Consider the following 141435-nt stretch of genomic DNA (forward strand, 5'->3'; position numbering starts at 1 on the left):
TATTTCCACCTGATCCTGTTTGCTCAGCATTTTGAAGAAGTCTGGTATCTCACCCTTAGTTTTCATGTTTGAAGTGAACCCTAAGCAAAAACAACATGTAGGCCTACACATCCAATTACCCACATTTGAGTCAAATCTCAATCTTAAACATATCCCCATTATTAATATTTAATAAACTACCAGGATTTAAGTGGCTAGCCCTACTCTTAAATATGTATTTCAAATAGGCATTATACAATAGCAAACAGGGTAGCTATCTGACTGCAGTGTTAATCTTTTAAGTAACGTTAATAGATTGATAAGGCATCTCATCAAGGAATCTTAGCAGTTAAAGTACAAAAATAGTGTAGCGACCCGCACAGAGACGTGTGTTATATGTTAGGCTGTTAGTTGGTTGTGTTGTATTTACCAGTACCCAGTGTTCACAGGGTCCAACATGCCAATCAACCTGCTGTCTGCCAACATGGGAATGCCCGGAATGTTCTGATGCCGGGCATCAGAACATTGGTGGTTGGCGGAGGGGCATGTAGGGGGGTTGGGCAGGGGATGGGAGCATTGGAAGTTAAGACCAGGTTTAGCCTTTGGTCTTACTGTTGGGGTGTGCGATACTGCAAAATTTGGTATCGATCAGATACCAAGTAAATACAGGGCCAGTATTGCCAATACCAATACTTTTTACTTAAAAAAGCAGCTTATCTACTTTTGTGTAGGGGAAAGCTGTGCCTCATAATTTATGAAGTGAATACATCATGAATATGCAAATTTGAATGAAAATGAATTTTCATGATAATTGAATGATTCTAAATGTATCGACCTCATCACGTGAGTATCGATCAATACTGATACTAACGTTGGTATCGATACTATCGATACTTTATATCGATCCGCCCACCCCTACTTACTGTTACGTCTGTGTTTCACAAGAGATGGTCACTATTGTTTTGTGGGCTACCTTTCTTTTACTTGCCGTGGGCTATGGTCAAACTGTAGCCTGTGTGGTAATAAACGTCCATTCGGGAACTTCATCTTATGCCTGGACGATTGTTCCTTTCTGACCTGGTCAGGTCATTACAATAGATTTCAAATGGCTAAATGAAAACAACTGTTTTTGTGTGCTATATAAATGAAAATGTTAAAAACGAAATGAAATTAGTAATAAAGGTAGTGCTAAGTGCTAAACAAAAACAGAGACAGTTCTCTTATCCGAATCTGTTGCCAATATGCATCTGCACCAGCCTGGCTCCGCCCTCCAACGTACTTCCGCTCAATTTAAATTTTCCTTCAGTAAGTCAGTCTGGGTTTGCGGTATATTCGCTGGTTTTCTCCGGCCAATTGTTACCTGTCCAATCAACCAACAGAGGGAGTGGCTGAGAACAATGACGTTGAGGTCGTGCACTAGTTTGAGTAGTAGTTAAGTAATGGCGGCAGAGAAAGATGCGAGCGAAGCCATTTGGTCCGTTGTGGCAACGCTACCAAATTTCCAGAAGTTAAAGGGGTCATTGACTGGTTTTATAGGGTATTTCACACTGTTCCTTAAGGTCTCCGAATAGGGTATGTAACATTGGTTGGGCTCAAAATGGTCCTGGTACTGTTTTATGCGCCCTAATGCAACCCTGTGAAATAGCCCTATAATGAAACAAGCTGTTTTCTCCTTTTATGGTATGCTCATTAATATTCTGATGAGCTGCGCGCTGATTGGTGGGTTTACAATGAGTGAAGCTGGGGAGCAAAGACGCAACACGGCCAACAGCACTCACTGAAACATCGAAGGTAGAGACTTGAAATAAAACGTGCAAATAAATCTATTGTGTCTACACAACACTGTTTTCAAAAGCTTGACTTGATATCATTTGAAATGATAACGTTAGTTGTTTCCACTTCTGTTGTCGAAGCAAACGGGATCGACTTAGGTGGGTAATGTTACAGCTTAGCAACCAAACTATCGTTATTCAACTCAGCTTGAGTTAGCCATCTTGCTGAAAGATAAAATACAAAATAACCTGACAAAGATCTTGACAAACATGCATCGTGAATTTGTCGAACCTTGTAGAAGCTGCGCTCCTCACATCTAGGTCTCGCATGGCTGAGGGACATGTTGTGCTCTTGTCAGAGGCAAACAATTCGTGCCTTCTAGGAATCGGTGACGTATAAATCCAATAAAAGCATTTTCAGGGCTCCTGCAATACTAGACGCAATCCAATGAAACCAAGGAGACACATTGGAGGGTGGGGGGGTAAGCGAGAAGGAGGGGGTTGCAGGTGTTCGGGAGTGTGTGTGTGTGTGTGTGGAGGATAGAGGGAGTGGGTGTGTGGAAATGCGTGGTCTGTGTGGGACAGAGAGGTAGTGGGGGAGTAGGCCTGCGGGAGTGTGTGTGTGTTCGGGAGTGTGTGTGTGACTGGAACCATTTTTATCCTCAACACCTCCCACTAATTTTACTTGCACCTGTGTTTGAAGGCTCTTAATCGGGAAGCTATTGAGGGAACATAGTGGTCTCTCCTGGGGTGTCGTTTCTTTCCTGGATGTTTCTTTACAACCCCCCCCCCCCCTCCCCCCCCCATCAACAGACGGGAGGAAACTGCCTTGGAGAGTGCCAAACAGGGGGATGCAAGGCTAACACTGATTGATAGAAAGAGAGAGGGGGCTCTTTTCTATTCTGGTCCACGGACATGACATCGCACCTCTAGTCAGCAGTTTCCCTTGCTCGTGAGCCAGGATGCACCCGAAACCCGGCTCTCCTCCACAGCACACAGAAACCAGCCAGGATTCACCTGGGCTTAGGAGCATCAATCATATTCCAACGCATCTGTCAGGGGGCGTTGTGTGTGTAGGGGGGGGACATGTATATGTGATGTGGGGATGGTGTGTGTGTGCGTGTGTGTGTGTGGGGTGTGTGTGTGTCTGTGTGTGGGGGGGGGCAGTGTGTGTGTGTGTGTCTGTATGTGTGTGAGATGAGCTACCTTATGAATATCTGATCTGATTGTGTGTATAGCTGTGCTCAGTTGGATTGCGGGTGTGAGCTATGAGACAGAGCCTAGCAGCACAGAGGGCAGCCCAATCGACGGGATGAGGGGGACGGATCGCGGTGACACCCCTCAAGGGATGAGTGGCAAAGACGTATAAGCGGGACTACAACATTACAGGTGGGAGGGAGGGGAGGTGAAAAAAAAAACACCCTCCACTGTAGCACAGCCGCGTAGCCAAGCATGGGCGTGTAAGCGGTGACATGGCTGACATGCAACAAGCTTGCTGGGGCTGGTGGCTGCAAGCGGGAACAGCAGACACAGGGACGAGGTGACAACAGCAGCGCTAGCAACAGATGCTGTGTGTTTCCGCTAGTGGGAATTAACCAGGTTAGCCCAGATGCACACCTGAATCCACTCATCCACCTTCACTGTGTATTACAACACCGTGGCTACTGAGGAGCAGAATTAAAGCTATGTTCATCTATTAAAGGCAATAAACATATGTTAGTGAACTTTATTTCAGCCTATTGTGCTTGCTGTTGATCAATTTAGTCTTGTCTGCATGTCCTAGAAATATATATGTATAAATAATCAGACCTAATGATGAATAAATTGAGTAGCATGAGACATGTAAGCATGTAAAACTATCCTTTTCAGAAAACTGAACATTAAGCCGGTTCACTGCTTTAGACACAAGGCAGATCCTTGTTTTGTGTCTACAAGTACACTTAAGCACTGGGTGAGACTAGATTGGTGCAGGTAATGATAAAGTAGCATGTGCAAGGCATCTTTTAGTGTCTGGATGAGCCACTGAGTAGCTGCTGATAGTCAGAGTTAGAGTAACTCTCTCTCCCTCTTTCAACCTTATTCTCTCTCTCCCTTTCTTTGACTGTACAGGCAGGCAGCACCTCCAGATCTCCTGCACCAGAGGTATTGAATTTGAAAATAGTGCAGAAGGTTACGTCTAGGTTATGCCTCTGCTACTTGCAAATAGGAAATACGCAGGGGGGTGACAGACTCTGAGTTCCACTATTTCAACTCTATTTCCAGTTCTGAAGGCATGGAGGCCTCCTCTCGTAGCATCTACATCAAAACAACTTCATTTCTAACATACGGAAAAAGGTTAGCGTCAAAGCAACAGCTGGTGAAACACACACAAGTACGAATGACAATCACAGGGCACAAAATGCCTGAACACACACACACAAAATACACACAACCACATACAGAGATTGAGATGTTAAATTATGCTCCTGATTCATCTTCAAAAGGGGGGGATGGAACCCTCAAGAATGATAGTTTGTGGGTTAACCGATGAGTGGAATAGGTGAGTTGACAAGCTCAAGACTGATTTATAGCCTTACAGAGCATACTGTGACTCACACAACTGAACATAGGCTGTCTCTGAATGGTTGAATAATCCTAACAGCCCCTAAACTATCCTTGCCACACAGAGCCATGCTAAAATTGAACATACTTTAAATTACACTTAACCCACCGTGTTTTAAAGATAACATCACATTAGGGTTTGGTTTCATTGTTGATTAATGTATGAATTCGTGCATTATTTTGTCAGAATCACAGACTGAACGGTTTTCTTGACTTTGGACTAGGTATCGGGGTTGTGTCAACATAGTTTGACAATGATTGATGTGATTGTGCGGCATGCACACAGTTGTCCATGCTTACCTGTCTAGCGCTATGGCAGACATTGAGTAGATACTGGCGAAGACAGCGGCGATGGGAAAGAAGTTGTGAAAGCGGCAGTACACCAGCCCGAAGTACCATTCGTTGTGTACGGCATAGGAGAAGTTGATAACGGTATTAAAAGCTGACATAGATGCTTCAGCGAACGCCAGGTTCAACAAAAAATAGTTGGTCACTGTTCTCATTCGTTTATGCGCCATAATTATCCATATAACTATAATGTTCCCTACCACGGACACAATAACTATGCAACTGTAGGCAGTAGCCCAAAGGACAATTCTCCAAACGGGTTGGACAAACTGGTTCCAATAAATTGTTCGATTCTGAAAATCGGAGACGTTAGTCCCGTTACTTGGCGCATCTGTCGAAGTGAACAATGGATCCATTTTGGAGTTCCTATTAGGAAACAATAGTAAATAAACCCGAGTAAATAAATTTGCTTTAGAACAAATTCGATCGAGAAACCACAAAGAAGGTTGTTCATCCGCACACTGACGCACTCCTCTGGTGTTTGATTAAAAATGGTACATTTTAGAAATATATCTTGGAGCCGTTCTTGTCAAACATGCTCAAATCAACAGAAGAATTTAAAGAGACGCGACTTCAAATGGAAGTTCTCTTCAATTTTTTTCATTGAACCTGACTTGACTCCACTCCGAGTAAAATTTAGATTGTCCGATATGCACTGTCCTGCTGTTCTTCATTGTGGCAGCACAAGGACGCCAGGTTGAAGGCATTAACTGAGTTCCAACACTTCCCTCTTGCGCCGCTCAATCTCTAAGCTCTCCTCACAACATCCAACTACATCTTCAGCACTCTGCCCCTGGCGCGTTCCAGCGCGCAGGAATGCATGAGCGCAATGGCGCTATATTGGAAAAGCTATCTATTCTTATTTATGGCCTTTAATATGTAGTCCTAGTTTTGTTTAAATGCTGTGGTTTGTTCAGAAAGACAACTTTAGTAGGCTATTTCAGAACTACGCTAAAGTTATAGCTACGGTAAAATGTGATTACGCTCAATTTGATTGAAGATTTAAGTACTTTATTATAAAAACGCTCACTATTTCCCTCTGGTGGTACTAACTTGTGATACAATTCAATTATAGTCTTGGAAGTCTTCTTAGTCCTAGTAGTATTAGTCTTCTAGTCTTCCAGCCTTCCCCGTCCATTGTGCAGGGTGCATAATCGATGCGTCTACGAATGACTCTCATTAAAGGATCAAACAGTTCCTTTAATAGTGAGAACACTATACAAGTTGTTCATTAAAAGTATAAAGCTTTCACGACATAGGACACGGGTAGGTCATTTGGAGTAGCTGAATCTGAACTGGAGCGATGTACTTTGTTTTGGCCAGGATCCAAAGTAGGCTACTTGTTTAGAATGTGTCCTCTGGATTCAAACTGAAGGTTTCTGGGGCTGTGGGCCAACAGCTGTACAACCTACAGTTTCAAGTGGTGAAAGAAAATGTTCACTCCATTCTTCGCCTACAGGACAGCATAGGCTACATATGAAGCTGGTCACCTTCAGCAGTGAGGTATTCCACCTAGACTGTGTAAAGCAGGGATGGGGAACCTTTTTTCTGCCAAGGGCCATTTGGATACTTATAAAATCATTCGGGGGCGTACAGAATTATCAACTTAAAAATGTGCCAGCTATATTTGGTCAAACATTTAATTAACTCACCCCTAATGTGATGGCTGGAACTGCTTCTCTTTGGTGAGGTTTGTGATGTTAGCTGGCACGGATGCAGCCTGCTTTGACTAGGGGTGCATCGAACATTTATTGGGGGGTATCATGATTACAGAAAGGGATCGTATTATTTTTTATATTGCTACAATTTTTGAGACTGCTTATCGATCTGAGTGTTAATCAGGCGCGGAGCCATACTTTGTAAACATTCGGGGCTTAGCCCAAACCATCAATGTATTCTGTGTTTGATTTGATTTGCTAGAAAGGAATTCCACACTTAATGCGCCTCTACGGTCCTCTTCCACATATTAAAATAGTGCTGCTGCCAACGAATAATGCACCTAATAATATGGTTCCTGCAGTGCCATGGCGGGCCGGACCAAATGCAGCCCGTGGGCCGGACGTTCCCCACCCCTGGTGTAAAGGATCACACCCTGTCACAAAAAAATGTTTCAGGAATATGCAGACCTTTTCAAGGATGAAGTCGGTGACTTACCTGTAACGTACTCAATGAAGGTAGATCCAGTGACAACACCGGTTATCAGCCCTCCACGTCGCATCCCAGCTGCAATGCAAAAACAAGTGGAATAAGAGCTCCAAAGAATGCAAACTCTGAGAGTAAATGAACCGGTGGATGAGCCCACAGAATGGGTTTCGAATTTGGTGGCCACACACAAGAAGGAGACGGGTGACGTGCGCATCTGCATAGATCCCAGAAACCTAAACAAGGCCCTAATGCGCCCTCACCATCCCATGCGCACGGTGGAGGAGGTTGCTGCTCAGATGTAAGGCGCCGTTATCTTTTCCGTCCTTGATGCCAAAAGCTCCTTCTGGCAAGTCAAACTGGATGATGCCTCATCCCTCCGCACAACATTCACAACTCCGTATGGCCGATTCAAGTTCTTAAAGATGCCGTTCGGAATTAGCACAGCCTCAGAAGTGTTTCAAAGAGCCATGGAACAAATCTTTGCAGGATATCCATGCGCTATAATCGTGGACGACGTCATCATTGGTGGCAAAAACCCTGGTGAGCAGGAAAGAAACCTGACAATGGTACTGGATCGTGCCAGACAGGTGAAACTGAATCCCAGCAAATGCAAGTTTGGACTCAACGAGGTGAGCTATGTTGGGCACACATTCAAAGATAAAGGACTAAAAGCGGACCCCAAAAAAATAGAAGCAATCAGTGAAATACCACCCCCAGAGGACAAGCCAGCTCTTCAGCGTTTTTTAGGAATGGTAAATTACTTGGGCAAATTCATTCCAAACCTAAGTGAACTTACCACACCGCTACATCAGCTGCTTCACAAGGAAGTGGTGTGGAATTGGACAGAGCATCAACGGAATGCTTTTGACAGGCTCAAGACCGGCATCAGCAGCCCACCTGTACTCCAGTACTAGGATGTGAGGCAACCAGTGACACTTACCTGCGATGCATAACAATATGGTTTAGGGGCTGCTTGCCTCCAATAGGGGAATCCTGTGGCATACGCGTCTCGCACACTGACCCAGACGGAGACGAGATACGTGCAAATTGAAAAGGAACTTTTAGCAGTGGTCTTCGCCTGCTACAAGTTTTATGACCACATCTACGGTAAGCCGGTTGTGACTGACCACCAGCCCTTGGTCACCATTCACAACAAGCCATTTCACACCATCCCAGCTCGCCTGCAACGCATGATGTTACAGTTGCAAAAATTCGACCCGAGTCTCACCTACAAAAAAGGGAAGCATCTCTACTTAGCCGACACCCTTTCCCGTGCACCGAGATGCAACGTCAGCCCCCAGAGGGCAGAACGGCCAGAGTTCGAGGTGATGACAGTTCAACTAATATCCCCACGGCGCCTTGAAGAACTCCGTCAATACACTGCTGCAGACACTGTGTCGCAGAAACTCAACTGTTTCGTTCAACGGGGCTGGCCAAGGCGTCCATGCAGCATGCCTACAGAGGTGAGACCATTCTTCAGTTTCCGGGATGAACTCACCATCAATGACAAGATCATCATGAAAGGAAACAAGGCGGCCGTGCCTGCTGCCCTGCACTCGGAATACCTGAAGGTACTACACATGGGACACCCAGGAGCGGAATGCACAAAGAGCAGGGCAAGGGAAAGCGTCTTGTGGCCATCTTTAAATGAGGACATTCAGGCTGTCACTATGGCATGCCGAGGCTGTAACAGCCTGAGGCCCCACCAGCAAAAAGAGCCGCTAAAACTGCACACAGTCCCAGACCTGCCCTGGTCTCTTGTCGCCACAGGCATACTCGAATGGAAGAATCAACATTACCTGGTGATTGTTGATTCATACCCTGGCTGGTTTGAAGTTGACCGGCTCAGCAGCCTGTCATCATTGACTGTCATCAATAAGCTAAAGCGTCACTTCTCAGTCCACGGCATACCACAGAAGCTGTACTCAGACAATTGCACCCAGTATACCAGCCAGGCTTTCCATGACTTTGCCCGATCTTGGGATTTCCGGCATGTGACGAGCAGTCCAGAGTATCCGCAGTCCAATGGACTCAGTGAGAGGGCCGTAAGGAATGCAAAGAAACTGTTAGAGACCACAGAGAGAGACGGGACAGACTTCTACCTGAACCTGCTTGGCATACGAAACATGCCCCGAGACAACATCTTGGGCTCACCTGCACAAAGGCTGTTGTCCCGTCGCACTCGAACCATTCTGCCCATCTGCAAACAATTGCTAAAACCAGCTGCAAGAACCCCCGACCAGCATCAAAGCTCAATTAACAAAGTAGCGGCGGACACAAAAACACTACTACGACAAGACCAGCAAACCACTACTCCCCCTGGAACCAAACCAGGTGGTAAGACTCCAAACACAAAGGGGACATGATAAAGTGGGAATTGTGAAGCGAAAGTGTGATGAGCCACGCTCATATGTGGTGGATTCTGAAGGGAAGGAATACAGGCGTAACCGACGCCACATCCTGCCAGTGATGGAGCCACAGCCTCCAAAGAGCACCACAGACACTGATGAATTGAACACAACAGGTTACACACTTGACCCTGACATGGACAAAATACAAAGGACTGATAGAACTGAACAAACACCAGCATAACAGTGTCACAGACCACTAAGTCCGGAAAAGTCTCCCACCAGTGCATCCCAGCAAGGCGTGGAATCCCAGCAAACGTGTCGAACCGCAGGCCAAAAGCCCAGTTCAAGTCGCCACTTCCATGTATCTCACTAAGTCCGGCAGAGCCTCTAGGCCAAATAGAACATACATGGACTGAGATAGCTGCTCAAGTTTATTGAATCCAAAATGTCAGAAATAATACTTTGTTCTTCGAGATCTGCATAATGTTTTATTCTGTTGACAATGCATTTAGTTGTGGGACACTCACAGTTACTTTTAAGTAAACCAGATCATATTTACATTTCTATTATAAAACTGCTGTTAGTACAGAAGTGTGTGATTCTATTTTTCTCATGTTCAGGAGCCGCAGCTAAAGAAGGGGGATGTCGATAGCTGTACTGTTTAACTGTTTGACCCTAAAGTGTTACCGTACTGTGAGTGGGTGATTGGTTATGTTGTTAGCTAGAACTCAAAGACACATAGATTCTCATGTGTTAAACTGTGGTCGTAAATAAAGTTCTAACTTTCATTTGGATGCATTGTTGTCTAGATAGTTTGTTTGCTAAGCTGTAGTGCTAACGTTACCCACCTAAGTCGATCCTGTTTGCTTCGACAACAGAAGTGGAAACAACTAACGTAATCATTTCAAATGATATCTAGTCAATCTGTTGAAAACAGTGTTGTGTAGACACAATAGATTATTTGTTCGTTTTTATTTAAAGTCTCCACCTTCGTTGTTTCAGTGAGTACTGTTGGCCGTGTTGAGTCTTTGCTCCGCAGCTTCACTCGTTGTAGACCAACCAATCAGTGCGCAGCTCATCTATATATTCATGATCATCCCATAAAAGGAGAAAACCTAGCGTTTTTTCCCAGGAAAATTTCACTGGATGTAGCCTATAAGGGGGCATAGAACAGCACCCGGGCCATCTTCAGCCCAACCAATGTTACATACCCTATTCGGAGACCTTAAGGAACAGTGTGAAATACCCCAAAAACCCAGTCAATCACCCCTTTAAGGTAGGGTATCTAATGTGTTTGAGAAGCACTTTTTGTCATATTTGTCTAAATAAACTTCACATCTTGATAGCAAGCAATAGGCTACATATAAAGGTTTGACGGTAATACAATATCAATCCGACATCTGTGAGCGTCCGAAGACTGTAATAAACACAACAAATCATTAGGTCGTACCCAGACTAATGATTGGACGGGCTACCTGTCTGTCTATCTACCTACCTGCGCGCACTCTATCCCTGCACTCAATGCGCGTTACTGTAGTTTTATGGGAGTGGCTTTGAAGGGAGGGGTTGGGATATTTTGGGTTGAATCGTGTCAAACACAAGCTAAAATAGCTAACCCAGCCTTAATATAAAGATAAAACGTGTTTAAATGTTCTCCTTTTTGTGAAGGCAAGGTCAGTTACATATATTTTATACTGTAGTAAACATAATTCACCCTTTTTGGAACAATTGCTCTTTTCATGATGTACAAAGTAAATGCCATGTGCTTTCTGTAGAAGAATGTCCTACATTTACACATGTAGTGCTGGCTTTACTGTCCTATCAAAGGGGCAGACCTGGCATCTTTTTCACTTCTTGCCAACACCTGTATCCATTAGAACATTTCATTTCTTGTTGATTGACTGTGGGTCTGAAAATGCCAGATTGAACTTTCCAGCCAACACCTGCAGCGACATCTGATCGAGGTGGCTGGGATCACCTCAGGATCTTCGGAGTGATGAGTGCTTTGCCAATCTCCTCCAGGAAAAGCAGACATCTGTACAATTTGCCCTCATTCAACTTCTGAGTCATTTCACTTCTATAACATTGTAAAATATCACCACAGCCCAATGAGCAGTATGCACTGGCAGCTGATGCGACTTTATCCAAATACTCAACTCCTCCTTTAGTGAAATTATTGTATAATTAGTTCTTTGGGCAATATTAAACAATGGTTGAATTTTCACAACAACAAAAAAACTAACTTTGAGACATGCCAGGCTTGTTTTTTTCTAAATATTCCAGTCAAGGTTCAGCTTTCATCTCTGCAGTTCAATACAGGATGATGGGATGTAAATAAGTTCAATACAGGATGATGGAATGTAAATAAGCACCGCTCAAATCCCCTGGTTCTTTACAGGTGCTCTTCCATGTAGTAGCTGGAAGTAGATCGATTTGGCATCACAGGTTGCTCATATTTTGATACCCTATTTGGTGTGCTTATTGACAGACAAAATGGAAAGCGCCCTCTGAATGGGACAAGGAGTTAATCTACTGTCACATGAGGACCGGGATTATTCAGGAGGTCAAATGTCCACCCATTAATCCCATACTTCCCTAATTTGAGCTAGTTTATCTTTTTCGTGTCTATCCCGTATGTAGTATAAGCTTATCAAAGTGAATGACATGATAAATTACGTGGAACACCTCTAGAGAGATTGGTGCCTGAAAAAACTGGTCTTCCATTGTCTCCATTCCAGAGACTGCAGTTGCTTCTCCATTTGACCCGGTTAAACCCCAGATAAAATCAGCCATCCAATTTATGCATGCAAGTCCATATGATCCAGTGGCTTCTAATTCTCATGAAACACATGACTCTCCCAAAACAAAAATAAAAATAATTTTCAGTTTTGGTTGTGATGTAAAGAGCTCAAAAGCTGGTTGTATGTCATGGACTGGAAGTGGTAGAAAATAGTTAAGGTTGGAACCATTTTTATTACACTGGAGGCAGACAGTCTGCCTGTTTTGTTGTGTTGCAGGTGACCCTTTTATTTACCATCTTTAGATTTCCCTGGCACCACTCTTCTTGATTGTTGCCGTGTCCCATAATTTTTTATCCGATGGAGAAGGGCACAAAATGGCAGACTTGTCCAAATTTCAACATCTGCATCTCTATTAAGATGTTCTCTGTCTCTGAAGCATCCTTTGAAATCTCTTCACCTATTTCAGTATCACAGACAGTTCAAAATCTATGAGAGGATTTCTTGGGCTGTTAGTCTTTTAGAGCAAATTTTTACCATCTGTGTTACCAAATCTGCTACAGCACTGTGAAGAAGTATGTGAAAACGAATATTTACCTTCACAGGGCAGTAAGAACCTGTCATAATAACAATATCATGCATTAAATCAATGTTTTTATTTTGGGTTTGCGCAATTCTCTGTGGAAGTGTCTTGGTCAAAATGACCCACAATACTGTTGTTGTAAATGTAAAGGCTTTACTCAAGTCACACTTTGCATGTAAGTGCAAAAGTAAAAAAAAATCTAAATCAAAAAGAAAAACACAGGTTGACCAGTATAACAGACTCGAAACGGGTTAAATTGACCTGAAACATAATGGCACTGGGGAAGTTAATAACCAAGAATACTTATAAAACACTGCTTTCAATTCATTTTTTCAATATCTTTGTTAAGAGCTTTTATAGTGATATCTCCAAGATGTTATTCTTTGATTCCTGTCAGAACACAGTAATTCATATTTTTATATTTTGCTTAGTGTCTCGAGTCTAATGGCGGCTTCAAGAGAAAGGATCTCGAGGATGAGGTGAAACTTCAACAAGGTGTCAAGTGGGAAATAATAGAGCAGAAACACATCATTTATATATATATATTTGGTTGAAACACGATGTAGGCCCTGTTAACATAGCAACCCAAACATAAATAGCTCAACTAATTATTGTGTTACCTTAGAGATGAGGAACAATTTAATTTAACTCATCTTATTCCTGCCTAGTGTGAGAATGAGACTAGACTTATAGAATGAGTCTAGTCTGGCTCTAACTTTAGTTAGATTAGTCCCAATCTTGTTGTCAGCAGGAAGAACTTTCACTGCAGGGTGCCTCCTTGTGAATAACTTTCAAGAAATATTTCAAAAACCACTGCCGATGACCGAACAAACCAGAAAAAGACACATGATGTAGTAGACAGGTGCTTGAGATGGTTTATGAGGGATGAAGCATCTGGTCACAAGGATGACCGTCACAAAATATAGTTTGTGAAATGAGACTTGCATAATGACCAAGGACTCCCTGACCTACAGTGCTGTCATTTACATGAGAGCGCTTCAGAACTCAATGTCTCCCTGGTCGAATGAAGTCAGCAGCTTTGACCTTTTCACATCCTTTTTTGAATACTAAAATGTGTATTGTTGCCCAAGTCATGTTTTTACAGCCTCTTCTTCTAACTAATTGTCCAAGCTGAGCACTGAATTAATAAAGAACCTATTGTTATTTTATTGCTGTTAAAAAAAAACACAATCAGAAAATGATGTTCACATAGATCAAATGTGTCAAACAACAGAAGTGTTATTGTTGCACTGTGTCTGGTAAAAAATAAAGTTCTTGGCATTGTTAGAACTGTGTACTTCTGGTTCTTGGTAATTTGCTGTACAGTACTTATACACTATTTGTTTTTAACTTTGGATAAAAGCTGCTTCTTCTGCTAAATGAATACAATGCAAATGCAATGTACCTATGAAGTCATAATAAAATGATTATTTTTGATGCAGACTGACATTCATTCCATAAATTATCAGTCTAAGTTGGTTTTATTTTGCAATCATCGGCAGACCTCTCAGTGTCAAAATGCCCTCCCAACAGGATCAATAATGTATAACCGATCTATTATTTAATTGTATTCCATAATAAAGGCATCCGAATTCTAGACACGTTCTGGCCAACTGTAGGCTACGCTTGTGTTGAACTGTCCTCTAGAATTCAGGATGGCAGACCTACGCTGTCTGACCTCTTCCTTAAAATTCTGAAGTAGCTCATTATTTAAACGTTCTGGTCTGAAAAAGCCCAAGTAGTCTACTCGAAAGCCTACAAGAAACGTAGCCTATTTCTCCTCCGTTTATTAATTGTTTTTGAAAAGGAGGAATGCAACCTGTTTCGAAAACAAATGAGTAAGCAGCTATGTCTAGTTGATGCAACATGTGGAAATAAGCTTTCGACGGACTTGATCCTAATCTAGTCACAGGTTGACAGAAGAATTAACTAGCTGACAGGCTTAAGCTTTTTTTTATTATTTATTATGACCATTTCAATTTAGAAGTTCAAGGTGTATTCTGCTCTCTTGGGCAGAATACACAATCCTTCTTGTTAAATACAGAGACGCTTATGCAAATAAGCAAAGTTAAACCATTTGAGATAGTGCAGCTCTTAAATATAGCGACTGTAGCCTATCCAAGCCATCATTATTGTTCCTTGTAAGGGGATTGCCCCTTTAAGAATTTCCCAAAACAGAGCATGCATTAAACGCGACGCGGAAGTTGAAGAGGGATGAGATGTTATTGTTATAAATGGTAATATAGATGAATAGATCCACTCGTTAACAGTACTGCACAGTGAATATGTTATTAATCCGTTTATAACCAACCAACACAGACAGGCGCTGATTGATGCAGTTGAGTATGAAAATGAAACTGCAGGTGTTTCTCCGGCGATGTTTTTTTTTTTTTAGCTAGAGCCAGTAGCTACACTACAGTACAAGAAACATTTTTTTACTCAGTGTTTCTAAACACACAACCTGCCCGTCTGTCAACATGCCTTCTTACTCAGAGTGGAGAAAAAGCAATCATTTCTATTACTTCATTAAATTCACCTTAAATGTCTACTCGATGCTGTTCTCGGTAAGTATAGCTCTAGCTAATTGTCATTTAGCTACATGTGAAGATGACTAAGGCTTGTCGGTGGACCAAAACCGGTTTATGGTTATGATTGTAGTAGCCTATACTATAGCCATATCAGCAATCAACTACAGTAACGTCGAAACATTTTCTTTACATCCTCCGATGGGAGATATGGGGCAGTACTACTAACAAAGAGGGCCATGCCTTGCCTTTCACTGATTCATGCAGGGGCAGCTATAGCCAACGTGAACTGGCGCTAGCGAGATAACCACACAAAGAGCCTTCTGTGTCTAGACTAGACGGATGATATATTTAGCCGACACAGAAGAGCTTGTGCTGTCTGCCGTGTTAGAGATGGTAAAACGTTTTTTGCGATGATATTGCTGCAACAACACATTGGTTATCTTCCATTGGAGCACATACTCATGTCTTTAGATGGTTTTAGCCCAACTCAGAGAGATCGCGTCCCAATCTTCTGATTTCTTAGCCTGAGGCACTACACGAAATCAGCCTGTTGTTGCCAAGACCTGGATAAAGATTGAAAGCTTCAGCTAGTGGTTAGTTTTGATTTGACCTCCATCTCTGTTAATATCCCCCCCAGCCTTCATCTCCTGAGCCCCTCTCTAAGGTGGTGATTTACTGTCTTGAGAGCTATTCCTCCCACTTGTGCTCCCTTGGCTGGAAGCCAGCTACGCTGCAGCTCTTAAAGTTAATTAATGCTTTCCCCCCTCCATCGTCTGTTCTATTAAGCTAATGTCATTCATACGGTTTGCGGGAATCCATAGCGGTGCATTTGCGTAAGTTTCTAGAGGACCAATCTTTTAGGGCTGTTGTCATTTTCCTCATTGTTACTTTATCCAGAATTACTTCCTATCAATAGGAATTATATCCAGAACTACTTCCTATCAATAGGAATTATTTCCTTGGCCTTTTTAGTTAGGCTAGTCCACTAGCTATGGCCTGTGGCTTCTGCTTCATACTACAGTTATATTCATTATGCAGTTGTTTTGTGTTCCCAACTCTCTTTTTATGATTGTAAGTGGTAGGCTGCTAGTCTATCACCCTCTCACATGCCTCAGAGCAAAGGCTTTTAGGCCCTTCATCTCAGGGCCAGTAGAATACATGCAATCTCTGAGGTAGAGGTGGGTAGCTGTGGGGGGTGTTAGAGGAGGGTAGACGATTTGAGGCCAAGTTTCTCTGTAAAGATGCCCTCCCTCCCCTTGATAATCAATAGGACCGGGCCCAATATGGCCTCTTATTTGCAGAAAGTGTCATTATGACACAGAGTGAATGCCATTCTCTAGCTTTGGTCTTCAAAGCCCTTAAATGCCATACAGTACCAGCTGCTTTTAACAAGGTGGCAGACATAACCAGACAGCATCACAGGGCCACACTCTCTCCCCCATTTTCTGCCATTTCCTGTGTCTCTAATCTTCTCTACCCCATTCACTGGGTACCCACCACCAATATAGCCCTCATCCTATTAGATTTAATTACGGGGACTTCTAGCAAGGCTACCGACCAGCAATGCACATTTTGCGGTTGTGTGAATGGCGTGGCTCTCGTACTCTGGTACCCCCCCTGCCAATCCCTGTTTTCACCCCCTCTTATGTCCCTCAGCTGCTGGGCCTTTGTGTCCTGTGTGTGGGCGTGTATGCGGAGGTGGAGAGGCAGAGAAACCGCACCCTGGAGGGGGTGTTCCTGGCCCCTGCTGTGGTGCTCATCCTGCTGGGGCTGTTGATGTTCACCGTGTCCTTGGTGGGCATGGTGGGCTCCCTCAGGGACAACAAGACTCTTCTGCATATGGTGAGTTGTGTGTGTGTGTGTGAATGTGTGGAGGAGGCCGTACTGGGTGGTCGATCCAGAATGCCTGAGGTTGTCTCTAGAGTATCTGTACACAGCAAGTAGCCCCCCAGAACAGTTTGTTTCACAATCAATTATCTCTCCCTCCTATCTGGCTTAACATGATTAGGGGCTCAAGTCCCACTGAACAAAGACTTTGTGTTCCTCCCTGGGTTTGTGTCCTACTAAAGACTCCTTCCTCCTCCAGTTCCTCTGCGTGCTGTGTGTTCTGCTGCTCCTCCAGGCTGTGGCTCTCATCATAGCGCTCATCTTTGAGAAGAAGGTTTGTTTTTCTCGTCACCGCAGCTATTCACAGATCCAGACACCATGGGCCTCATGTATAAATGTTGCGTACACACGAAAAGCTTGCGTACGCTGGTTTTCACGCAAATGGTATGATGTATAAATGATTTGAGAAAACCGACTTATGTGTCGAATTCCCAGACCTAGTACAGAAGCAAATTCTAAATTGAGCGGAAGTACGTAGGAGGGCAGAGCCAGGCTACCGAAACTCACCAAACATTACAAAATAAAGTTTCCACTACAGCTGTTATACATCTATGACGTTGACTATTCAAAAAACACATCAAAATGCCAGAACCCCAATGGGAAATGCTATTAACTGTTTAATCCGCCACCATTTAATAACTTCTGTTAAACTTGAGGGTGTCAAACGATCGACAAAATCACTCAGGAAATGCATGTCACCCTCTGTATATGGTTAATATTGCACGCAGCACGGATTATTTACCACAGATGAAATATATACTTGCGTGCGGTGCAACTATACAAGATTGGCATGGGAAAATGCAATTGTCTCTGTGAGCCTGACTCTGGCTCATCCATGACGCACAGGAGGCATGTTTCTTAACCCTTGTGCTGCCTTCGGGTCACATGACCCAAAGGTTCATAACGAACCATCGTTGTGTTTACCCAATTTTACCCAATACAAAAACAAATAGTTTTCTTTTAACCTTTGCAATGTGGGGGGTCTGAGACAGCCCAACGGTTAAAAGAAAATGCTTCACTTTGTTTTTGTATTCTGTAAATTTGTCTCAATACGACGGTGGGTCACAATGACTGATGGGTCAGAATGACCCGAAGATAACACAAGGGTTAATTTAGAGTTTTACATCAGACCATTTCTTCTTAATTTCTGCCATGGTCCGGTTCTCCAAACCCACAGCATTTGCGGCCCTAGTGACAGTTTTCCACTGCGCAGACTTTCTTTTGTTACTAATACCTGATGACAGACAGGCCACCAAACAGGACACATTTCCTCGCCTCCACCTCTGTTGTTAGAACCTCGGTCTCACAGTCTGTGAAATTTTTCTTTTTTGCGTGTTTAGCCATTTTAATTCAGACAAAGAAATGACCTCAGGAGCGCATTTATAGTCCATCTGCATATTCATTTATGGGAGGAGGCAAGGCGGGGTCAGTGGCTCGTTCACGTGCGGTCAATCTCACGTTGATTGTGATTTATAAAGGAAAGGTGTGCAGGACCTGGCATACGACCGGTTTTATACATGTGAATATTTCTGTGCGTAAGGTCCTTTTCAGGTTTTGGCCGTACGCCATCTTCTGGTATGTAAGCTGCGCAATCTTTTATACATGAGGCCCCATGTTTACACAAGGTTCACTATGGCCCCCCCCCCCTTCTCACTCTCAACATAGCCTCCCCACCCCTCTGCACTTTCAGCTGTCTAGCCTCCATGCCCCCCCCCCACACACACACACACACACACACTTAGCCTCCAGCTACCTTTAGATCCCAGCCACATCTTTCTGACTGACCAATGCTTTCTCCTCATTGGCCTCCCTCCCCCTCTCTCCCCTTCAGACATCAGCCTTGTTCGAGAATAGCATACGAGAGGGAATTAAACACTACTACGATGACCTGGACTTCAAAAACATCCTGGATTATGTGCAGGAGAAGGTGCAAGTTTGTTTTTATACCGTCAAAAAGCAGTATGTGGAACGTTCTGTTTAGTGTGTGCCTGTTTTTGTGTGTGTCTGTGCCAGTGTATGTTAGGGTTTGGTACAGTTCACATTTGAATCAATATCGATTCTGGTACACAACAGTCTCTTTTTTCAGTACTTAACTCTCGAGAATAACAAAAATACATGTTCTGTAAAAATAAGTCCAAACTTCTCAATTTCAATATTTAGCACTGGTCGAATTTAAGTGAATCGGTTCTCTGTAGTACCGATATAATTTGGTCGGTAGAGTTTGTCACACAATCCTAGTGTGTGTCTTTGAGAGATAGTAAGATGACTAGGAGAAGGCCAATGTTGATAAGACGCTGTACTCAAATCGAGCTGTAGCCTTTGATTAGCAAAGCCCTCTGACCTTACAATAATTGCACACTCACAGTCATGTGCACACACTCCAGCACTTGACACTTGACTCTGTATTAGGGAGACGGCCATTGTCTCAGAGCAGTCTTTCCGTCCATTAACCCAACTGTAGACCCTTCAAGCGTCTAAGCCTGTTACCTCTAATGACAACGGTGCCACACAGCATGCGAAGTCCCTTCTTTTGCTCTTGCTCGCACCTCAAATCACTTTCTTTGATGTCGTTTGCAAAGTCAATGGCATGCCTAGTTTTGTCAGCAGCAGAATTGGTATAACCCTGCCCTGTACAGCACATAAACTCAACACGACAGGCATGGATTTCTGTCGAAGCGTACTTCTTAATTGAGTGTCAGAAAGACCCCTAATCTTACCCAGGCACCAGGCAGCTCTCTGGCAATCTCCACATCAATATCCATTAGTGGCGGGGAAACGGGAGTGGGATTTACGTCTGTAAAGGGGCTGTTGGCTGGGCTAAAAGGATGAACGACCCAAACGGGGGAGGGTTTTCTCGAGGTCTCCTGGCGAATGAAATAGAGGTTCCTGTTTAGCACTTTGCCGTTTGACTCAAACGTTCTGTCTCTCGCTGACTGACTGTCTCTCTGTCTTCCCCTCCAGTTCTCCTGCTGTGGTGGAGACGAATACAAGGACTGGGGTGTCAACCAGTATCACTTCTGTAATGGCACCGGCCCACTGGCTTGTGGCGTCCCCTATACATGTTGTGTTCGTGGCACGGTGAGGGCTGGTGACACACACACACACACAGCTCATGACATCCCCTAATGGCCATAATCCGTGTTTATAGCTGTGTGGTGCTGGGGAGATACCCAGTGAGTGTACAAAGCAGGGGAGCAAGAGAGAGGAACAGATTGACTCATGAGAAGGGTAAATGGATTGAATTAGCTCCAGCTCCCCACCAATTCCAAGGTTTCCAGGTCCCTTCCTGTGCCTGAACAGCAATCCCTGCCTCGGAGTAACCCAGTTAGAGGCGCCTAATCGTTTGGTAATGCATCACTATGCTGCAGGATGGCAGACTGTGGCTCTTCACAGAGAACAGAGTCTGATATGCGAGTCACTCCAGCTCCCTCCATCACTAGAACAGCGGGACTGTGTTTGGCATCCTACCATCCCAGGACCAAACCACCTCCCAGAGAAGCAGTTGATTTATTATCAAACACCAGCTTTTATTCTATTATGTTCAGCCCAGATGGGGAGTGGGATTGATCTCGGCAGCAGTGCTCCAGGCAGATAGTCAGTTCTGGAAGTCCTGAGGACAGGGGGGGTTGGCATGGGCCCTGGGCGTTTGTCCTGTGCCTATGACTAGGTATCAGGATGGATCAGAGGCTCCCCCGGCTGTCTGTGTGTCCAGTGCTCAGGGGGGGGGGGGGGGGGGGGGGGGAGGTCTGGTCTCAGGAGAGGACGGAGCTGTGGGATGGAAAGCTGCAGCTTCTAATGAGATCCAGGGAGACGGAGCCTCCAGAGGTGAGGCTGGGGCTGGAGGAGGCTGGGGTTAAAGGAGGATATATGGGTCATCTGGCGCTACTGTGCTGTCCGAATGGCTGTCGCCACGACGATACTGGTCACATTTAAGGTGACTGCATTCGTGTGTGTGTGTACGCAAGTGTGTTACACGGCGACATTTAAGATTTCTTTCCTTGACTTTTTTTTTTTTTTTACAGGTGGGAGAGGTAGTCAACACCCTCTGCGGCTACAACACTCTTCAGGAACATGTAAGGGGAAAGTCATTGGTATTCAACGCATGAAGGCAGACAGACACTTTTGTGTTTCCTGCGTACTCGTTCTCCACGGTGGAAGCGGATAGACTTGACATTCAGCTCAGCTTGATTATTTACCCTCACTGCCAAACTTGAGCATTGTACAAATGCGTAGTGTTATCAGACAGTTTAGAGGGAGACAAACTTAACGGAAGTTTCACCTTGAGCTGCTCTCTGTTCTTGTGAGTGCTCGAGACGAGCAGTGCTTAAGACTAGGATTGCTTGAGAATTGTAAGCGTGTGGTCCAGCCTATCTGTCTTGTCGGCTAACTCATGTCCCCCCGTCCTTCTCAGCGTGAGACCCTACATGAGTTGATCTACGTGCGGGGCTGCATTCATGCCGTCAACCTCTGGATGGGGGACAATGTCGGCGCCACCATCGGAATCTGCTGTGCCGTCGGACTGCCGCAGGTCAGTTAAGAGCACACCGGAACAAGTCTGGTTCTCACCCTCTACCCACTGCATGTCAATAACCTCTCCAGAGACCAATTCTGAAGAAATTCCTGCGTCGCCTGTCAATTTTTCAAAGTTTGGATTTTCAGACTTTTCCCGCCCCACCCCGCAGACATGCGATTACACGTCACGCTGACTCGACGGCAGCTGCAACTGTAGATTATCAGCCTTGTCTCTGGGGACGACACAATGTCCAGAGACACGCAACACTTGACAGTACAACACAAGGTCTCTGTCAGCACTAACTGGAGACAACCTTTTAGAAACTTTACAATTTTTTTGTGGGGGATCTTTTTTTGTGGTAATTCTATCCACTGCCTAGCCCGGTAGTTGTGTTCACATTGGATGTGTCGGTGTAGCTGTGGCTGTAGAGGCCTGTGGTGTCACCTGTCTGACCTCTCACCTATCTGACTCCCTGCAGCTGCTGGGCATCCTCCTGAGCTGTGTGTTCTGGAACCTTCTGGTGGAGATGAGCGAGTCGCTGGACATGGTGGACTTTAAGTTCCTGAAGAGCGCCGGGTTCGAGTACAGCGAGCTGGACCTGTCTGGGGCCGGCTGCTGCCTGTGTCTGCCTCGGGACGGAGGCTACCTGCCCATCCCCGAGTCGGAACCAGACACCTGGGCCCCCGACCCCTCGGACTTTGAGCCTGTCCAATCACAGCGGCCCCTCACACGCTCCGTTCAAGACCTGAAGGGGCCCAGCCTCGGGATCGGCCTGGACGAGGTCGACTTCAGGATGAAGAGAAAAAGAGATCATTGAAGAGAACTGTTTCACTTTGTGTTTTTAAATCTTCTGTTTTTTTGTTGAGGGATAGATTAGTCTTGTTGCACTATGTAATGAATGAACCAATCAGTTTTTCTGTTGATAAAAGGGATCACAGGAATCATGGCACTTTGGAAAGGCATTTTTCCCTGCTCTCAGAAATAATTTCATGCAAGATGGTTTTAGAACAAGAAACTTGGTTATTTATTTATTTTTACTTTTCTTGGGCATTGATAGTGTAGATATTGTTTTGAATTGTGAGTGTCACAAGCTAATGCCTAGGCCTACCTCAGCCTGTTGTGGCCCAGTAGAGACATGATGTTTAAAGATACGTACAGTATGAAGTTCCTAGCTTGAGATGATCATTCTAGTCTGGAGTAGTCGTAGGCTGTTAAAGTATTGCGTGCAATGGTTGTAATGGATGTGTCTATTTTACTATGACCTTTTCAACACTCTCGTCTCAGTGTCCCGTGTGTTGTAAACAGAGCTGGAGTCAGCAAGGGATGCATGTTTTGTATTTTAAAGATGTTTACGGCTGTTAGGGTAATCATCAGGTTTTCAGTATCTTCCATTTTTTTTTACGAAGTTTTTATTCTATCCTGCTTTTCTTGAAGCAAAAATATACCAAGGAATCAAAATCTTTCCTAAAGGGATTTCAATCCACACTAAGAGCTATCCACATTGTTTTCATATCTGATTTTTTGCACTGTTTGAGCTTCATCACAGCTCTGGCCTTGTATAAACACCACTGTCATTGTCAATAAAGCTGATATGAATTTGTTTACTGATCTGCACGTTCACAGACTCTGTTTGTCACGTATAGCAAATCTCATCGTCTTTGCCATTCCCTCAGTTTGCATGAGAGTTCTCTGGCGTGGAGGGCATGTTGCACCAGATGCGTGGAGAGTGGTCAGAGATTACTGCCTCAGTGCTGTGTTCACTAAACAGACAAATGTACTGTCTGTAAATCTTTTCTGGAATGACCCCCGTGTCAATCTCACCCCATCTGGTAACTTTTAATTGACAAATTGTCTGGCAAATGTATCCCCTTTATAGGAAAATGCTTGGCGTCCTCATTGATTCTACTCAATGACATGTGCAACTTGGAGAGCTCCTGTTTCTCATAATGAAATACTTTCAACCCCATCTCATGCGTAGTCACAACACACATGCAAACACGCAACGCTTGGAAACGTACATGTGCATTAATTCACGACGACACTCCTCTGCTCCCTGTCCTCACCTCTCTCCCCTCCCCTGTGATAGGGATGAGGAGCTAGCGGGAAGAATAATCACAGGGAGCCTCCACGGGGAGGAAATGAACGGCAGTGCCCCAAAACACTCAGAGGACTGAGTGCAGGAACAGCATGCATCCAAACAACCATGATTATGATAATAGTGACATGGATGCTGCTGCTGGTAATTGCCAAGCACAAGCACAGGCAGCCTCTTTGAAGGACAAGCTTCCTATCTCCCTCTCAGACCCAACGTCATGTCTTCCTCTCCTGTCTGCTTCAACGCCCTGTCTCCCTCAGTCTCCTGTCTCTCCCTCCTGTCTCCCTCAGTTTCCTGTCTCTCCCTCCCTCCTGTCTCCCTCAGTTTCCTGTCTCTCCCTCCCTCCTGTCTCCCTCAGTCTCCTGGTTCTCTCCCTCAATCTCCTGTCTCTCTCCCTCAATCTCCTGTCTCTCTCCCTCAATCTCCTGTCTCTCCCTCAATCTCCTGTCTCTCTCTCCCTCAAACTCCTGTCTCTCCCTCAATCTCCTGTCTCTTTCTCTCCCTCAATCTCCTGTCTCTCTCCCTCAATCTCCTGTCTCTCTCCATCAATCTCCTGTCTCTCAATCTCCTGTCTCTCTCCCTCAATCTCCTGTCTCTCTCCCTCAATCTCCTGTCTCTCTCTCTCCCTCAACCTCCTGTCTCTCTCCCTCAATCTCCTGTCTCTCTCCCTCAATCTCCTGTATCTCTCCCTTAATCTCCTCTCTCTCCCTCAATCTCCTGTCTCTCTCTCCCTCAAACTCCTGTCTCTCCCTCAATCTCCTGTCTCTTTCTCTCCCTCAATCTCCTGTCTCTCTCCCTCAATCTCCTGTCTCTCTCCATCAATCTCCTGTCTCTCAATCTCCTGTCTCTCTCCCTCAATCTCCTGTCTCTCTCCCTCAATCTCCTGTCTCTCTCTCTCTCTCAACCTCCTGTCTCCTGTGTCTTTCCCTCAACCTTGTGTCTTGCTGTATTACTCAGCCTTCTCTGAAACTGTGTAAACATTGTTGGTAAGATACAGAGCAGTGAATGTATGCTGTATGTCTTTAAAGAGAGGATAGTTAGGAGAGTTTTTACAAAAAACTTCTTGACCATAATTCATCCCTTTGGTGTAGTTTTACAGTAGCACAGTCTGGCTTTTAGAAAGGAAAGTTTCAGATTGTATTTCCTGTGCATGCTTAAGTAGAATGAAAGTGCTTCCGAGGTATTTTCCCATCCAAATTATCTCTACTAATAGTATCCATTATCATTGTTAAATCTCCCAGTGTAAAAAGTAAATGCATCCTCTCTAATCAAATTCTGAAGGCAGAATGTGTGTCCAATGCTGTCTGATGCCTGATTAAACTACCGATACCCTTTTTTTTGACGTTGGTTCCATGTGAGTTTTGACCCAGCAATCCCAAGTTAATTTCACAGTTCAGGCACCTTTGCTAGGAGGTAAGGTTGGGAAATATTTACCAGCAGTCAGGCTGGTGTGGAGAACAGAGTTTAGGGCTCCAGAATTATTCAAAGTATTCGGATGGGTGAACACCAAGCTATCATTTGTGGTGTGATGAGAACTGGTATCAAGTTTACATAACATTAATTATACCCATGTCCAAAATAGTCTTTCCCCTTAGTGTCCTTCTCCCCTACCCACCCCCCCCCCTCCAAAAATCTCATCCTTTCAAGATGCCACCCTCTCAAGAAACTGATATTTCTTTATTTTTTTCATTAGAATTGGACTGTTTTAATTAAATAGGGGCTACTACTATTATATATTATGCAGTAGCCCACTGGGAAGATGGACGTTTTGTCACAATATCCCATATATAATGTTCACTTTTTTTTACAGAAAGAATCAAATCCATTAGTCCCTCTTTCTGCTTTGTAAGATCATGACAACAGTATTCCTGCCTGATTCGGGATGCTGACAGGCCAGGGAATCTAAATGTCCATTGTGTGTGAGACAGCATGCGTAGCAGCTCATCTATACTATCATTTCAGAAATATGCGTGCTTGTCTGTCTGTGTATGTGCAAGTTTTATGGTGGGATTTATTTCCGGAACGATTAGCTTGAGAACCAGGCATTGTGCTAAGTTGTAATTTTGCAGGTGTCTGTCTCAGCACTCAAGGACATGCTGTGCCACGTTTGAGGTTGTTTGGATGAGCACTTTGCGTTTCCGAAAGAAAAAACGTATGCCTAAAAGGTAGGAAGAAGACTATGTTGGCTATTGGAGTTTGAGCTCTTGCCTTCAGGAAGAAGGTATAGAGTTTCCACCCACAGAACAAAAGGATTTTGGGACTCTTTTGTTTGTTTTGCTATTGGGAGGCTACATTTGTATAAATGAATGGCATTAAGTATTAATTGACTAAACTTATTTCTGGGTTTTCAACATGAAGTGATCCTTGTACTGTACAGTACTGTACTGTATTGTGTTGTTGTCTCTGTGTGGTGTCAGGTGTGCTGTTTATGTAGTATTTATGATGGATTGAATGTGTTTTAATACCTGTCTACAAACAAATTTCCCCTAGTGGGATAAATAAAATTGACTTGACTTGATTCCACGTTAAGTTCCACACTAAATTCCTCCTGATGACCTAACAGAATTTTCTGTTTCTCTATCTATTAGATGTGGGAAGTGGACCAGCACCTGAGGCTGCGCCACGCCGGGAAGGAGGTGTGCTGGAACTTGCGCTTGGCACAGAAACATCCCTGGTTCCTTGTCTGCTAAGGTATGAGAACATATCTCTGTTGATGTATCTCAGTTCCAGAGAAGCGCTGTGAGCCTGTCGATAGTCTGATCCGTCCCTTCTCCCTCTTCTCCCTGTGCACCTCTTTATGTCCTTTATACTTGCCCCTCTCTTTTCAAATTTCTCACAGAGGTCTTTTCAAGAGGTCTTTCCAAACACCAACAACATTTCTACCATCAACATAGAGAATTTGGCAGAAGTGTATCAAGAAGTCAGAGGACTTCCTGGATGAGTTGAGCAACGCAGAAACACAGTCGACTGTCATTGTTGCATCTGGCAACCCTATTACTGTAATATGGCTTCCCCTGTGAGAGCTATCCCTTCTCTGAGCATTTCCCATGACAAGACCAGCAGAGACTCCTGCAGCCTGATTAAGGAGATGAAGGCTCATCCTCCTGACAGTTAGGGGTCGTACCCCCCATCACTGATATTGGTACAGTCCACCGTTTATCTAAACCTAACTCCAAATCAAAACAGTCCCATGCCAAAGAGGCAGTTGTGAAAGACAAGCAGAAGTAGAGTGGATCTATGATCGCGGCGACGTGATCGATGAGGGTGTGCTGAAAGAGATCCTTTCAAATACCCACAATACCCTATGCTGGATGCTAGGCAGTGACTGCTATGTCACACGGTGCCGTACGTTTGTTGCCAAGTTGTAGGATTTTGTTTCTGGTTTAACGATGCCAAGAAATGGATATGAATCACGTTGATACTCTTGACATTGTAATAATAGTAACACCAGCTAACTCCCTATTAGACTTGAGCGAGGAGAAGAAGCCTGGTAGGAGGAAGAGGGTACGCAACTTCCTCAGGAGACTCCTAAAGGGCCTGAGAGGCTGTCTCCTGTTGCTGCTGCCGGGGCCCCAGGGCTGAGGAGGACTAGACTCCACACTTGCCCTTGATGGCACCACTTCTCACATTTTATTGAATCATTCTATCCGTGTCCATTTGTCTCTATGTTTGACCAACATGCTTATACAATGCGTAGGATCCCTATAGGAATTGTACTTCCATACATTTTGTTACTTCCAAATAGTTGGTTTCAATAAAACGTTTGTGTTACACAGCTGTGTTGTCCTTTGGGCTTTATAAAGTGAACCAAATTCAGACCGTTCTAGACTGTAGTCTTCAAAAGAATGTTAACATGATTGAAAAGAACAAAATTCAATAGAAGCATTTCATTAGATATTGTAAGGCCAATTATTTGGGTTTTCAAGTTACATTAAACCTGAACAAAAAATAGGGTCCCCTTATACAGCATGAGTAGAGAGAGAGGGAGAAAGAGAATTGGAAAGAGAGAGAGAGAGAGAGAGAGAGAGAGAGAGAGAGAGAGAGAGAGAGAGAGAGAGAGAGAGAGAGAGAAAGAGAGAGAACTTTACTTCATTGTTCAGATGGGTCCTGTCAATAGCTTGGAACTCATGTAGTATGTTTTCACGGATGCAGACTGGCTCATATGAAAATACGTTATTTCCACTTGGTTCAGTGCAAGATTAAACCAGGTACGTCTTTTTTAACATTTCTGTTGTTGTGTTGACCTTAGTTTGTTTGGGGGGAGGGGGGGGATCAGCCTCCAGTACTTAGAATTACTTTCTCTCTCTGTCATGCTACTAAACTGTGTGAACATTGCTGTTTCCCTGTGTTTAACATTGAGGAATTTCACACTGAACTGCATGTACTTTCATCAGACAATGTTCTTGTTTATCACATTCAAGCTTTAAGAGCCTTGAACTTTTAACTTTTCCGGAACAATTGATAGTGTCAGTTTAGACAAGCTATTCAGTTTAGATGAGAAAGTTCAAGAAACAAGCAACATTTATTAAAAACAAAGTGCTGAGAAGACGATTTGGTCCGGTAAAATTAATTTTTGAAGTTTGAACCGTAAATTGCAAAAACTTCAATTGGAGTTTCATAATTTATTCTTGACAAATTACAGAAAACTCACAACAGACACAGCTCAGAATGACTTATCTTAGTTCCTGTAAAATGATTCTCTCTATCTCTCTCTCTCTCTTGCTCATAGGTTTAATACATACACGTTTCATAACGTCGTGTGGTTGAAGGGTTACCCATATGCAAGAGATAAAGGACAGTGTGCTGTGACACTTAAAATGGGGACAGGGGTGTAACATGAAAATTGCTCTTTTGTAGTGAATGTGTGTCCAAGAGAAAAGAGAGAATGCGAGACAGAGGAAGAAAGAGAGAGTGAGACTGTGAGACAGAGAGGGGAGAGAGAGGCGGAGAGACAGTGTGAAAGAAAGAGTATTTGATCAAAAAAAGACTAGGAGAGAGAGAGAGAGTGCTCTCTCCCACATGGCCACAATGAGAGTAAGTGCTGTGCAGGCTTCATTGATCAGCCTGTCAGTGGTGCTGGCCTGCAGGTCCCACTCCGGCTGTCCACTGGGTGTGAAGGACACCAATGTGACAGCACTAATTACATCCTGGAAACCAGCTCTGACAACACCACCACACCCCTGACAACATAACCGCCACAGCTCTGGCAACACCACCACAGCCCTGACTACACGAACACACCCCTCATAACATAACCATCACAGCTCTGGCAACACCACCACAGCCCTGACAACATAACCACCACAGCCGTGAGAACACTAACACAGCCCTGACAACATCACCACAGCCCTGACAACACTACCACAGGCCTGACAACATAACCACAGCCCTGACAACACCCCCAAAGCCCTGACAACACCACCACCACAAACCTGACAACATATCCATAGCCCTGACAACAGCACCACCACAACCCTGACAACCTAACTATTGCCTTGATAACAACCCCACCACAGCCCTGACAACACCACAGCCCTGAGATAATCACCACATACTTGAAAACACTACCACAGCCCTGACAACACCACCACAGCCCTGACAACAGCACCACCACAGGCCAGGCAACAACCAGCCCTGAAAATATTGCCAGAGCTCCAGCAAGCTCAGCATGGCCTCAACCAGCTCTCCTCTCTGTCTCTCGGTGACTCGTTACCTCAAGCCCACTCTAGTAGGGATGACATCATAGCCATGGGTGGTTTGTGGGGCTGTTAGTGAAGTTCTTTGTTATAGAACAGTTCTTGGTTATAGTAGGTAGCTAGATAGTTCTTTCACTAGACCATTCTGCAAAAAGGTTTTCTCAAATGAAAATTGCAAGACGATATTTGGTGAATTTTTTATTTTGATAGAAAAAGCTAGCTGCAATGAAAATATCAGTTTGTCTAAGACAGATGACGTTTGTGTGAGGCTCCCAGTTTGTGCTGGCATCTGTTATCTCCCAGTGGGGAACAACACCATACTGGTCACCATAATGGTCACCATACTGGTCACTATAATGGTCACCATACTGGTTACCATACCGGTCACCATACCCGTCACCATACCGGTCACCATACCGGTCACCATACCCGTCACCATACCGGTCACCATACCCGTCACCATACCGGTCACCATACCGGTCACCATACCCGTCACCATACCGGTCACCATACCCGTCACCATACCGGTCACCATACCGGTCACCATACCCGTCACCATACCGGTCACCATACCCGTCACCATACCGGTCACCATACCCGTCACCATACCGGTCACCATACCGGTCACCATACCCGTCACCATACCGGTCACCATACCCGTCACCATACCCGTCACCATACCGGTCACCATACCCGTCACCATACCCGTCACCATACCGGTCACCATACCGGTCACCATGCTTGTCAGCATTATCACCATACTGGTCACCATGCATGCTTGTCTTTTGGTGGGATTTATGAGCATCACGATCACAGAGATTCCCTCTCGTCTATTCTAATCCTGCATGTTTCCATTGAGTTGTCCTCACTTTTAATTATTTCCTCATTGATCTGTCATGGCCTCAGTCACACATGTAGGTCACTGAACAGGACCTGCTCTCAGTAAAGAGCCCAGTTCTGTCTCAATGACCCGACTAACTACCGACACATTACACCCACACACACCAACTCACGCACGCAATAACACACCATAACACACACACACTGCCACACGTACACACACAATTTGTTTGCAATTAGTCAATTGCACACCCAAATGATTTTACCCTAACACATGTCAATTTAGGCCTATGCACGTACAAGATGATCAACTCTGTCCTTGTTTCCCGCTGTGAGGATGGATCCTGACCGGATGGGAGACCGAGGGGTGGGGGTCTCTCACCTTCGATACGAGGAGGAGGAGGGTGAGTCCTAGGTTATACTGTATGCTCACATCAAACGTAGTCAATGCACATTTTCATTACCTTCGTTGCTGTAATGTGGCATTCTATTCATATCTGTTTAATTGATTATTTATGTCAATATGGGATGGTGCTGAGGAATATATGATATTCATTGTGATCTTGATTCGCAAATGTAACAAAGATTGTGTGTTTATGCACGTGTACGTCTGTGTGTTTACGTGTGTTTGTGTGTATGCGTGTGTACAGTATAGGAGGGGTGTATGTGTGTGCTGGTTCTGTAAAGTTTAATGAGGACTGTATTTCATGAGAAAACCCTTTTGTCAGGGATGTATGCCAGCATTGATCTCCCAGTGTTCATGACTGAGTAATTCATGTTGGATCCAGGTCTCATATATCTGTAATTGGCTCGCTCTCCAGCTCATTTAGTTAAATATGTTGATCACTCTTCCCCCAAAAATGTTGTGTCAATTAAATTGACAGATTCAAGACCTAACAGTATGTACTGTATGAATATTAACATACTTACATGTAGCAGTGAGCTAATTTAATGTTTAGCTGGAGATAGCTATTATCCTGGGTTCACCCTATAATTACTCATCAATAACGACATACGAACCAAGAAGACTGAGAAATATGACACCATATGACGTTCATCTCTAGAATATGCTAATTATGTTCACATAAATGCATGATACTTTATGATATTTATTATGATTCGTTTTTTCAGTCATTCATGACATTATTCATTGAGACTGTGATATTCATCAACAACAGACAACTTTCAACAGTCATTCAGTCGTAATTTGTGACAGTGATTTAATACGAATGCATTTCCTGTTGAATGACACGTTAAATGAATGACGTGATAAGATTCTGATATCATGGGAAAGTCTTTCAATCAAACTCAACTTTCTTGACAAGAAAAAGCAGTTTTCAAGACTATTATAAATCAACTCTCCGAGTAGAAAACCGCTGTTTGTCGCCCACAGACCATCAGTCCATTTACATCGGCGTGCCGGTGCCGCGCGGCTACAGACGCAAGCGCAGACGAAGACGCTCCACGTCGAGCCGCGAAGCTGGAGACCTGGATCGACGCTACGAGCACCACAGACACCACGAGCCCGATGACGACCGATACAGAGAGGTCGACATGGAGGAGGGGCTGGTGGACCCCCACGACATCAACGTCCACCACGACATTAACAGGACAAGTGAGACGCCGCACACACTGACGCACACACTACAAATGCGGACGGAAAAAGGCCACACAACACACTTCACACGACAAGCCACCACAAGTGCATGGATACACACACACACACACACACACATACACACACACACACTGAATTGGACTCCTTGTATGTTGTAGATACGATAAAAAGACACTGAAGCAACACATCTCAGAACAGAGATGTGAGGTGAAAGGTTAATAGCACCAAACAAAGTCACACTACGGAGTTGTTTTTTAGACATTAGAGTCTTATGGCTGTGGATGTGTTTAGCATGCTCATCAGTGGGAGTCTTATTTCAGGGTCTGAGTCAGATGTTAAAGAGAGATCAGGGATCATAATGATCATTATTGTGTCATTTGCCGGAGCTGTTTCCTGCCTGTTCTTGGTGTTTATTGACCGTGTTATATGAGTTGTGTAGCAGTGGGTGGAAATCATTTGTCCACTGTACACTGATCATTAGAGCTGCATGTGGCCTCAAATACCTTTGATGAAGATGTTTTGCGATGTGAACCGATTAAAGAGTTGATTAGAATCAATAAAGATCATCCGGCTGAAAACTAGGCAGAGAACTTCCCATCTCTGTCTCATTCACAAATATTTCACTTAGATTTTGATGCATAGTATGTCAACAGCCAATGAAATAGGAATTCTCTCTCTGGTTGAAGTCAATACAGGGATTCAATATCATTGATCCCTCGTGCCCTTTTCCAGTACAGCGTGTAATTACAGTTGCATCCATGAAATAGGTTAGTTAGATGAACACTATTCATGTACAGCTGAGCGGGTATGAAAGGTTCTCTGTGAGAGAAGAACTGGAGAGAAGACTTAAATACTCCAGTGTCCAAATCCTCCATGCACTCTATAAATACCTAACCTCAGGTAGATGCACTGGGGTGCTAAGGTAAGCACACTGTCCACAAGTCACTGTAAGCGGGGGGGAATTTTATTTGGAGGGGGGGGGGTCACAATTTTTCTTTGAATGGACGGAAATGAAAACGTTTGTATGTGCGTATGTGTGTGTGCCTGTGTGTGTGTGCATTTGTATGTGTGTACCTGTGTGTATGCGCCCGTGTGTGTGTGTACCTGTGTGTGTGTGCCTGTGTGTGTGCCTGTCTGTGCCTGTGTGTGTGTGTGCCTGTGTGTTCTCGTGTGCCTGTCTGTGCCTGTGTGTGTGTGTGCCTGTGTGTTCTCGTGTGTGTGTGTGTGCCTGTGTGTGTGCCTGTCTGTGCCTGTGTGTGTGTGCCTGTGTGTGTGCCTGTGTGTGTGTGTGCTTGCGTGTGTGTGTTCTTGCGTGTGTGTGCATGTCAGTGTCCCCTGCAGCGGAACGGTTGCGCTACATCCTGGGGGAGGAGGATGACATGCCCACGCCCACACTCTTCACCGAGATGGACACACTGCAGCACGAAGGAGATGAGCTGGAGTGGAAGGAGTCCGCCAGGTGATTGGCCAAGACAGACTCAGATACATACCGGCACCAGTGCATGTCAAAACGTCCGACCCCGGTCTGTCTGTGGTCAGGATACATCATGTTAGGCATGACATCACTTCCTGTAAAATACTGTAGGCCATGCTTCTAGTGTTACACAACACCATGCAGAAACACACAGCGAAACCCACCTTTACGAGTCTAGGGTATGCAAACCTTTATTGTCTCTTAACCCCAAACGTCCACTTTACGACCCCAAACTACCCCTTCCAACTGTCTCTCTCTGGTCGTCCCTCCAGGTGGGTGAAGTTTGAGGAGAAGGTGGAGGAGGGAGGGGAGAGGTGGAGCAAGCCCCACGTCTCCACCCTGTCCCTCCACAGTCTGTTTGAGCTGAGGACCTGCCTGCAGACTGGCACCGTACTGCTCGACCTCGACGGTTACTCTCTGCCACAGATAGTCGGTGAGACACTGTCTGGCCCAATGTACAACCCTGGCCCTCTGTCTAGCCCAATGTATAACCCGAGCCCTCTGTCTAGCCCAATGTATAACCCGAGCCTTCTGTCTAGCCCACTGTCTAACCCTAGCCCTCGGTCTAACCCTCTGTCTTGATACCCCGCTGTCAATCCCTCTTTGTAACCCACGCTCGAGCCCACATCAACAAACATCATGTTTAAACCTGTTAACATGTCAGGCATTTTATAAGTACATTTAGTCTTTTTTTTTTTTTACATTTAATTGTAAGTCGCTCTTATCCAGAGCGACTTACAGTAAGTACAGGGACATTCCCCAGAGGCAAGTAGGGTGAAGTGCCTTGCCCAAGGACACAACGTCATTTGGCACGGCCGGGAATCAAACCGGCAACATTCTGATTACTAGCCCGATTCCCTAACCGCTCAGCCACCTGACTCCCCTCCCTATAAGACACAAATGGCAGACAAATTATACAAAGTTATTTAGTCCAGTCCAGTCATGTTTGAGGTGTCTAATATGCAGTGGTGTGGGTAGGGATATGTGTGTGTCTGTAGCTTGGTCAGTGTTTGGTGTGGGTGGGGCCGTGTGTATGTCTGTAGCTTGGTCAGTGTTTGGTGTGGGTGGGGATATGTGTGTGTATAGCCTGGTCAGTGTTTGGTGTGGATGGGGATATGTGTGTGTCTGTAGCTTGGTCAGTGTTTGGTGTGGGTGGGGATATGTGTGTGTCTGTAGCCTGGTCAGTGTTTGGTGTGGGTGGGGCTGTGTGTGTGGGTGTAGCCTGGTCAGTGTTTGGTGTCGGTGGGGCTGTGTGTGTGTGTAGCCTGGTCAGTGTTTGGTGTGGGTGGGGCTGTGTGTGTGTGTGTGTGTGTAGCCTGGTCAGTGTTTGGTGTGGGAGGGGCTGTGTGTGTGTGTGTGTGTGTGTAGCCTGGTCAGTCTTTGGTGTGGGAGAGGATATGCTGCTTCCAGCAGCTGTGAGATCCTGTCTTGTGCTTCTCGGTGAAGATGACATCATCGAGCGTCAAATCGAGGAGGGCATGCTGTCTCCGGACCTGAGGGAGAAGATCAGCTTTGTGTTGCTCAGGAAGCACAGACACCAGACCAAGAAGCCAATCCACCGCTCCCTGGCCGACCTGGGCAAGTCCAGCTCCGGACCTGCCCCGCGTGAGTGCCCAGCGCCTGGTCAAGCACGAACATCACCTCTGACCCTAACCCTCTCATTTCCTCAGCTATCCTCAACTTGAACCTATTAGGCACATTTCTCAGTCCTAACGTATCCCTCTCCTCAACTCCAACCTCCTCCTCTCCTCGACTCGAACCCTTGTCCGAGAACTTGTCACATCTCATACCAAAACATCCCGCAAATTGGAGCTTGGACACATGGTGCTGTGTAAGTCTGTTGACAATGTCCCTTCCTATCTATCCATCCATCCATCCCCACCCCCACCACCATCACTTTGTTTCTCCCCTCCCCCAGCAGCGCGGGGCCCCCAGCCGAGAGGGGGCCCAGGTGCTGGGGCCAGCTACAACCGTTCTGTAGAGGACCTGCGTGTGAAGCAGCAGTCCGGCAGCTATGGTCGCCTGCGTGAGTGCCCCTCTCTCTGTCTCTGTGTCCAGAAGGTTCCAGAACATCATCTCGAACTTACCTGACAAAATGCGAAATAAACACGATTTATTTACCATAATGGAAGTATTCAATTGATTTCTGTCTAACTTGGGAATCCATCTCTGGGATTTATATAATTATGCCGATGTGTTGCGTTTCAGGTCATGCCCAAAGTAGGAGTATGAATGACATTGCAGACACTCCCAGCACAGACCAGGTGACCAAATTACGTGACATTGCAACTCGGCATGCTCTATTCAATCATGTTGCTCATGCACAGAAAGGGTTTACATTTTCTGCAATCAAATAAGACCTTTGTTTACATGAAAATGCATCAAAAGGTAGACACATTTTCGGTGCATGAACAATAAGTGGACTTCTGGAAAGCTTGTTTGATTGAATTGACTTGAGTGTTTGTCATGCAAGAATTCATATCCCTATCTTTTGCAATGGCGAAAAGTGTTTGTGTCTTTCACGTTGTACAGATCCCTGTAATGCACTTCTTAGTTTGGTTTTCAGCTGATTCTCATTCCAGCTGTCAAAGCCAGCCATGGTTGTCTCATTAATCGTGTATTGAGTTTCTCGGCAGGTGATAGTGGAAAGGCGAGGGAGCATGCAGCTACATAGTAATTTCATCTTCTGATGTCAGGCCAGAAGCCCAGAGAGATCTCCAGGGTGTGTTGGGAATCTGCTTTGTTTCCAAGATTACTCTAGAACCCCAATGACAGGTTAGACTAACAAAACAAAATCCGCTCAGCTTTGAGTAACACATACAGGTCTAACCCAAGATGTTAGCGTACGCATGTTAGTAAATAGTTACCGTGTTGTGTGATAAATACTTCTAGATGTGGGTGATGGTCCCAGTCAACTGCACCCTGGTTGATAAGCTGAGTCACTGGCATGCCATGCTCTGAGCTGTATCTTTATGCATGCTTAGACCACACTGGGTAACATGTGCCAGTGGGCCATTGCCAGCTGACTGACAGGGCACGAGCCAGCCTCAGTCTGGGTCAGTATTGACCTAGCATCGGGGAAACGTGCATCTCATCGTCCTCTCCATGTGCCTCCATCTCACATGGAGTCATCAACACTGTCCTGGTGGCAGGATTAGGCTCACTGCTATTGGGTGAGAACATTGCAGTCATATTTGCATTCCGTCAGCTTCGACTAGCTCAGATTAGTGAAATGTATACACAAAGGTTATTTATATTTTGTATTAAACTAAAACGGTCCTGATTGGAATGATTAAAGGCGTGTTGTTGTTCAGGAATCACCTAGGGTGCAAGGGAGGTGAAGGGTAATGCTGCTTGCCTGTCAGACACAGCAATAAACATAAAACCCTGAGGGGATTGATAGGAAACAATAACACGGAAACAGATGAATTATTAGATTAAGATTAAGATTTCAAATCGTGGGGATTTTCCAAACAAGGACTTTCCCACCGTTCGTTCTCAGTATGAGATCCATCCTGGATGTGTATCCTGTTTCATGTGTCTCTCTCCATCTACTACTTCCTTCAGCTGAAGAATAAGTTCATGAAAAAGATCCCTAGAGATGCCGAGGCGTCCAACGTGCTGGTGGGGGAGGTGGACTTCCTCGATAAACCGTTTGTGGCCTTCGTTCGCCTGGCCCAAGCTACAACTCTGGGGGGATTAACAGAGGTCCCTGTCCCCACCAGGTGATGACTGCCGGACACCCCTCTCCTATCTCCTGCCTTTGTGTTCCTGCTTTCATTCCAGTCCAGATCACTCAAGTTCCTGTACCCGTTCTAGTCCAGATAACTCGATATCCTGTACCAATGTTTCATCCAGATAACTTCTATATTTTGTACCCCTTCTGGTCCAACAACTCTATTTCCTGTACCCATTCTAGTCCAGATAACCCTATCTCCTGTTCTCATTGTCTAGCTGATTCTCTTTCCGACTACACAGATTCCTGTTTATCCTCCTGGGCCCCCAGGGGAAAGCCAAGTCCTATAACGAGATTGGCCGGGCCATAGCGACCCTGATGGTGGATGATGTAAGTGTCTGGCCTTGTGTCTCCAGTGTTGCTGGGAGCCACATCTTGACTGGGAAAATAACTATCATTGCCATGACACGTGCTTCCTGGTTGGCCTGCAGCCAGGCATAGCCTTTATAGGTTTAAACGGGAACGCTCAAGATTGGATCATGTCCTAGTAAAGGGCAATTAGGATCACCTTTATGTTTCTTCTTTGAAATCTGCTTGACCCACAAGAGTTCCAGAGCGGCATTCATTGATTGACACTTTGTTTTGTTCAGCTGGGGTCATGAAGTCAACAAAGCTCCATGGATTTTCACCTAATTAGAATATGGGGCCCTGCATAAGAGATGAGACATAGCAGTAATGTGGCACAACAATGCTGATTTATTTTCCTCTCTCTCTCTCTTGCCCTCTCTCTCTCCAGCTCTTCAGTGATGTAGCGTACAAGGCCAGAGACAGAGAGGACCTCATCGCAGGTATCGACGAGTTCCTGGATGAGGTCATCGTCCTGCCTCCTGGAGAGTGGGATCCCAAAATCCGTATCGAGCCTCCGAAAAAAGTACCCTCAGCTGACAAAAGGTCAGAACACTTCCGAGAGCGGAAACCACAAGATGCAACCCCGTCCCTCCAGTCTTCACACAGACCACGTTTCTCAATGTTTCATCCCATGAGCTTCCCCCTTCCCCTGTGTCGTGTGCAGGAAGTCAGTGTTCTCCGTGAACGAGCTGGGCCAGATGAATGGTACAGCTGGAGGGGGTGGAGGCCTCAGTGAAGATGAGGAGATGCCAGCTCCACACGAGTTAGGAGAGGAGCTGGCCTTCACAGGGAGGTAGGCAGACCAGAGGCCTGCATGACGAGGGCTAGGCTAACTGGGTAGATTACACCAAATCTTGCAGGCTGCTAAGTATTCCGAAATGTAGAGCTGTGTGTGTATACGGTATGTGCGTGTGCGTGTGTGCCACAGATTCTGTGGGGGTCTGTACCTGGACATTAAGAGAAAGCTGCCTTGGGTGCTCAGTGATTTCTGCGATGGCTTCCACATCCAGTCCATCTCAGCAGTGCTCTTCATCTATCTGGGATGCATCACTAACGCCATCACTTTCGGTGGGCTGCTTGGAGACGCCACTGACAACTACCAGGTACCCCACATTGCGGCAACGCTAACAGATTTATCAAGGCCAGGTCAAGCACAATCCTTTTAAGATAAGTGCTACAGCCCGAAACGATGATTCACACAGTGCCGTCTAATTTAAGATATGGCATGGCGAGACACTTGTCAGAGTCGTAGCCCCCCCCCCCCAACCACACACACACACACACACTCATGCACGCACAGACACACATTCACTTCTTCTTTTTTTCCTTTACTCCCTTCCCTCTCTCCTTCTCTTTCTCTTTCTCTCTCTCTCTCTCTCTCTCTCTCTCTCTCTCTCTCTCTCTCTCTCTCTGTCTCTCACTCTGTCACTGTTTTCCTCCACCCTTGTCTGTCTCTTTTTACTCTCAGGGTGTGATGGAGAGTTTCCTGGGGACAGCTCTGGCAGGGACAGTTTTCTGTCTGTTTGGGGGCCAACCTCTCATCATCCTTAGCTCCACAGGCCCCATCCTCATCTTTGAGAAACTCCTCTTCGAATTCAGCAAGTGAGTTCAACCCCGGCTCAACAACACGCTGTCACGCCGCCCAAACAGTCGCACACAACTACTTATGTCTGCAGTGTACAATGAAGGGAATATGATTCTTCCCCTTTTCTCCCCACTGTCTCCCTCCTCTCTCCTCCGTGTCTTCCCCTCTCCTCTGTGTCCCCTGCTTCGACTTCTCCCCGTCTCTCCTTCCCTCTCCCTGCGTCCCCCTGCCTCCTCCCTGTCTCCCTGCCTCTCCCACCTTCTCTCCCTGCCTCTACCTACCTTCCCCCGCATCCCTGCTCCCTCCCTCTCCCTGCCTCCTTCCTGACTCCCCCCTCTCTCTGTCTCCTCCTACCTCCCTGCCGCCTCTCTGTGTGTCCCCTGTCTCCCCTCCGTCTCCCTGTCTCCCCTCTGCCTCCCCCTTGCCTCCCCTATCTCCCCCGGTCTGCCCCCGTCTCCCCCCCCCCCCGCAGGAGTAACAATATAGACTATATGGAGCTGAGGCTGTGGATCGGGATCCACTCCTGCCTCCAGTGTTTCCTGCTGGTGGCCACAGACGCCAGCTACATCATCAAGTACATCACCCGCTTCACCGAGGAGGGCTTCTCCAGCCTCATCTCCTTCATCTTCATCTCCGACGCCATCAAGAAGATGGTGGGCTCCTTCAAGTACTACCCTATCAACACTGACTTCAAACCCGACTACGTCACCGCTTACAAGTGCGAGTGTCTGGCCCCAGACCCCAGTGAGTCCATCCTAACCCTCACAAAGCACACTGACTTTAGAAGGGGATTGGTTTATGGAGGGAGCCATTTAAAAGATTAAATATCCAATGGTTGACTTGACAAGAGATATTTAGTCACATTATTATACATTTTTCTATTTTTCATTTCAACAATTGCTTAACGCAATTATATTGCTAACAACATTGACAAGTGACACTTTTTGAAACATTGAGTACTGTAACTCATTTGTTTTTCCGTGTTTGTCTGTTTGCTACGTCCACACAATTTGGCGGCTGTCTAATCTGAGTGAGTAACACTTGCATTGTATGCATGAGCCTCATTTTTCTTTCAGTCGGCAATGCTGGATTCTTATTACACCGTTTGTGTCTCTTGTCCCTGTCTCTACCCTCAACTTGTTCTCCTCCTCTGTCCTCAATATCTCATCTATTCCCTTCCTGTGTTGTTCTCCTCTCCTGAACAGTGGCGTCTCTGAACTTCAATGATTTAGTTCCAGTGCCAGATAACAGTTCTGCTCTCTTTGGGGTAAGAAGAGTTCGTATTCTATTTTCGAAACCATTTTTGGAGCCTTTGATTAAAACATGCAGTCTGACGACATTGAACTTCGAGGGAACATTACCGTTCCCTTGAATAAACAACATTCGTTCTCGAATTCAAAGCTCCATGATAAAACGTCCTTATGCCGCGTCAAAGGACAGACAACAGTGTGTTTACAGCCGGTTGGTTTCCTGTTGTGTCTCGTTTCTTTTCTATTTGCTTTTATCTTCTCTCCCTTTCATCCCAAAACCTCACACCGTGCCAACCATGTTCTCCCACATTGACCTTTTCTACCTCTAAAACTCTGCCTCCCTGCTTCCCTCCTCCTCCTACCCTCCCTTCCTCCATCCCTTCCCAATATCTCCTCCCAGTTGAATGTAACAGCTCTGGACTGGAGCCAGCTGAGTAAGAAGGAGTGCGTGAAGTATGGAGGTTCTCTGGTGGGGAAGACCTGCAAGTACGTCCCAGACCTGGCCCTCATGTCCTTCATCCTCTTCTTCGGTACCTACTCCATGACCGTCTCCCTGAAGAAGTTCAAGTTCAGCCGCTACTTCCCCACCAAGGTGAGGCAGGCAGACTGAGGGGTTTATGGGAAATGTAGGCAGCAGTGTTGCAGTTTGATTCTTCCATTGAATGTTTACAGTCCGCACTCGAATCATGTGTTGCATGTCGCATATGTCAGATAACTATATTAACAAACAAAAGCAAGGGGAGGAATATATGTTTAATCGAAACTTGTGTATGGACATTTTTCCTCAACCGGTGTCGGTGTTTCTGTGCTAAGCTTTCAGTCTGACAGTCCTCAGCTTTGTTGCCTCACTGCTCTTTAGTTTGGACGGGAGTCCTTCATGCTCTCTGGAAGCCACAATGTTCATGTTGCTGGAGTGTCCCCTGCCAATACCCTCCACCCGCATCTGGTTTTCATGAGGAGAAATAGACACAGACAGAAATCAAAAAGAGCGGATTATTCTTGTAAACCGGAAAACCTATCAAAGCACAGTTTAGATTTTCAAGGAATTCAAAATGTGCGTATCAAAATAGGTCTTCTTTTACTTTCTACGGTTTTCGGGACAATACATGTGTTTCTGACATGAATTGTTTTGTCTTGTTCTTCTTGGCACCTCCTGTTCCCAGCTGAGGAAGCTCATTAGTGACTTCTCCATCTTCATGTCCATTATGACCTTTGTGGGTCTGGACATGTTGATAGGACTCGAGACTCCCAAGCTTATCGTACCCACTGAGTTTAAGGTAAGACAGTTGGCTCTGTTTCTCTGGTATGTAGGGAGATCACTGTTCATTCAAAGCTATATGCATCCTATGCTCAGGGGTCCAACCCTGTCCCTAGATAGTGTCAAGCCATAGCAATGTAGCTCTCCAGGAGCAGGGTTGGAGAGCCCTGTTGTAAATGGTGTAAGCCAACACGGTTTTGTTTTCCTCAGCCCACTCGTCCAGACCGCGGTTGGATAGTTCTGCCGTTCGGGAAGAACCCCTGGTGGGTGTATTTGGCCAGCGCCGTCCCTGCTCTGCTCGTCACCATCCTCATCTTCATGGATCAGCAGATCAGCGCCGTCATCGTCAACCGCAAGGATAACAAACTGAAGGTATATCGTTGACGGAAACACGACGAAACCTTTTTTTTTTTCGAGCTCCCTGAGGATGGCAGGCCAGGCAATCAGGCTAGACCTTTCTATCGTATTTGAAATGTGTCGAGTTCAGACACCATCCCAACCAACTATGGGGGTTCAGGTTGTGTTGTGTTCCTTCCCGGGCTAACAGAAGGGCTGTGGGTACCATCTGGACCTGTTCTGGGTGGGGGTCCTGATGGCCGCCTGCTCCTTCATGGGCCTGCCGTGGTACGTGGCCGCCACCGTCATCTCCATCGCCCACATCGACTCTCTGAAGATGGAGAGTGAGTCCAGCGCCCCTGGGGAGCAGCCCCAGTTCCTGGGAGTTCGGTAAGGAAGAACTGGATGAAGTTGGGGTTCAGGGGATAGGTAGAGCTCAGTGCATAGAGTGTTTATCTGCAACCCAGTGGTTAAAATCCCAGGTAAGATCCCTCCAATACGTCAGCTTTGGATGAAAGCCTCTGCTTGGTGAACATATCATTATTTTTTCAACCTGACTCGTGCTGTTTTGAGTCATACTGTATGTGACACAACATCATGCAGTCATCTGACTGATTCTCTGGTTGTTGGTCCCACAGAGAACAAAGGCTGACAGGAATACTGGTCTTCATCCTCACTGGAGTCTCCATCTTCCTGGCTCCCATTCTGCAGGTGAGCTCTGCTCCTCAGCAGCAGGCAGTGCATAAAACACACAGACGACTTCAAGTGTTCATTTAGCAATAAAGTGCTCTCTGGTCCATCTTGTGAGAGTGAACCTATTTACACACTGAACAAGTCAAATGAACGCTCCTGGTGTTCAATGAACGCCTTGGAGTTGGCTGTGTACAGTTCTATGGGAGCGAGCTGTGAGTTCTTTCTGTGTCCGCAGTACATACCGATGCCAGTGCTCTACGGTGTCTTCCTTTACATGGGCGTGGCTTCTCTCAGCGGCATCCAGGTAGGTCACGGACCAAAACAAAGACAGTCGGTCTGAAAGTGGCACCCGTGTTCCTCATGCAATCCTACAAGTCATTCGCTGAGCGCAGCCATTACACAGCTTTTTCGAAAGGCAGTTTGGGTGGGATTTATCCAGTACGGACGCCAAGCCTCAAAATCTGACGGTCAAATTCCTCTGAAACAAGAGAGAGTTGGAAGAATGAGTATTCAAGTAGCGTTCGCACACAGTTTGAGAATCCGTCTGGAGGTTGTTTGGAGGAGCATCTGAGCCTCTCTGTACCAGTCACAGGAAATGTCAGGCAGCAGACTGGGGAGAGATTGCCACCCCTGTCAGACCACAGAGGGGATCCTCACATTACAAATGCAGATGAGTGTGTAATCATTCAGTACCAGGCTGGGGATACATGTTTAAAGAATGGAGGCAGGCTGATCGTTATGGAAGCAAATCGTGACCAAAATTTAATTTAAAGTGCATTTGCAGAAATAATTTTTCATTTTAAGAATGTGGCAGCATTATCTGACTCATAAATGAAATGAGTAATCAATCATCCTATTTGCATTTTGATTTTCTTCTTCAAGAGTGCTCAATCTTTCACTTAATTAAAATGAAAAATAAATAGATGTTTGATATTTAATTTTCAAAATATGCCCCAGCAAATAGATACCAAAATTCAATTTGAAATGTAAAATTTGAAAATTAAAATGCATTTGCAGATATGCTTTTTCATTTTAAGAATGTGGCTGCATTATTGGACTCATAAATAAAATTAGTAATCAATCATTCTATTTGCACTTTCTTCTTCAAGACTGCACATTTTATGCCATAATCAAAGAGAAAACAGAGAGGACATTGGTTTTTTGTTTTCGTGGTCTGCCCACAAAGTACTAGCCTGGTCCTAACCAGACCCTCGTACATTTCATTTGTACAGAGGGTCTACAGTCTCTCCATTGACAAGCGTTAACTTCCTTGAAGGCGGGTACTCTGTTGAAGTCACAATTTGCTTCCATAGATTGTATCTTTTCATGTTCGTTTCATACCATATCTGACCGTGTTTAGCACTGCCACAGTTCGACATTTAAAAGCCTATTCATTGTTTAGATGATTGATTGGTTGGTTGGTTTGATGATTGATTGATCGCTCAGTCAGTTCATTCGCTGATTGATGGATCTGACCTTCTCAGTTCTGGGATAGGATCAAGCTGTGCATGATGCCTTCAAAACACCAGCCAGACTTCCCCTACCTGCGCCACGTTCCTCTGAGGAAGGTTCACCTCTTCACCATGGTCCAGATTGTCTGTCTGGCTGTGCTCTGGGTTCTCAAGTCTACCTTTCTAGCCATCATCTTCCCTATCATGGTTGGTGGCCTTTCACTTCAGCAACTTTGTTTGCCGGTCTTGTGATTTTATGATTCCTTGGCTTAACGAACAATTTCTCGGTCTCATCTTTTTCTCACTCCCTCTTTCTGTCTCTCTCTCCCGCTCTCTCTTTCTCCTTCTCTTTCTCCCCCCTCTCCCTCGGTTCCTCTTTCCGTTTCTCTTTCTCTCTCCCCCTCTGTCCTTCTCTTTCTCCCTCTCTCTCCCCTATCTCCTTCTCTCCCCCCTCTCTCCCTCTTTTTCTCTTTCCGTTTCTCTCTCTCCCTCTCTCTCCTTCTCTCTCTCCCTTTTTGTCCTCTCACTCCTTCCTCCCACTCCCCCCATCTCCCTTTCTGCTTCTCTGTCCGTTTCTCTCTCTCCCCCCTCCCCCCCCCCCCCCCCTCTCTCTCTCTCTCTCTCTCTCTCTCTCTCTCTCTCTCTCTCTCTCTCTGTCTCAGATCCTTGGTCTGCTGTTGGTCCGTAAGATGCTGGACATAATGTTCTCTCAGCACGATCTGGCCTGGGTGGATGACGTGCTGCCTGGGAAGGAGAAGAAGAAGAAGAAGGACGATAACAGGAAGAAGCCCAAAGACCTGAAGAAGTCCCGAGTGGACGACAGCGACGACGAGGTGACAAACCTTTAGTGTTTTGCTGCCATCCACTGGCGGTTTTATTCCTAATCAATTGTGTTATTTTTGGTGCCTCGTGTAACCTGTGTGTCTGTGTGAATGTGTGTGTGTGCGCCGCGTGTTTGTGCATGTGCGCGTGCAGGAGAAGTACCATCCTTACTCCAACTGTTCCCCCAGCTCCGAGTCTGACCTGGATCGCAGGTACTGTGTGCTCAAACTCCACATCCCCTACAGAGACCTCGTCCAGCCCCCAGACACCCCCTCCCAGTGGGCAGCCCACTGCGAGCCAGGCAGATACCACCCCTGATATTCCACCCAGCCATGTACACAGTACACACACACACAAAGACACAAAAGACACACACATATACACACAGGTGTCACACTCTCACATGCACACACACACAAGTCACATTCGCAGACTGTACATACACACTAAAGTACGCACAAATATCCCCACAAAATGTTTCTACAGTAGCATGCAGAAGCCTTATGCGACTTCTACACGTACACACAGTCACGTAAATACATGCACAAACACAAAAATACAGAAGTCTCTCGGAGAGATTCGCCAGTCCTCCCCATGCACTTTAAAGCAAAGCAGAAGTATTTTATTAGTTGTTAAGGGACCCCATTTGCTGCTAGTATTCCTACAGTATGTGATGTGTGAAATGTTTCTATGTACACACATTACAAAGTCACTGAACTACTCAACAACTACCAGAACTCTACTCATGTTTTCCAGTATGATACTGTCTTTCTTAGAAACTGCTAGAGCAAACTTTTTTTCCCAAAGAAATTAAATATGATCATGTCTGTATTATGAAAATACTGGCTTGGTTTCAATGTTTTTAGATGTGTGTTTCTATTAGATAAATAAAAGTTCATCAACTATCTGTAGTCAGTCGATGTCAGCCGTGTGTGAGATGCTTATGTCCTACTGTATTTGCCCCAGGCTACTGCTACAAGTAGCATTTTGGTTGTTTCTTTTTCCCCCTGTCTATCTAAGGGTGTCACGCACAAACATACATGTTTACTTCTCCGTTTGTTTGGATGTCATTCTCTGCTTGCATGTGAACCCTTGCTACTGTATATGGATCTCCTTGCTTGAGTCTGTATGTAGCACTAAACATCCATGCGTATTGCCTTCTTCATCCCCTTTCATGTGGCTTGGCCTGCTGTCGTTGTTTCGTATACAATCTCTTGTCTGCATTGCTGTGAATGAGGCATGGTCTGGAATCAGACTCCATTGAAGAGAGCGTCGTCTTCCAATGCTCTGCCTCTGCATTTGGCAAGGTTCCTTCCTCCGAATCAGCTGCCTGCCTCCTCCCTTCCCTCCCAAGGTGTACCTTCATCTGAGCAGACACGGGCATCCATCCCCCCAAAAAAGCTGACAGCTCCATTGACGTCATCGTTGTCTAACCCCCACCCGCCCTTGAATTCACTTCTCAACGCGTCTTGCTGACCTCCCGCGCCGAGGGAGGTTGGTCTCAGCGCCCACCCCCCCTTCCCCTCCCTCCTGTCCCCCCCTCTCCCCCCCTTCCCTCCCATCTCTCCTCCACACTCCCACTCCCCCCTCTCTCTGTGTACTTGGCTGGGTGCGTGTCATAACTGGACCTTGCCACTCCCCAGCATCACCCTGCATCTGAAGATCTCCTGCCCGTCATCCCCAGCCATGCCCATGGGCCGAGGGATGCCCTGCCCCGTGCCCCAGGTCAAGATCCAGGTGGAGTCGGACTACGAGGACACGGACACGGAGCATAGACACAGGGAAGTGAGCGGCGAGACCACGCTTTAGGTGACTTAAGCCTCCATGTGGACACACTGCGGACCCGCCACTGTACATAGGCCAAAAAGCGCCGACTCAGACACGTTTAAGACCTCTGTCACGGATTGACAGCTGTGGACATGTAGGAGATGAGCAGATGACAAAGGACATGGGATAGTAGAGGTTCCATATTTCAACCGTTTGGAAATCTGTTCAGTCAGCCATTTGAATTGACCCCACATCCCAGCACCAAGCTCTATCTGTTCAATAGGAGGGTTAGTCTTTCCTGAGCCACCTGGGTGGAGAATATACTGAACGTATAATGTCCAGGGAATGTAGTGAAGACCACATGGGGCTGAAACGGGCACACAGAGTGATTTATATTTGTTATATATAAGAATATATTTTGTGTGAAAATATTTATATTTATATGTCCTTCATAATTATGTTGCATTGTTTATGCATCCGAGTCTTTATTTGAGATCTGGAAACATAGTGAGTCTGTGTTGCCCATCTACCATCTTCATTGCTGCAGATTTCAGAGAAATTTTAACTCCAGAAGTACATCTCCAGCCAGAAGATCTTCAGTGACGATGTGAACCTCAGCAGAAAGTCATAGTTTACTTATACAGCAAGGTCCAGTATTGAATTCCCCTGACCTCAGAGTTAGTGGCAGTAAAATTGCAGACTTTTATTTGCAGAGGAATTTGAAATCCTTCTGCTGCCAATAATTGATTTCCCCTCTGCCATTCACAACACTTATGCTTTTGTATTCAAGCCACTGGGACAAAAAGAAACAACCAAAAGTTTACTAGAATGCACATTTTTGTTGTCACTACTAAAGATGATGATGGTAATTACATTTAAAAATAAGACCATAAGGGATATGGTAAGGCAGTCTAATGTATGTCTTATATTACAGAAAGACATATTTCTGCACAGGTTCAGAGGAAATGAATATTACTTGACAACAGAGAAATATATATACAGAGGATATACATTTATAGTTTTGCTTCATTTCTGTACAGAATGTATTGCTGTGATTGAATTGTTATTGTGGTCATCCTTTTCTTGTTCAATGTTGACTTTACCATAAGAAAAAAATGTTAGCGCACAAAAGATGTTTGTGTATTGTATCTGAGATGGTCATTACAGATAGCATATTGATAATTACATCTGTGTATTTATTCTGAATCTTTTCAAAACATCAGTCTTAACATTTTGACAGTGCATGCCATATATCTGAATGTTGAAATGTATAAGATCATGAAGTAAACCACAGAAGCACAAACAGACAGTGTCATCACACATCAAACAATTTGACTAAATTAAATTAAATAAAACACTGAATTAAACTGAAATGAAAAAAATACAAATAAAACACTGTCAATCAACAAACACAACAAAGTACAAATGTGACTGTGCTATGCACTGTTCCTCCTAGAGCTGTTCTAATAACGAGGGAAATGTCATCCATGTTAACCTTTCCTCTCCTTGACCCCCTTTGGCACTTTGTCCCACAAAGAAACCACAGTCACTTGTCACACAACAAACGGCAACCGGATCTGACTAGGGTTGGGGATTCGTCTAAAAGACTGAGAAGGTTTTTACGTGAGGACGCAGGATGTATTCAGTGGAGGGTCCTTGGTAAATCCGTCTCCAAAGCCCTCTGCTTCCACCAGAGTGGGTTTCCTGCTGCACATGGGGCAGAGCCTGTTGCGTTCTTGTGAGGCTCTTAGCCAGAGGATGAGGTTCCAACGCTGGCCGGAGGAGATGGGCAGGGCCCCGTGCATGTGCTGACCCCTGTGTAGGACCCCCTCGCCCACTCTGTGCTGCACCTCCGTGCATTCGGTCTCGTTCAGCGGCACCTGCAGGGGGCAGCACAGCACCATCAGCGACACATCAGGATGCTGTTCACCTAACAGGATGTAGCTTTGTTATTTAGTGCTACTCGCAGAAAGCAATGGAAGAAGACCCTCTAAATAACATTTGGGTAATATTATGAGGATATTTTAAAAAGGCACAGCTTTCATGAGAAATTCCAATACACACGTGAGGAATTGTTACTCTTATTAAGATTCAGGACTTGTTTAAGGCACCTGTCTCATGTCCCCAAAGTAGAGGTTCCCCTCTGTGAACTCCTTCCCCAACGACACATTGAGAGTGACCTCAGCGTTGTCATAATGATAACTCAGGTCCAGGTCTTCATGCATGTCGTACTTCACCACAAACGCTTTGTGGCTGTCCAACCGTCGTCCTCCACAGTCCCGGTACAGCAGAGATGTGATTGGCTGCAGGTAGTGTTCACGCAGAACGGTAATGAAGCCTTCGTCCAATCCCAGCTCGTTTAGTAGGATCTGGGCGGAAATGAGGGTAGCAATATTGGCATGGGTACCACACTGGATATATGGCTTTAAACATGGCCAAATGTATCTGTATTTAAATGGTTCATACCCCATAGTGATTCATAGTGTTAGGTCTGCTCTTAGGAGCTGAGGATACTTCAAAGTGCTCCAGCTCCTCTATCAGTTCCTCACAAAAGCTTTTCTTGAACACAGGAAAGCGGTAGACTCTTTGGGCTTCAAGTGTGAGAGAAGGGAGATAATGAACAAACTATTATCACTTGTCGTTATACCCCACTGAAGAACTTATCATTACTATACATAAGTGACTATGAAGGCTGTAGTGCGGGATTCACCTGTCTCAGTCTGTATGAGGGCAAGAAGTCCATCTTCACTGGCGTCCTGAGACCAACAATAGTCTACAATCTGTCTAAACTCTGGTGCCAAATAGTTTTCCTGAGAGGGAGTACTGAGTTAATTAGGCTATACATATCTGTAGAGAGACAGTAAACGTTTTCGAAGAAAAACGCATGCCCACCTGCAGCAGGTAAACGTGTTTGTGGAGAGGTGTGTATATGTTCCGTATGGCGGCAGCTCTGTCAGCGGACCTCAGACCAAGGCTCCTGCGCCTTTCAACTTCTAGAGCTATCTAAACCGCAAATTTGATCTTCATTAATTGTTGTCGTAAACAAAAATCATAATAAACATTGTCATACCTTGTGCAGGACGTCATCAAACTGTGCATCAGTGGAACAACCAATCGTCCTCAGCACCTAATAATAAATGCGTAATAAAGACATGTTTAATATGCAGAGAGATTGAATAAAACAGAATAGATAGAGAAACGATTGGCTTGCGAGATCCACCTACTGCTTGATAGTTCGATCTAAACTGGCACTCGGAAACGAATCGGACATGGAGTTTGTAGTCCTCAAGGAAAATATTGTCTGTGTTGAAGCAACTGCAAGTGTAAAATGTTGGTTTAGGGTCCTCGTTCTGCATGACTATCAGTGCAACACTGATAATAACTAATCGACAACGTCTTCCTTTATGAAAAAGCTAGTTAAAGAAACATGGCTTGCTAGCTAAACGTCATTAAGATCACAAGCCAACCTCAGCCAGGAAACCCATAATAGTTGCATTTCTATTTTTTCAAAATAAAAGTCGACACAAAACTTGAAAAGAAGCATAAACTTGCTTTCCCACATATGTTTTCAAAACACACAGTAAATAAGCTCAAATCAAATAACGTGAACAAGATAATAAAAGACTTGGATGAATCAGAATCAGATGGCTGAGTGGGTAGGGAATCGGGCTATTAATCTGAAGGTTGCCGGTTCGATTCCTGGCTGTGCAAAATGACATTGTGTCCTTGGGCAAGGCACTTCACCCTACTTGCCTCAGGGGGAATGTCCCTGTACTTACTGTAAGTCGCTCTGGATAAGAGCGTCTGCTAAATGACTACATGTAAATGTTATCTTAGGATAGGACTTTTGCTATTACAGAACCACATTCTTTTTTCCAGATAAGGAATAGGCTACTAAATTATGATTGCATAGACCCTGTCCTAAATTCAAAATAACTGGCAGCAGCATTCTTGTTTGGTCTGTATGGTAATAAAGATGAGGAACATGAACACAGAAGTAGAATGATTGAAAGGTAACCAGAAACAACTTAATACAAATATATTTCACTAGATAGTATTATGAGGTAAATTAGACATGAATATCGGACAGACAATGAACTTTCATTTGAATTGAAACAATACAATATCTACAACAAAATATATTCTTCTGCTTCACCTGATTATCCAACATTTCACATAAATCTAAATTGTCCCACCCTCTAGCATCCTGTCTTTTACAATATGCTTTCATTATGTTCCAATTTGTCAGTCCAATTTTAACCTGTCTTTTTTCCCCATAGGCTACTGGTACAGAGCTCGACTAGCTATTAGTCCCTTGATATTATGCTGTGAGAGCCTTTTCATATGTGACTTGTCCATCTCGAGCAGCCTAACGGTACGCTCATGTTCATTCTAAACCTAGATAAAGACATAACTGGACAACTGCCGATTGAAAAATCTCATTTACAGTTAGAGGTCCAGTTAGGATTTCTGAAGTTAAGATCAACTAGGAGGTCTAAGAAGGATACGACACAGCTAGGAGTTGCTTCTGTAATAGGAAGATTGTATTTATTCTACCTTGAAACTTCAGACAGTTTGGATATGTTTCTATAATTTGGCCCCCCTTTATACTTGATCTAGTAGGCCTACTGTTGGTTTTCTAATGATGTGTTTTCTAATGACTGTCCCAGTAATTTCACAATAAAACTAAACATGTTGGAAACCTTGGTACCATTGTCATAATTGCAATCATTTATTCACTTAGTGAGCATCCTTACCCACCCTAATGCAATGCCACTGTTACAATAAATACTTTACTGAAAGTGCAAATTATACATTGAGGTTACAAAGAACAATGATATCTCCAGTGTTAGGGCATGTTTGACAGGAATAAATCGGACAGATATGGTTTCGTCTGTAATCTAAAATACTATCCTCCTCTCATCTTCTCCCCTTCAACCAAGAGGGCATACAATATAGGCTGACTGAACTAACACCTCGTTGGAAGATTTGCTTTTATAATCATTTCAAATCAATGAATTGAAGGAAGCTAAAGTACTGTATACAAATGGGAAGCCACATTAGATATTTGTGAATCAGTTTGGTGTCTTATAACACAAGGGCTGTTATGTAACAGCAGTGTTTACACAAATTCTAAGATGGTCCTAAGATCTCAGAGTTACTGTTGGCATGTACTGTGGCTATTCTCTGTGGTGATTGACATGATGGGGTGAGGGCATTTAGTTGGCCTGCAGTTTGTGTTGCTTGGCAAGACACTCAGTTTGGCCAGCTGTGTCAGCAAGCAGGTGCCATCTCCATGGTGACGTTACTTGCCATCCTCTGTCTCAGGTGGTTGGCAAAGTCCACCTGTGTCTGGGAGAGAACTTTGTTTATGATGGCCTTTGGGATCCACCCCTTGAGAGAGAGAGAGAGAGAGAGAGAGAGAGAGAGAGAGAGAGAGAGAGAGAGAGAGAGAGAGAGAGAGAGAGAGAGAGAGAGAGAGAGAGAGAGAGAGAGAGAGAGAGAGAGAGAGAGAGAGAGAGAGAGAGAGTGAGAAAGACAGGGAGAGAGGCAGAATGAAATAAATAAAAGAGAGAGACTTACAATCTTATTCACGTACAGATCAGAAAGCTGTCACAATATCAAGGAATCGGTAACTCCGCAGATTAAATGGATCTATGGAGTTATGAATATGCAAACAGAGAAAAGAGCATTCTGCATACCTTTAAGTCTATACTTAGCAACCAGGTGAACTTGGTCTTGTTTGGGTCCTCTGCACTAGGCCTCATGACTATACAGGTGGGCCCATTCTCTGCCCTGGGAGAGACAACGGACACACAGTATCAACATATGGAGTCATTCCATCTATCATTTATACATCCATCCATTTGTCAATCATCTATTTATACCTCCCTCCCTCCCTCCCCTCCCTCCCACCTTCCTACAGTGTGTGAGGTGGTGTGTGAGGTGGTGTGTGAGGTGGTGTGTCAGGTGGTGTGTCAGGTGGTGTGTCAGGTGGTGTGTGAGGTGGTGTGTCAGGTGGTGTGTCAGGTGGTGTGTCAGGTGGTGTGTGAGGTGGTGTGTCAGGTGGTGTGTCAGGTGGTGTGTGAGGTGGTGTGTGAGGTGGTGTGTGAGGTGGTGTGTCAGGTGGTGTGTCAGGTGGTGTGTGAGGTGGTGTGTCAGGTGGTGTGTCAGGTGGTGTGTCAGGTGGTGTGTCAGGTGGTGTGTGAGGTGGTGTGTCAGGTGGTGTGTCAGGTGGTGTGTCAGGTGGTGTGTCAGGTGGTGTACCTGACGACGCCCCTCTGCTGGGGCATGCCGGGGTGCTCGGTGGACATGCCTGCCAGGAAGCAGGTGGAGCCGCGTCGTTTGGCACAGCGGACACTCACAAAGTCCCGTGGGCCCACAACGTTACCTGGCGTCTCTGCAGAAACCTCATGGGTCACCATGGTGTCCTGACCGATCTTCTGGAGGATCTGAAACAGGGTCAACAGGACACACACATACATCAATAAGGAAAAGTTTTGACGTCTAGCTTCACAAAAAGGATTAATGTTGGACTTGTTCTCAGAGAGAGAGAGAGAGAGAGAGAGAGAGAGAGGAAGGGAGAAAGAACAGAACTAGAACTGAGGTAATAGCCTGAGGCTGCATGTGCCCTTCCTTTAACCAGTCCTCACCTTGACCTGCTTGACATTAGGGTTCCACTGGCCCATCTCCTCCATGTTCCCCACCAGCTCCCCGTACAGCCTGTCAGACGGCTCATCCAGAAGCACCTCCAGCTTGAAGACTTTCCCCACCTCGGGCAGAACCTTACTCAGAACCTTATCTCCGTTAGCCTAGGAGAGAGACAGGAGACAAGGCAGGGCAGTTAAACACTGCCAAATTCAGACTGCATACTCAATTTGTTTTCCCCACTGTTATGAAACCAACGGATCCCTCAAGCGCCTCTAAGCACATGACAATGCGTTCGCGTGGGGAGGGTACAGCTCAGTGGAAGAGCATTTAACTGCAGATCTAGAAGTTGCAAGTCCCCCCCCCCTACCCTTTACTGTACATTGCTTGGTGAAAAGAAAGTGTCCGTCAAATGAATACTTTATTATTATTATTATTATTATCCAGGTACATGCCCCAGGTGTGATTGTGTGGTGTTCCTGCTCCACTCACAGCGATGATCTCCGTGGTCCAGCCGTCCTCATGGTTCAGGATGCTGATGGACTTCTGCAGTGCCTCCTCCCCCTGCTTCATGTAGCACACCTCCTCGTCGCTGTAGCCCCGCTTCTCCTCGATACGGGAGCCTGGAGGAAAGCAGATGCAATATGACACACTCCTCGTGTGTGTGGGTGCGTGTGTGTGTGTTTTGGACATTGTGAACGCTGAACATCAAGGGCAGAGATTGAGGTAGAAAGAGCAATCTTAACATCTCACATGAGATGCAATCGGTCTTCCAGAGACATGCCGGCTCTGCCCCCAGTCTCAACACTGGGCCGTCGCGGCACAACCCCCCCATGACCCTGAGCAATCAGTCAACAGCAGTGCTGTAGATTGTGAATTGTTTTGATCTGTCAGGGAGCCACTGAGATATCTCTTGGGCTGGGAAGGACCAATGACACGGTAGATTACTAAAAGGTGTGGCTGCAGTGACCAATGCAGGCTCAGGTTGTTAAGGAGGACTTACTGAGCAGAGAGCTCCTGCGTCGGACGCTGTTGATCCAGGGGCTGGGGCCGGGTCCTGCCAGCCTGCTGAGCTCATGCTGGATGGCAACCATGGCATTCTTCCTCAGACCTGGGAATGGAGGGAGAGGGAAAGAGGGAGAGAGACATATATAGAGAAAGACAGACACAGAGAGAGAAAGAGAGAGACAGAGACAGACAGACAGAACACGAGAAGTGAAGGAGGGAATGGAAAAAGACAGGCAAGTATGGGAATAGTAGGGAAAAGATATGAAAGAGAGAGAGAAAATGAGAAATAAAGAAAGAGTGAATGGAAAAGGGACAGGCAGAACAATGTGTATGAGTATATGAGCAGTGATTATGGAGAAAGGAGGAAGAGAGAGAGAGAGAGAGAGAGAGAGAGAGAGAGAGAGAGAGAGAGAGAGAGGCAGGACATTATCAAACTACACCAGCCCAGCAACATGAAACAATACTTTGTTTGTTACACAATATGTGAGGTGTCAATGCAAGTTGGTACATGGTGAGTTTAGACAAATATGGATGAGGATATATATATATATTTTGTTTAAAGAATAATAAAGAAAGAATACAATGTTTAGTACCAAATAAGGCTAACCAGGCTTGCGACCTCTAGAAATGTCTACAGACCACTAGAGCCATCTACAGACCACTAGACATGTGTACAGACCTCTAGAGATGTATACAGACCACTAGAGAGGTCTACAGACCACTAGACATGTGTACAGACCTCTAGAGATGTATACAGACCACTAGAGAGGTCTACAGACCTTTTCAAGCCCTCACTCTCACCTGTCATGTTCCTCGTGTGGCGGTAGGAGATGCCAGCACACAGCTTGAAGGTAGCAGGTAACATCTTGTATCAGTGCGGATTATTCTGCTTCTGAAAGAATGTAGGGGTTCTGTGTAACGAATAGGAGACTAAGAGGACTTTCTAGCAAACGGTCTTCCAGACAGAGCGAGCCGAGTGGAGAGCAGTGGTGTGCGTCGCCTTGGATGATTTTCTGCTTTCTGTAGGGCGTGTGGCTCTTTATACCAACCTTTGCAAGGCCGTCCTGTTGTCATCCCCCAGATAAACACATACATCATCCGCCTGTTCCTGTGGCCAAGGACGCATCTAGGGCTTCACAAGAATGTCTCGGACTCTCGCAGACACCGTGTCAGATAACATTCAGTCCTCTGGCCCACTGAGGCACACGCACACACACACACACAGGAAGAAACACGGAGATGCACAAACACACCAACAGACACACTCTAAAAGCATTCACAGCAATACACATGCTCACTCACTCTCTCACACACACACACACACACACAAGAAAATCTCCCCCTGTTACATGCACACGAGAACATCGTCCATCTGTGCTTGATAACGTGGAGGTCCTACCAGTAAACCATAGCTCCACCCTCACTGTTTCTGAAGGCATTGTGTTATTGTTGCACTGTGCCTGGAAGCTAAGATATGGTTACTTTACACTCTGCCTGGTAGATAAGATATGGTTACTTTACACTCTGCCTGGTAGCTAAGATGTGGTTACTTTTCACTGTGCCTGGTAGCTAAGAGGTGGTTACTTTACACTGTGCCTGGTAGCTGAGATGTGGTTACTTTACACTGTGCCTGGTAGCTGAAATGTGATTACTTTACACTGTGCCTGGTAGCTGAGATGTGATTACTTTACACTGTACCTGGAAAATAAAGATTGCCATTGCTGGACTCTGAACCACAAAATACTGTCACACAATAAATGAATACATTGTAAAATGTAAATGTACAACTAATCTTAGGTCTGTTTCCTTTGGCCAGAGCTGTTCTAATGACTCCCAAGTTTTCATAATATCCCAGTCCAAACAGTCACGACATGCTGACTACTGGTACCGGCTCTGTGTTACTGGTGTTGCTGGTGTCAGAGTGGCCTGATTCCCAGCGTTCTCCTCGCAGGCTGTAGCTGTTGATGTCCCCACTGTTGACAGTCTATCCATCAAGCAGCCCCACGGGCTGAGATAACCTTGCTCTCTCGCTCCAACCAAAACCACACGGCATCTAACAGCAACATTGCTCCAGAGAGCAGCGCGTCACACAAGGCCCGAGTCAACACCTCTCAAGAACACGCAAGCAGGAAGAGAGGTCACGAGGCCCGAAAAATACAGGGAGGAAGAGGAGGAAAAGAAGAAAAAAAGCAAGAGGACAGGATAATAACTCCTGGAGCAGAGATCGTCAGGGTCTTTTCCAGGGTGAGTATGGCATCAGGACTGGAACACCCAGATCCCAGTATTATCTGAGACTGCTCTGCAGGGCGGGGCTTGTGAGGGGGGGGTTTGCAGTCAGCCCCATGGGCCATGGCCTGCCTTTTCCTGTACACACCCCTGAGAAGGCCCAATAAGGGATGGGTATAGCTCAGTGGTAGAACATGGGGATGGGTATAGCTCAGTGGTAGAACATGGGGATGGGTATAGCTCAGTGGTAGAGCATGGGTATAGCTCAGTGGTAGAACATGGGGATGGGTATAGCTCAGTGGTAGAGCATGGGGATGGTTATAGCTCAGTGGTAGAGCATGGGGATGTTTGTAGCGTAATGGTAGAGTATGGGGATATCTCCTCCTCTAGATCCTACACTGGTATTGATGATGAGGATGGTGATGAGTTATATGAATATGGTAATTATCATTCTGTATGAGCATGTCATGTGCATGATTGTCAGGCGACAGAAGACACAGCCATGTCTATCAAGTCCTCACAGTGCCTACTTGACGATGTTTTGACACAAAAACAAGGGTTAAAGAGACAGGGTGTCAGACAGGAGACACACAGACTTAGGTCAGATCAGGCTTTATTAGGAGCAACAGGACACAGTGGGTTTGGCATTACATGCACTTAGTCAGCACCTTAATATACATTCTCACAGACTCCCTCTCTTCCTTGCTCCTCCACTCCTCTCATTTCTGGCCAACCAAAGTGTGGGTGTGTGTGTGTGGTTCCCACAGAAACAAAAAGGATAGGACAGTTAATAAAGAACGTGCAAACGTTCATGTGGTCGAGATAACTCCAATAAGGAGGCACTTTTCCCTGTCCCTGACTAGTCAAGTTCTTGGAGAGTTTATTGTAGGGAGTTTATTTTGATTTCATTTACTGCAACGTTTGTTGGCATTCCCTACAATAAGAAAAATAGACATTTCTTAATTTAAGATTATGAATCATCCCTCCATTTGGATTGGCGCGCTCGAATTACAGTTCCCTGTCAGGGGGCCCTTATCAATGATGTGCCGTGCCCAGGATGATGGGGGGCATCTCAATACTCCACTTCCCTTCCTCTAAGATGACAAGGCTCGCTCCGAGGGTGTTTCCGTCCGTCCTTCTCCTGCCCCGTGTCTTCAGCTCAGCGTAGACAACGCAGGGGAGAGGAGGGGTTCTGAAGGAGAGAGAACACACACAGCCGGGGGGAGGATGAAGGAGAAGGGGAGCCCCCGACAGGACAGCCTTTGTCTCTGTCCATGGGAAAGGCATGCCGGACCCATAAAAGACCCCCACCAAGTCTACATTCTACCCAACACCACAACTGAGACACAGAGGGAGAAGAAAACATTTCCTTTCGTGAGTTTTAAGTGACCCTGTGAAAACCGCTTTTTATGGGGGTTCCCGGGTCGTGGTGGAACCCCGGGGAGCCGGCGTGAAGCTGGACCTTCCTCTTCACTTCCTGTCTGGGCATGCTCGTCATGACAACACCCAAACAGCTGGAGAAAGGAGAAACAGCATGGCTGAAAGTACTGTGTGCCCGGTCCTCGAGAAACACCACATAGACAGACCATACAGTACTAGATGGCGCCACAATAGTAATCATACAGTACATGTCAGAGGTAAAACAACATCTTTACTATAAAAACAGACTGATAGGTAGATAAATGGCATTCATGTTTCCGTCTTTGAAATGTAACATTGTAAGAAGGAAGTCCCAAGTTAGGTTGTATTCATATCATAACATTGACAGGCTCCGAATGTGTGTGTGTGTGTGTGATTCAGATGGGACACAATTGCAGACTCACATTACTTGGAGGATCAATAGTAAAATAGGAACCAGACTTTTTTTTCAGGTTCTGGTCCAAGGTGATCCTAATGGTGCTTAGTATGTGAACATAAACATTGACACAAACAACATAACTGGATCTTTGGCCTGAGTGTTATACATATACTGAGAGAGAGATAGAGAAAGAAAGGGGGGGAGCAAGAAAATGAAAAAGAGAAAGAAATAGAAAGAAAAAGAGGACAACAAGGAAATACCAGAGTGAGTATGAGTGTACATTTATGCAAGGTTTTCCTTATCCATTTTTTTTTTTTTTTTTTAAACAACAACTAGAACAATATTTCCACAAAGACCCCATCTTGTATTCCCTGTGGTGGTCTTATAGACTCAGTGGATCCCCTGAATTAGCTTCATTTCATGTCTTTTACATCGACGTCAGTGGCTCTTCTCAAGTCCAGCAGTCCTGAGGGTAAGTGAGTAAGGTGTCTGAACATTTCCAAACGTCTCGGCATTGTTGAACGTTCCTCGAACCCCACGCTCCCCTGAGCTCTTAGGCCTTGGTCAAGGTGAAAGGTCAAGGGGTCAGGTGTTTCCCCTGGACTGACCCCAGGCTAGGGCGGGATCCCTCAGGATGACTGACAGCTGGTCAGGCCGGGTGTAAACCAATCAGCAGCAGGTATGTCCTCTATGCTCCGCCCTCTCTGTGTGAGCGCCACACAGGGTCTTGGCCACTAGGGGGCAGAGTGGGACATGGAGTCCACTGAGTTTACGCTGGAAGACTGCACCCGGCTGTTGGCAATGGACACCTCTGGGTGCTGGAGGGGGTGTGTGGGCAGACACAGAACCAACAACATAGAAAGAGAGAGACAGAGGTCAATCACAAAAGAAGCGCGTTTCTCTGCACGTCATTTGTGTAATAAGCGTGTGTGTGTGTGTCTGTGTGGGGTCATGTGTGTGTGGGGTTATACGTGTGCGTCTGTGTGTAGTTACACGTGTATGTCTGTGTGTGTGTGTCTCACGTGTCTCCTGAAGATCCGGTCCAGCAGACTGCGCCGGGGGGGCTCTGGGGGCAGCGACCAGTCCAGGTCTGGGGGCCGGGAGCCCAGGGGCCCAAACAGGTTCAAATCACTGAAACACTCCGTCTCTATCATCTACCAGAGGGAGGGAGAGGGAGGGAGAGAGGGAGGGAGGGAGGAACATCGGGAGGGGAATAGAGTGGGGGAGAAGAAGAGAGGGAGGGATTAAATTGAATCCCGGTGTTTAAAGTACTTCTGAGTTTGTATGTTTTGTCAAACATCCAAACACAACTACACACACACACACAAACACATCACAACATACCTCATTCTGCCAGGGGATAGACACACAGCCTGTAGAAAATTTGGAGTAGAAGTCGTTGTCCGTTTGGTCCAGATTGACACCCTTCACCGTGGAGAACTGCTCAATGTCCAACACATCCTTACAGTACACTGCCCGCGGCTGAGTGCAGGGAGGGGAGGATGGACAGTAGGAGAGAAGAGGAAGGAGGGACAGCATTGATTAACCCTTTAAAGAGGGAGATGGGCCAAAGACAATGGAGGACAAATAAGCTAATTCCATAGTATGTTTATAATAGTAAGGATAATAATAAAGGAGTGGCATTTAACTGGTATTCCATAAATTTTATAAATGAGTGCTGTGTTGCGCGCACACACACACACAATAACAGAGCAGAGGTCTGTACTACAAAATAAGTTCAATATACCCACAATATATTTTAGTTAGCTGGCTTAACTAAGCTTAACAACAGCCATCACATGAAAGCGGTGTCACAATGGTGGTTATCAACTGAGGGCGTTCACGTAAAAGGGGCAGTGTTTGCACCATGTGACCAATCGCAAACATGGACTGCATATCTGACCCAACATGAGCAAACTATAATATTAAACAAATATGAAGAAATAATATAATACAGCCTGAAAGAAGGTGTCAGATGGCTGAGTGGTTAGGGAATCGGGCTATTAAATCAGAAAGTTGCCGGTTCGATTTGGGCTGTGCCATATGACGTTGTGTCCTTGGGCAAGGCACTTCACCCTACTTGCCTCGGGGGGGGAATGTCCCCGAACTTACTGTAAGTCTCTCTGGATAAGAGCGTCTGCTAAATGACTAAATGTAAAAGCAACACAGTTGCTGCTGCCAAAGACTGGAAGGAAACCTGGCACACATGGGCAACTGTGTGAATGCGTAAGTTAATAGGCTTATCGATATCACTGCCCCAGAATTACGGCACCAGCAGATCTGACTATATTAACAACTGTATTTCATTACATAATGTGTTGCTTAGATGTATGCTTTTGGCGTGTAAGGCAATTTCAGCCTTATTCTTTCAGCCGCAGAATGGTGTTCAACAGTCTCGGAAACAAATAAAGAACAAATATTGAACATGAATTCAAACCAGTGTTGGCTTAAGGAAATCACACTTGCAAATTTTATAAGGTCAAAAGTAAAAGGCTTTACTGTTTAATCAGACACTGTTTTAAGATGATATTGGTATAAGATACTCATCAGTGCATATATATATATATATATATATATATATATATATATAGATATCTATATATCTATATATATATATAGATATATATCTATATCTATATATATAGATATATTGTGTATATGCACTATACACCTCATTTTGCATACATAAGATATTCATCTTAGGTATCTTGTATATATATATATACACAAGGGTGTGTGTGTGTATATGCATATACACACCCACACAGGGTATACTATAAGAGAGCAGGTGTGTGTGTGTGACCCTGCTGTGGCTGACGGCAGGTTCTTACGTCAGGGACAAAGGAGGGGTCCAGGATTCCAGCCTCCAGCCTCTTGAAGTTGATGTTCTTGAAGAAGGGATGGGCCTGTACCCCTGCCACACCCTCCGCCTGACAGCCCAGACGGTGCTTGGGGTCTTTGGTCAGCAACTGGAGGGGGAGGGAGGGAGGATAGAATGAGGGACAGAGAGGGAGGGAGAAATAAAGAGACAGAGAGAGGGGAGGGTGGGAGAGAGGGAGAGCAAGAGAGAGCGGGGAGGGATGGAGGGGAGAAGGGCGGGAGAGGGAGGGAAAGAGGAGGAGCGAGGGAGAGAGGGAGAGGGAGGGAGGGAGGGAAGAGAGTGGGGAGAGCGTGAGAGGGGGAGAGACTTTCAATATAATAGATGACCTCGTTCATTCACAAGTAACACCACGGATTAGTCAATCAATCGCTCCTCACCATCCTACAGACGGCCTTGGTGTCCTCCGTGAATTTGTCGCTGTACTCCTCCTCTTCCTCCTGCACCCTCTTCTCCACCTCCTCCCTCTTCACGCGCTCCTTGCGAGCGCGGAAGGGCGATCGTCCCGCGGTCATCTCGTAGATCAGACAGCCCAGGCCCCACCAGTCAGGGCTCATCCCATAGCGCTCGTTATTGATCACCTCGGGAGCTGCACGCACGCACACACACACACACACACGCACACACACACACGCACGCACACACATGCAACGCACGTGCACATTCATATGTACGTTTACATCCACCGTAAGCTGTTGATCGTGTGGTGATGTTTTGACAGTGTTTTGAATTCAGGATGTGGTTGATATGTAGCCCGCCCAGGTGTCAACATATCATGTGCGGCAGCAGTGTGTGTGCATGTTGTGTTGTAGCTAGCTGTGTGCATGTGTGGTGTTGCAGCTCTGTGTTGTGTTGTACCTGTGTGTGTGTGTGTTGTGTTGTAGCTGTGTGCGTGTTGTAGCTGTGTGTTTGTGTTGCAGCTGTGTGTTGTGTTGTACCTGTGTGTGTGCATGTTGTGTTGTAGCTGTGTGTGTGTGTATTGTGTTGAAGCTGTGTGTGTGTGTTGTAGCTGTGTGTGTGTGTATTGCGTTGCAGCTGTGTGTGTGTGTGTTTGGTAGCTGTGTGTGTGTTTGTGTGTTTGGTAGCTGTGTGTGTGTGGGTGTGTTTGGTAGCTGTGTGTGCGTGTGTGTTTGGTAGCTGTGTGTGTGTTGCAGCTGTGTGTGTGTGTCATGACAGGCGGGGCGTGCTTACCCATGTACCCCACCGTTCCCACACGGCCTCTAATCAGGTCACTGTCAGGCACTTTGATAGCCAGGCCCAAGTCCGAGATACGGATGTGTCCTGCAGAGTCAGGGGTCAGCGATTAAAACAGAAACACACCTACGAACTGTGTTCCAGGAGTGACAGATATGTTGAAGAAGTGATGCAGTTAGTTAACATTAATTTATATATCTCCAGTATCCATGTGAAAGACGTATCTGGACAGAGAGTAAACTCACCGTTATCATCTAACAGAATATTCTCTGGTTTTAAATCCCTGGAAGAATAGTTCAAAGCCAGAGTTAGCTGTGCAGTTCGGTGCATCCTCAGAACACAGTATACAGAAGTGCGCACGCCCGACCGCCCGCACACACACACACACACACACACACACACACACACACACACACACACACACACACACACACACACACACACACACACACACACACACACACACACACACACACACACACACACCTGTAGACGATGGCCTCTCTGTGCAGGTGGTGGAGGCCACAGCAGATCTGGGCAGCATAGAACTGGACTCGGTCCTTCTCAAAGCCAGGAGTGCCCATGTTGTAGATGTGGAACTTCAGATCTCCTCCGTTCATGATGGTTAGGACCAGACACAGAGCATCTTTGGTCTCATATGCGTAGGCTAAACTGACCTGGGGAGACGAGAGATAGAGGTGTAGTCCCAGTTCTAGGACTAGACTCTAGAACAGCGCTGATGCATTACTTCTAGAAAGACACTCACAACAAAGCGACTGTTGACCCTCTCCAGGATCTGCTTCTCGTTGAGGGCCATGGACTCTCCTTTCCTCTTCTTGATCCTTTTCTTCTCCAGCTTCTTACAGGCGTACATCTTCCCTGTGGCTCTCACCTGACACGCACACACCTGGCACACACACACACACACCACGTCATCATCATCATCTTCCTCCTCCTCCCCATCATAATGATCATAATGAGGACACGACGAGATGCCTCACCTCTCCGAAACCTCCCTTTCCCAGCACTCTGTACTGTCTGAAGGTGTCTTTAGTGATCGGTAGTCTAAAACACACACACACACAAACACAAACACAGAAACATGTTGAACCGGCATCAGACAGAGGACTTCCAAGGATGTTGGTCATCTTTGTGTCACTGAGCCGAGGGTGTGGGAGTGAGGATGGGTCCCGGCCCAGTGGGAGTGTGTGTGGACAGCATCAGTCTGGAAAGCCTCACTTTTCCAGCATCTTCCACTGCAGAAAGCGGTCAAAGTGCATGCTGTTCTGGTAGTCGGAGAACGCAGCTCCACTCAGATACTCATGGAGGGCCCTGGGAACACACACACACACAAACACACACACAATCACTAACATCACACAAAGTGCCCACAAAAACTAGTGTGACATACAGTAGATAGGTCCTGTATTTGGTCATTGCTCCCAGAGCTACAGTTACTTGAGCGCAGATAAGAGAGCAGCTCAGTTGAAGATAAGAGAGGCACTCAGTCACCACACGCACACTAGGTGACCTGCAGTTAACACCAAGCCCTTTTTGTGCCAAGCCAAGATAAAAAGGCTGGAACTGTCCTGTCCTGACACCGAGAGGGAGAAAAAGACAGAACGATGGAAAGAGACCGGGAGAGAGAGATATTGAGAGAGGACACAGAGAGAGAGGACAGAGAGAGAGAGAGAGGACAGAGAGAGAGAGGACAGAGAGAGAGAGGACACAGAGAGAGAGGACAGAGAGAGAGAGGACAGAGAGAGAGAGCAGAGAGAGAGAGAGAGAGAGAGAGAGAGAGAGAACGAGAGAGAGAGAGAGAGAGAGAGAGAGAGAGAGAGAGAGAGAGAGAGAGAGAGAGAGAGAGAGAGAGAGCGTAAACTCACTTGCAGCAGCCACTGAAGATCTCCTTACAGGGGCTTAGCTCCAGGTTCTCTCTGCACTGCTCAGCGAAAACCACTGCTGCCTCGACACACTCCGAAGACTGCACACACACACACACACACACACACACACACACACACACACACACACACACACACACACACACACACACACACACACGTGAGTAGAGACTAATGGCCAGTGTAACATCATTAGGAGCTGTGGAGCAGGCCCAGGAGAAACTCACATCTTTAGAGAGGAACGTACTGAGGATCTGCTCTCCCCTGGTCCTCAGTTTCTCATCCGGGGTCATCTCATAGTCCTCCTAGAACACAACAAGACAACACGGCGGCCGAGCATCAACGCTGCTTGATAAAGGTTGTTTGTGTGCGTGGTAAGGAAGAACTGGGGTATGGGATTACTGCAGATGCGCATTAAGAAAACACCAATGAGACACAAAGGCGCGTACGCCGACTCTCTCCTCGTCTCCTTCTCGAGCGCTCCCTGTCTTTCTTTCCATCCGTCTCCCTCTCCCGTGTCCCTCCCTCTCTCCCGCTCACACACACACATACACACGCACAAACATACACTGCTGGTGACTCCATATGTGACCCCACGTTGCCTGGCAACCACACAGCAAACACGGCGGGATTCCAGCAGGTCTTGGAGTGTCACAGTGTGTCACACCGGCGTCACCAGCTTTCCGTTACACACACACACACCCGCCAACACACACATTCACACACACGCTTGCTTTAAAAAGCACTAGCGTCACTTGTGCTTATGGGTGCAACAATGTCTCTATAGACCCCAATACCAAAAAACACAAACATAACTTGAACAAGGAGGACAGGGTAGGCAATAGTCTGCATTGATTTGTAACTGACTTTGTGTGGTGTATGTGTGTTCTACAGCCAAAAGGCCAAAAGGGCGTCTCCACTTCCTTTGGCTGAACCCTAAGGATAAGAATGATATGGCTTGTTGTGTGTGTTGGGGTCAAGTTCCTTCTCAAAGGCTCATAAACCTGGGAGGTCTGATCTAACAGCACAGGACTGGTTAACACTTGCAGAGCACGCACACACACACACACACACACACTTCCACTGACGTAAGAGGAGCCACAGGGACCCCTAAGCACATTCCTGCCAACACACACACCAGCTCCATTGTGATTGTGTCTTGTTGATATTTGACTCCCACTAACACACATACTTTGTCACATTTTCAGGTTTTCTGAAAGGGGCATCTCTCCCTCTGTCTCACCCAGGCATTCTCTCCCTCTCCCCCTCTCCCCCTGTCTCTCTCTCTCTCTCCCTCCCTCTCTCTCTCTCTCTCTCTCTCTCTCTCTCTCTCTCTCTCTCTCTCTGTGTCTCAACCTGGCACTCTCTCTCTGTCTCTCTTTTGGTGTTGGTTTTAAATGTTTTATTTTGGTCTGTTGATGTATAGTTGTGCTCTGTGTGTGCTGTGTATAGTGTAACATCCAGCTAACCTGTAAGGGACTAACATAAGTGTGTTAAAACAAAGAACAGAATAAAACAGAAACCTCTCTCTCTCACCCAGGCACGCTCTCGCTCTCGGATGGAGGTGGAGTTAAGAGACCAACGAAGGTTTAGAGAGGAAGGTGGAAGTCGAGAGGAATAGGTGGAGGTAGAGAGAGGCAAGGTTTAGGGAGGGATGTAAAGTTGACAGAGATGGAGGGAGGTGGAGTTCGAGAGATGGATGGATGGAGGTGGAGAGGGAGCAGAGGGGAGGCTCTGCTGACATAATCACCATTCAAGTTGATCATCTCCCAAATACCACAAGCCCCCAAACTGTGTTTTTAGTCTTAATCACAGGGAGTGCAGTGGAGTATGTGAGACCATGTGCACGGGTGCGCTTGGGTGAGTGTGTGGCTGTGTGTGTGTGTTTGTGTGAATGGCTGTGTGCGTGCGTGTGTGGATGTGTACCAAAGCGTCCAGCAGATGGATACACCGCAGCAGTTCAGGTCTGGTCTCACAGTAGAGGCGAAACAGCAGACTACCAATGGGCTGCTTCTGACACAGACTGACATAGTCCCTCTCTGAGGAAAAACACAACACACACACGCTAGTGGCGTTAGTGTCTCCGTAGCAGGGTAGTGATTATAAACCATGACGGGCACATCTAGTATAGAAGGGTACTCACCGATACTGTGCCCCAGCTGAACACACTGGCTTATGTGAGGGAAGCGAAGAATCTCCTTCCATTTCTTACTCCTCCCCTTCCTCTTCCCTCCTCCACCTAGCGACCATGAGGGAATGAGAGGTGGGGGGGGGAGAGAGTCGGGGGGGAGGGAGAGAGGGGGGAGAGAGAGGGGGGGAGAGGGAGGGAGTCAGGGGAAAGAGAGGGAGAAAGGGGGGATGTAAATATCAGTGACAAGTTTCATCACTTTGAGAGGGGCAAAGAAAGTGTGAAGGCGAGATCTACAGGAAGTGAGAGGGATTGTGTGTGAGTTTGTGTGTGTGTGTGTGTGTGAAAGAGGGAGGGCTGTGCTTCATGCTTCCTTGAATGAAATCATAGCCCCAGTGTGCATCATTTATAGATTACGTCTGACTTCCTCTCGAAATCCCTCCTCTCCCTCTCTCGTTTTCTTCCTCCGTGTTTTCTCTTTCCCTTCCACGCAACGCTCACTGCGTCTGTGTGTGAGTGTGAACGTGTGTGTGTGTGTGTCAGGACAGGGAATACGCTTTGTACAGCCAGATTCCTGAGTGAACACAAAGCCAAGCCAGATGCAGATTCCATCCCAATGAATAAGCTTGTGTCCAGCATCAGCATCCTGCAGGAGCTAGGGGGAACCGTGTTAGCACAGGCTAGCACCTCTGCTGACCCCTACCTCCTACCTCCTCTGTCTGAGTGAGTGGGCCTTGTGTGTGTACGCAGATTAGATTAGATAGAACTTTATTCATCCCTGATATGAAGGGAAATTCAGATGTCAAAGCAGCCCCAATAAAATGTATAATAGAAGTATGCACAATAATAATACAAGTGCAAGCAGTAAGAATGCAAGTATGCACAATACGAAAACAGGCATACACAGTGCTAACACAATAGGCTGTGAATACTTTCACAGCCTGTGATTCTTTAATTTTTTATTTTGAATATATTTGCAAAAATGTAAACGAAACCTTTTTCACGTTATCATTAGAGGAAACATTTTCATTCAATCCATTGTCGAATACGGCTGTTACATAGCAACATGTGGAATTAATGAAGCGCTGTGAATACTCTCCGGATGCACTGTATGGCTGTTACTGAAGTTCTTGTATTCTCAGTCAGAATGAAGTGTAGTGGGTGTGTGGTGTTATCCATGACGGTCAATAGTTTGGCCACCATTCTCCTCATCATTCACCTCTTTGACAGTCAGGGCTGGTCCCTAAACCAGAGCCCTCCTAATTCATTTGTCCAGTCCATCGCAATCTTTCATCGCAAAGCTCTGACAGCTCACAACTGAATAGAAGATAACACCAGCCACAAGTGACTGGTAGAACATGTTCGGCATGGACCTGCCAACTTCAAAAGGACCTGAGCCTCCTCAGAAAGTAGGCTCTGACCCTTCTTGTACGCGTTCTGGACGTCACCAGGTCCATTCCAGTGTGTGTGTGTGTGTGTGTGTGTGTGTGTGTGCGTGCGCGCATGTGTGGGCGGTCGAGCACAGCGTAGTGAGTGAGCGGGGCCACAGACAGAGAGACATCTTTAAGTAATAGGCCAGGAATGCTTCCTGCTGGCCTACTGTACGTCACCGATTCGCTCATCTGCTGCTTGCTGTTGGAACGCGTAGCTTTTAATGGCCTTCACAGCCTTTTACCAAATTGCCTGAAACCTGACCTGGGATAGACACGGGTCAAACTGGCCTGGATACCTCACTTCACAGGCATGGTTACCTGGGTGGCACCTGGGTTTAGACCAGAGTGTACAAATATCTGTGAAAAAGGTTTGAAATGGAGATGTGTTTGAGATACAGAAGACATGAGATCCACTCTAAAAGAAAGGTTGACATGGTGGTTCAGATCTGGCTTAAAGCCCAGGGGCACCAGGTAGCCACGGAGTAGAAATGGTGGTTTCATGTAAGGGCTTGACCTGGGGTCAATGGAAACCTGTCGGGACACACAAGTCCTCCACCCAGCCATTCAATTGTTACACAATACCTACTTAGGCCCAAATGTGCTCTTCCTCCCTCTCTCTGTACCTTCCTCCTTCTGTTCACCCTCCACTTCCCCCATCCTCTCTCCCTCTACATCCCTTTCCTTTTTCTAAATATCTCTCCTTACGTGATGCCCACTTCTTCCAGTTTCTCTCCCAGACGGTCTCCCTCGTAGTCTCTCCCATATCGCTCGCCTCCGCCATCTCAAGTCTCTCCATCCCCTCTCCTTCACCGACCTCTCTGTCTCTTTCTGCCGCTCCATCTTTCTTTTTTCGGAATCTCTCCTCCCTCAGTCTTCACCTCCATCTCTCTCTCCTTCACTCTCTGAGTTTCTCCGTCTGATGACTGTATGTCCGTCTTTCTCTTCCAGTCATCAGTGATGACATACTGTATGTCATCAGTCATCCCCCTCTGAGTCATGACCCCCACTCCCTGTTGCTAGCCAATTGCAGGGCTCCATCCTTGCTCTTGGCCAATCAATGGCCTCTATCCAGGTGGGTTAAGGTCACATGTTTACAGCTTTCGAAGCATTTGCAAGATAGACCTGCTTTTCCTGGGAAACAGCACGGGCGAGCGGGACACGTCCTCACTTGGAACCTTATCTATTACAATATTACTTTACAACTGGTCACATTTGCATGTGTGTGTGTGTGTGTGTTAACAGATTTCCGAATGACATAGCTTCTCACAGCTGGTGTATGAGTGTACAGAGGAATGCGCCACGGCCATGGTAGACTGCTTAGCCAGGAGGAGCAACACGGCAGGATGACAAGGCAACCTGGGATATCTGGCAGGCTGGTTGTAACCCTAGTTACCCTATCTGGGTGGAGACGTCGGTAACTAACAACCAGAACACTACCCAGAAAGAGCCTGGGGTCTTTGGTTAACATTGTATAGAGAGCCTCTGACATCGATCTGGAATGTGGTGGACACAAGTTTCCAGTGGTGGTCTGCATCTGTTGTCTTCAACCCTGGTCCTCAGGGAAACATCTCAAAACATGCAGGGCAGGGGGCATGAGGACCAGGGTTGAAGGCCAGTGGTTTGAATGAGCAGGAGATCTCCAGGCCTGGTGTGTAACTGGAACAGGAGATCCTCCTCGGCCCCCGCTGCGTCCAGGTCACATACTGTGCAGCAGCTCTGGTTGACAGAGTTGGGCTGTAAAAGTATGAATACGGTCATAAAAGTCTTACGTAAACTCCCTCCCTCCCTCCCTCCCTCCCTCCCTCCCTCCCTCCCTCCCTCCCTCCCTCCCTCCCTCCCTCCCTCCCTCCCTCCCTCCCTCCCTCCCTCCCTCCCTCCCTCCCTCCCTCCCTCCCTCCCTCCCTCCCTCCCTTGTTAATCTTGTTACTATTGATCTGTCCTACTATGTTGTCTGTAAATTGTAAAAAAAAAAAAAAAAATCACCATCAATTAAGTGTAAAAAAACTAACAAAAAAACAACCTTAGCTAAGCGGCTAACTGATGGTTAACAGTGCTGCAGAGAGGAAAGGTGTCCAACAGCCAGGCCAGAGGGCTGTCCTCTTGAGTCTTTCCCACCAGGGAGACAGACAGCTCGCCTGGGGACGCCCCCATAGCTCACTGGAAAAGTGTGTTTAACATACTCAGGCCTTACGGTAGCAGCCTGGGTTTGAATCCGGCCTGGGCCTCTCTCTCCCCCTCTCTCCCCCTCTCTCCCCCTCTCTCCGTCTCTCTCCGTCTCTCTCCGTCTCTCTCCGTCTCTCTGTCTGGTGAGAATGTGTTGTGCACAGAAACTTACACAGGGTAATGTGTTCCAGCCTGACACGACTACTCCCTTTGTTTTATGTTTCAGCTTTGCATCTCTGACATCACCAATGTGAGCCAGGCAAAATACTCCAATAATCTCAGAGAGAACTCGGCATTCAACTGTCTGCAGGCTGGGTTGAGGCTGGCGTGAGGCTGGGGTAAGGTTGAAACAAAGAGGCCGAGGCGAGGCTGCTCAAGACTAAACCTGGGGTGAGGCTGCTGAAGAAAGAGACTGGGGTGAGGCTGCTGAAGAAAAAGGCCAGATGAGGCTGCTGAAGAGAGAGGCTGGGGTGAGGCTACTGTAGAGAGAGGCCAAGGTGAACCTGCTGAAGAGAGAAACTGGGATGAGGCTGCTGAAGAGAGGCTAGGGCGAGGCTGCTGAAGTGAGAGGCCCCAGCTCATCCTGAGTGTGGTGTACTGAAAGCTAGCACGGCAAGGCATTCTGAGTCGTCAACTGAGGCTCGGAACCCACATCCGTAGCTAACGCTCACAGGTTCACCAGCACACACAGAAGCATCAGAGCAACACAGAGCCCCCCAGAGCAACACAGGGCCCCCCAGAGCAACACAGAGCCCAAGACAGTAACACAGACAAACAGAAAGTCCGCCAGAGCAACATAGAGTAACACTGAACAACACAGAGCTCCATTGAGTAACACAGGGTAACAGAAGTGCCCATAGAGTAACATAGAGCAACCCGAAAGTACAGCAGGGTTAGACTGTGCAAGCATGAGAATCCCTCACAAAAGGCCCTGCTCCACCTATCTCTGTGGCCCCTATCCCCCCCCACACCTTCATCAGCAATCCTCACCAAGAGTTTGGTGTTAGAATCCTTCAACCTACTACTAACCAATGTACTATGTACAACCTACTACACCAGTGCACAAGTTGTACACTGGTGTGCCCAAGCGGAAAAAAAACAAAACATTTCATGAGTTTATGAATATATAAAATCATTTTAAGTGCACTTCCAACTGTGTAGAAAAAGATCAATATAATGAAAATGTATTAAGCTCTCGTTTTTCCTCTTGGGTGTATCCCACCAAACCAACTCTGCTATGATTATTAAAATACCACCACAGCCCCAGGCTGCTTGTGATGTCACACTAGGCCAATCCTTGGAAAGAAATAACATTGAGGACAAGGGATGGCTTGACCATGCAAAAACGGTGTTACCACCAGACCACACAGCTGACAGAACTACTGTGTAGACCTTCCTGGTGACAGTGACTTGCCTAATGGGGCTCCATGCAACAAACACATACCACCCTTCCCAGGCCTGCCAAACAGGAACAAAAATACAAAATCTCTTATGAAAATATATAACTTTGCATCCAGCGCAAATCATGAAATAGCTTATGCATGGGTGTCTATGTGTGTGCGTGTGAGTGTGTAAATTGTTGTGCCACAGGATGCAGAGAGCAGCTCTGGCCAGATGCAGGAGAAGGGGACTATAGGAGGAAGCATCTCTTTGTTGCTCAGTTCCACTGCTCTATGATGTCATCACAGCTTGGCTTTCTCTCCGTTTCCTTGCGTCGTTAGCTGGACTTCTCCAAAACAGTGTTCACCCGCCTCTCGATCCCTAAACCCAATGCCCTACCTTTATACCACCATCTAGGGCCCTACATTGGGTATAAGTGAACACTAATGTAGGCTGGGAAACACCCTGCCCCCCCACTCCTTATATGCTAAAGACTGGTATAGCTGGATGACAGAATTGGTTTGTTTCTTACACCTCGTTTTGTGACTTCCTGTTGCGTTGGTCGTCATGCTGTATGTTGATAAGGGTCCATATGGGGTCTGATTGGTTGTTCTTACAGTTAATAGTCGGGTATAAAAGGGAATGTGGGCCGTTATTCTGAAGCCTTTTTCGTCTCCTTGCGTCTTCTTCACCTCTCAACTCAACGTTCAACTCCTATATCTCCTGGCTCTCTTTGCTCTCTCTCCAATTTACAATAATCATGGTAGGGTTGATGATTTTTGATAGAGATAATTTCTTCATTTTGTAACTTGTAATCCATGCCTATGTTTTTTAATATCTGTTATTTAACTTTACTTTGACCATTCTTGGTTTAAGCTTTCGTATTTTTGCTTTCAAATGACGTTTTCCTTAATTAAATATCAGGCAATCAGGGTGTTTCCCAGCCTACATTAAATGTTCACTACCCAATGTAGGGCCCTGATCTGTTGCCTGATTTTCCCCCAAAAATTGAGAAGTTCCTGTTCCGGGAAAGAATTACAACTAATCCGGGACAGTTGTTCAAAAAAGGAGAACAATCCCGGGAAAACTGGGATGGGTGGCAACCCTAGTAGCAACCCTTCTCACCATAGGAAAAACCTATAGCTAAGCTAAGCTTGCTAAGCCTCACCATTGGAAATACTTAAAGCTAGGCTAGCTGTTAACATCAAGGCCTCTACTAGTAGTAATGCTTGTCATGTGCTAACCGACTTTATGGAGGTCATCAATCACTTATCTGCCAGAGATGACAAAAGCACATACAAACAGCATTCGTGCTAACAACAGTCTCTTGTATTTTATATGGGCCATCTGTAACTACAAGATTATTGACTCCATGCTGAATAACAACACACGAACATTCTTCACGTCAACATCAAGCAGCTCTGCGAATAGAGGAGGAATTGATACAGGAGAGACTGACACAAGAGTAGCAGGTTTGGTCTGTCCACGCAGGAGGTAGATTCTTGTCAACATTGTGTTTATTAATAGTCCGGCCCTTAGGCCGACACTGGCTGAGGTGGTCAAACCAGTCTGTGACCTCAGAAGCACTGAGCTGTGACGGTCCTCTCTATACTGTGCTGTGTGGATGCGTGTGTGTGTTTGCATATGCCCAGAGGAGCAAGAGAAAGCCTGGCAGACACAGGCAGAGAATGAGAAAGATATGCGTGTGTGTGTGTGTGTGTGTGTGGGGGGGGGGGTCCTGTTTCATGAAAATATAGAATGTGACAAAAACATGCTCATCCTACCACAAACACACAGGCATTACATAAGCAAGCAGGCAGGCACTGTCACTGCTGAGGGGCACATTGGGTCACACACACAGTTTACTCAGCCATAAAACTGCCAGAGAGGGGAACATAGTCCCCCTGACTGTAAGCAGGAAGTTATTGTCCTCGAACGCCTTTACATGGTCAGGACACGTCTGTTGCCTGATTGGCGTACGGCTGCATTTGGGGCAGGGAAAACAGAGGCAGGTTAATACGTACATTTCTAAGAACAGATGTAAACAACAGTCTGATTGGTTCACCAAACACTGCTAATGCTCCTGTATTAAATGTACTGGTGTAAAACACTAGGCTGCTCCAAGGTATCCAAAAGAAATACACTAACACAGTCCTAATAGACACCACCACAATGACCACAAGCCATACACAGAAACACACACAGAGAAACACACACACACACGCATGGTCAACTCAGCACACTTGCATGATTCCCGGAAACAAGGTTAAAGTGATAACACTGCCCCTCTCTAGGCTCCCTGCTTCCGGTCCAGCTGTTCTATATTTCCTCTGTCCTATACACACACACACTACACACACTCACTGCTCTATTTGACTGGTTGTACCTCTCCTCTCCACTCCCTTCCCAGTCAAATTAGTTGTTTATCAATAGAAGCCAATGAAAGCGACAAATGTTATTGATCTCTGGCATGGAAATAGAACCATTTGACTTGGAAATACAGAGAGAGATAGAGAGATGCAGCAGATAGAACAAACAAGACGCAATGGTTGACCAGCGGGAAGTGCCTTGCAGACTTCTGCTGTCAATGTTCATTAAAACTCAACTCGTACCAACTACTACTATGTCGAGCCATTCAATCTACCCATCAGTTTATCATTCCACTGCCCACAATGCAGAAACATTTAAAATAATTGCCTTACTATAACAGGGAAAGCCTTATATGTTTTACAGATATTTCTCAAATAACACATACTAATCTGTTGAAGTTATAGGGATTTACCGTAATTTTAAATATCCACTGTAAAAAACTCAAACAAAAGAACCAAACATGGAAAAAAGGACTATATCTATGAAAAAAGTATGCATTCTTAAAAGAAAAAAAATGACAATGGTTTACGTGTAAAAAATGTAATCAATAGGCTACGTAAAATTAACACTTCACAGCTTCATAAATTTGAGTTCTGATGTCCGCAATAGTTAATTGCTTTTGCTTAGCCTACTTTGACCCAGATTTAGGCAAACAATACACAAACTTAAAAGGTTAGCTTCCAAAATAAAGTTATTTTAAAAGAATTATAAGATAATTGGTCCACAATCATACATTTTGTAAGATGAAGCAACTGAAGCAGGTCCTGCCGTAGCCAACTGTCACTGAATTACATTTAGTCATATCTGAGGCAATTTACTAGCTAGCAATTTTAACAAGCTTTGCATTTAAATCTGCTTAGAATCCTGCATTGATTAAATAACGTTCTGGTTAGAAAGTTAATTTAGGGTAAAAGTGACGGCGTTATGAGTGCTTAAGTGGCACCCGCTGTGGTTTGCTAGCTTGTTGCTAGTTTCGTGCTACTAGCCAACTGTTAACTACTGAGGCAATTGACTATAGCTAAATCAGCAATATTTGCATTTATATTAGTTAAGAATAGTATAGGTAACGTTCTGCTTATAATTGTATTTAACGGTAGAAATAGCAGTGTTATGGGTAGATAAAATTAACTTCCCAGGAAGTTTGATATGAAGGCCTATTCATTGTCTTATGGCTGCTAATCTTAACAAATGTGCTTGCTGCCTGGCAAAAACTATTAAGCTGTATGCTAGTAACAGACAACTAGCAAATTTAGCAATATTTGCATTGCTTGCGCGTGGGTTTGTGATATTGTGACAGTGACTTTTTGTGACTGTGGGCTATGGCTAGCTAGTTAGCCACTGTTAGCTTCACTTTTCACCACAAAAACTGAAATGATGCCTAAACTGGGCAACGGAACCTTCCATTCGATACAAGCAACGCTTTCGGGCCCAAGTCAAAGATGTTGACACCGATATTGTCTATGTAGTGCAAACATTTATGGAGTTTTAAAGGTAGGATAATAGTAAAATAAACTAAATAATAAATATAGAGAGATAATATAGGTTGTGCCTTGTCAAAGGAAGGCACACCCAATTACTGTAATTAGACTTTACCTGTTGTTTTACGGATTTGGTTTGGCAGACAGAACTTTCTCTGTTTTTTTTACAATGCAGCCATCAGACTACCACGAGCCTCTCTGTAAAGGTGCCGATGTGGCCTAGGAACAGGGGATAACCCATCGATCCAGCACCAATCTATGGGCTTTGTGAGTCTGCCTTTTCACCCCCCAACTCATTATGGCCATTACTAACCCAACTCTTGTAGTTTTGTATTGAGTGTGTTTAGTGTGCTTGCGAGAACAAAGAGAGTGCACACCACAGTCTAAACTCTCTCTCCTCCTCTCTAAGATGACACTAAGCAATGCTGCCCATATTGATCGTCCTCCAATTTACAAACATCAAATATTCATTGGGTTGGTCCGAGTTGTTGGACAGAGGAGCAAGCAGGACAGAGAGATGAACTGAACTACTGCAACTCAGCACTTTAGAGACAGAACACTCCTTTCATTTTCAGTCTTCTATCCCTCTCTCACACTCCGTCCATTTATAACCTTCTATCTACTCTCTCTCAACCATTGTTCACCATCTCAAATCCTCCCCTCTCTTTAAATTAATTCCTTATTGTCTCCCGCTTTTTCGCCATCTTATTCCGTCTTCCTGTCTCTAACACACACAGTCTCAGTCTTTCTCTGACCCCATGTCTATCTTTTTATACTCTCTAACCCCCCCCCCCTTCCTCTGTCTCCAGGCAGACAGAAGCAGTCACTAAGGAAGGCTGTTTTTCTCTCATGTGCATCCCTCTGTCTCCATTACCACTCCCCTTTTGTCAACCCAATAAACCTCTCCAGCATCATCACAGCCCAGCCCCTACTGAACCTCGAGGGACACACACTCCAGACTGTGTGTGTGTGTGTATGTGTATCTGCACTCACATGTGTGTGAGTGAGTGAGTTTTCACTAACGGGATCTGACAGGTTTTCCTATAGGTGTCAGGAAAACAATCCATGCTGCCAGTAGTCTTGATAAAGGTCTTGTGTCTAGCATGTCTGACTGGTTTTATGTGAAAAGTATTTTCTCTTTAGTATTTGAAAAGACACACACACACACACGAAAAGCAGCATTATAAGGCCAGTTGGTGTGTCAGTGTTGAATCTGGAAACATGCTCAGACTTGTACTAGGGTACCACCAAGTTGCTCTTTCTCTTTCCAGAGAAGAAAGGTTCGGTTGACACTAGTCATGCAGGCTATTCATGCCAGCTAGTCCTGCTCACTACACCAGCTAGCTTCTCTCTCCAGGCAACAAAGGCACAGCAGGAGTCATGCTAGTGTAGTCGGTGTGTATCGGTTAAACTCACTCCTCAAGTATATAACAGGCCACCCGCGTCAACAAAGAGCTAGCTTTGCGTTGGCGTAGCTGGTAGTGGTCGCGCTTGGGAAATCAGAGGTGGCGTGTTTGATCCACAGTGAGGGACGAACATCGGCCCGTATACATCGGCCCGTATACCTCTGACAGAGGTTACATACAAACTGGTGGCATAATACACAACGCACGAGGAGTACCAACCGCTACACTAGCTACTAGCTATACCAGTTATCTGCCAGTTAGCGCTGTGTATACTGCACCTCATGACCACTGGATGAGGTGTGCTTCTTTAACATCAACTAGTGTACAGTGCCCCTTATGCAGCGTGTGATGACAGTTCTTCTCAGTGGCTTTGGTACCTATATTTCTTAGATCACAATTGAAATTCTGTCATCTCTGAAGTACTTGTTCAAACTCATCTATTCTAGTAATATATGCACATCTTAAAAGCAATTTCTCATAAACAAATTGCCAAATGCTCTAGTAAATTCCTGCAAATGATTTGGGAGCCTTGTCTACTGTTTCCTACGTCAATTACTTATGTTATGTTGATCCGAATGTATTATTTTGGTTCTCATTGTAAATGTCTGTTGTTAAATCTTAAATCTAAATTGTCTTATCACCACAAACATCTAGACATAACAGAAGTCATTTCATGCACAATGGTTTAGCCAGTTGTCATGATTGTAGGCCTAATTCACTATACAGTGCTTGCATGTACAGTTCTGCCTAAGAGGTGTTTTGTTTACATAAACTTTTGTATTTGTTCCTTTGTACTATGCAATGCTGTAAAATAGTCTTGCATTTTCTGTATCGCATTCGCATAAATAAGACACAACAACTGACCAAAGAGACTAAATTCAAAAGAACATTGTTCCTGTCGTATGCCTGTTTGTGGATTGCTATATCCATGCCGTCAAGCAAACGACCAAGGAGGCTAAAGTGGTAGGAATAATGCCCATGTCCAGGATGCAGCTGGTGATTATAATGTCATAGCACATTTGCAATGTGCAGACAGTTTTTACATCAGTAAACACATTCATTTATGTAACAAAATTGACTGATCTATACTGAAAGTATCTACCTTATATTGTTGGAAGTCGCTTTGGATAAAAGCGTCTGCTAACTGAATAAATGTAAATGTAATGTTGTTCTGTTAGCTACCCAGCATTTCATCCATAAAAAAAAACCTTTGAAAGCAACAATTTTTGATAATAACCTTCCAGCTACACCTACTGAAATAAACCATCCACTTTAAATATAGTCTTTCTTAGTTAGCTAAACAGTATTTCCTCAGTAAAATAGTCTTGGATTTTCTGGATCACACTGACATAAATATTATTGTTCAAGTCTTTTCAGCTCACTATATCCATATAAATATATATTTTTTTTTTTGGTTTGCGAGGGCTAGCTTAGTGCAGCTCAGTCAACTCAAGATGGCTGAGTCCAGAGCGAAGAGAGCAAGCCAAACTGGTGGCAAATTCTTTATTCATTATTTCATGTTGAAATGCTTATCCAAACAACGTCAATCGCAGCACTGCACTCCATTGGATTATAAAAAGGACAGGACACCTGCAAAATGTGAACTTTTGCAGTGCTCGGTTCTTGAGCTGTGTCGTGGGAAACTAAACCTATTCTAATTTGTACACACACAGAGATTCATGGCATTATTAGAGAGATACTAGTAGGATCACAGTGTTGGCCACGAGACACACTTGGGGGGGGGGGGGGGGGAAGGGGTTAATAATGATGGGAGAAGTTTAAAGATCTATCAATTTGGATGAACATATGGTAAATCTGTTTATCCTAATCAGTGGATTCTTCCATTTACCCCACACTGTCAAAGACAGAGCTAGAATATCAACACCAAAATCATTATTCTCTTTCAAATGCAGTTGTCAGTGTTTGACCATCTCCAGGATGGTGACGGTGACTTGTGCAGAGGGTGTGGGTTGTGTGGGGATGCGGGGTGGAGCGTGACCAGACTAAACAAGTATAGCAGCCAGTTCCCTACGACCTCGTAATCACACTGTCCAAGTAAATAATAAAATAAAATTATTACATCAGCGGTTTGGGGAAATAGTCCCAGAATGCCTTCTTTCTCCCTCCCTGGTGTATTTTCTAAACAGTCCTTCACCACAAGTCACCAAACAAAGGGCAGCCATAATAGTACAGTGAACCATAGTGAACACAGCAAAACCAGGAAGCGTATCCAGTTAAACATAGTCTCTAAGATACTGTACCTCCGTGATAGAAGCCTGTGTATATGTGTCTCTCAGTGTGTCCAGCTCTGTCTCTACTTGCTACGGAATATCACCTGACCTTTTCTTTCCCAGTCTGTGGACATGAGTGTGTGTGTGTGTGTGTGTGTGTGTGTGTGTGTGTGTGAAGGGAGGAGGGTTGAAACGTAGGCCAGAGGCTAATCTGAGTTACAAGAGACAGCACATTCATGTTACTTTACATGGATGATATTGAACACTGGGGCCTGTTGCACAATACACCTCGAGTTAAGGTTTCCTTAAAATAAAATTGGTTGCACAAAACACCCTTTGAGTCTTCAAAATCTTTCCTTAAATGTTCACTGAAGTATTTAAGGTTTCTCCTTATCTTGGTCTTATACTTATGGATTCCCTTGAAGTTTGTTAAAGCATTGCACAAAAGACCTTGCCAACCGAAGTAAGGCAAACGACGTAAGGTACCTCTGAATCTTAACCGCAACATGGCCGATTTATGGTGATGAACGTATGGTATTTTCCTTTCATCCAAAAACAAATGATTCTCATTCCAGAACTTTCTCCCAACCTTCTGCCTCCATTCTGGAACGCTGATATCCTTAAACTTCCCAGGGTCACTTAGGGCCTCCGCTCTGGCTGACCAGGGTACGAGACCCCTGCCTGGGGAGGAGAGGTGTCTTGGGGCAGGGGAAGTGTGGAGCAAAGTGGGCTGCTCTGGGACTCCCTGGAAGAGAGGCTGGTGTCTAGGCCTCTAAAATGTCAGCCTCTCAGTTCGCTTTCCCCTCGCTTCCATCCACCCAAGACTGCTGCCAGTGTGTTGTGAATGGGGAAAGTAAGCGCGCGCACAGACACACACACACACACACTAAGAGCAGTTTTTACTGAAGGACGGAACCTACGTCAGAGGGGTTGAGATCAGGTTACAGTCGCTCAGAGGAATTCATCTGCCCTCCGAGCACACACACACACACACACTCCTGCATTCACACACAAACACACACACACGTCTCTAACGAAACACCAAGCTCCTTTCCACAGTACAGAGGAAGTGGTCGTTTAAGGAAATCCTTCCTAAAAATGCACGCACGAGTGACGCTTGGTCTTCATTCCAGAAACATGAGACTTCTGGCCCAGATGTTACGTAATTTCACGCAAGTGTTTAAAAGACGCATATTCAATTGTGGAAGGAGAACCCTCTCATAGAATACATAATTGTGGGTTCCTTCCTGCTGGATCAATTAGATTAAACTAAGGTTCTAGCAAGAAGGACTCTTAGAACCTTTTGATGTCGGAGAGAGTCCATGGAGGGGGTATAAAACATTGTGCATTCTGGGAGCCCTGCTATGGTGAGGGCAACCGGAGCTGGCATGTGATTTGATGAGAGATGAGCAGGCTAAATGCTGTGAGTGTGCGTAGGTAGGTGTGTGTGTGTGTGCATTTCACTTCATCATCCATCCAGCTGCATCCACACACAGAGACTGGGAAATGCCCGAGCAGGAAGAGGTGGAGGTTGGCTGACGACAGCACTGTCAACCTGTCATGCAAATGCTCATCAAAACATTGCATTACAGGAAGTATAGTGGATGTGGTGCTCGGGTTACTTGGATAGCAGATGAACCACAGTGCTGTACCCCCCCCCCCCCCTTCTCTTTCTCCATCCCTCTCTTCCGATCTCTGGCCAGCTCTGCAGACTAGGAATATTGATGGCCTACTCCAACTTGGCTGAGACACTCTCTGTATTTCAGTGATTTCGGAAGTGTGAGAAAGCCGGGGCAAACAGGCGGAGAGGAGAGTAAACTGTCTCTTCCTGTTGTCATTTCTACTGGAAGGCAAAGGCTCTCAACTCGTGCCTGGCAGAGACACACATACACAAACAGGAATAAACAGTTTCTCCATTCAGTTCCTCTCCCTTTTCCCAGTGAGTTACATCAAATAAGCCTGTGCTTGTTTCAGGGTGCACACACACACAGATAACACAGCATTTATAACGCATTCCAGACACACAGACATTCGCACAACCTTTGACACTCTGGGCAAAGAGATAAGACTAATGCTTCAAACCGAGACAGAGGCTACTGTAACTTGACAGCTCAGAGATGATCAACCTCTATAACACACAAGTCACCAGTGAGATACAAACAAACCATCCCCGGATAATCTGAGACGGTATTTAAATCAGGACTGCTCTCTCTCTCGCTCTCTCTCTTTTCTTTCTCCCTAGCTCAGCCCAAACAGCAACTCATTTTTCTCCCTCAAAACAACAGACCAACCACCAGAGAAGACCCTAGATTACATCACCAACCCCCCCCCCCCCTCTGCCCCCACCACACACAGACACACCCAGTCAGAGCTCTCATGGGGTCATCTCTCCCCTATGCCCCTCCTGCTCTCTGCCCGACTGCCTAGATAGGAGGAAAGATGGAGAGAAAGAGAAACAGAGAGAAAGAGACAGACAGGCAGTGAGAGCAAGAGCCTGACCCAGCACCACCAGAATTATACAATTTCATTGTGATAAGCGACCACTGGGATAGCTGCAGGAGGAGTGGGATAGCTGCAGGGCCACTGGGATAGCTGCAGGAACACTGGGATAGCTGCAGGAACACTGGGATAGCTGCAGGAACACTGGGATAACTACAGGAGTGGGTTGACTGCAGGAACACTGGGATAACTGCCAAAGTAAACTACGAAACGAGACTCCATCAAAGCGTGCGTGTGACAGAGGCATGTAACATGTACTGGATACCGTGCAGGCCTGACAAATAATCCCGTCCTATCCCCCACGTCAGCCGGCCTGTGGTACATGTTGCATGATGAAATGAAAATAAAACAACAAGTGTGATCGCGGACTCAGGTGTTTTATTGTTCACACCACTAATTACAGCAGTCCTTAGAGGACTAGCAGTCTGTTCATTAGTGTTCATGAGGCACCCTCTCTAACCTGAGCTTCAGGTTATGAGCGTGTAAGAAGATCATATAAGCCAGTAACTCCTCGAGAGACATCAGTTTTCTTTCAGCCACTTGCTGATATTGGATTGGATGAGCAAAGCTCCAGGCCTCTAGTGCATGCATATGTTGCCTACAACAGGCCAGAATGTGTTCACAGAAAACGGAACAGGGGGCATTTTGCTGCATGGGAAAACAACCATTTTCAATACAGCTCACGTCACAGGTCGTAGTAAGAATGCCAAGTGATGTATCACTTGCCAGTATCAGCATCGATACATAGGAGAATGCGACAGATAAGCCCTTGGTGTTCTCTGAGTAAACGTAATAGGCTATGCTCTACTTATTTCCCAAGGCAGACAGATGTACAGCGGATGTGGGAGGCTGATCTTTTTTCTTTTTTCTTACAGTACATAAGGAAACCCCGGACTCACTAGTAGGAGCTAGCTGTCAAACGATGACAAAATCTACAGGCCTGGGGTTACAAGTGATAGAAAACCTCGCGGTAAGAAACAGGCTACGGTAAACATGCCTAGAGGGTGCCATAATAAAATATTCGACTTGGAATATTACATAAGAAGTTGTGATAAAAGACCGTAGGCTAATATTTGACTTGATGGTGAAATGTTAGAGCCATTACATTTATAGTGCCTCGCTGTTCCAGCACATTACCTGGCATTCCCTAGGAGTCCTCTAGTTGCTAAATAAAATGTCATGACATTTCTCGAGATCCTCTGATCTTTGTCTAAAGGTGAAAACTTACCCTCTCTTGCTTTTAGCAGTACCGTGTTGGCCACTATATTCTCCAGCTCCATCAAAAAATCCTGTTAAGAGATGTTTTGTAGATCACACAAACGTCGGTGGAGCAACACCTCGAACCTCACTGCTGGATGTCTTGTCTCTTACTCCTCTAATCCGAATCGGTGTAAATTATATTCATTTCACACTCGCGGTCTACATACTGGTCATTATAGAATCTGTTAAAACACAAACTAGGCATGATTCGTGTTGTGTGCCGAGAGTGCGGCGTTGGAAAGTAATTTCCATTCCAATTCAAAAGAAGGACCCACTGGCATATTGGTGTAGAGGCGCATCAAATACAGATATCTCTTTTAAACCCGCAATACATCCCAAATCATATCGAAAAGAACTACATCCTTTAGTAACGCATTCCTAACAGCGGCTGAAGCGCGGCAGAGATCTGAGTGTTTTCAGCTGCACTGAGGGCTGTTACATGCTTCACGCAAACTGCGTAGTGGGAGGAGCTGGTCTTGGAGAGAACGCGCATTCTTTGTACTCCTGCGGTCCTGCGGGTCGAAGTCCTCCACAAAAGAATATCCACAAGAAGGCGACAGCGTTTAAAGACGACATGTTGACCGACCTCAAAGTTGAATTTTAAAACCAATTATGTGTATATCATGTAGGTATATACATACAATGATACAACTGCCGCTCCAGAGTAATGCACCAAATACTACATAAGAAAAGCATTGTGTATTAATGTCTATTGTGAACCTCTGCATTATTCTTTATTATATGAGGTAGCAATACATTTTAATTGACTTTATTAAAATATTCTGAGGTGTAGGCTACAATTTGAACTTACATTATTGTTATTTCTTTGCGAAGTGAAATACTGCCTGCTTTTATTTTGAAGGCAAATTTGAAAAAACATATTTTGAGTTAGCCTATTAGTAGTGCTTCCGTTGTGTACCGGAAGTATACATTTACATATGTCTCTTCCCAAACAGTTTCATGTCCCATGTGTTGCGACAGTATGACAGTCTTCCAAGCGTCTAATATTAATGAATTTGCTACGTTGCGTTATATTTTGCATACCGTAGCTGGTATGTTAAATTGAATTTATTTTAGGTTATAGAAATTTAAAGTCATGGTCTTAGTATTCCCACGATTTCGTTAAAATATCTCCAGATGCCGGAGGAAGGCGAGGAGTGGCAGGTGGCCCGTCGGAAGAAGGGGGCTAATCGGAGGAGAAAGCCGTCTCATCCGGGCGATCAGACAGAGCATAGCGAGACACTGGATCTCCAGAGAACCAAGAAGCGAATCACAGAAACCATGTGAGCTGAGCAGACGCTAAAGATCTGGAAACCAAAAATATCTATGGCTTTTCACACATCTTGCCGTGGTTGAAGTGAGGATAATAAGGCTAATAATAGGCTGATAATTGTGTATGCGTTATCCCGAGGGGGTCAGCCTTTCTCACACCTCATATCTCTTTCTCTGCAGGTCTGAGCTGAGGTGTACAGACTTTTGGCCAGAGTGGAAGGGTGTGCCATATCTTGGCGTCATAATTTTCTGTTAGCTTAGCAAGGTGTCTTTCACAACCACACTTACAAAATCCCCCGTCCTCTCCACAGAACAACTCGCAGGCATTTTGTTAACTCCAGGATCTTCCGAGGCTGGCCGCGACCTAGCCCCTGAGGCCCCTGGAGCCTCTGTCAGCGTGCCAGAGTGTGAGGGAGGCGTGGAGTCTGAGCTGGAATGTGTGTGTTACGGCCTGGGCTCCTTTTCTTCCTGTGTGTCAGCCCGCTATCAGCTGGCCATGCTGCTCCTCTTGCTGGACTCTCTACAGGTCCGACATCCAGCCAGCGGGGGGGGGGGGACACGCATTCACACACACTGACACACGGGTCAGACGCGAACGCACAGTGCAGATAAATGACACGATATGTACACCTGTGCTCCCCCAGATCCCGGTGAAGAGATGCTCTTTGTACGACCCTGTGTTCTCCTCGGGGGAGAGGGATGTACTGAGGGAGCTGGGCCTCACAGTCCTCACTGAGAACGAGGTGTGTTTGTGCACAAGATCAGTGATTTACTCTCCAGTTTGTCAATGTGCGGTTGAACCGTGCAGGTAGTGTAATACTGGCACTAAATGTATTTCACTTTGGGTGGGTTTCTGTACAACAGGAAGGGAAGAGACAGGTGACCAGGCCCACTCTGTTTTACCTGATGCATTGTGGGAAAGCACTGTACAACAATCTGCTGTGGAAGAACTGGCAGAGAGAAACTCTGCCCCTGCTGACCATCGTAGGAAACAGCTTCTCTGGCATACATGAGAGGTGTGTACTGTGTGTGTGTGTGTGTGTGTGTGTCTGGGTGTGTGTGTGTGTGTATACTGTATGTAAGTGTGTTTGTTCACATTCCAGAGATCTTCTTTCTGATGTTTTCTGTTTTTTCCAGAATGGTGGAGAGGGAGCTTCAGAGAGACTACACATACATTGCTCATGTATCCTTTCACTGTAACCATAGCGCTTGCATATCATCAACGAGAGCCTGTATGTGATGTTTATATGAATATATCAGAAATAATCTGTATGAGATATTTATATTAATATATCAGAGCTAAGCTGTATGATGTTTATATTAATATATCATCAGAGATAACCTGTATGTGATATTAATATTGATATATCAGAGATAAGCTGTATGATGTTTAAATTAATATCTGGGGGCTGAACCTTAACCCTTCCTGGTGTTCAGGCTGTGAGTGTGGTCTGTGAGCAACCCCTTCCCTGCTCCCCCCGCCTCCTGGACGTCTTCAACGACACTGCTCTCATCACTTTCCCCCCCCTCAGCCTTGACAAACTTCCTCCATGCACCTGGGAGCAGCCGCCAGAGCCGCTGTACCAACACTTCCCCGACCTGGAGATCATACAGAGACAACAACACAGATAGGAGGTTCCCTCATGGAACAGTCTGGAACACTGGGGTGTGTGTGTGTGTGTGTGTGTGTGTGTGTGTGTGTGTGTGTGTGTGTGTGTGTGTGTGTGTGTGTGTGTGTGTGTGTGTGTGTGTGTGTGTGTGTGTGTGTGTGTGTGTGTGTGTGTGTGTGTGTGTGTGTGTGTGTGTGTGTGTGTGTGTGTGTGTGTGTGTGTGTGTGTGTGTGTGTGTGTGTGTGTGTGTGTGTGTGTGTGTGTGTGTGTGTGTGTGTGTGTGTGTGTGTGTGTGTGTGTGTGTGTGTGTGTGTGTGTGTGTGTGTGTGTGTGTGTGTGTGTGTGTGTGTGTGTGTGTGTGTGTGTGTGTGTGTGTGTGTGTGTGTGTGTGTGTGTGTGTGTGTGTGTGTGTGTGTGTGTGTGTGTGTGTGTGTGTGTGTGTGTGTGTGTGTGTGTGTGTGTGTGTGTGTGTGTGTGTGTGTGTGTGTGTGTGTGTGTGTGTGTGTGTGTGTGTGTGTGTGTGTGTGTGTGTGTGTGTGTGTGTGTGTGTGTGTGTGTGTGTGTGTGTGTGTGTGTGTGTGTGTGTGTGTGTGTGTGTGTGTGTGTGTGTGTGTGTGTGTGTGTGTGTGTGTGTGTGTGTGTGTGTGTGTGTGTGTGTGTGTGTGTGTGTGTGTGTGTGTGTGTGTGTGTGTGTGTGTGTGTGTGTGTGTGTGTGTGTGTGTGTGTGTGTGTGTGTGTGTGTGTGTGTGTGTGTGTGTGTGTGTGTGTGTGTGTGTGTGTGTGTGTGTGTGTGTGTGTGTGTGTGTGTGTGTGTGTGTGTGTGTGTGTGTGTGTGTGTGTGTGTGTGTGTGTGTGTGTGTGTGTGTGTGTGTGTGTGTGTGTGTGTGTGTGTGTGTGTGTGTGTGTGTGTGTGTGTGTGTGTGTGTGTGTGTGTGTGTGTGTGTGTGTGTGTGTGTGTGTGTGTGTGTGTGTGTGTGTGTGTGTGTGTGTGTGTGGAAGGGAGGGGTGGGGGGGCAATTGAATGTTATGACTTTATAAATATGACATCTTTTACCATTGTGTATGTTTTTGTTGTATTATTCCCACCCAGTGCCATTAAGTCAACTATAAATAACAGCAGTTAAATTAGCTGTATTGTAGGCCAAAATCAGAGGAACAGTCATATTTTAGTTGAAGTGAAAAGTTTATTATTGAATAAAGATCAGTGCAGCCCTCTCCCAAACGCCCTGCCATGAAGCACAGTACAGTGTCTCTATCTCTCTCTCTGTGTCTGTGTGTGTGTAAGTAAAGTAAGAATGACATTGTCGAAGCACACCTGTCACTGGTCACATGTTGCCTAGACTCCTAACCTCGCTCCTCAGTCTGCTTCTCCATTGGCCGTGCATCCCTCTTCTGTGACCAAGCTGACTTTCAATTGGTTGACACTGACTGTTGCAACTCCATTAGCAACTACCTCAGGTTCAGACGGGTCAGTAATGTTACCTAGAATTTCCTTCACTGCAATCAAATTCTCGGATTCACACTTTCCAATGGCCGTCTTCACCTTGCTGTCTGTTCTTGTCTCACCTCCTCCATTTTGTGTCTGACTGTGTCCCTCAAGCTCTTTATTTGCTGGGTCTGTGTGGACCTCTGCCTCAGCCCTGACTCCAACCTCTTCTCCTGCCTCATCCCTGCCTCCAATCTCCCCTCCTGCCTCAGCCTTACCTCCAACCTCTTCTCCTGCCTCATCCCTGCCTCCAACCACTTCTCCTGCCTCAGCCCTGCCGCCAACCTCCCCTCCGGTCTCTGTAGTTGGGGCCATGTCCCCAGCTGCTGACTCGACCTCAGTAGGCTGCTGGACGCTGCCGTTAACATCTGTGACCTCCACTGACCCCTCCCCTCCTGGCTGTTTCTCCCGGTTCTCCTCCCTGCTCCCCTGTGGAGGGCCCTCTCCGTTCTCTTCCGCCCCTCCGTTCTCCTCCCTTCCTCCGTTCTGTCTCGGTTCTTCACGTGAAGCGTTCTCCTCTCCAGCGTTCTGGGCAGCTCTGTTGGCTTCCTCAGCGTCCCTCAGCTCTCTCAGCTTCTGTCTGAACTGCTGGAGGCCACTGGGGGGAAAACAGTCATACTGAGTGACATCACCTCTGCTTACACAGACACAAACAAGCTGGAATGTCTCTAACTGACACTGACATTTTGGTTTATGTTTGGTTCAAAAGATACTTTCTTGACTGGACTGGACAGAGGTGAGGGTGGTCGAGGGTTTACCTGTCTGTGTTCTTCCTGACCTCTGCAACCAGAATCAGCTGCTCCAGAATGGTCTCAGCTGAGGGGGTTAGAATCTGCACACACACATATACACACACAGGTTTACACCCGACTCATTCATCATAAAGATTGCGTGGTGTACTTAGTATGTATATAAAGTACACATCAAGTATGTGTGTGTGTACCTCAGGTGTGAGTGTCTGTATCCAGAGGCGGTAGTAATTTGGGGGCCCTAGGCAGAGACTGGTTGAGGCCCCTAAATAATGTATTTCCTTACCTGGCTTTCTCCCTCTTTAATATAGGATATCATTTGATTACATGTTTGAGAGAAACACAAATATGAAAAATAACATACTGTACTATATATCATATTTGTAGAATTTTCACCGGGTCTCCAGGCATTCTGGGGCACTAGGCAGCTGCCTACTTTGCCTAATGGTAGCGCCGCCTCTGTCTGTATCTCAGGTGGACGTGTGCGTGTGTACCTCAAGCGTGCGCATGTCCATGAGTTCTGGTGCGCCCTTTCTCAGAGTGCGCTCGACACGCACTGCATTCTGGGTAATGGTTCTCAGGAAATCCGAGCTGCAGCGTGTCTGAGGGTGGTCCTCCCCATGCTGAAGGAGGAAACAAGGTTACACACGCAAAAACACACACACACACACACACATACACATAGGTACTGACCAGGCTGGTGAAGGCAGCCAGGGCCTCCCTTTCATGGTTTATGGCAGAACGATAGTCCCCTGCTAAACACATTGACTGGGACAACAGGTGCTGACTGCGAGAGGAGAGAGAGGAGCAGAGAGGAGGAGGTTAAAACCGAGAGGAGCTTGACAGCTTCACAACTACGACTCGACTCGATGGATTCCGCCGAGTGATCCTACGGGGTTGGAAACTGTCGACGGTTAAACAGGACACCTGAGAGCAGTGCGCAGGTCTTTCGGTCCGAAGAAGGAAGTGTTGAGCTTGAGCGCGTTCCGTAAGTACTGGCCCGATTGCTCTCCTGTCAATACAAGCCCCAGGCAGCCCTGCGAGGAGGACGGAGAAAGATGGAGAGAGAGAGAGAAGGGACAGAAAAAGAGGGACAGAAATACAGAGACAGAGTGAGAGAGTACAAAACAGGGACTGCGTGATGCTCTGCTGTGCTTTCGGCAGAGTTAAGCGTGAAGGGTTGGCAGGTGTGTGTTTTCTCACATCCAACGTGGCGGCGTACGGGTGGTCTTCACCGTGCACGGTCAGCGTCAGGAGACGGGCTCGGAAGAGACAGCGCTGGGACAGAGCCTGCTCTCCGCCCGCGTAGGCGTACACCGCCAGCAGCACCTGCAAGACGCACGGCGTTACACGCGCGCACACACAGCAGGTGTCACATTGCCCGTACTGGGATTCGAACTCGGGACCTCTGACTGATGTTTTATCAGCTGAGTTAAATATGTTTCTTTTGTATTTTTTGTAATATTTGTATTTTTTGTATTTTTATATTGTAAATTACTGCAACTTATATTTTATTTTATATTTTATTGTATAGTTTATTTTAATTCTAATTCCACTTGGTATTGCCAGTTATGTACCTTAGTATAGTTAGTCCTCATATTTACATTTTTGATTTCTATATGTTTAATGTTTGCACCTTCCTGCCAAAGCAAATTCCTTGTCGGTGCAAACTTTCATGGCAAATAAAACCCAATCTGATTTTGATTGGATAAAACGAAATAAGTTGGTACTGAACATTTCGAAAACCAAATCAATTATCTTGGGATCGAGTCATAAACTGTTATCTACACCAAAGATGAGTTGGAACTTGTCTGGGGAACCTATAGAACAGGTAGATAAAGTAAAATAATAAACAATAAACTCACGTATTGCTGGATGGTGTTGGGGTGGTCGAAGCCGAGCACTCTTTCACTGATGACCACAGCTCTCAGCTGGACACTCCGTGCCTGGAGGGGGGGGCAGCAGGGTCAGTCAAGGGGGCAGCAGGGTCAGTCAAGACAAACAGACACGGCCTTGAGTGTGTGTGTAAGAGTGTGTATGAAGTGTCGATCTTTTTGTGTGTGCATACATGTGTGTATGTCTTTGTGTGTGTGTGTGTATGTCTTTGTGTGCATATGTCTTCTTGTGTGTGTTTGCCTGTATGTATGTAGGTAGGTGTGTGTGTGTGTCCACCTCGGTTGGTTGTCCCTGGAGGTAGGCCACCCTGGCCATCAGACTGAGACAGTGGCAGGCCTCCGGGTGGAGGTCGTCGCACACACGACCAAACAGGTAGGAGGCCTCCTTCAGATGCTCATACGCTGGTTCCAACAGACCTGGAGAGATACACATATACACACACACCACACACACACGCAAAAACAACACACCACACACACACACACACCACACACCACACACACACTTGTCTTGAGCTCCAGAGACAATATAATACTATAATATTATATGAATTTTGTGAATAATAGAAACAACTTTTTTTTATGGGGGTACGCATACCCAAAGTGGAACATTGAGAGTAAATCATGAAACTGGGTATAAATATATAGTTTAACAATAAAAATACGGGCATAGGGTAGTGCTTGGATTTGGAAATCCGGAAAAGAGGATGCTGAACTCAAAAATATTGGGAAACACTATTCCACATGAACAAAGACAGGCAGATGACCGGACGGTAGGATGGTGTGCAAAGGTAGGTGGTTATAGTGCATGTTTGCACAGGGTCTGTTGTGTAGCAGGGCCTGTAGTGTCCATGTCACCTTTCTTCATGTTGCTCTGAGCAGCACGGAACGCTGCAGAAGCGTCAGCTGTCGTCATGGTGATGTGTTTGACGACGGGGAAGAGGTTGAGCACGTCGTCAGGGCCAAAGGCTGCCTTGGTTCGGTTGTCAAGGAGGTAGTCTCTCAGTCTGAGCTGGGATAGACCAGAACAGGTCAACACCCTAGAGCAGACCCACTCTACTACGGCAAGTTACTAAATATGCAGCCACTGTTCAGGGTTGAATTTACAGTTTACAGTATGGAGCATTTACAGATCATCTATAAAGGTAACTCAAAATAGAGTCACTGCACTTCTGAGTCTGTGTGTGTGTATATGTGCATTAGCATTAGTGAGTGTGTGCATTAGCATGACTGTGTGTCTGTGTGTGCATTAGCATGTGTGTGTGTGTGTGTGTGTGTGTGTATGTGTGTGTGTGTACCTGCACTCCAGTCTTCAGGCAGAACTCTCTGAGCAGAGACAGTTTCTGCAGCCTGTACAGCTCCACCAGGTGGTCAGGACCAGAACTGCAACACAGATTGCGTTGAAGAAGTTACTACCAACCAACAGGGGCATCAAAGTGGGGGGGGGAGTGGGACTGACTGCCCAGGACCCAATGTGGGAGGGCTCATATAGCTTGGAAAGGAAATTTGTTGAGTGAAAAAACAGACATAACCAAAAATAGGGAGAAGGGGTCGCACATTGCAATCTCTTCGTGGGGCTCAAATTTATTAGCGGTGCACATGCCAACCAAATAAATCATAATTTCTACAGCTTGGAGCGAACCATTTGATAGACCAATAGAAACGAGCAAGCTTCAACTCAAGCTCAATCTCACCCCAGTTCGTCAGTGATGCCATAGGTCTCTGTAGCATCCTGGACAATCAGGTTCCAGAGCTCAGCTCCACTGAGCATGCTCCAGGTTGTGCTGTCAGAGGCCCCACCCCCTCGGCCGCGCTTCCTGGAACGCTTTTTAGTCTCCTCCCCCACGGGGGCGGAGCTGAAGTGGGAAACCAATAGGCAGCAGAGGAAGTGACTGACAGCTGCTGACAGACTGGCGATCTCCACCCCCTAATGAAAGAAGAGCTAGATCACTATAGATACAGGGCCAGACACGTTCACCGTTGTTATACCAAAGAGTACAGCTGTCATTTAGAGGCTTTGCCCAATATTTGCTTTGCATTGCGAGGGGCAGATAAAGCATGAATATAGTTGTTGAGTCATGTTTCCTTCCCCTGATGAAACCATGTGGAGCCCTGATGTGTTTTATATTCTAAATACCTGGAGGAAGTTGTTGAACATGCGCTTGGAGGAACGAATCACAATTTCCCCAACGGCCAACCTCTGAAAGAAGGAGAGGAGACAGAAAGAAAGTGAGAGAAAGATGAGAGAGATTCCGAGTAAAACGTTAAAGGCTAAGGGTTCGGGCTCTTGTATCTCCTGTAGCACTGACCATAATGTGCCTGAGTCGCTCCTTGTCATCGGATTGGCTGACGGCCTTGGTCAGCTGACCCAGGTAGCGAAGATTGATGCCTTTTTGGTGTAGAGCCTGTCTGAGAGTAGCACCGTCTAGAGGAACGTCGATGCCCTGCAGGCAGTCCTCAATCTGTCCACACAAACACGTATTACGGCGATGCCCTTTCGACACACGGAATACTTCTTCCAACCAAACAGCCAATCAACAAAAGCCAGCACGTTGTACAACAGTTGTGTGCGTGTGGAGGCGGGAGGAGGGACTCACAAAGGCAGGGATCTGGTGGGTGGTGATGAAGGCAGCGGCCTCTCTCAGGAGCCTCTTCTGCAGGCGGACGCTTGCACCGTCACATCTGGGGAAGTCCAGCCCTTCACACACCACCGCTTGGTTCGATTATGACAGACTGTAGCTGTGCGGGTGTGTCTGTGTGGTGCGCCGGACGTGGAGAGAGACAGAGAACGAGAGAGAGAGAGGGAGAGAGAGAGAGAGAGAGAGAGACAGAGAGAGAGAGACAGAGAGAGAGAGAGAGAGAGAGAGAGAGAGAGAAAGAAAGAGAACGAGAGAGAGAGAGAGAAAGAGAACGAGAGAGAGAAAGAGAGAGAGAGAGAGAGAGAGAGAGAGAGAGAGAGAACGAGAGAGAGAAAGAGAATGAGAGAGAGAAAAAGAGAGAGAGAGATAGAGAGAGAGAGAGAGAGAGAGAGAGAGAGAGAGAGAGAGAGAGAGAGAGAGAGAGAGAGAGAGAGAGAGAGAGAGAGAGAGAGAGGGAGAGAGAGAGGGAGATTTCTACCTTGGTTGAAGATGTTGGGGTTGAAGCGCATTTCAAAGATGATATCACTGACTGAGCCCACGTCTTTACAAGCACCTCTGACTGCGTCAGTTCCTCTGGCGTCACCTGTAATACACACACACACACACAGTACAAAAGGTCAAAAGTCAGTCAGGTTATACAATGCATTGAAGTGTGGCATATGCAAAAATACCCCAAACACATAAGACACACACACTCTAACCTGGTTTCACACACTCCTCCACTCCTCCGTTCTCCTCCATCCTCTCCCTGACACGCTTGGTGAACTGTGACTGCCTGTAAAGGATGGAGAGAGGGAGAGGGAGGGAAGAAGGAGAGCAAGAGAGAGGAATGAGGAAGCTGACCAAAATGATCCCCACGGTCACTTTTCTCCCAAATCAAAACAAGATGGCGGTCAACTAGTGAGTATGTTGCTAGCCATGGTAATGCAATGGTGGCAGCCGGTGTGACTCTGGAACTCACTTGTGCTGAGCGAATTCGTGTATTAGCTCAGGCCTCAGTCTGCACAGTCTGTGAGGGAACGTCCGGGGCAGACCTTTCTCTGAGTGGTACCTCTCCGGCCACCCCTCTCCCTCCTTTTCGTCCTCCTCTCCTCCACTTCCTTTCCTCCCGTCTCCCCCTCTCTCCCCCTCCTCCTCTCCCCTGGTCTCTCCGCTAGGGCAGTAGTTGGCGTCCACTGGCAGGGTCCTGAACAAGTCCAGCAGGTAGAACCTTCCGTCTGGCCCCAGGACACCCTGGGCGTCCACCGAGGTGAACAGGGGCACCTGCTGGCCGTTGGGAGCCAGCACGGCGTGTCTCTGCAGGGAGAGGGCCTTGGCAGCCTGGGCCAACAGCTCCAGCATCCGCCTGCGGTAGGGGGACTCCTGCGGCCCCGCGGCCACCCCGTACAGCAGGCCCCTGGGATGGAGGGGGGGGGGGGGTAGAGTTAGGGTTATCAGAACTCACAGTACTAACAGCTACAGTGTCAAGGGTGGGGGGCAGAGCTAGGGTTATCAGAATTCACATTACTATTACGGGGGTGAGAGGTGGGGTCAGCAGAACCCACACGCTAACATCTACGCTACGTGTCGGGTCCATCAGAGCCCATGTTTGCAGAGGGATGAGGAGTGTTGCGATAGAGGGGTGTTGAGGAGGGGGTACCTACCTGGGGGAAGGCTGTGGCCCCTGGCCCTGTTCCAGAGGCCCCTCCAGACCAGGGGCCAGACCCTGGGCAGACAAGCGGACCCCTCGGTAATCCACGGTGGCGGTGGGGAGTGTGTGCAGCCCCTGTAGCGCCCCCCCTAGGTCGCTGTACAGCTGTACACCTCTCAGCTCCAGCTTCTGCGCAGCCCTGCCACAGATAAAGAGGTTCAAACAGCAGAACTACCTGTGTTTACCAGAGGACGATTCGATTTTGTGGTATCTTCTCCTACCTGCGTCCCCTCTCCCCATCCGGAGCCCCCCCAGCACCCCCCCGGCTCAGGAACAGCCCGCCCCACAGGAAGCCAGGGTCGTCTGGGCCTCCACTGATTGACTCCACAAAGCCGTCCATCACAGTCTCTGCAGCCTGAGCCGCTGCCCACACAAACGCACTGTTTACCTGAGAAAAAGAGAGGGAGAGAGAGGGAGAGAGAGGGCAAGAGGGAGAGAAAGAGTCAGGGAGGTTGAGATAGAGAAAGTGAAAGAGAAGGAGATTGAAATGGAGAGAGGAGCAATTGAGAGAGAGAGAGAGAGAGAGAGAGATTGATATAGAGAAAGTGAAAGTGAAAGAGAGGGAGGGAAAGAGAGGGGAATTGAGAGAGAGAGAGGGACAGAGAGAGAGAGAGAGGGGGGGGGGAGGGGGGGGGGAGGGGGAGGGAGAGGGAGGGAGAGAGAGAACGAGAGAAAGAGGACGTGTGTTGGAGAAATCAAGGACACAGCAGGGATGTGGACCCATGGGAGGTTTTCTTCTCATACCTGCAGCAAAGCTCTGTCTCTCTGCAGTCTCTCCTCCAGAGAACCCTGAGGAAGATCTCTGGCTAGCTGCAACTCTTCATTCCAGTCTGGGGACTACACACATACACACGCACACAGACACATTATAATGGGAAAACACAGTAAACTGTCTTTGGGCCCAGCAGGCAATTTCCACAGAGATATTCTGAAGCCCACCTGTGCTGATCCCTGCTCCTCCAGTCTGCTGTAAAGGTTTCTGTGTATGTGAGAGGCAGAAGAGGGACCCAGCCAGCACATGGTACGGTAGGGGGTGGGCAGCACCTCTGCCGGGGGCACCTGAGGTCTACAGTAGGGAAAACGCACATTACCCACAACCCATTGCACCCACAGGAAACATTTCCGATTCCTTTTGCGGCTGTGGGTGCCCGCGTGCGCTCGTGTGTAAATATGTATGTGTGTTCACGCACGCGTGCGCGTGTGTGGGGCGCTACCTGTTTCTCAGGGTAGCGAGGGCCCGTTTGAAGCCGGGGCTGAAGTGAGCGAGCAGGTCGGTGAGACAGTGGCAGACTGGAGTGGACGGAGCGGGGCGAGGGTCAAAACCTTCCTCAGTAGACCTGAGAACAGCACACAGAGAATGAGGTGAAGGGATGTGCAGAATATAGAGAACACACTGATACTATACAGACAACAAAGAAATACAGTATACGATAATACACAGACAGCACACAGACAATTATACAGATACGACACAGATAATACAAACAAGATACAGGTCACACACAGGCAATAATCAGATAGTATGCAGAAAATGTACAGAAAAGGTGTTAGAGCACAGAGCCTCTCCTCACCTGTTGTGGTAGAATCCTCGTGAACAGGATGTGATGTCGCACCTGCGACCTTCCAGCGTGAGAACAGTGATGTACAGGAAGTCCCCCTGCAGTTTCCTGTGACCAGGGGGCGGGTTCCAACAGCTGAGTGACAGGTCCTTCAGACAGCGGTGAGTCTGACAAGAGAGGGACAGTCACAAGGAGTTTGTGTGTGTTAGTGTGTACAGGGGGATACGTTTCTATGTGTGTGTGTGTGTGTGTCTGTGTGTTCACCTCTGGTTGGGAACTGTGGGGTAGCACGGCTAGAAGGGGCATGTGTGGTGACCCAGGGAGGAGGTACTCTGGGGGAACTCCCTCCTGATTGGCTGGCTCTGTCTTTGCATTGCTCGCTGGGAGCTTCCCAGCTTTCTCAGTGGCTGAGGCCGGGACAGAGAGAACACGTTTGCCAAGGTTAGAGAGGCTACTGCTGCACAAAGGTTTGAGAAAGCATTTCTGTAAATGTGTGTGCGTGTGCATATCAACACTGTGTATGAGTTTGTGGTATGTGGGCATATCAGAAATGTGTGTATGTCAGCGTGTGTTTGTACTTGCAGCGTGTGTGTGTGAGGGTGTGTGCGTACCTGCAGTGTGTGTGAGTGTGTGCAGCAGGCTCGGGGAGCGTCCCTCGACCAGAGCGTCCGGGGTTCTGGCTGCTCTCAGCAGCTCCAGAACACGGCCCACATGCTCTCTGGCCGAACACGGGGAGTAGGGTTCTGCACCAGAGAAGCACACGTTAGTCACGTTTGTCACACACACACATACACACACCTGGTCACACAAGTACCCAGACACACACACACACACACACACACATACACCCTCACACACACTCACATACACACACCTGGTCACACACACACGCACATTCACACACACTCACACACACGGTCACACACGTACATGTACACACACACACACACTCATACACATGGACACACACGTACATGTACACCCACACAAAAAGATACACACATAGACACACAGGCACACACACACATTCACAAACACATTGCCACACACACACACACACAGTCACACATTCATACATGCACAGAAACACACACACACACACATAGTTTCACAGCACATACTGTAATTATGCACACATTTTCACAAAAACACACGCACCTGCATGCACACAGATGCTGACTAGATCTGATCTAACTGGTCTGTAAATGCATCGTATTTGAATATTTGTACTGGCTTTGACATTTTGAAGGTAGAGAGGGGGACAGGAGGGAGGGGAAATGACAAAGTTTTTTCCGATTGCTTAGACACAAAATGTTCAAATACGTAACACACAGTTAGTGAAACCTGACACTAAAGGAGCAAAACAGAAGCCCAGACCTGCACAACTATAAGCACATTCTCAGCCTCACACTATTTGCTAAATACTACACACAGTGTTTTGCAAAACACCAAACACACTTAACTATGTTAGACACAGACATTTAAGATTATGTCACTTACAGCTTTTTCCAATTGCTTAGGTAAGCACAATTTTGAAAACAGGGCTCACTTTGTCAAAACACAAAAAACGATTCACACAACTAGACACACGAGAAGCAGAACACCTCCAATCTTTTGCAAAATGAAACACTTTGTTAAAAACTATACAATCATGTATAAAAAACAATTTCTGTCACCAAATGATTTTGTCAGAGATATTGTTACAGTAGAATACGTACAAGTACATGAATATGTTGACCAAACACAACACACAAGACCAGTACTGCACACTGATGAAAATATTTATTTTGTATTTCTCCACATTGTCTACATAAAGGCTGCATTTTGAGAAGAAAATCAGAACATATTTAAATACAGCATGTAGCCTACAGTAGGCTACATGCAAATACATTTGTGGAGACAAATGAAGGTATACAGCAAATGAAATATGGCAAATTGTTTCAATCATGGACTGCAGTAAGTGGGTACAAAAAAAGTACTGGTGTAGTGCATATAGTAGGCTACATTTTACTGTACTGTACTGTAGACAGTATAAAAAAGTAGTTGTCACCTGTGTACCTGACAGTCAAAAAGGCAATTAGGTAATTTACATAATTTAAAATGTCTGTGTCTAATGTAGAAAAGTGTGTTTAGTGATTTACAAAACACTGTATGTAGTATTTTGCAAATAGTGTGAGGCTGAGAATGTGCTTATAGTTGTGCAGGTCTGGGCTTCTGTTTTGCTCCTTGAGTGTCGGGTTTCACTAACTGTGTGTTACGTATTTGAACATTTTGTGTCTAAGCAATCGGAAAAAACTGTGTCATTTCCCCTCCCTCCTGTCCCCCTCTCTACCTTCAAAATGTCAAAGCCAGTACAAATATTCAAATACGATGCATTTACAGACCAGTTAGATCAGGTCCAATCAGTATCTGTGTGCATGCAGGTGCGTGTGTTTTTGTGAAAATGTGTGTGACTAAATGTGCATAATTGCAGTATGTGCTGTGAAACTATGTGTGTGTTTCTGTGCATGTATGAATGTATGACTGTGTGTGTGATATACTGTTGCAAAAGTAATTTGGACATTTCAACAAGAGCACAGGTGAAAACTACTATTCTCTACTGTCTACAGTACAGTACAGTAAAATGTAGCCTACTATATGCACTAAATCAGTGCATTTTTGGAAACATTCACGGCAGTCCATGATTGAAACAATGTACTATATTTCATTTGCTGAATACTTTCATTTGTCTCCACAAATGTATTTGCTGTGTTTACAGTATGTGGAGGACTAAATGTGCCAAAATTAAATACTTAAATAAATAAATAAATACATAAATAAATACATAAATAAATAAATAGACATCTCTTAAGTGATGTTAACATTTATGTTATTGTTAACATGTGGCCTGTTCTCAGTCACGTTCATTGAAGCAAGCGCATGATCAGGTAGAGGGTCAGAGAAGTGTGTGTGTCTTGGTTGTGCCAGGCTGCCAGCACCGTTCAACAGCTCAACAAGGCATAAACCTTTACAGGTTACGTTTTAGGGCCATTTAAAAATGTTCAGGAAAATACAATGTTTTATAAAGCATAAAACACTGCAGTTCCATGAGGACAGCTCTATCAAATGGCTTATGCCCCGCCCCTTTTCATTTAAAATAAAATGCACATTTCTTTTCCTTTGAAAAGAGGCGGGACATAACCAGTTGCACAGAGCTGTCCTTATTGGACTGCAATGTTTTACTCTTGGAGCACTGTGATTGGACACTGATTGATAGCAAACTGTCAGACCTGAGCTGTTGAACGGTCCTGGCACAACCAAGACACACACACTTCTCTGATCCTCTACCTGATCATGCGCTTGCTTCAATGAACGTGACTGAGAACAGGCCACATGTTAACAATAACATAAATGTTAACATCACTTAAGAGATTTATTTATGTATTTATTTATTGAAGTATTTATTTATTTATGTATTTAATTTTGGCACATTTAGTCTTCCATATACTATATTCTACTATTCAATTTGAAATGTGTTCTGATTTTCTGCACAAAATGCAGAGTACGTACAAGTACATGAATATGTTGACCAAACACAACACACAAGACCGGTACACAATGTGGAGAAATACAGTAAATATTTTCATCAGTGTGCAGTACTGGTCTTGTGTGTTGTGTTTGGTCAACATATTCATGTACTTGTACGTACTCTACTGTAACAATATCTCTGACTAGATCAAGCAGGTTATATCATTAGAAAATAATAGTTTGTGTCCAATTTCATGAACCATGTGTGTGGCATATGGTGACTTAAATTGGTTTTTATACATGATTGTATAATCTTGAATGAAGTGTTTCATTTTGCAAAAGACTGGAGGTGTTCTGCTACTCGTGTGTCTAGTTGTGTGAATCGTGTGTTGTGTTTTGACAAAGTGAGCCTTGTTTTCAACATTGTGCTTAGGCAATTGGAAAAAACTGTAAAGCCAGCATGAGAAAGAGATTGGGGGAGAGTAAAGAACGTTGAGAGGGAAGGAGAGAGGGGAGGAGAGAGAGAAGGAGACAGGCCGATATGACAAGAGGGAAGGAGAGAGAGAGGGAAGGAGAGAGGGAAGGAGACAGGCCAATATGACAACAGGGAAGGAGAGAGGGGAGGAGAGAGAGAAGGAGACAGGCCAGTATGACAAGAGGGAAGGAGAGAGGGGAGGAGAGAGAGAAGGAGACAGGCCAGTATGAGAAGAGGGAAGGCGAGAGAGGGGAGGAGAGAGAGGGAAGGAAGGATGAGAGTACCTCACCTTCCATCAGACGGAGGGTGGCCCCTGGTCTGAAACCCTTCAGGCTCTGGAGCTCCACCAGGGGCTCAAGGTTCATCCCTGCCAAGGCCAGCGACAGGCAGGAGCGAGGATACACCTCCTCCCTGGCCAGCAGGGACGTTACAGCATCCTGGACTAGCCAGAACCCATGCACCTGAAGAGAGAGGCCCAACATGACTAGTTGGACTAGCGTGCATGCTAACAGGTGTGTGGGGGCCATCATCGTGTGTTTACCTGCAACTCAAACGGCTCCACCCCAGACCCCTGGATCTTCACAGGAAATGATGCGCTCTCTTCCTGCTTCATTTCGAAATCTCCACTCCCATTGGTCAGTGTGGGGCCACCTGATTAACGGGGATGAACAGGAGAGAGAGAGAAAAGATACGGAGAAAGAGATGGAGAGAAAGTGGAGAGAGTGAAAAAAGAGAGCCAGACAGCGAGCGTGGGATGTGACCTGCCACACAACTAATGACTAAATGTAAATGTAATGACTCCAGCTAATCTCCACCAGGGTCGCCCTTGACAGGATCCTACTTGCCTGTAACTGCTCTGCATCAAACACCATGTCATCCAAGTACAGCCTCATTACGTACGTGTCTCAAAATGCAATGTACTATATTTGGATGTTTGTTCGATGAGACTGGGAGGGTTTGTGAAAAGATTTGATGTGAACCACACTTACGCACTCACTCACACAGACGCAAGACAGAGCATGCTCATTTTATATCCTGTGGAATTTGTCCAATAGCAGTAAGAGCTGTGACCTCAGGCAGAAGGACAACCACACCCCACCCTGGCATGTTCACACCACAGCAGGCATGAAGAAGCACACACACACACACACACACACTGCCCATTCACACATCAGCATACATGTCCTGGCAAAGATCTATGTGACAAGCTTACAATCGCTAAGACCGTATGCGATCCACCTGCACCTCAGAGTTAGAGCAGGGGTCCTAAACGAATGTGTTTGCATTCCTTAGTAATGGTTTTCAACTGGGTTTCACCCCAGTGTGTGACATTCCCAGAGCGCACAGGGTTAAGCGTTTGGCTCGAGGGGAGAAATGGCAGTTTTCCACAAAGCCATTATGTTTACGAGGTACTTAGGGGTTAGGTTAGAGGGAGACCTGACCTAGTGACCTATTGGATGCGCTACTGGTGCCATGCTCCTAACACTGGCCTTTCTCCCGTATTCTTTATTTGTAGTGTTATATTGCATTTTGTTGTGAAGCACTTTGTGATTTTTATCTGCGAGAGGTGCTATACAAATAAACTTTACTTACTTACTACTTACTTACTTCTCTGTCCATTCTCTGAACCCAACCCTCCATTCTCTAATCCCTCTCTGGGTTGGCGACCTCGCTGCACAATTCAGTGACAGTCACAATGTATACAGTACTACTTCATTCCATACCAGTTTTCAGACTGGAAGTGTCCGCTTCTCAATGCTGCTGTCAAACATCTCATCTGCATGGACACACACTGTCTTCAAAACGCTCTTTTTTTTGGGTCATAAAAAGCAAGGAAACAGTTAACTCGTCCAATACTCCTATCAAATCCTGTGGCCCTTGTCTAAATTAAAGGTACCAGGCTGAGAATCCTTGTTAGATAATCTGTCAGTCATCCTTGTGCCTGGGGGGATACTCGTCCTTTGAAAGGAAACCACCTCAGGACAAGCTTACCTGGAGCCCTGCCAGCAAACACTGTCTCTGTCCTGCGTGCACACACACGCACGCACGCAAACACACACACACACACTCACACACACACTCACAGGCACACACACTGTACCACCACACCTCCCCCTAAACACACACACTTACATGCACAAATGCTCACATGCACACACACACTGTACCACCTCTCCCCCTCCCCCCAAACACACACACTTACATGCACACACTCACACACCCACACGCACACTCACATGCACACACATACTGTACCACCACTCCATCCCCTCCCCCCAAACACACACATATATGTAAACACATACTGTGCCCACACACAGACACAGGAATGGAATGGATGGGAAAATGGTCTTACCCATGATCCTGTGCCAGATTTATAGCAGACTCATTGTCTGTGTATGTGTTTTTAAGTGAGGGAGTGGAATAAAGTTCTGGAAGTGACCAGCGAGTCAAGACAAGAGAAACATAAGTGATTCAAAATGTGCAGACACAAATGATTCATTCTTCAGCCCATTATTCTGTTGTTTGTGGTGGGATCAAACATGCCTACTGCCTACTGACACACTACAGCAAACTGCGAGTTCAGATCCCTTGTTATCGAGGACCAACAAGCTGGAACCCAAACGGAGCCAGCTCATTAAGATCAGCAGCAACTCAACAGGCACCAGCCTGGCTTCCCACAGTCCACATACTGCACACCAAACAGAGAAGGAAAAGAGGGGAGTGAATCGAGAGCAAGGGGAAAGGGGGAGAGAGAGCAAGGCTTGGCAGTTGTTCCTTCTTACCCGTCGCTCCCTGGGTTTTCCCTCTTCCTCCTTTCTTCATTTTGTCCTTCATGGCTGTCTGTGTTGTATTTCCTGTCTCGTTGTGCAGCCCTCTCTGCCCTGCTCACTGGGATCTGTGGGAGTGTGTTCAAGCAGCGAAAAGCAAGGGAGTTGTGCGTGCGTCTGCTGGCCGTGCGTCCTGCCGTCGTCTCCAGGAAGTGTGCGAGTGCTGTGGAGAGAGGCTTGCTCTGGCTCTGTCTCCACCTGGTGAACTCAACCTACTGGTATACAAGTTGCACAAGACACACCCTGCAGTTGCTCAACACCACTTCATTACTCTCGCTCTCTCTTTTTTTCTTTCTTTCTTTCTCTCACACACACTTCTCACACTCTCTACCCAGGGATGGGTGTGTCCATTTTTTTGTTGTCTCTAAGTCCTTTCATCCTCTCCCTCCCCTGAACTTTCACTCAGCACTGGCCCATCCTCCACTCCATTTCAACGACAAGATAAATAAACAGCCACATTCTTTTAGCACTTCTCACAAACCTTACAATTGACATGGTCATGGAAAACAGCTCCCCTTCCAGGCTTGAAACACTTAAAAGTATCTGCCGTGTGAAGGTTTTAGTGTGAATGGTAGGTGTGTGTTTGTTTTATCATTTAAATACAGTGTGTGTAAGGTGTGTGTGTGTGTTTATGTAAAAGAGGAAACTATCCAGTTTTGGTTTCATTTCATTCCAAAGCAGTTGAAATTCAACATCTTGGTGGGCTGGAAAAACGAAACAAGCCTCAATTTCAGTCTCCAAGACAAATGTCACACAAAGGGGTTACCTGACAGCACCATGGGAGCACAAATGAGTCAAACCACATCCCTGGATTCAACACCTTGTTACCAGAACCTGGGAATGGTCTGCAGGAGTTTACTGGACCACATGGCTCAAAACTCACATAAAATATCAGCAAACAGAAGAAGCTTACACTGAGCACTCAGCATGTTGATTGAAAAATCCCTTCTTGTAATGTACGGTTATGAGCTGTGCTGGTAGATCATTTATAAGGTGCTGTGGTTCAAGCTAGTGTAGTTCAAGAAGTGTTCAAATTGGAAATTGTCAATACTGTAGCTTGCAACTTTTTGAGGATAGTAAAATAGAATGTAAACGAAAAAGGTGATTTTGTTACATTTCATTCGATACCAGGATTGAGAGCTTTTATTGTCGAATGCATACGGTAACAAGCATGTAAGGTTAGAGCCATTTTGTGATCTCCTGCATGCACCTTCTACTTACCACCAGAAGATGGCACCCTGTCCACAATCAGCCATTTCAGCCAAAGTGCTGAATCGTTTGACCCTAACTGTCCCATGTCTGTCACAGGAGCCTGCATGCCTGTCTGTGTCGGCCTGTCTGCTTGTCTGCCTGTCGGTCTGCTTGTTGGTTTACATATTTATCTGTCTGCCATCCTGTCTGCCTGCCTGACTATCTGCCTGCCTGTCTATCTCTCTGTCTATCTCTCTGTCTATCTCTCTGTCTATCTCTCTGCCTATCTCTCTGCCTGACTGCTTGCCTGCCAGCCTGGGGCTAACACTACTGTGACACTCTGTGGGACATTGTGTTTTATTGATTGTTTACGGATACACAGGACACACACACACACAAACTCACAAATGAGGAAAACCTTGAATGCTTTGGTGGGGATTCATGGGTCATGCTCAGTCAGGGTGATGAAGAAAGACAAGAGAGCATTGGGAAATCGGAGAAGGTTTCAGTAGAATTTGTTATTTGAATTTCCAAAGTTCATGAAAGTCGTTCAGTCAAGACAATCACGTATTAGTTTTGAGCATTTATTGTTACATGACATGGACATGTAGGTTTAACTTTGGCGGAGTGGATGATCTAAGGGAAGCGCTCCCTGCCTCCTCGATGCAACACATCCGTACATGACATATGAGGCAGGGAGCAATAGAGATATAATCTCCCTGATGGATAGAACATAGAACAGACAGACAGCACAGGGGAGAAGGGGATGGTGGAGGGCGGCAGCAGCACTGATCATACAACAACCGGGGTGAGTGTGTGCGTATCCGCGCGTCTTTTAAAGACGACTTATCGGACGTGGCCCAATGGATATGCGCTGCTAACATGGGTGTGGTAGTGGGCGGAGGAAAGGAAGGTGGAGTAAGACGCCTTACGTCCCCGATGACTGACGCGCGCTGCCCGATTGCCCTGCCTGAACTAGCTGCGCTTATAAGTTGACAGAAAGAACAACAAATGAGCCTCTGGCAGACTAAAAGCAACAGTACAATTTGCTTCAGCAAGTTGTCATCACGGTTCAGAAGACATCGTTGCGTTTCTGGGAATTGTCCAACGTTTATCCACTCATATGAAGTGCTTTTATGCTGCAGTAAATTGTTGGTGTTCTAGTGGATCAAAATGTTGTGCAGAGTTTATAAGTGTCTGGGTTAATAGCTCTGTAAATATTTGAGAGCCTGAACAGTATATCAGAAACTTGGACTATTTTCAATCTCTGAGTCTCTGTTAATATTCCCTGTTCTATAATAGGAATATGTGTCTTGGTAACTGACTGTGGAGACTGAAGAAAGATCTGTAAAGACTGTGTGTGTGCACAGTAGCTGTGTTTGGACTCTTAAGAACATCTCAACATCGTCTCAACGTTGTTCCCACTTGACCTTGGCTCTGGAGAACAGTGTTCCAGGTCAAAGGTCAACGTGCAAAGCACACAGGATTTGTGTCCAGCAGTGTGGGTCTGGGCCCAAATATGGTCTGTTGTTTGGTCTTTCCATCTCTCTCATGACCATCCCTTTCTCCACTCAGCTATAGAATGAAACTACAAACTAGAACCCTTTGCCTGAAAAGTGTGATTCGATCGTTCGTTGTAGAGTTGAGGGTGACTTTAAGACCCAGTCCCCCCGACCGACCGCCCGCCCACCCACCCGCCTGCCCGCCCGCCCGCCCGCCCACCCCCCTCCCTACCTACCCTTCCAGGCACAGTTCAGGTGATGTACATCTCCTCCCTTTTTAATCAGACTGAGCGGAAGTGAAACACGTTATTGTTACGGCGGGCTGAAAATCAGGCGTCCTCCAGGGTCATATATATAAGCTCTCGGACATGTCCTCCATTGTCTTCCTGGGCTGATGGAGATCCAAGGCTCTGGCGTGAACTCAGTTATCCTTCCCCCTGGCGACCGGTTAGAACCAGTTGGGAACCACCCCAGGCGAAGTGCGGCTCTGCTTTCAGTTCCTCCCCCAGCCGTGCTAAGCGCCGATAAAGCTCCATGAGAGCTGGATTACCCACAACTGTGTTCTGAACATCTTTCTTTACTATTTTGTGTAAACTGAACACAAATTGGGTAAATTAGGTCAGGGGTGAGACTTTCGGAGTAGGAAGAAGGGGAAAGGTTTCAGGTAACTTGACTTGACTGACATTGTGTCACTGCACATTTCTGTATGAAAAATACTTTCCCCATCTCATAAGTTATTGTAGAAAATTGCATGTGATATACCTTACTGAAACAATTCAAGGAAGTATTGTTTTCCTGGGGATTTGTTTTCATTCTTCAAAAGGTGGATCACTTGAATTGAAACGTCAAATATTGGTTATTTTACGCTTGTGGTTCCACAATATTGGCTTTTAAGGTGAGAACACCCCTGAGATTTAGACCGACTCAGGGTTGCCGGTAAGCAATGAACTGATGCTTACCAAGCACTAATACGTAACCGGTGGAGTCTTAGTAGTTGTTTTCCAAAAAAACAGTTGTCTGATCCTGCGATGGAGGCCACAAACCAGACCTCCTGCCTCTACTGCTGCCTCTGACACTGTGCCTGCCTCTATTGCTGCCTCTGGCATTGGGCCTGAAGACTGGGGTCGGAGCACAAACAAAAAATGTTTCGATGACTAAGATGACAGTCACACAGCCACCTCCCCGCTGCTCTGGCCTTGTCCTCCTGTCAAGATAAACAATGGGACCTTCCCTCCCTCCCTGTCCCTCTCTCCCTCTCTCCCTCTCCAGCCCAGGTCTGCCCCGGCGCTTACCTTCACCTGGCTCACATCCAAGCGGCTTCGCACAAGGAGACAAGGAGCTCCTGGCTCAATGTCAGGTCCAAAGAGTGGCCAAGATCATTAATGTACTTAACCACAGTTTAGATCACTGTTAGTAACCTCGAGTATAACCTATAGCCTGTCTGAGCACAGAGGCCTCTGTATCCAACCCAGCACTGCTATTGAAGTGCCGTCTTAAATCTAACCGTCGGCACAATGTCAGCTTTACCCACTTCTAAACGACAGTATGTGACAGAGCTTGGAAAAGGGAGTGTTTTGTGTCTGTTTGTGTATTGCTGGGTCACTTCTTCCTGGTTCACAGATCAAGCTAGAAGCTACTCCTACAGTGGTACTATGGAAGCTATTAGCCAGTGGGAATAGGAAGCCACTACTCACCAATCCCACTGACTAATGCTGTGTAACCCTTGTAACTATGGCAATGCAGTCAACTTGGGGGAACTGCACCCAAGACCATAACCCTGTGGTGACACACCCACTGTTGCAGTCCTGCACATTGTGGAGTGACAATAAAAGGATCGACAACAGAAGGATTTGATTGATTTGAATCATACTATGCACTCTATTCCTATTTGTTCTTAATCTAACTGTACGTGTGTGTGTGTGTGTGTGTGTGTGTTTATGTGTCTGTGTGTTACCTGTATGTCTGTGTGTGGCCTGTATGTATGTGGGTATGTGTCTCTGTGTTTGTGTTACTGCTGACACAGTGTGTGTGTGTGTGTGTGTGTGTGTGTGTAGTGTAGTGTATGTGTGTGCGTAAGCAAGAAGGAGAGGGACTTTCTTTGCTCCTGTTCCCTACAATCACCATGGAGATAGTGAAGAACATGACCCGCAGATTATGTGACAGAGTCGAGCAGAGTACTCAGGTGACCAGAGGCTAGGCCAGTGTTTACTACTAAACCACACCACTGTAGAACAGAAACAGCAGTGTTGACATGTCCTTGGTACTCCATGAACCGTTTAGCACGGCATGTTTTCCTCCCCTGCCGACCCGCATGGCAGAGAGGTTTGTTTCTTTGTGTAATTACCTTTCTATTTAGTCAAAGCATTACCGACAGAAACACACTGCTCAGGTTACTGTTGTATGCTTACATACTAATATGTCATACACTACACATTCAACTTTATTATTCAACTTTAGTCTCTTGGAACTGTATTTGTTAAAGTTGTATTTGAAGGTGAACCAATAAACAGTGAGAAATTTATCATCTAGGCTGGTGAAGCAGAGAATGAAGGGGAAAGGTGAGGAAAGTTGTAACACGAGGGTGAAGCGAGAGACGAGAGAGAAAGAGGGAGGGAGAGGGAGGGAGAGAGTAGAGAGAGAGAGAGAGTGAGACAGGGAGACGGAGCGTGAGAGAAAGAGAGTGGGAGAACGAGAGAACACCGCCTCGCCAGTGTAGAACGAGGCCGACGAGCCTCTGGAATGTCCCCCTGACGCCCACAGAGGCACCAGTGACCCTAATATGACCGACCTGATAGTGTTCAGAATGACATGTGTGAGGCCAGTTCGGGGCTCGATTGGAGAGCGACACGGAGATAGATGTGGCCTGGCCCTCAGCCTGCTTAGACCAGTCATCCGTGAGCAGAGCGGTTTGAACCGGGTTCTGTTCAACACTGCCTGGGTGCCTGTGGGGGGGAGAGAGAGACACACACACAGAGAGCAAGAGAAAGAGAAAAGAGAGAGAGAGAGAGAGAGAGAGAGAGAGAGAGAGAGAGAGAGAGAGAGAGAGAGAGAGAGAGAGAGAGAGAGAGAGAGAGAGAGAGAGAGAGAGAGAGAGAGAGAGAGAGAGAGAGAGAGAGAGAGAGAGAGAGAGAGAGAAAGCGTGTGTGCTCAGAATCGTCCCTGGGGGCAATGAGATAGAGACAGAGTATGCTAGCACTGCTTTCCAAAACTCTGTTTCACTGACCTGCCCTCTCTCTCACCTCCCACAACCCCTGCCACCCTGTGGTTTACGAAACGTTCCCCAATTTCCCAAAAATTCGATTAATTTTCTCTTTTTTCTTTACCCGTTCCCAGATTCATAATCAAGATAAGATTAAACGTTGAATTTTGGGGAAATAACTTGATGACTGCATAGTAATTCATCACAGCTATTTACCATAACTATATAACTACACAATGGCCCCCCCTGGCTAAAACAGCTTATAAAAGTCAATCATGCGTGCTTGCGGTTATTCCATCGCACTCACGCGGGCATGCTAATGAGAGCACCTGTGTTGTTGCCGGCAATCAGGCACAGCAACAATGTTGTTGTTGAAACTTGGCTAATGTTTGCCAGCTTCACCCTCTGATTTGCTGCTGACTCCTTCCATACAGGAGCTGTTGTGCTTTCATACCTGGCCCTGTAGCTGCTGTGAATTCATGCCCATTCATTGTCTCACCCTGTGCTGTCTGGGGCTTTACAGTTAGTTTGTTGTTTTTTAAGGTCTGTTGTTGCTTATGTTTTTTATTGTTTGTTTCTTTTCTTTTTTACTGTTTTTATGGTCTTTTTTTTTAAAGAAAAAAGTCACTTTGTGACCTGGCTATGATAGGTGCTATATTACTGTGATAGGTCCTGGACTACCCCAGACTACCCTGCCTCTGTCCCTGCCTCGGTCATTGGACACCCATTCCACTGTGCCCTCAGTGACATTACCATACTTCCATAATGTTGCTGATTCCTGTCACCCATCCAAACACAAGATTGCTGCCAGTGTTTAGATTCCTGTAAGGACTCACATACCCCACATTAGAGGAGCTCTATAAACAGCCGTGTGCCACATGCAGAACCCTCCATTCCCTGGTGTGTTGTGATGTACTCACTTCCTGTTTTGCATGGTTAAAATGTCAAAAATGAATACTCATTACCGCTCCGACAAACCATGGGAAGTTGATTGCTCACCTTGCTTTCGATGCTTTCATGCAATACTTTGAATAGGGATATTTGGGATTCTGGTGGTTGTGTGAATGGTCAACAAACATTCCTAAGATAACGTCTGTCAGGGTAAGTTGACAATATCCCGGTGGCACAGACGGTCGTGTCGGTCGGTCAATAGATAGAGCGAAAGAAATAAAGAGTGATAGATAGATAGAAAGGCATATAGACAGATAGACAGACAGATAGACTGATAGAGAGATAGACAAATACATAGATACATAGATGCATAGATGCATAGATGCATACATAGACATAGATAGATGCATACCTAGACATACTTGTCCCGGTAAACAAGATCAGAGCAGTCAATTGCATCAACAATATCCAACTCTCTTACAGTACTCCTGCATGTGTGTTGACAGCAATCAGCAGATGAAGGAAGCCAAGTGTGAAAATGCGGGACACACACGTAACAGGATGACCTTTAGCTGTAATGATTGGTTATGTCTCCTATCTGACAACAGGAGCAGCCTTGACACAGTTTCAAGTGTTATGCAACACGTGAACGAGATGTCCCTGTCAGCACTCCATTAGAGACTGCATCCTGACTATTGGTTTTATGATCAATCTGCACTAAACAAGAAAAAGGCACGTTAGATAACAACTCCACCTCTCTTAGATCATTAAACTGCAAAAGAAAAAGACAACAAGAGAGCATTCTGAGAGCACTTTAATATTGAATACAGGACCCGGCCATAGAAAGTGCTTGACATCATATTCCGAGCTGCAACAGCTACAGAGGGTGCCTGAGACACAGAGGGGTCGACGGGAACATGGTACGACCCGGGACCATGCAGAGACAATGATGGAGTCAACCATGCATGGACGGGAGGGGAGGGGGGGGGGGGGGTCACAACACAACAGGAACCCCTTTACCTCATCGCAAATGACGCAGAACAACTGTTACAGCACACTTTCTAACTAGGCGATTAACTTTCTCGATGCTTGGACTGGGTAAGAACAGACTGTAGCGATCGAGGCAGCATGCGATCACATGGTGCTGTATACCGTGTCTCTATCCAGGAATAGTCTAGACCAACTGGGAGCACATTCAAACAGGGATGTATATATTTAGAGACTGTATTTTCAGTTCACACTAAGTCTGTGGCCAAACACTTCTGCAGAGCTGTGATGGTTTGTGTCTCGATAAGGAGTCTTGGCTTGGAGGGAGACTTGACTGTGAAGAGATGACCTTTGCCCCCAGTTAAATTTAGCGGTCCTTTGTTATGATGGATACTGAAGGCATGGATGGGAGCCAAGGTCGGAGACCAGGGACCCCATATCCGTTTCCCTGTAGAGAGATCTCATTGTGTGCTCTCTCTCTCTCTGTCTCAACCCTCGAGTACTTTTGGGTCATAAATATGCTTTTTTGTTTTAGCTTCCCTTTCTGGAACAGCGTGAATATTATGTCTCCACCTGTAACTGTCATGCCAGCCAGAGACAACTAGCAATCCTGTGGCGACAGTGCTCAGACACACAGACAAAAGAAAACATTACAAAGAAGAAGTGAGGGTGAGGGTCAGGGTATTGTTCAGATCATCATCGTTGGTCAATGCCAAATACCAAGCATTCCATGCCAAGGTCAAAGTTTGTTCCATGTAAGCCCAAGAGACTGTCGACATACCAGTCCCAATCCAGAGAGAAATAATGCAGCTCTCTCGGCTCATCCATATTAGGAAGGGAAAACACATAACCCATAGGCGGAAATCCCGGGGGGGGGACACACGACCCCCCCCATCCTGGGAAAAATTGGATTTGTCCCCCCCAATAAATCACTGTAAACATAAGGAAATTGTAAATAAATAATATTAATAATATACATTTAACATAATACAATGTGTTTACAGCAGTAATTTTGGTGTCCCCCTCAGGAATTGCTCTTGAGAAAATTTTATATAATTGTACCCCCCAAAATTGATAGCAGATTTTCAGCACTGACGTGCCACACTTGCCAGCGTTGGAGACTTACTCTCCAATTGAAGGGTTATAAATACTAGGGAACTGTAGGTCCAATTGGATACCAGTAAACATTCAAGATATGAGCACAGGAAGTTTGTGTAAAGAAGAAAGTGGATATTAATACCGCTCTTAGGAACACCCATCAAGCCTTATCAACAGACATCAGCATAGGTCAACCACAAGTCCACCACCTACACCACCCTCTTCTGGGGCAGTCCCCACCTCACACACTCACATATACACACACGCACACACACACACACACAACAGAACGGTAAGCACATAGGGCTCGCCTTCTTTCACTGGAAACATGGAGGGTGGCCAAATACCGAGACAGTTGACGGGGACTTTAACTGGAATTGTGGCATATTGCATATATATTCGTCTTGGTAACTGTAATAAAATGCCTAACACCCTATTGCTTGAACAAATTACAATCTGTTTGTGCATGAGGACAAAGAAAAGTTAGAGAAGCTAGTCTTGGGGGGATGGCTGGCCAGATACACGTTTCCCAGAAGGGTTTGAGAGTCAAACGTTTCTCACCAATATAAACTACTAACTGTCTGATTTCTTGTAGATACAGAGGGGAAAATAAGAAAAACTTTCATTGACATAATGTTTGGAGGAATGTACTAGTAGGTCTATGAGGATTCATGAAATAGCTACTAAACTATTCTGTTCTCATCTTCAGAAGATGCTCTTGAATAATTTACAGGATTAAGTGTTCAGGGCTTAAACAAAAATAACAATTTACATAATGCTTTATATGACTTTGCTTTACTGTGTGAGCTCACAAATCTATTAAAAGAATAGATTTGAAAGAACAATCTGAAATGGACATTATACAATACATTAATATATTATACATAACAAATTCGTTAATGTTTTGTATGACAATAAGATGCCAACGGCAACATAATGTTTACACAGACGTTTATCGTGCTTCTCGGTGCACTGGGTTGAAGTTAGTTTTTGGCAATCTCATCTCATAATTTCTGACCGGGCGCAGTTCTGCTCGGCATTGTGCTAACAACGGAAAGAGGCGGTTCCTCCGGGAGCGTAACACAACCAGTGATGTCACTTCTGGAAGTGGGTCTTGTTACGAGCGCCCATAGCAGCCCTTAAATACCGCGGGCTGATGTCTCACTGCTCACTCACTCCGAGCTCTATCGCAGTCGCGTCAAGTTCCTTACAACAGGCAACGGCGTGCTCTTAACAGCTTTGGGGGAGCACTAAACCTGTTCAGACAAGATGTCTTCCTACGTCTCATCCGACTCCCGCCGTGTCAGCCCTTCGGTTCATGGGAACAAATTTGACACCGCTTACCGCAAGAAAGCCGTGCCCAACATTTTCGAGAACGTCAACCAAGACTCACTGATGAGGCTGTTCCAGAAAACAGGGGACATGAAGGCGGAGGAGAGGGTGAGAAGCATCTTCTCCTTCACCCAAGACCCGGAGGAGACAGCCAAAGCCCTGATGGCGCTTAAGCAGCGAAAGAAGGACAAGTTCCTCCAGATTGCAGGCATGGTTCGCCACCTGCTCAAACTGCGTTGACTGCTTATTGGCTCTCAGCTCCGCAGGAGCTGAAACGATGTGCACTAACATACGATGTGAGCGTTAACTTGACAGGTGACACGAGCCTGTCGCCGGCCGAGAAGCGGCATGGATGTACAGTCAAGCCAGTGGCCTCTCGCGTGGGGCTTATCGGTGAAGATGAGATGAGCTCCGTGCTAAATGACCGGACTCGCGCGGACACAGCGCGAAGGAGGGATAGAGAAAGGGAGGTGGAATGATGCGGAATACCTGCGTGAGACCAGTCCCCAGTAACAAACAAGGAGGCTCACGCAAACGCTCTCCATCAGACTTATGCATTCTTGTGGATGCGAGACTGCTTTGCACCTCATAGGTGCTGATTTCCTACAACTGTGATCGTCAGACTGCAGCCGAAGACACTGCCTTGAATTGCCTGTTCAGAGAACAAACAGTATGCCTTGTCTGTATCCGTTTGACATTGTGCTACATGCTAACACTGTTTATTGGTGGCCACTAACGTATATTTGCCACGAACATGTTATAGCGTCATGACATACATTTATGTCCCATGTCTTTTTTGCAATGTCTTTCAATAAATTATTACACATTAACCTACGTTTGCTGTCCTTATCCTTCTTTATTGAGTCCTCTGGTATTTTACAGAATGTCCTGAGCTAACACAGGGTATGGTGTGATGAATCCATTTTCTGAAAATGAGGTGAATTCCTCAATCTTCCTAGTTGAGGTAAATGTGTTTGAAATGGTGTGTTACACCACTGATAAGGACAACCGAAAACAGGCCTATATTGAGATGTACTTACTTATAGGCCTGCATTGAGCCTATATTGTACCAAACAATGTACAGTTCAGTTTTTCAATAGTATATATCATTTTGACACACAGACCTATTGAGCCACTGGTGTTGCTTCTTACTATTAAATCAGGTAACTATTTCGAATACATTTCATGTGAAATCTGACAGCTCAGATATTGTGGTGGACCATTTTTGTATGAACATTTTTGAACATCTAAATTGTATTATAAATAGTGGTAATGAAATACCATGAAATAGCCAGTCTGAGTGCAGACGATTGAATCATGTCATCCAGAACTATAATTTCTCAACTAAGCACATGGTGCTCATGTTGGTCACATTTCTATTTGTTCCGTTTCATCTCCCTGTCTCTCTCTTTGGGATGAAACCAAGGTGTTTGCCTTGTGGGTAGAGTACCACATGGCATGGCTCGCCTTCATCAGATTTCCCTGCTCTGCGGCTTTGGCCAACCGGTGCAAACCAGTTTAGCTGAGTAGAATTGCTGCAGTGTTTGTGTAGGGCGTATCATCCTGGCTCCCCAGATAAAAGCTGGTTTAGCAGTATTACTTGGCTTAGACCTGCCACATCATCATACTCCATCTCCTTGCTCACAGACAGTAAAAGAGACACATTCACGCAAACATACTTTTGGTAATTGATATTTTTACCTACAGATGCAGTTTTTTTGTGTGCAGTGAAACTGGTAGTTTCATCATGTTACACTGCCTGGGCAGGATAAGCTGGAGCCATGAGGATCAGTGAGTGGATGTCTGCTAATCTCATTGCACTGATAGTCCCTGTGCCAGCTCAAACCGGTTCTGAGGCTTTGCGATGCGTCATCTGACATTCGATGGTACCTGACTCCTGCATGTGCCTACAGAGATACAGGAGACCCATCCTGCCGGGGGGTGGGGGTGGGGGGAGCTGTCCTCAGGTACTATAATCACCTGGGGAGGAGTAAAGACACACCAAGGCTACAGCCTCTAAACACGCCTCACACACACACACACACACACACACACACACACACACACCCACACACACACACACACACACACCCACACACACACACACACACACACACACACACACACACACACACACACACACACACACAAACACTCTCACTTTATGAGCTACGTTGAACTGTTCTTCTCGTTTTGCCCAGACAAGCTGTTTGATTTGATCAAGGAGCTCCGAATTTTATCGCCATCATAAAAAAAAACACGCAAAAAAAAACACGATGGCATCTGTGGATAGAAAGTGTCTGTGTTAAATATAGAGACCACTTTCAAAACTTTTCACTCCAGCGTAAACAATGTGTATCTTTTTTGGCGCCTTCATATCGTCTTGTAGAACCCGGAATTGATTTCCTTGGTTTGTCCTTTTATGGTTATCTAGTAGTTTAGGGAGAGAAAGCTAAGTGTTTGAAACAACTTCCTTGGTTGTCTTGTGGGCCAGGTGATATGTTTGACTTGGTCTGTCCTTTCCCACCCTCTTCCTGCCTTTCATAGAGCACAGCGCCACTCGCTTTGATGTCAGCAGACACTGTGGCAGACAACCTTCTAGCCCCGGCGTTGGGGGCATTGCCATGGTGACCCGAGTCGAGTGGGAGAGCGAGAGGGAGAGGCACAGACAGAGAGGGACACAGACAAAGAGAGAGAGAGAGAGAAAGAGAGAGAGAGAGAACACGAGTGGTACAGACAGACAGTGAGAGGCGGGGGGGGGGGGGGGGGGAAGGGGTGGGGGGGGGGCAGGTCTCCAGAGTAGGGACCAGTGTAAACCGGTTGAGACCATGGATCAGAGATGAGGCATTAAGTATGAGCTCTGTTAGTATTAGTCAGCACAGGGAACATCCTGAAGCCGCAAGTCCTCATGACTAACAGCCTTCTCCTTCTCTAACATTTAGCTTACACAGCCAAGTCTATGATATAAACTCCACCCTAAATATAGCTTTCTTTGTTTCCAAAGACATTTTTCCACATAGTTATGTGGATAATGCCAGCTGAGTTAAATCGCTCATCAGTCCGGTCAATAGTTCCTTGGACCTAAGCAAAGCTATGTGGGAGTTGAAACAGGTTTCTTTCGGAGACAAACGTTTATATGGATTCTTAACAAGAGGGTCCCAGAAGTGGATGGGGGTGGGTTGAAAAGGAAACATAAGCAGGTTGAATCAACCGTCATGCATGGTAAGAACCTTTGTGAACTTTGTTTGACTCATCCTTCGACTCACTGAGTGTCCAGCAGAGATCTAAACACACATAGCCCGGGGATGGCTTCTCAGTCTAACACAGCCATCACCACAGCTCAAGCACCCTCCATCTCCTTCTGACACAAACTCCCCACACACCCACAAGCTCTGCATTTGAAGGTTTTTTGGCAAAGTAGTCAAGGTCGTTGTCCACTTTCCTCTCTGTCTTCAGTGTCTCAGCCATGTGTCGGAGCAGATGGTGAGAACTGAGAGGACGGCCATAGTTGGAAGAGGACTGAATGGTAGTGGCACCAAACAGGAAGCAGAAGAATGTGTTAAAGGAGGGATGACGGAGAAGTACCGCCACTGAACAAGGCTCTTCCTTTGCGTGTTGGACTGCCTGACTCATCGGTTTTCCCTGAAGAGGCCAGCTGGGCCATCTCATCCGAGTGGGTCACAGCCCCTTGAATACAAAAGAAACACGTAAAACGGCATTCTGTGATATCCGACAGGCATTCCCTGCATCGGGCACATTTCTGCCCCTCGCTGCTGACAGGCGAGCGTGCTAAGAGACGAACCGAGAGCGTTGTTTTTGGATGAATTGACGCATTGTGTGTGCGTGTTCAGGACTGTTTGTGTGGGATTTCTTCTGTCAGAGTGTGTTACGTCAACGGGCTGCGTTGGAGGTGACCCTCCATGGCCTCCCAGCCCCCTCTGGGTGACCCATGCAGACACATTGACGCTCTGCTCACATCCCAAACAAAACATTCAGGTGGTTTCAGCTGCAATTTGTCCCAGCGCCTTCCTCTGTTTCTGGGTATAACATGGTGTTGATTTGACAAGTGAGCTGTTATCCGCCTATAATGAACACATAATATTATGACCAGGCAATGGAAAGTAGGATGTTGAAAACATGGACATATTTTTCTGAAAGGGAAGTGTTTCATTGAACGACATATCCTAATATCAGCAGCTAACCAAGGTTAAATACAGCTGTACATAGTGTTCTATTCACAAAAGAATTCAAGGAATCTGACCAAAGTCCAAACAGTCGTACAGCATGTCTCTGTCTGATGTGTTTACAAATGTTTACAAAATGTTTTGAGAAATATAGGAGTTTCTCCTGACGGCAAGACTGCAGTCGAGCAAGTCTCTCACTTCCCTCTTCTAAATAGGACCGTTTGGTGAGTGTCAGCAGTGATGGGCGCAGAACTGCAGCGTTTGCAGATAGGGTGCAGCGCTGAGAGGAGCCTCCCCTGATTGGAGATGTAACCCATAGTGACCCTTTGCTCGTCTCCTCCCTCCCCCACCGTGTCTGAGAAAACGAACTGTTCTCTTGGCTGGGGCGAGATGAGTCCCTAGGGCCGGAGTGCAGTTTGCTACTTTGGTGGAGGTGGTGGTGGTGGGGGGTGTGCTTCACCTCCATTGCATTGTTCACCTCTGTCTTTGTGTGTGTCTGTGTGTGTGTGTCTGTCTGTGTCCGTCTAGGTGTGTGCGAGTGTGAGTTCCAGGGAGGCGCTCTGGAGAAGCCCCTTTCCTGTGTGGCTCTGAGGTTCCTCCAGGGCAGGGCGGCGGTAGGCCCTGCAGACAGTCCGTCTCTCTCCAGTTCCACCGTACGGCCTTGCCATTGTTCTCCTTCTCGCTCCCTCGTCCTGTTCCCCCTTCCCCGCCCAGCCCATACCCCCCCCCCCCCCCCCCCAACCTACCCAGGCTGCTCCGACTCTACCCCCCTGGCTGCAGGTTAGGGTTAGGCAGGACCCAGCACAATGGCCGGCCTCCACTCCTATTTTTAAGTCAGTGCTAGGGGCGATTTATTTATTTACGTCTTTGTCTATTTTCGGGGACGACATAGATTGTATGTTCTGGAGACTTGGTAACCAGGCATAATGAAACTCCAACATCAAAGACGGAGAATCTGGAGGTGGGATGGATGAAGAAGCCCAGACTATCTTCAGGAATTTCCCGTTAACTCGTAACGTACACAGTAGATAGGAGAGACGACCTCAAGACACTGCTCCGTTCGCCCCGGCAAGGAAGTTCACGCTGTGATGTAATGAAAATCAGATTACAGATTCATGAGGGCTGAGGGTTGCATGTTTTCAATGAGGTTAGCAGCAATCCCTGACCTGAGATATCAGTCGGTGTCATGATACCACAGGCAGAACATTGGCAGACACATGGTTGAGTTTGACACTGAGCCTGTAATGCAGGTGAAGCCCCAAGTGGAAAAAGAGAATACTTAAATCCAATTGTGATATATCACAGGGGTCAGACGGCTGAGCCGTTAGGGAGTCCGGCTATTAATCAGAAGGTTGTTGGTTCGATTCCTGGCCGTGCCAAAGGAAGTTGTGTCCTTGGGCAAGGCACTTCACCCTACTTGCCTCGGGGAGAATGTCCCTGTGCTTACTGTAAGTCGCTCTGGATAAGAGCGTCTGCTAAATGTAAATGTAATATATGAAATGAGAGCTTAAACATTTTTCTACTCAACTGGAACGACCCAAAATGCACTGAACGTGTACGTTCACATACTTATTGACATATTTAATATATGTAATGTAAGTATGTTTACTTCTACTTTGTGAGTAAACTGTAAGTATAATGTTTATTCGTTTGGAGATACTCGGATGCAGACTGGAAACAAATCCTTGTGGGTGTGCTACCTGGGCCCTGGAGGTTTCTCTGAACTCTGGACTGGAAATAATAATCACAGTTGCCACGTCCCAACAGATTACTCCACAATGCGCAGTACGTCTTGCGACACTTTGTAAACTCACAGACACAGTGTAGGTGTGTTACTTTAGTTGAAAGTCAAGATGCATTTCAATGTTGAATCCTCTTCTTTTCCTAATTAAGTTATTGGAAGTGTGATCGTAACTAGCCGCAGTCGCCTCTTCTCAATGTACTGTCGAATGCTCTGACTGTTGAAAAAAGATAAGAAATACAAATGTATCAAAGTTGTGCAACATCTTATCTGCTGTGTACATCATGGGGCGCACTTAAGTTTACATAACGATAGGGTAGAAGATGTCTACAGATTAACCACTGTAACCTAGAGGCCCTGTTTTGTTTACATGCTATCGTCCTGGTTCGTTTCCATGCCTGATTTGTTTACATGCTGTATGCCTGGGTTGATCCCACACTCTGGCAAGCCTTAACGTTCACAGTTTTACAGACAGATTTTGAAAGTACTGAACAATGGCTGTTCCCTTCCCTCTTCAACTCCCCCCACCCCCCCACCCCCATCCATCAACTCAGACAGGAACTTGATAAAGGAAAGGGAAAGGTAATAAGTCTCTATTGCTCCATGTGCTTTACACATCAGCCTGCTAACTCCAGCTCCCTGTGTTGGGCTGTGGTGTGTGTGTGTGTGTGTGTGTGTGTGTGTGGGTGTGTGTGTGTGTGTGGGGGGGGGGGGGGCGGGGGGTTTGATGAGACTATTTCAGAGGTACAGTGGTGTTTGTGTGTGTGTGGGGGGGGTGTTATGATGATAATTTTTCAGAGGAAAAGATAGGTTGCTGAGTGTAGTGACGACGATGAAGCTGGGAGCTGAGTGTGTCTGAGTGTGTCTAGGACCTCACACCCACCGCATGATGAGAGCGGGACCTCGAGGTTGGGAACAAGGTTGCAAGAGTGTAAATAATGAGGGTCATTCTGTAATGCTGATCCAATGCTGATTCTGTGGGACATTCTCTTGAACTGGAGCCAGGAGCAGAGAGGCTCAGTGTGTGAGAGTTCAGTTGTGTACACTGTGGGTAGTAGGATTTCATGTTTGGTTATTGAGTATTTGGATATTTGGGTATTCTTCTCGTGCTTAACCCTGTTGCAACATCCCTATGTTTTATTGACTTTTACTGCACTTTTGCTGACATGAGAACACATTTTCTTTTTCTCTGAAAATGGATCTGCTCTCACACCCTCTCAGCAACCCTCTCGACACTTGCCAATAGATGACATTGTATCAACAGTGGTTGTGTAAACGTTCAGAACAGAAAACAGCTGGAAAAAGTTTGACTTTGGAAACAGTTCAACATAACAGGAAAAGAACATGTATATTCTGTGTATGGGGGCGAGAGGTTTGCAAGGTTTGCTCGGTATCCCTAGCCACACCTCCGGGTATCTCTCCGGGTATCTCTCTAGGTATCCCTTAATGCCTCTCTAGGTAGGGGGACGCCGTGCAGAAGTGCTGCATCAGCAGCCAGCAGAAGCAGAAGTGAAGCCAAATCCTCATCCTGGCGCATGTGCAGCCAGACCTCCGAGTCAGAACCGGTTTGGAACCTGCTGAGATTAACCCTGCAGGGCGAGTCAGTGGCAGGCTGGGAGGGGTGTCAGAGAGTACGCTGTCTAATTCCCCCCAGCCTGGCACCTAAAGCCCGTAAGCAGCTCAGCTGTCAGAGCGCTAGAAGGGGTAATGATGTTACTGTGACACAGGTCCTATCTCCAATGGGGGAATTATGTTACTGTGACACAAGTCCTACCTCTAATGAGGGGAATGATTTTACTGTGGCCGCGGTCCTATCTCCAGTGAGGGGGGGATGAAGTTACTGTGACACAGGTCCTATCTCCAGTGGGGGGGGGGGGGGGGGGGGGGGTGATGTTAGTGTGGACCAGGTCCTATCTCCAACTCATATCCATAGCTTATTGGTTTAATGGTGTCATGAGGTGTAGTAGGTGGGAATGGTAGGGTTCTGATTTTGGTTAGGGTTCGGGTTAGTATAGTATATGAAAAACTAGATTCGATTGCCAGATTTGGTATGAAACTCTCACTTAACTCTAGAGTGTGGTCAGAGGTTTTATATGACATTGAGTCTACTGGGTGGAGGGAATGTGTCACAAGACATAGACGTTTAAAGACAAGGACAGACAGGGGAAGGAGATATCATAGTGTGAAACCAAATGTATCCAATCAAGACAAATTAACCTTACTCGACTGATCTATTGTACTAAATCAATTCATTCAGGGTTTTTTGAATTGACACATGGAAGCATTCACATGGGAACAGATCACATACAGCACAGGAGACTGGCTGTAGGCATTGGGGCTGCCAGACAAAATGACAACACTAAGCTGTTTATTATTGTAAACAACATTATTATGAGTCACCTATTTATTGAGGCAGCGTTATGTCACTGTGCTGGGTGTAAACTGTGCCTGCTCTTAGGAATCAGTTGAGGGAGTTCAATCCGCTTTCACAAACCAAGCTCCATTTAACAGAAAAACAAAACAGTCGAGCTCAGATTTGCCGAGGTCGTCAAAATACATTTGAGCGTGTTGTTTTCAAGGAGGGGAAACAACCCGAAAGCTCCTGAAACCAGACACCTCCTTTCACTGCTTATCTTGTTTTCCTTCGTGTCCTTGTCAAGTCCAGTCCTCCTTCTCCCATCCATCCAGAGTGAGAGTTATCAGTGGTGGAACAGGTGTTGACCTCCTCTGACTCGACAATCCAACCACCTGCAGCTCTCACCCGTCATTTGCTTACTGGAGTCTTGATCGCCTCCATCTATGTTCATGTAGAATGTTATCGAAATCAAATGTTTATTTGTGTGTTTGAATTTCTGTATGGAAGCACATCCAATGTTTTCTGCACATGAGATGGAATGGAGAGGAGTGAAGATTGTAAGGGTGAAAGAGAGGGAGAGAGAGCTGGCGGACAACAAGCAGAGGAATTGTAGGAAAGAGAGTGAGGGATTGAGAGAGAGAGAAAGAAAGAGAAAGCATGCTGTAAGTCATCCAGGCCCAGGGCTATGCACTATCCTGCAGTGTTGGTGACAGCAAATCTGTCTGGTTGCTGACTCATCACAGTTAGTTGACCTCTCTTCTCAAGAAAACCATTCCACCAGCCTCTCCGTTCACCTTGCCTCACCTACTGTGCACCACATGGACTGGAGGACAAAGAAATACCTCTTGACTTTGAGATTGTGGGTTTACACAGAACTTACCTGTTCAGCTTCACAATCGATCGATCCAAAACATGTGTGTTGTGCGCCATCTGGTGTCAAGACACAAAGCTGCAGCATATTTGCCTCGTGTCAATTCCTAAAAGGGATTTCTCTCTCTCAAAGATAGCCACACACACAGCCCCAAAGATATACACATACACACACATACAATCACACAAGTACCCAGATCCTCCTGGGGAACTCTTCCAGACAGACAGTATACCCCCCGCCACACACACACTGTCTATCCAGATATACAGTATGGCCCCCCCCACACACACTGTCTATCCAGACAAACAATATGCCCCCCCCCGACACACACACTGTCTATCCAGACATACAGTATGCCCCCCCCCCACACACACTGTCTATCCAGACATACAGTATGCCCCCCCCCCACACACACTGTCTATCCAGACATACAGTATGCCCCCCCCACACACACTGTCTATCCAGACATACAGTATGCCCCCCCACACACACTGTCTATCCAGACATACAGTATGCCCCCCCCCCCACACACTGTCTATCCAGACATACAGTATGCCCCCCCCCCACACACACTGTCTATCCAGACATACAGTATGCCCCCCCACACACACACACTGTCTATCCAGACATACAGTATGCCCCCCCCCCACACACACTGTCTATCCAGACATACAGTATGCCCCCCCACACACAACGTCTATGCTCCAGACATCCGTCTGTCAAACTTCTGAAGTTTGCGGACGACACCACCCTCATTGGGCTCATCTCTGACAGGGACGAGTCTGACTATAGGTGGGAAGCTGACAACCTGGTGACCTGGTGTAGCCGGAACAACTTGGTGCTCAATGCTCTTAAGACAGTGGAGATGGTTGTGGACTTCAGGAAGAATACATCCCCACTCACCCCCATCACCCTGTGCAATTCCCCAGTCAACACTGTGGAGTCCTTCCGCTTCCTGGGCACTATCCTCTCCCAGGACCTCAAGTGGGAACTGAACATCAGCTCCCTCTCAAAGAAAGCAGAACAGAGGATGTACTTCCTATGGCAGCTGAAGAAATTCAACCTGCCAAAGACAATGATGGTGCACTTCTACACAGCCATCATTGAGTCCATCCTCACCTCTTCCATCACCGTCTGGTACGCTGCTGCCACTGCCAAGGACAAGAGCAGACTGCAGCGTATCATCCGCACTGCTGAGTAAGTGATCGGTTGCAATCTGCCTACCCTCGAGGACCTGCACACCTCGAGGACCCTGAGGCGAGCGAAGAAGATTGTGGCCGACCCCTCCCACCCTGGTCACTCCCTGTTCCAGGTACTCCCCTCTGGCTGCGGTCCATCAGGACCAAAACCTCACGCCATAAGAACAGTTTCTTTCCATCTGCTACTGGCCTCTTCAACAAGGCCAAGGACTCCCATTGACATTCATTCACTTATTTAACTATTATAAGTCCATCTAATGGCAATTCAGTATGCATAAGCCACTTTATCTCAGTATCCGATTGCATGTTGACCATTCACGCTGCTCATTCTATTCTTATTTTTATATATATATTATTTTATATTTAAATTGTTGTATTCTTAGATTGTTTAGTTCTTAGAAATAGTTAAACTTTTGTACTTTTACTTAATTTAAGATCTGTATATGTTTAGTGTTTTGCACCTCCCTGCCACAGTAAATTCCGTGTTTGTATAACATACATGGCGAATAAACCAAATTCTGATTCTGATTCTGATTCTATCTAGATATTAAGTACCTCCCCCCACACACACACTGTCTATCCAGACAAGTACCCCCCCCCCCACCCCGCCAACACACCGTCCATAAATACATTAAGTACCTCCATCCCTCCCCCCCATATACACACCGTCTATCCATAGATACAGTGATGTGATAGCCAGATGTTCCTTGCCATAGGCTGCCCATTTCCATGTACACATCTGGTGTAGACAGAAAGCCCTCCTGATTACAGAGGTTGCTGAAACGTGTCATTCTCCCACACAGCCCATAATATGATCAAGCAAGTTGTTTCTGTAATTATTGCAGACCTCGTCATACCTGAGAGATTATATCAGCTACAGTTAGTCAATGATTAACGAGCTGTTCATACAAGCTGAACTGTTTTCCCCATTGACTACTGATTTCTCATGACCACTTCCCCATCTAGTGGTCATAAGGAACATTGCATAATGTGTTGCCCTGAACAACATAGCACTTACAGGGAAATAATAATTGGACTTGAAAAAATTAAGAGGAGCACATCATATTAAATGCCTGAAGCTTGGTAATAAGGCATCATAAATAAACACTGTGCTCGACAATAAACAAATAACAGAGCCAAAGAACAGCATTTCCTGTGTTTCTATTCTTTGCTAACATATAGCTATTTTCTCTCTTGGACATACTGGACATTCCGCTGGCTTCAATGGCCCGTGTTGGGTTTGTTTGTCTAAATATGTCTCTGTAATTGGAGTGAATTGTCATAAAAATATTGAGATTGTGATTTATTCTCTTGACAGTGAGTGCAGGGCTTGGGGACGGTGCCTTAATTAACGGAAATGTTGTAAATCTGCTGACATTGAGAAATGAGAAAAGTACAAATACCCCCAGTGTTCTTTTTCAGTGGTCTTGGAGAATGATTTGGTCATTGTGGCATTACAGTACCCTGGAGTGTGGAATGTTCGAGACCTCGACAAAAGGCCAGCTGTTTGAAATGATTAGTGAACACTGGGAACGACCAGAAATCTCTTAAAAGGGAAGTAGCTCCCATCCCGCCTGTTCTGGGGCCAGGGACAGCTTGAGTGTGTCATGGAAGTTTTCGAGAGAATCAATCTACCACAAACAAACCCCCAAGTCATCATCAACACCGTACAATCCTTTGAACTCAACTTAATGATCTCCCCTTCCTGTAACGGCAACAGCTGTACCAGCAAATGTCTCTTACCAACGAACCTAGAAGCTTACAATTCAAACCACATTTAAGACACATTCATTTGACATACAACATTTACTTCACAAGTGCCTTAGTGGCAATATGTTCCTAAACCTTTCAGTCTGAGTCGTTCAGGTTAAAGAGGTCAAGGGATGTTTGTACCAGATGTTAGTATCGTGCCTTAAGGCAAGCCACGCGAGCTTGAAACCACAACATACTTCTATAGTAGGCTCATTTAGTCTTCTCGGTAATCTCCACCATCTCACCAGTCTTCATCTCACAGCTCAGTGCTCAGTCGGAGCTTGTGGGATGACACCAAAATGGGATTAATTATAGAGACAAAACAAAAGCTTGGTCATCGGATTTGACACATCCGTTTTCACTTGAATTGCTGTTTTGCTGCCTGGGGCGTGGGCCTCATCATCCCGCGCAGCCGTTAACCCAGAGCGGTGGGAGCTAGTGTTTCAGCTGCCTTCATGAAGCCATCTGCATGGGGATGAGATTCGCTGTCATCCCTCAGATATAAACAAGGATGTAAACTCCCAGCAAATGGCAGTAATTATGCAGCCTGTGTATTTGGACTTTAGTATTTCAACGCTGAAATCAAAAATGGTCTCCTGATGACTAAAATCATAGCTTTAAATATATCCTTTTAAAAATCTTCCCATGATGTACAGTAAGTGACCCATCTCTCAACTGAGCTTGTGAACTTCAGAGAAAAGACAGATCGTTTGCAGTGCCCGTTTTGAAAGCTTGACTTATCAGACAAGATTGTCCTCCTTCTTCTTTCATGCCTCTATTTATTGTGACCCCAACACACACGCTCACACACACACACATGCTTACACACACAAACACGAACACACAAACAGACATTCACAAATTAAATGATGACAGTGTCATGCATTGAAACAAAATGCAGACTGGTATTGCCAGAAGTCAATACATTTTCACCCCGATCATAAGATAGCTCTTATTTCAATGCCATCTCTATTTTTTTTTTTACAAATGAACTGGGAGAGCGAGTAAACAAAAGAACACAGTGGTTCCTGCTGCAGAAACACTGATTGGAGTCTAAAAGGGACAGAGAGTTTGAAAGGGCCGTTCCAACTCTGCTCTCCAAAACAATCTACTTCGACCTTGGGTTCGACCTCCCCTCACATTGGGATTCAGGAGTGATTGCCTGCTTGTGCTTCAACAATGACTCACCCCCCTTTCCATTCAGCCCGTAACCCCTCTTCTGTTTAGCCCTCCTACCCTCCCTACCCACCCCCACCCCCCCTCAGTCCGTATCCCACCCCCACCCCCCATCAAAACCCATTATCCTTAGTTGGCTCACCCCTGGTAGGCCCAGCTAGACCTCACGCTGGCATAGCTGACCTCATGCTAGCCCTTAACTAGCACTCCACCTGCTGAAGCTGACCTCATGCTAGCCCTCCACTACACTCCACCTGGTATAGCTGACCTTACGCTAGCACTCCACTACAGTCCACTTGGTATAGCTGACCTCATGCTAGCCCTCCACTACACTACACCTGGTATAGCTGACCTTACGCTAGCCCTCCACTCTACTACACATGGTATAGCTGACCTTATGCTAGCCCTCCACTACTCTCCACCTGGTATAGCTGACCTCATGCTAGCCCTCCACTCTACTACACCTGGTATAGCTGACCTCATGCTAGCCCTCCACTACTCTCCACCTGGTATGGCTGACCTTATGCTAGCCCTCCACTAATCTCCACCTGGTATAGCTGACCTTATGCTAGCCCTCCACTACACTACACCTGGTATAGCTGACCTTACGCTAGCCCTCCACTCTACTACACCTGGTATAGCTGATCTTATGCTAGCCCTCCACTACACTACACCTGGTATAGCTGACCTTATGCTAGCCCTCTATTACACTTGGTATAGCTGACCTTATGCTAGCCCTCCACTACTCTCCACCTGGTATAGCTGACCTTATGCTAGCTCTCTGTTACACACCACCCAGTAGCGCCTGAGCTTTCAGCCTCGCTATCGCACACACGCATGAGCGACAGAGTATCAAGCGGACAGAGGCGGGATGTGGTTCTTATGAAACGCGCAGTGCGTGCATTCACCCAGACAAACACTCTGGTCCCACTGACCCCTCGTCCCTTGTGACACGCATGGTCACACGTAGCCTACTGAGGCCTGAGGGCAGCCAGGCAACGCAGAGGTGACAGGGAGGGACAGAGCCAGAGAGGACAGCCAGTCCGCTTCTCCAAAACAGAGGTGTTGTTCTTTTTCTGATGGCATGCACCAGAGCTATAAATGGAGCTGGAGCTTAAATGACAGCCACATAAAGGGTGTTGAAATTTCCCGCTCTGCTGGGCCGCCCGCGGCCTCCTCTGCTCTCCCCTTATTGTCGCTCGATCCTTTGATCGGCTCGAGTGAGAGTGAATTGCGAGTGTGTGCGTGTGAGGTGTGTGTGTGTGTGTGGGGGGGGGGGGGGCGGCACCAATCGCGGTTAATTCTCACGGGTCTAGAATATGACAACAACCAGGGGGCAGATAGAAGAGCTTGTGCTGCCAAGTTTGACGTCGCGGCGAATTGCATGAATCTTTAATGGCCTGCTTTACAGGGAGAACACGCATGAGGCGTGTTTGTGTGTGTGTCTCCGTGTGCGTGCGCTTACGCATGTGACTCAATTAAGTATGTAGTGGAGGGATAGGAGGAGGAGGAGGAGGAGGAGGAGGAGGAGGAGGAGGAGGGGGGGGATGTGTCAGTGGCTTGGAAATGAAACTGCAACACTTACTGTCATGCCTGTCCTTGCATGTGTTGCCCTGCTCATGCTGAAAAGGACGATGCATTATCAACATACTGTACCTTCAGGACAACAAGAGAGGCTGGAGATTCAGCACGACATCTCTTCTCACACATCCACAAGAGCTGGAGTAATCTCCCAGTTCATCTTTACGAGGCGATGTTTTAACTTAGTTGTCGGAATCTAATATTTTCTTCCCTATTGAACTCGCTTCAGATTACATTTTTCACTGGTAAAAGAGATTGCTTGTGTCGCAATCTAATAAGGATGTTTCATGATGAATAACTCTGTGGGAAGCATTTTTTGAGTAATTTAATAACTCAACATTTTATTTTGACAGCCCTGGGTGTCACCACTGAGGTAGCATAATGAGAGGGAAGCAGATTTGTCATCTGAGACATGTTTCTTTAATTCTTCCCTTTGTTTACCTTGTCTCCTGTGCCACATGGGCCCCTGTGGAAGATGGTAATGCGACTTCACGCAGAACATTTTACAATTAAGCTCCCAGCTGATTAATTATAAAGGTAAGTGAATTAAGTTTCAGGCAGTAAAGGGAGATAAGATCAAATGGAAGACGAGAACAATTCTTTCAAACGTAAGCACGAAACACAAGGACAGCATCACAAGGAGAGAGAGTGCCCCTGGAGACATTCTGGAGTTATCGCGGTCAGGCCTCGCGCCGTGACAATTAGGCCTTTGCTCAGCCCTGATAAGAGAGTGCTTGATTTGCACCTCTGCAGTAGGCAGTAGTTATCACGAATCTGACGGGGATTATCTCCCCGTAAAACTCCTCGGGGGTTGAAGCCTTCCTCACAGAAGAATCCAGAAGAAAGTGACCAAGAAGAAGGCCTACGACACAGCAACATCTTGTGCGAAGACATCCGAGTTAACGTTTGACATTCCCGAGGGGGAACAGTGCTGTGAAAGTATTGATCCTAGTGGGCATGTGCGTACGTGCGCTCATGGCTGCCTTCTTCACAGACATCTCTCTGAGGGTAAAGCTCGAGGGCCCGTTGTGAGGGTACAGCAAGAGGACCCTGACGGCCCACGGAATACCTGAAGACAACCTTCAAATATTCAACAGGTGTCCCGTCATACATGTTCCTCGTCATCTCCCATCATGCTGTATTAACAGACAGCAACGTCGTGGTGACACAGAGGCTTGTCAGGGTGCAATACTAAACAATGTGACAGACTGACAACAATTAGATAAATTGCAGGGCTCCAGAAGACTGTTGTAGACAAAAGATACTGACGACAGCCTCTTGTGTGTCCCTCAAACCACGGGGGAAATTAATAGCACATCACCATTCCTTCAGGTTTGATTGCAGTGGGGAGATAGCGTTTCAAATAACACCAATGTCAATCAGGTTTAGGCCAACACAATACAGCTGTTCCCTTGAGTGATATTCGTTTTGGGTTTTGTGTGAATTGATCGCAAGGGATTTGTCTTAATCCACAACGTGTGTGTAGGAAGGAAGGGAGGAAGGAAAGGAGGGAGAAAGGGAGGAAGGAAGGGACTGACACTGGTGCAGTGAAAGGAAATACCTTCCCTAGTCTGTATGGATGGTGCCCTTCATGCTATAGCTGTGGAGTTTCCATCGTAATGTCACTTAACCTCTCCACCCTGCTCTACTCAGGCTTTGGCTAATCCTCTCCCAGGCACCCAGTGCACAGTCCCTTTCATACAGTTAATCTCTGGTTCTGCGCACGTGAAACTGTATGGCACATGCAGATAGAACCCATGTGACCGGGAAACGAGGGTGAGTCAGGTATTGTCGAGTCTCACTCTGCACCAGGGGCAAGGCTCCACAAATCCCACCTGACTATCATGATCAGAGTGAGTTGTCCAAGTGAGTATCTAGCACACAGGAGTCAGCCGGTAGATTTGGATGCTTTAAAAGGACGTCAGTCTGGAGGGACAGTCTCCTCCCCGTCACCCTCCTCCTCTTCTCCCTGTCACCCTCCTCCTCCTCTCCCCGTCACCCTCCTCCTCCTCTCCCCATCACCCTCCTCCTCCTCTCCCTGTCACCCTCCTCCTCCTCTCCCTGTCACCCCCTCCTCTCCCCGTCACCCTCCTCCTCCTCTCCCTGTCACCCCCTCCTCTCCCCGTCATCCTCCTCCTCCTCTCCCTGTCACCCGCAGGTCGTACTGTGCAGTAGGCCCCTTCAAAACAACATACACTATATTGCCGAAAGTATTCGCTCGTCTGCCTTCACACGCATATGAACGTGAGTGACGTCCCATTCTTAAACCACAGGATTTACGTAATATGATGTCGGCCCACACTTTGCAGCTATAACAGCTTCAACTCTTCTAGGAAGGCTTTCCACAAGGTTTAGGAGTGTGTTTATGGGAATCTTTGACCATTCTTCCAGAAGTGCATTTGTGAGGTCAGACAGATGTTGGACTGAGAAGGCCTGGCTCGCAGTCTCCGCTCTAATTCATCCCAAAGGTGTTTCTCTCTTGAACAGAGATCTTATTGGGATTTTTATTTTTGTTTGAATTGTTTATCACTTGTATTATTGTTTTTATTGATTTTATGTAAAGCACCTTGAGCTACAATTCTTGTATGAAATGTGCTATATAAATAAAGTCTTACTTACTTACTTACTTACTTCTATCGGGTTGAGGTCAGGACTGTGCAGGCCAGTCAAGTTCTTCCACACCAAACTCGCTCATCGATGTCTTAATGGCCCTTGTTTTGTGCACCTGAATTCAATGATTTAGATAGCTGAGGGAATACATTTGGCAACATAGTGTATGTTTAGTCGCTACAGTACATGTGTGATTCCAAAACACATAAATCCCCATGAAAAGCTGCACATTATTGATTGTGGAAGTAAAAGCCACAAATCAGGTGTAAGATGAAGCAAGTGTAGGCATGAGAGCTGCGCAGCAGAGTGATGATGTACGATGCAGCAGGCGCCTTGTGGTACAAATACGTTTTCAATCACATTTGCAACATATACTTTCCCTCCACCAACACTGGTCCAATACAGAAATGTAAGGTTTTCTAGTCATGTACAGTTATTGGATCATAGAATACTGATGGATTGGTTGTGAAAATGTGACATGTGATTTGTGTATTTGACCCAGGAAACGTTTTTATCTGGCGTCAGATGGCTGAGCGGTTAGGGAGTCGGGCTATTAATCAGAAGGTTGTTGGTTTGATTCCCGGCCACGCAAAATGACGTTGTGTCCTTGGGCAAGGCACTTCACCCTACTTGCCTCGGGGGTAATGTCCCTGTACTTACTGTAAGTCGCTCTGGATAAGAGCATCTGCTAAATGACTAAATGTAAATGTCTCCATAACACCACTCTCCCTATAGGTAGACCAGTACCTTCACTCCACACTCCAGACCCATCCAGCTCTCACTGCTGCCCTGCACAGACAGCCCCCTGCATCAAAGCAAAAAGAGAAAACATTAAAGTGTAATAGAGAGCAAATGTCAACACGTTTTCTTCTCTATTGGCTTTCCATCTCTTCTCCTCCGCCCCCCCAGATTCTGCTGAGTCTTCAAAGCTTGATTAATCCACACATGACACCGCACGCTCTCCCCCCCCCTCCCCATCTCTCTCTTTCTTCCCCCCACATCTCTCTCTCTCTCTAATCCCCACCTCTCTTTCCCCCACCACACCCCACTTCTCCCATTCTTGTCTCTGTCTCTTCCCCCCGTCCCTCTCTCTCTCTCTCTCTCTCTCTCTCCTTCTTTTCTCCTCTATCTAAACCAGTGCGACATTCGCCCTTTCGCCGCCGTCGCTCAGATTCTTTATAATTCAATTGGATATTATTTTACAATCCTTACCGCAAAGTCAGAGGAAGGAGGTGTAGGGAGAAGGCACTCAGTGGAGGGAAACCTTTTCAACTTCAGCTAACACCTTCCCTGTGTATATATCATCCTAAATGCAATACTACACATCCTATTAGAATTACCCCTATGGAGTGTAATACAGAAGACGTATGGAAGGGTAAAGCTTAATTCTCTTTCAGGTCCGGAAAGGGGTGTTACACGTTTGAATGTCATGTTTTCTTTTAATATCAAAGATTGAACGAGTGAGAGAGAGAGAGGATGAGAATAGGGCAAAGAAATTTGCAGACGTGAAAGATAGAGAAGAAGTTGAATCTCTCCATTCCAGCTTTTCTCCACGAGGATGAAATCCTGAATTGTATTCAGCAGTTGTTGTGAATGCCTTCCGGTACAGCAACTGTAAATGAGGTCACTGTGAACAGGTCAAAGATCCCACTACTGTAAATCTCACGTCGCCTTGAGTCTTAGATTTGTAAAAACAATCTGATCTATTTTTCAAAAGAGAATCACTGTAAATTGAAAGATGTATTTGCCATGCCCTCAAGTGATCAGGAGAAGACTTGCCTCACAACATGCACTCGCAGAAAACAATAGACTAATTTGGTACTTTTTACCTTTACTTTGATAACTAAGAGGTTGTCATTCACTGATCTGACAGTTTGAAACAGACGTTGCTTCTTCTCTGTAAATATTTTTCTTTTCCACGCTGTGAACAAATACAGTCCTGAAGGAGATACTTGCGTCTGAACAGGAATCACAGGAGAGGGTGGGTGTTTGATTGCTTTGAAGTGAAAGGACTGGTGTGTGGCGTATATATACTGACATTTCAGTGAACCACCCTTGCACACAACAAAATTGACACCTTCCCATCAGGGGACTCGTCTGACTGTACAGAGAAACAGCACTCCCTAACCAGCCTGCACCTCTCAAAGCAATTCACAAAACAACAAAGGTGAAGGTCCAAAATCCTCACTAAACACAGCTCCTCATATTCCCGGCTAACCAAGTCTAATCAGTCTAGGACACCCTACAGGGTTGCTTTTACAAAGTTCAACTAAGAGTGGTGCCTTGTAAAGTCCCAGGTGATTCCTTCACAATGTCCTAAACAAAAATGATCACTTAGTGTCCTCATAGCAGAAAATGAGTTCCATCCACTAATGGAGTTGTAACTGGATTAGACAAAGCCCTATGCGGCTCTAACGAAGGTCACTTTAAACTGTCACGGAACATTGAGTTACATACCCTTGTTGCTGACAACAGGAGCGTAAACTCAGTCGAGGAGGTGAGGATGGGCTGGACACAAAATGACGTGTTAATGAAAGTTTTCTACTTCACACGAAAAGAATATGCTCAAAAGCGTCATTGAATTATGCGGAGATGAGATTACTGTATTGGACCCGTCTGTACTGGTTGCATTTTTTCTCCATTCACTTTCAAAAGGTAAATATATGATACAGTGCTGACTCTTGAGTCTGTGGGTCATCCGATTTTAAATTACGTCTCCTGGAGGCAAGACAGGTGAATTTCCATACGAGGCAGCTATCTTCACTTCCAATAAGGTGCTTTTGTATGCCATCCATTTCATTATTCCTCTCGAGTTAAATATGGGCAACTTTTCCTACTGAATATATTGAGCATTGCAGTGATGCAAAATCATTCCAGGTCTCTTATGTTGGCACATAAATCTGCAAAACAAACGTCAGGTTCCCTCCACAGTTGGCCAGCAGTAATAGGCCAGTTCAGATTTCCGTTTTTCATGGATAAACCTCCTCTATGCTTAGTCCAGGCATCCATCGACTCGACTAGAGGGTCATGCTATGCAATTACACGCATTCTTTGACAACATCAGTCAAAGAATTGCATTATGGTGCTGCATTCAATAAATTCGTTTGACATTTTAATGACACTAAAGTCCTATAACCCTCAGTGTGGAAGACAAATCTGGTCCTAGTGCGTTGCTCTCTCCTCCATGATTTTTTATTATCAATTCACTTTCCCATGTCATTACTCATGACTGAAATCCACCAGAGAGTGAGAGAGTGAGTGAGAGTGAGAGAGAGACGGAGAGAGAGAGACGGAGAGAGAGAGGGAGAGAGAAGTATGTGAGTGTGTGTATGTCTGTATCCATGGGTGTGCATGAATGTGTTTGTGTAGGGAGAAGAGCCATATAAAGCAATCTCCAGTCCTGTTTTAGACTGATAGACTGGTGTGCTAGCTGCTGTCAATCCTAGCAGACAGACCAGCTCACTGATGAGGCTCGTATCTCTAGCTGGTGATGAGCAGCCAGATGAGGACAGGGCTGTCTGGAGTATTCTACAGGACAAGCCAGGTGATTTCCTGTTTCCTGCCCAGGAGGGAGCTATACCATGACAGGATCCCAGCAAGGGCCGTGACCTTTTTATTTGACGGAAACTTTTGATGATGCCATCTGAAGGACAAAAGTCCTCAAAGAAATAAGATTACAGGCCGTAAAGAAAGAGAAATGGACAACTCTGTATTTTCCAGTGCTGAATAAGACAATTCGATGTATAGCCCTGTCTCGTCTGCACACAGCCAAGTGGCTTGAGTATTAATCACACTTGGTTTCTCCCTCACTTAGACAAGTTTGGTACATACTGTACACTCTCAGCCCCATAGCGCTTCTTAAAAAAAAAAATAGTCTGCAAGAACAAAAATCACATCTTTAAACTAGCGAAGCGAATGCCATTGCAATTGTTATGACTAGCAAATCAATATGATTCCAGAGGTCATTCAACAGGGTAATTACTGTCCCCTCGTACACAAACGGATTTGGATGCTGTGAAGTGTTAACACCATATTCTGGCACCAGAGAGGAGCAGATCAGCAGCAGCTCTCTCTCTCTCTCTCTCTCTCTCTCTCTCTCTCTCTCTCTCTCTCTCTCTCTCTCTCTCAATTCAATTCAATTCAATTCAATTCAATTGGCTTTATTAGCATTAAGGAACAAATGTTCATATTGCCAAAGCAACGGTGGAGCCACAGAAACAGTATTCATATCATTACTATGGACATCGGTATACTATTACAACTATTACTATAACAACCAAACATGGCAAATTCAGTTGAAAGATTAAAGGATTGATTACGTAATATATATATACATATATACAGACATACACATGTCAGTCATACACACAGTATATTTTGTGTGTGTGCTTTGTGTGTGTGCCTTGTGTGTCTAGGTCACTCACTGTCTCTCAGGTTGTGGCATACTGATACATACTGGGCAGCAAGGTATGCCCTGTCTCCTTCTCCTAGGAGGATTTTTACCTTTGAGAGGTCACTAAGACCTTTGAAATCTGACATTACAGAGTGGAGTTTGTTACAGTAATCATTTCTTATATCACTGAATGTTTCACATTGTAGGAGGAAGTGCATCTCTGTCTCAACCTCACCTGTCGAACAGTGACCACATATTCTGTTTTCTTTTGGTTGCCATGATTTTTTGTGTCGTCCTGTTTCAATTGCCAATTGGTGGTCACTGAGCCTGTACTTGGTTAGGATCTGTCTCTGCTTTCTATCTCTGACAGTATAGAGATATTCTGCCAGTTTATAATCTCTTTCTAAGGCTAGATAACATTCTAATCGACTTTGGCTTTTAGTTTCTTCTTTCCAATGTTCCAGGTAGGTTTCTTTACATTGTGTTATAATTTGGTTGACTCTGATTGGTGTTTGGAAAGCAGTGTTGGTGTGAGACTGGTCAGGGTGTGTCTGGGTGGGGGCAGTGAGTCTCAGCACCAACTGACATAGGGGACTCTTATCTGGGTTCAGCTCTTGGGTTTGGAGGGCTTTTGAGTGGAGGGTGTCTAGAGGGCTGGATTTAAGGTGATTGAAGAAGTTTAGTGCTCTCTTTTGGATATTAATTATCATTGGGTATCTGCCTAATTCTGCTCTACATGCATTTGTTGGCGTCTTTCTGTGAACATGTAAGATGTATCTGCAGAATTCTGCATGTAGAGATTCTGTTGTGTGTTTGTCCCAGCGGGTATAGCTATGATGACTGAGTGGACCCCATACTTCACTACCATACAGCGCAATGGGCTGGATCACACTATCAAATATTTTAAGCCAGATTTTAATTGGAATTTGCAAATTATAAAATGTTCTTCTAATTGCATTTAGGGCTCTTCGAGCTTTTTCTTTTAGTGCATTTACTGCCATGTTGAAACTCCCTGATGCTGTTATGGTTAAACCAAGATAGTTATAACTCATAGTATGTTCAATTACATGATTATTTATAATAAACTGGTATTTCTCTTCCTGGCATCTGGGACGTTTTTGAAATATCATGATATTAGTTTTCTTCATATTTATTGCAAGGGCCCAGTTTTGACAGTATTGTTCAACAATGTCCAGCTGTTGTTGTAGTCCTTGTTTGGTGGGAGACAGTAAGACAAGGTCGTCAGCATAAAACAGAGACTTCACCTCTTTGTCCATGAGGGAGAGGCCAGGAGCAGTACATTGATCTAGCTTGACAGCAAGTTCATTTATATATATATTAAATAAAGTTGGACTTAAATTACAGCCCTGACGAACACCCCTTCTTTGAGTGAAGAAATCTATTTGTTTATCCCCAATTTTGACAGCACATTTATTTTCCAAATACATCGATTTAACCAAGTCATATGTTTTGCCCCCTATACCACACTGTAGAAGTCTATAGTAGAGCCCTTCATGCCAAATAGAGTCAAAAGCTTTTTTGAAGTCAATAAAACAAGCAAATATTTTACCATTTTTTGTTTGGTGTACATGTTTGTTAATTAGACTGTGAAGGGTATATACATGATCGGTGGTTCGATGTTTTGGGACAAAACCAATTTGATTTCTGCTCAAGATGGTGTGTTCATCAAGGAAATCTAGTATTCTTCTATTTATTATACTACAGAATAGTTTACCTACACAACTGCTGACACAGATGCCACGGTAATTATTAGGGTCTGATTTGTCTCCATTCTTGTGAATGGGGGAAATGAGCCCTTTGCACCAGATGCCAGGAAAACATCCTGACTGTAAAATGATGTTGAACAACTTCAACATTGCACCCTGCATCTCTGGGGTGCTGCATTTAAGCATTTCGTTAGTAATGCTGTCTGGACCACAAGCTTTCCTTGACTTGAGAGATTTTGTTTGTTGGGTTAATTCTTCCCAAGTAATTGGGAAATCAATGGGGTTTTGGTTGTCTTTGATTGTTTCTTCTAATGTTTGGAGTTTTTCTTGTATAATACATTGATCTGAATTCATTTGATTGATTGGTATGTCTTTGTACAGATTTTCAAAATGTGCTCTCCAGATGTCACCATTTTGGATGGGTAATGCTTGAGTTTTTTTTGCGTTGAAGTTGTTCCACATATCCCAGAATTGATTTTGATTAATTGCGTTCTCAATATCTTCAAGTTTCATCTGGGTATAGTTTTGTTTTTTGTTTCTAATTGTACGTTTATATTTGTTTAAAATGTCATTGTACCTAGTGCGTAGGGCTGGGTTTTTTGGTTGGCGGTGTTTTTCATTTGCTATTTTCCTTAGGTCTTTTCTGATGGTTTTACATTCTTGATCAAACCATTTTTCAGTATTTTGCCTTTTAATTGGTTTCCGTCCGTGTTTGATAAGGTCTGCTTTGATTGCTGCTTTGTGAAATATCATATTTATATTATCAATGGCCTTGTTTACACCATCTCTGGTTGGGGCGTATTGATTTTGGTCATATTTTGATATGTCACTCATCAGATCAGGTGAGTTCAAGGCCATGATGAACTTGTCTCCACTGTCAGGGGCCCATCTGTATGTAGGATGTAATTTATACAGTTTATTGGGTTCCTTCTTTGTTTCACTCAGTTGACCTGACAGTTTAAAAAATAGATTTATTTGGTTGTGGTCTGAGAGGGGGGATTGCTGTCTGACAGTGAATGCACTGATAGTGGAGGGGTCCATGTCAGTGATTGCATAGTCTACCACACTAGACCCAAGAGCTGATGAGTATGTGAATCTCCCCAAAGAGTCCCCTCTGAACCTACCATTAACTATGTACAGGCCTAAGGCCCGACAGAGATGCACTACCTCCTTGCCACTTTGATTTATTACAGAATCAAGGTTATTCCGGTGGGTGATGGTAGGTGTGGTAAACAGGGGAGACTGACCAAACACATGGTTGTTTCCCTGTGGGTCGATTATGTCAGGTTCGGTTCCTGTCCGTCCATTCAGATCTCCAATTAAGAGCACGTTTCCCTGGGTTTGGAAATATGTAATTTCGGAATGGAGAGTTTCAAAAATGTCTTCTTCAAAGTAAGGAGAATCTATTGGGGGTATATAAATAGCACAGAGATATAGATCTCTATCAGTGATGCCCAGGGTTTGATCTAACCTTAACCAGATATAGGATTTACCCTGTTTAACTGGTGAGATATGATGGCAAAGACCTTCTTTATACCACACCAAGATCCCCCCCGATGTTCTGCCCTTGCGTATTTTAGTTAGTTTTAAAGAGGGCACCATGACTTCATTGTATCCTGGGGGACAGTGAGTGAGCAGATTATTTTGACACCATGTTTCTGTCAGCACAATTATATCAACATCTTTGATAGAGTTCATAAATTCAGGGTTTCCACTCTTCAGCTCAAAGGTTGAGGAGTGAAGACCCTGTATATTCCAACAACTTATATGAAATGAACGCATTTGAAAACAATCAAAATGAACCTGGATAGTGAGACAAATTAAAACACCTACAATTATTTCTCTATTAACAACACTATATAATAAATGTATTTTGTGGAGGTGTACTGTTTTGCAAATATTACCACTGTATGGGTTACTACTATTTCTATTACTACGACTACAAACAGTATAGTTCCATGTTGTTCTGTTTGTCAACTGGGAAGGTGTACAGTACAACTTAGCTGGATAGAAGCCTGGTGCACAGGGTGTGCAGCATCTCCCTGATGTCTCCCAGCTCAGAGGTAGCAGGGGCTGTGGCAGCAGCCTGGGCTACAGCTGTAGCATAGCTCCGCTGCTGTGGATGTGGAGGGGGACAAGGGGCTGCAGCATAGCTCTGCTGCTGTGGATGTGGAGGGGGACAAGGGGCTGCAGCATAGCTCCGCTGCTGTGGATGTGGAGGGGGACAAGGGGCTGCAGCATGGCTCCGCTGCTGTGGATGTGGAGGGGGACAAGGGGCTGCAGCATAGCTCTGCTGCTGTGGATGTGGAGGGGGACAAGGGGCTGCAGCATAGCTCCGCTGCTGTGGATGTGGAGGGGGACAAGGGGCTGCAGCATAGCTCTGCTGCTGTGGATGTGGAGGGGGACAAGGGGCTGCAGCATAGCTCCGCTGCTGTGGATGTGGAGGGGGACAAGGGGCTGCAGCATGGCTCCGCTGCTGTGGATGTGGAGGGGGACAAGGGGCTGCAGCATAGCTCTGCTGCTGTGGATGTGGAGGGGGACAAGGGGCTGCAGCATAGCTCCGCTGCTGTGGATGTGGAGGGGGACAAGGGGCTGCAGCATGGCTCCGCTGCTGTGGATGTGGAGGGGGACAAGGGGCTGCAGCATAGCTCTGCTGCTGTGGATGTGGAGGGGGACAAGGGGCTGCAGCATAGCTCTGCTGCTGTGGATGTGGAGGGGGACAAGGGGCTGCAGCATAGCTCTGCTGCTGTGGATGTGGAGGGGGACAAGGGGCTGCAGCATGGCTTTGCTGCTGTGGATGTGGAGGGGGACAAGGGGCTGCAGCATAGCTCTGCTGCTGTGGGTGTGGAGGGGGTCCGTGGGCAGAAGTTGGGGAGGGGGAAGGTGGTCTCCTCTGGTTGTGCCTCACAGTGGTGAGGTGGTGGCTGTGTGGGGAGTGGGATGTCCAGGCTGGATTGTTGTGTCTCCTCGCTGCAGGGGGGATGATTCTAGGGTGGTGGTGGGTAGGAGAAGGGTGGTCTCTGAAGTTCCCAGTAGGGGAGGGGGTGGAGGGGTTGCGTCCCAGAGCTGCATCTTTGAGGGTCTTTGCAAATATTCCCACCTTCTCTTTGTGTACATGGAGTCTGTCATAAAGGTCCCAGGTGCCAATGGTTGGGTGGAAGGCCAGGTGGACATTAGGTAAGGTGGAACATCCTCTTCTGACCTCCATATTAATATCATGGATGACATGAGGGGGGGTGTCTGTCCTAGGAAGTAGAGTGGAGACCACAATTCGGGTATCAGGGAACTCCATACTGGCCTGCTCCGCCATCTTCTTTATTGCTTCAGCGGTGTCCTTTCGGAGGCTGTGCAGGTCGTTTGTTCCTGTGTGGATCACCAGGCACTGAGGGCTCTTGAGGGTCTCCTTTTTCAGCAGCTTCATTGCCTGGCCTGTGGTGCTGCAGCGTTTAGACAGCACTTTTTTACCTGGAAAAAGTTTTCTTGTGTCCAAGAATTTCCCATTTGAATCGGCCAGCAGGACCACTTGTGGGGCTTGTTCTTCAGGAGTGGAGGTGAGCTGGGATGGGCAGGGTTGGCCGTTGGCAGCTGGGTGTGTGGATGTATCAGGAGGTGTCAGGGTGTTGTTGGGCTGGGTGCTGGTTAGTGAGGATGGGACAGAATCAAGGCAAGGATTTGGGACACTGGCAAGGAGAGTCTGTGTCTCTGTACTTGTTGTTGTGGGGATTGATGAGAGTTTGTCTGTCAGGTGTTGGACTTGTCTGATGAAGCTCCTTTCTCTCTTCTCAGCATCTTCCTTTATTTTGGTTAACTGAGCACGGAGTACACTGTTTTCCTGTCTGAGTGCCTCTAGACTTCCTCTGAAGTCAGATGCAGAGGCCTGGTTGTCCCTCTTGAGCTGCTGGAGCTCCTCTCTAAGCTGCTGTAAAGTACTGTCTGGGAGGTTGGACAGCCTGGCCTGGGTCAGCTCTTTGAACTCGGCAAAATCCAGTTCCAGCAGGGCCATACTCTCCTTGAACTGATTGGTGGAGCTGGCAGGTGTGGGAGGGGCCGAGATGGAGAAGGTGGTGGGGTTCTCTTCCGGGCTCTCATCTTCACTGTTAGAAGAGACATTGGTCTTCTTGGTGGCCACCTCATCTTTTAACAGGGGGAATGCCTCTTCAAAGGACTCCAGGTTGGCTTCATTTCCTTGGATCATGACCTTTCCTTTGGTGTAGTATGTGATGGTGAGCAGAGGGTCATCCTTGTCAAGGTGTTCATCTTTACAAATCTTTAATCTGCCTCCTGAGCCGATGCCCTCACTGGATACGTATGTGTAATTGTTGCAGAGGGTATCTTTCCAGATGTAGATGGAATCAGTGAAGAATAAAATGTTGTTCTTTTTTCTTCCTCCTTTTTGCTGGACATAGTCTATGAAGAGGACTTCTGGGTTTTCCTGTAGAGTTTTCTCTTTGTGTTTCTCTCTAGCTGTCCCACTCTTACATTTGGCAGGGTATTCTACCTCTCTGCTCTGTGTTGTGAGAGCAGTGCTGCACTTAGGTGCTAGCTGGCAGGTTTCCATGGCGACCAATTGTTTACTCCAAAAAGTTAGCTTAGCTATTTACTCTGTTTCTTCTTCTAAACACTGTCAAAACTAAACAAAGTATAGTTGACAGGATACACAGATATTATTAATCAACTAATAGTCAAAGTTACCGACAATAATCCGACAATAATCCTTATAATCTTCTTCTGATCTTCATAAAAGTAATATTTTCCCTTGGAATGTTTATAACTGTCAGTTGACAGTTGAGAGCTAGCAGTTTATAGCAGTTGATGGCTAGGTAGTTTGATTGATAAAAATGTATCCAAGGTGTGTTTTTTTCTTCTTTTCGAGTTGATAGGTGTTGTTACCTCATCTTTACAGTCCTTTACAGTCCTTTTAGGAAATTATTGAATGGTTGTCTTATGGTGATGTCCCACTTCTAGGTTCATATTTGAGAGATATTCAGGAGCACATTTTTATGCAGCTAGTTGCCCGGAACTCTCTCTCTCTCTCTCTCTCTCTCTCTCTCTCTCTCTCTCTCTCTCTCTCTCTCTCTCTCTCTCTCTCTCTCTGTCTCTGTCTTTATCTCTCTCTCTCTCTCTCTCTCTCTCTTACCATGGGTCCCTCGACTAAACCAGCTGTAAACCAGGGTCTGGTGGATTTGTTGCAGTGCCTTCTACTTTATGCAAAATTGTTATTTGACTTATCAAATATGGCTGTATTTTTTGTCTATTCCATGCGTGTTGTTGTGGTGCAAATGATAAGTGTAGGGACTGTACAGTAGCCTATTGTGACTAATCCCAGACTTCATTGTTAAGATATGAGACTGTCTGGTCCATAATGCAGCTCTGGCATCCTGGACCCAATGCATGCTGCCTTGACATGACAACCCAATTAGAAAGCGTGCTAAATTAGCATACACACTGTACGCTGATGTCAGACTTCCATGTTTTAGTACCATTCTCCTTAAGTGCATATCCTGGTTAAACAGA

The 141435-nt window shown here is 46.0% G+C and overlaps 9 protein-coding genes across 14 annotated transcripts in view; 4 read left to right on the top strand and 5 right to left on the bottom strand.

Annotated features, from left to right (window-relative positions):
• The window catches only part of tacr1a (tachykinin receptor 1a), a 20083-nt gene extending 15027 nt beyond the window's left edge, over nt 1-5056 (bottom strand). The window contains exon 1 of the mRNA XM_067227876.1: nt 4653-5056. Within this exon, the coding sequence (XP_067083977.1) occupies nt 4653-5056 (404 nt within the window). The remainder of the gene's footprint in view (nt 1-4652) is intronic.
• A 9657-nt stretch (nt 5057-14713) lies between these two features.
• zgc:110329 (uncharacterized protein LOC550500 homolog) lies at nt 14714-23053 on the top strand. Of its 3 annotated transcripts, XM_067228349.1 has the most exons (8): nt 14714-15081; nt 16702-16887; nt 17132-17206; nt 18764-18859; nt 19894-20010; nt 20955-21005; nt 21344-21460; nt 21924-23053. In XM_067228349.1, exons 1-8 carry the CDS (start codon nt 14995-14997, stop codon nt 22260-22262), a joined length of 1068 nt encoding a protein of 355 aa, XP_067084450.1. In that variant the 5' UTR covers nt 14714-14994; the 3' UTR covers nt 22263-23053. The 3 variants fall into 3 exon arrangements, with proteins under 3 accessions (XP_067084450.1, XP_067084452.1, XP_067084451.1); XM_067228351.1 differs by lacking the exon at nt 19894-20010 and having other exon boundaries at nt 14723-15081; XM_067228350.1 differs by lacking the exon at nt 18764-18859 and having other exon boundaries at nt 14723-15081.
• A 10032-nt stretch (nt 23054-33085) lies between these two features.
• Nucleotides 33086-46456, top strand: slc4a5a (solute carrier family 4 member 5a). The gene is made up of 23 exons (XM_067228347.1): nt 33086-33153; nt 33441-33601; nt 34615-34773; nt 35087-35194; nt 35377-35432; nt 36736-36893; nt 37147-37234; nt 37641-37795; nt 37917-38045; nt 38181-38355; nt 38721-38854; nt 39313-39581; nt 40070-40104; nt 40488-40679; nt 41251-41364; nt 41556-41717; nt 41893-42071; nt 42320-42392; nt 42610-42678; nt 43859-44032; nt 44488-44658; nt 44801-44859; nt 46291-46456. Exons 1-23 carry the CDS (start codon nt 33101-33103, stop codon nt 46454-46456), a joined length of 3039 nt encoding a protein of 1012 aa, XP_067084448.1. The 5' UTR covers nt 33086-33100.
• A 764-nt stretch (nt 46457-47220) lies between these two features.
• On the bottom strand, nt 47221-49856 carry ogfod2 (2-oxoglutarate and iron-dependent oxygenase domain containing 2). Its single transcript, XM_067228011.1, has 7 exons — nt 49639-49856; nt 49485-49541; nt 49307-49417; nt 49125-49224; nt 48881-49005; nt 48526-48783; nt 47221-48294 (listed from the first exon to the last, which is right to left on the bottom strand). Exons 1-7 carry the CDS (start codon nt 49768-49770, stop codon nt 48034-48036), a joined length of 1044 nt encoding a protein of 347 aa, XP_067084112.1. The 5' UTR covers nt 49771-49856; the 3' UTR covers nt 47221-48033.
• Nucleotides 49857-51003: 1147 nt separating this feature from the next.
• On the bottom strand, nt 51004-55494 carry star (steroidogenic acute regulatory protein). Of its 2 annotated transcripts, none has more exons than XM_067227732.1 (8): nt 55120-55494; nt 54872-54962; nt 54066-54173; nt 53555-53685; nt 53068-53226; nt 52682-52866; nt 52117-52210; nt 51004-51808 (listed from the first exon to the last, which is right to left on the bottom strand). In XM_067227732.1, exons 2-8 carry the CDS (start codon nt 54933-54935, stop codon nt 51689-51691), a joined length of 861 nt encoding a protein of 286 aa, XP_067083833.1. In that variant the 5' UTR covers nt 54936-54962; nt 55120-55494; the 3' UTR covers nt 51004-51688. The 2 variants fall into 2 exon arrangements, with proteins under 2 accessions (XP_067083833.1, XP_067083834.1); XM_067227733.1 differs by having other exon boundaries at nt 54872-54981.
• A 1398-nt stretch (nt 55495-56892) lies between these two features.
• On the bottom strand, nt 56893-82831 carry grk5l (G protein-coupled receptor kinase 5 like). The gene is made up of 16 exons (XM_067227849.1): nt 82387-82831; nt 66214-66309; nt 65997-66109; nt 64298-64375; nt 64053-64150; nt 63406-63498; nt 63168-63231; nt 62933-63073; nt 62653-62843; nt 62412-62449; nt 62164-62253; nt 61353-61561; nt 60926-61063; nt 59439-59576; nt 59117-59248; nt 56893-58912 (listed from the first exon to the last, which is right to left on the bottom strand). The coding sequence occupies exons 1-16, from the start codon at nt 82436-82438 to the stop codon at nt 58829-58831; spliced, it is 1755 nt and encodes a 584-aa protein (XP_067083950.1). The 5' UTR covers nt 82439-82831; the 3' UTR covers nt 56893-58828.
• Nucleotides 82832-83365: 534 nt separating this feature from the next.
• On the top strand, nt 83366-86536 carry srrd (SRR1 domain containing). 3 transcript variants are annotated; one of them, XM_067228033.1, is made up of 8 exons: nt 83366-83470; nt 83556-83701; nt 83871-83911; nt 84002-84216; nt 84335-84433; nt 84555-84706; nt 84828-84873; nt 85128-85427. In XM_067228033.1, the coding sequence occupies exons 2-8, from the start codon at nt 83556-83558 to the stop codon at nt 85320-85322; spliced, it is 894 nt and encodes a 297-aa protein (XP_067084134.1). In that variant the 5' UTR covers nt 83366-83470; the 3' UTR covers nt 85323-85427. The 3 variants fall into 3 exon arrangements, 2 of the variants coding, with proteins under 2 accessions (XP_067084134.1, XP_067084133.1); XR_010874766.1 differs by adding an exon at nt 86304-86536 and having other exon boundaries at nt 83380-83701; nt 85128-85402; XM_067228032.1 differs by having other exon boundaries at nt 83380-83701.
• si:ch211-166a6.5 (clustered mitochondria protein homolog) lies at nt 86465-102411 on the bottom strand. Its single transcript, XM_067228031.1, has 28 exons — nt 102087-102411; nt 99842-99951; nt 99590-99761; nt 95930-96061; nt 95583-95725; nt 95331-95485; nt 94974-95096; nt 94699-94825; nt 94504-94596; nt 93981-94147; nt 93713-93898; nt 93031-93465; nt 92771-92844; nt 92548-92652; nt 92028-92128; nt 91740-91892; nt 91568-91630; nt 91125-91357; nt 90729-90813; nt 90289-90442; nt 89708-89847; nt 89401-89481; nt 88739-88864; nt 88463-88572; nt 88229-88322; nt 88030-88158; nt 87545-87618; nt 86465-87384 (listed from the first exon to the last, which is right to left on the bottom strand). Exons 1-28 carry the CDS (start codon nt 102136-102138, stop codon nt 86658-86660), a joined length of 4344 nt encoding a protein of 1447 aa, XP_067084132.1. The 5' UTR covers nt 102139-102411; the 3' UTR covers nt 86465-86657.
• A 9764-nt stretch (nt 102412-112175) lies between these two features.
• tcima (transcriptional and immune response regulator a) lies at nt 112176-113165 on the top strand. Its single transcript, XM_067228170.1, has one exon. It carries the CDS (start codon nt 112269-112271, stop codon nt 112569-112571), a length of 303 nt encoding a protein of 100 aa, XP_067084271.1. The 5' UTR covers nt 112176-112268; the 3' UTR covers nt 112572-113165.
• Nucleotides 113166-141435: the final 28270 nt, after the last annotated feature.

This window comes from Osmerus mordax, chromosome 24, assembly GCF_038355195.1.
Source record: "Osmerus mordax isolate fOsmMor3 chromosome 24, fOsmMor3.pri, whole genome shotgun sequence".
In the NCBI taxonomy this organism is placed as follows: Eukaryota; Metazoa; Chordata; class Actinopteri; order Osmeriformes; family Osmeridae; genus Osmerus; species Osmerus mordax.

What these genes read in the sequence shown, in the direction of transcription:
- zgc:110329 (XM_067228349.1), top strand. Translation starts at nt 14,995, where the DNA reads ATGCCTTCTTACTCAGAGTGGAGAAAAAGCAATCATTTCTATTACTTC. An exon ending in TCTACTCGATGCTGTTCTCG is followed by an intron (nt 15,082 to 16,701) that starts GTAAGTATAGCT and finishes TATGTCCCTCAG; the next exon opens with CTGCTGGGCCTTTGTGTCCT. An exon ending in ACAACACTCTTCAGGAACAT is followed by an intron (nt 21,006 to 21,343) that starts GTAAGGGGAAAG and finishes CGTCCTTCTCAG; the next exon opens with CGTGAGACCCTACATGAGTT.
- slc4a5a (XM_067228347.1), top strand. Translation starts at nt 33,101, where the DNA reads ATGGACACACTGCAGCACGAAGGAGATGAGCTGGAGTGGAAGGAGTCC. An exon ending in CCCCAGTTCCTGGGAGTTCG is followed by an intron (nt 42,072 to 42,319) that starts GTAAGGAAGAAC and finishes TTGGTCCCACAG; the next exon opens with AGAACAAAGGCTGACAGGAA. An exon ending in GAGTCTGACCTGGATCGCAG is followed by an intron (nt 44,860 to 46,290) that starts GTACTGTGTGCT and finishes GCCACTCCCCAG; the next exon opens with CATCACCCTGCATCTGAAGA.
- ogfod2 (XM_067228011.1), bottom strand. Translation starts at nt 49,770, where the DNA reads ATGCAGAACGAGGACCCTAAACCAACATTTTACACTTGCAGTTGCTTC. An exon ending in AACACGTTTACCTGCTGCAG is followed by an intron (nt 49,225 to 49,306) that starts GTGGGCATGCGT and finishes ACTCCCTCTCAG; the next exon opens with GAAAACTATTTGGCACCAGA. An exon ending in ACTTTGGGGACATGAGACAG is followed by an intron (nt 48,295 to 48,525) that starts GTGCCTTAAACA and finishes TGCCCCCTGCAG; the next exon opens with GTGCCGCTGAACGAGACCGA.
- star (XM_067227732.1), bottom strand. Translation starts at nt 54,935, where the DNA reads ATGTTACCTGCTACCTTCAAGCTGTGTGCTGGCATCTCCTACCGCCAC. An exon ending in GGACCACGGAGATCATCGCT is followed by an intron (nt 53,227 to 53,554) that starts GTGAGTGGAGCA and finishes TCTCTCTCCTAG; the next exon opens with GCTAACGGAGATAAGGTTCT. An exon ending in TGCTAAGTATAGACTTAAAG is followed by an intron (nt 51,809 to 52,116) that starts GTATGCAGAATG and finishes CTCTCTCTCAAG; the next exon opens with GGGTGGATCCCAAAGGCCAT.
- grk5l (XM_067227849.1), bottom strand. Translation starts at nt 82,438, where the DNA reads ATGGAGCTGGAGAATATAGTGGCCAACACGGTACTGCTAAAAGCAAGA. An exon ending in CAGTGGAAGATGCTGGAAAA is followed by an intron (nt 63,232 to 63,405) that starts GTGAGGCTTTCC and finishes TGTGTGTTTTAG; the next exon opens with ACTACCGATCACTAAAGACA. An exon ending in AGAGAGGCCATCGTCTACAG is followed by an intron (nt 62,450 to 62,652) that starts GTGTGTGTGTGT and finishes CTATTCTTCCAG; the next exon opens with GGATTTAAAACCAGAGAATA.
- srrd (XM_067228033.1), top strand. Translation starts at nt 83,556, where the DNA reads ATGCCGGAGGAAGGCGAGGAGTGGCAGGTGGCCCGTCGGAAGAAGGGG. An exon ending in CTTTTGGCCAGAGTGGAAGG is followed by an intron (nt 83,912 to 84,001) that starts GTGTGCCATATC and finishes TCCTCTCCACAG; the next exon opens with AACAACTCGCAGGCATTTTG. An exon ending in TCTTGCTGGACTCTCTACAG is followed by an intron (nt 84,217 to 84,334) that starts GTCCGACATCCA and finishes GTGCTCCCCCAG; the next exon opens with ATCCCGGTGAAGAGATGCTC.
- si:ch211-166a6.5 (XM_067228031.1), bottom strand. Translation starts at nt 102,138, where the DNA reads ATGAAGGACAAAATGAAGAAAGGAGGAAGAGGGAAAACCCAGGGAGCG. An exon ending in TGGACATGCGCACGCTTGAG is followed by an intron (nt 87,619 to 88,029) that starts GTACACACGCAC and finishes GTGTGTGTGCAG; the next exon opens with ATTCTAACCCCCTCAGCTGA. An exon ending in GTCAGGAAGAACACAGACAG is followed by an intron (nt 87,385 to 87,544) that starts GTAAACCCTCGA and finishes TTTTCCCCCCAG; the next exon opens with TGGCCTCCAGCAGTTCAGAC.
- tcima (XM_067228170.1), top strand. Translation starts at nt 112,269, where the DNA reads ATGTCTTCCTACGTCTCATCCGACTCCCGCCGTGTCAGCCCTTCGGTT.